General features: G+C 56.7%; 2 protein-coding genes across 5 annotated transcripts; both read left to right on the plus strand.

Annotated features, from left to right (window-relative positions):
• Positions 1-14,579: 14,579 nt before the first annotated feature.
• On the plus strand, positions 14,580-77,008 carry GNB1 (G protein subunit beta 1). 3 transcript variants are annotated; one of them, XM_081086507.1, is made up of 12 exons: positions 14,580-14,798; positions 49,904-49,952; positions 58,285-58,385; positions 61,423-61,461; positions 62,790-62,896; positions 67,358-67,421; positions 68,728-68,890; positions 71,274-71,340; positions 72,170-72,371; positions 72,973-73,189; positions 73,766-73,881; positions 75,425-77,008. In XM_081086507.1, the coding sequence occupies exons 3-11, from the start codon at positions 58,329-58,331 to the stop codon at positions 73,870-73,872; spliced, it is 1,023 nt and encodes a 340-aa protein (XP_080942633.1). In that variant the 5' UTR covers positions 14,580-14,798; positions 49,904-49,952; positions 58,285-58,328; the 3' UTR covers positions 73,873-73,881; positions 75,425-77,008. The 3 variants fall into 3 exon arrangements, with proteins under 3 accessions (XP_080942633.1, XP_080942634.1, XP_080942635.1); XM_081086508.1 differs by having other exon boundaries at positions 75,428-77,008; XM_081086509.1 differs by having other exon boundaries at positions 14,721-14,798; positions 49,885-49,952.
• Positions 77,009-79,665: 2,657 nt separating this feature from the next.
• On the plus strand, positions 79,666-99,468 carry NADK (NAD kinase). Of its 2 annotated transcripts, none has more exons than XM_081086857.1 (12): positions 79,666-79,773; positions 91,704-91,919; positions 93,415-93,498; positions 94,504-94,633; positions 94,898-95,006; positions 95,086-95,171; positions 95,610-95,712; positions 96,207-96,361; positions 96,549-96,648; positions 96,737-96,894; positions 97,316-97,398; positions 97,821-99,468. In XM_081086857.1, the coding sequence occupies exons 1-12, from the start codon at positions 79,691-79,693 to the stop codon at positions 97,972-97,974; spliced, it is 1,461 nt and encodes a 486-aa protein (XP_080942983.1). In that variant the 5' UTR covers positions 79,666-79,690; the 3' UTR covers positions 97,975-99,468. The 2 variants fall into 2 exon arrangements, with proteins under 2 accessions (XP_080942983.1, XP_080942984.1); XM_081086858.1 differs by lacking the exon at positions 79,666-79,773 and adding an exon at positions 81,393-81,517.
• The last annotated feature ends 3,953 nt before the right edge of the window (positions 99,469-103,421 follow it).

Below are 103,421 nucleotides of genomic sequence, written 5' to 3' on the forward strand. Positions count from 1 at the left end.
TTATGGCAGAGCCTGTCCTGGCCCCGTCTGCCTGCCACCTCCATGGCAGCTTCCTGGAGGGTGTGCGGTCTCGGCCCCCACCCTGCCCTCTTCCAGCCTTGCTGGGCTTCCTCCTCCGTCCCGGGGAGACCCTCACAGCTCCAGGTCCCACCATCCCTGCGCCCGGGGGCTCTGTCCACCGTTGCCCCAGGCTCTGCCCCCAGCCCCGCTCCCCACCAGCAGCCCCGGGACTCTGCCGGGAGCAGCCTTACCATGTCTGCGGCCGGCCGAGAGGACACTGCGCAGGGTCACCAGAGCTGCTGTGGGCAGAGCACGGGGCAGAGGTGGCCGCGTTTATCTGGGCCTGGCTGCCTGGGGTCCCTGGGGCCCAGGTCCCAGGATCCTTTTATGGGCCGGAGATCCTGCTGTCCTATTTCGGGACAGGCTGGGCCCTTCCCTGCCTGGCCCCTTCCTGGCTCTCCTCGGCCTGAGCATCCCCTCACCCTGGAGCCCCCCTCGGACCCTGGGCCCCAGCAAGAATGGACGCATGGTAGGGCCACGGGCACAGGAGAGGCAGTTCTCTCTTCACCGTGTCCCCGCCTCCCCCTCCGTGGCAGGACCCTCACAGTAGCTGCTGTCACCTATTTGTGAGGGTTCCTGTTGGGTGTCCACCCCAGTCAGCACCCCCCTCATGCCCGTGAGGGCCTGGGTGGCGCCAGCGCCTGGCAGGTGCTCTAATCACGGGGAGGGCAGGAGGCCTCTCCCACCCCCGGCGTGTGCAGCAGGGGCTGAGGCCCACCGTCCAGGGGGCAGCTTCACGCGGCCGGGGGTAAGGGGCCAGGACGACAGGACCCGGCCAGACCGGCCACCCAGAGGCCAGGCCAGGTCTCCTCCGGGCACTCAGCGGCTATTCTGGGGTTTCTCGGGGAAACCTGACCCCCTTCCACACAGAGCAGCAGAGCTGGCTCCTGAGGGAGCTGGGAGCCAGGCCGTTCCGTGACAAGATGCCACAGCTGCACACATACCTGCACACATGTGCTCAGCCCCGAGACACACGCACCCACCCCACCCGCCTCCCAACACCTCAGCCCGGGTCTCCCGTCCCCCCTCAACTGAGCACCAGACCTCTGGAGGGGGCTCCTCCCACCCCCTCCAGTCCCTGCCCCCAGGGATAGTCCCAGACAGCCCCCACTCAGTTCCCATCACTGTCCCCCCATCCCACCCCGTGTGTGGTCCCCCGAGTCTCACACACACACACACACACACACACACACACTCACACACCTGCCCCAGCCTGGGCCGCCTGATGAATCTGAGCAGGTGAGCCATGCCCTGTCTTCCCCTCCCCCACCCTCCCGGAGCTGGCTCCAGCCTCCAGTCTCCAGCGTCCCACCGAGGCCCAGGCCAACTGCTGAGGGCACAGATTTGTGCTGACGGGACAGGATGGCTCCAGCGGGTGCCAGGTCACGGGCAGCCAGGGCTGGAAGAGAGTCCTGCTCTGAGTCCCTTCGTCCCAATACCTCGCTCCCTTGAAAATCCCAAACCACAGGCATCAGAAGTGGAACGCCATTTCAGGGAAACTCTTCGCATCCAAAAGCCCAAACACAGTGTGTGGAGAAGACAGGAAGGGAGACAGCCCAGCGGGCGGGAGCCTCGGGCGGAGGGGAAAACAAGGGGGGTAACTTCACGTCACTCTACGAGGCTCTGGCGCCCAGGCATTTGCTCCAACACTCGTCTAGCTCTCGCTGTGAGGTTTTTTCCCATATATTTATGGATTCGGTGGTGAAATTTACATAAAATATTACTCATGGAACATTAATTACATACCATAGTGTTTTTATTTTCTTTTTAGAGAGAAAGGAAGCGAGAGGGAGAAAGAGAAACGTCCAGGCAAGAGCATAACACTGATTGGTTGCCTCCTGCACGCCCCCTACTGGGGGTCATGCCTGCAACCTGGGCATGTGTTCCGACCTGGAATCGAACCAGTGACCTTTGATGCACAGGACAAAGCCCAACCAACTGAGCCACACCAGCCAGGACAACATCTTTATTTATTATTATTACTAGGGGCCTGGTGCACAAAATTCGTGCACATTAAAAGGGCATTAGAGGAAATATTTTAATATTGCTATTTGCCCTTTCTCTATAATAGAAGTGTCAGAGATGAAAATTAGTAAAATGTATATGAAAATCTTCCTCCTGTCAGAGTCTGGGGCACGCCACGGGACCCAGAGTCAAGTCCCCGCCCACCCGCACGCACCTTGAAATTGTGCAAGACCCAGACCCGGCAGCCCCGTCCCCATTGGGCAAGATCCAGACCTGGCTGGCCCCACCCCCACCAAGCCCTGCTGGGGAGCGGGACACGGCCTCAGGTCCCCCGGCCTGGTGGAGGCCGCAGCCTGAGGTCCTCCATCAGGCCCCGTCTCTGCTGCGGGCATAGCCATCTTGTGACGGTGTGACGGTGTGAGGGTCAATTTGCATATCACCGCCTTATTATATAGGATTATTATTTAATAATATATATATATTTCTTTATTGATTTCAGAGAGGAAGGGAGAGGGGAGAGAGAGAAACATCAGTGATGAGAGAGAATCATTGATCAGCTGCCTCCTGCACGCCCCCTACTGGGGATCAAGCCTGCAACCCAGGCATGTGCCCTTGGCCGGAATCGAACCTGGGACCCTTCAGTCCGCAGGCCAACTCTCTATCCACTGAGCCAAGCCGGCTAGGGCTATTATTATTATTATTATTTTAAATATTTATTATGAAACATTTTATTTTTTTTATATATATTTTATTGATTTTTTTACAGAGAGGAAGGTAGAGAGATAGAGAGTTAGAAACATCGATGAGAGAGAAACATTGATCAGCTGCCTCCTGCACATCTCCCACTGGGGATGTGCCCGCAACCCAGGTACATGCCCTTGACCGGAATCTAACCTGGGACCCTTCAGTCCGCAGGCCGAAGCTCCATCCACTGAGCCAAACCGGTTTCGGCATATTATTATTAGTGATAAAAACACACCTCATGCCAAACCGGTTTGGCTCAGTGGATAGAGCGTAGGCCTGCGGACTGAAAGGTCCCAGGTTCAATTCCGGTCAAGGGCATGTACCTTGGTTGCAGGCACATCCCCAGTGGGGGTGGGTGCAGGAGGCAGCTGGTCGATGTTTCTCTCTCATCGATGTTTCTAACTCTCTGTCCTTCTCCCTTCCTCTCTGTAAAGAATCAATAAAATATATTTTTAAAAAAAACACACACACACACACACCTCATAGCCCTGGCCGGTGAGCTCAGTGGTTAGAGTGTCGGCCTGAGGACCACAGGGTCTCAGGTTCAATTTCCAGTCAAGGGCATGTGCCTGGGATGCAGGTTCGATCCCGGGCCCTGGTAGGGGCCCATTTGGAAGGCAACCAATGGCTGTGTCTCACATGGATGTTTCTCTCTCTCACCCTCTCCTCTTTCCCTCCCACTCTCTGTAAAAATCAATAGAAAAATATCCTGGGGTGAGGATTAACAACAACCAAAAAACACACCATACAGAATTTACCCTCCTAACCCTCCCGGGCACAGCTCCGGACTCAGCACATTCACGTGCTGCGCAGCTGTCACCTCTGCAGGACTGTCCATCTTCCCAAACTGACACTGTCCTGCGCCAGCACTCACCCCGCCTCCCCCGCCTGCTCCCGGCTGCTCTCTGTCCCTGGACCTGCCGCCTCCAGGGCCCCCGGGGAGTGGAGTCACACAGCCTCTGTCCTTCTGGGCCTGGCTCATGTCGTGGAGCACCACGTCCCCGAGGTCCAGGCCCGTCGCGCGCGGGGTCAGAACTTCCTTCTTTTTTTAAGGCTGGGTAATAATATCATTGCATGTGGTATTTGTCAGGATTCTCCACAAAAGGCAGCCAATTCCATATAGATTTATTATTATAGGGACTTGGCTCACGTGGCTGTGGAGTCCAAGAGATTCCAGGACCTGCCGGCTGCGAGCAGGAGGCCCAGGAGAGCAGGCGGTGAAGGCCGAGAGCCAAGCGCGCACATGTCCGAGGCAGGAGAGGGACTCGCAGCTCAGCCCGTGCCTTTGTGTCCCATTCGGACCCCCAGAGCTGGACCCCCAGATGCCCGCCCTCTTCCTGCCTCGTCTGCAGATGCAAAGGCTAATGTCTTCCCCAGGCGCCCTGGCCCACACCCGCCTCCTCCTCCTCACTGGGTCCCACCTTTTGACACCTGGCCCCGCCCCGCCCCGGCCCCGGGCCCCGCCCCGGCCCCTGGCCCCGGGCCCCGCCCATCGCTGGGTCCTGTGCCCTCCCTGTCATTTGGTCTCAGGTTTTGCCCCGCACTCGGCCCCGCCCCGTCGCCAGGCCCCGCCCCAGGTCCTCTAGACTCCGCCCCTCTGGGCCCCGCCCCTTTCCGTCAGTTGGTCCCGCCCCGTCACTCAACCCTAACCCGGAAGCGGCGAGCCGGGCGGCCATTCCGCGCGTGAGCACCAGGCGGCGCTCGTGAGCCGCGCGGAGCCGGCAGGGGCGGGGCCCGCAGCAGTTCCGGGTCTGCGGGTTTGAGGTCGCTGTCCCGGGACGGAGCTGGGCGGGGCCTCCGTCCGGATCCACCGCCCCGGCCGCGCCCGGTGCCCCGGTTCCAAGCCCCGCCCCGCCCTCGGAGCCTCCCTTTGAGCTCCCACAACCGCTAGGACCGAAACCCAGGGGTGGCTACCCCGCTCCTGTTCTGCAGAACGTGGGGCGGGCCGGGCCGCGCAGATGCGGAGCCTGCGCTGACCCCGACCGTCCGGGCCGCGGAGAAGCCCCTGGGCGACCCGCCCCGTCCAGGCCCCTGCACCTCCCAGCGGACCCCCGCAGCCCGGGCCCTGGCCCCTTGCTCCTCCGCGGGCCGGGGGCTGCCGTGTTCTGTGGCTCCTCCTTGTCTTCCTGGGTCTCGGGCGCCTGTGGCCACGCAGGCCCTCCGTCCGAAAGCTAAGGTTCTCCGTGCATCAGGAGCCCCAGACCCGCTGCAGCGAGTTCCCGGGGGCCGGGGCCTGGAGGGCTGTGCTGCACCAGCGGGAAACCGCGGCTCGAAAAGGGGAAGCCCTTGCCAAGGGGGTGCTGCCTGTCCGGCCTCTGCGCAGGGCCTGGCCTCGGGGGCAGCACCCTGGGCCCATGGTGGGCAGCGCCAGGCAGCAGGGGCGGGCACCATGGCCCGGCCTCAGCGTGACCCACAGCCCCTCACCCTCGGTGGGTCTTTCTCCCCCTGGTCTCCCTCAGAGGTCTTCCCACCTGAGTGTCCACCCAAACCCGGCCACCAGGGGCTGTCGGAGGGCAATGGGGCCGATCAAGTCTGACCTGCAGGCTCCGCCGCCCCCAGGGGGACCCAGCACAGGTGAGCCCTGGGGGTGAGCCAGGGAGAACAGCAGACACAGTCCCAGGCTGACGTCAGGGTGAGAGCTCCCGGGCCCTGGTGCCGGGCAGCACCCCTGGGCCCCAACCTCTGGTTTCCAAAACACCCAGGCCTGCAGGCCCCGCCACCCAGGAGGGACCAGGGGTGATTCGAGCTCCACCCAGCACCCCGCCGCCTGGGGTCCCAGCCCACCTCCTCCTCCACCTTCAGGCCTCTGAGCCCACCCCCTCTAGCTCCACCCTCTCCAGCTCTGCTGGCCCCATTCCTGCCCGCTGGGTGTTGCGCCTTCCAGGTACACCTTGCATCATCTCCCCGGTGGCAGGTGGGCTGGGCCTCAGGGGCAGGAGCCCAGTGACAAACAGCCCCCAGGCCCTGGAGCACAGCAGAGCTGAAGTCCAGATGGAGGTCCCCTGTGGAGGCCCTGCAGGACTGAACCCCGGGACTGGGGCCTGGGGACGCTGCAGGGTGCACTGGGGCCCGGGCATCTGCTGTCTCCCCCCCACCCCCAGGGCACTGGCTGTGGTCCCCACCTGACTTGCCTGGTAGCCTAGGGCCAAGGGGCAGGAGAGCACAGTAGGGACCCAGGGACCCTCCCACAGCTGTCTCCCCCCCTCCCCGCCCACACCACACCCCAAGACACTCCCTCAGCCCCCGGCACCCACCCCCACTTCCGAAGGTGGAAGGAGGCGCGCTGAGCTGCCCTAGGTCCTGACAGGCTGGAGTCCCGAAAGGGGCAAAGGCAGGAGGAAGGCAGGCTCAGAAGGCAAGAGGGCCCAGGTCACCGGTCTCGCCCCAGGGTGGGAGGGGAGGGAAGGGACTCCGGGCTGAGCAGTGTCCCCGGGTGTTCAATGGAAGTAAGGGCGCTCAGCGGGATGGGACACAGGGGCCTCCAGGAGCGAGACCCCTTGCAACACCTGTGCCACCAGCAGCTGGCATGGCCACCGTATCCAGAGCCTCTCCAGGCTGCGCCAGGGTGAGGAGGCTCTCTGCCCTGCAGACAAAACCAGGCACCGGGAACTACGAAGGCTCTAGGAAGTGGAAGATGGCAGCCATGTGGGGTGAGCAGGTGCTTTGCTAGGGCGCCTGGGGGAGGAGCACTGGGGCGGAGGGGAGGGACAGAAAGGGTCCCTTCCTTCCTTCGAAGGCGCCCCCAGGCCCGGCACTCAAGCACTAGCCCCGTCCTGCCTCCTGGCTGCGTTACACGTGCCCCCTCAGCCCAGCTCTGGGCCTCGTGCTGGTCCCTGCTGCCCTGGCCGCGTGACCCTGTGGGGGTTCAGAACCAGCCACCCCAAGTTGTGCCTCAGTGATGTGGACATGAAAAACGTCCACGCCTCGGGCCTGGCTGGGTAGCCAGCTGGTTAGAGCGTCATCCCGACAGGCCGAGGCAGGTCTGGCTCCCGGGGCAGGGCACCTGCGGGAATCAGCCAGCGACTGCAGCTGAGAGTGGAACAAACGTCGATGTCTGTCTGTTTCTGTCTCTCTCACCCCCGCCCCCCGCTTTCCTTTCTCTCTAAAAATCAATCAATCTATCAATAAAAAATCTCCCCCCAAAAAATGTCCCAGTCTCTAGATAATTTTTTATTTTGAGTCCTCACCCAAAGATATGTTTATTGATTTTAGAGAGAGAGAGAGAGAAACATTGATTGGTTACCTCCTGTACGTACCTCAAACCCGCAACCTCACTGAGCCACACCGGCCAGGTGAGAGCTTTTATGAGTTTATTTGAACCAAACTGACAACAATTACTGAGAAGCAAATTCTCAAAGGATTGAGAAAACGCTCTGGAGAGTGAGTTTTCCAGCTTATTTAACATCACATGGAATCTCAAGGGACCCTGAACAGCCAAAGCAACCTTGAAAAAGGACGTAGTTGGAGGTCCCACGCTTCCTGATTAAACCGACGGCAAAGCCATGGTGATTGCACCAGCTGGTGCTGCGGACAGACAGACAGACAGACAGAGGCCAGTGGGACGCACGGAGCCTGGAAATCAGCCTCACACCTGTGGTCACATGGATTCCCACCAGGGGCCACGGCCACGGCCACGGCCACGACGGGAAAGGACAGTGTCCTCAGCAGATGGCGCCGGGAGGACGGACGGCCACGCCGCAGGGTGAAGTGGGGCCCGACCTCACACCACACACAAAAGTAACTCAGAATGGATCAGAGACCCAAATGTAAGACTTCAGACTATAAAACCCTTACAAGAAGGTAAAGGAGCAAGTCCCCGTAAAATCAGATTCAGCAATGGCTCTTTAGCTCTAACACCAAAACCACAGCAGCAAAGACAAGAAAAAGAGGTAAATGGGGCTTCCTCAAAACCAAACGTCTGTGCCTCAGGGACACTATGGACAGAGTGGAAAAAACAGCTGACAGAGCAGGAGAAAAATATTTGCAAATCGCATACCTGACACCGGTCTCGCTTCCCGAATACACAAGAGCTCACAGCCCCCCGACCTCCACAGTCAAAAACAAGCCCAGCCTCCTCGGCGGGGCTCAGGGGCTGAGTGTTGACCTAGGAACCAGGGGGTTCGATTCCCGGTCAGGGCACAGGCCCGGGTTACAGGCTCGATCCCCAGTGTGGGGCGCACAGGAGGCAGCCGGTCCGTGATCCTCTCTCATCATTGATGTGTTGTTGTTGTTTTGTTTGTTTGTTTTTTAAATATATTTTATTGATTTTTTACAGAGAGGAAGGGGAGAGAGATAGAGAGTTAGAAACATCGATGAGAGAGAAACATTGATCAGCTGCCTCCTGCACACTCCCTAGTGGGGATGTGCCCGCAACCAAGGTACATGCCCTTGACCGGAATCGAACCTGGGACCCCCTGAGTCCGCAGGCCTACGCTCTACTCACTGAGCCAAACCGGTCAGGGCTCATCATTGATGTTTCTATCTCTGTCTCCCTCTCCCTTCTTCTCTGAAATAAATAAAAACGTATGTTTTAAAAAGACAGACAGTAATAAGTGCTGGCAAGAACCCGGAGCCATCGGACCCCGTGTGTGGCTGCAGGGGGTGTACACAGTGGGCCTGCCGTGGAAGACGGAGTGGCAGTGCCCGGGTTAGCGTGCCCCCTGACCCCGCAATCCCACCCCTAAGCAAATACTCAAAAGAACTGGAAACAGATGTTCAGAGCAGCTCTAATCACCGAGGCCGAAAGGTAGGAGCAGCTCACGTGTCCGTCAGTGGTGACAGGTAAACGCGTGTGGTCCATCAGCCTTAACGAGGAGCAGAGCCTGACACCCACTACCACGTGGAGGGGCCTCGAGAGCGTGGTGCTGAGAGAGGGAAGCGGACGGGACAGGTCACCCCAATGCAGGGACGACAGCAGGTCAGTGGCTTTGGGGCTGGAGGTAGGGGGTGGGGCGCAGAGGGGAGGGCTGCTCAGGGTGTGGGTTTTCTCCGAGGCGATGAGGATGGTCTGACACTAGACTAGACGGAGGTGCCGGCTGCGCGATCATGTGATTTGTAAATGTCACTAAACTGGACTCTCCAAAGGATTTAAGTCAGTGATGGCGAACTTATGACGCGCGTGTCAGAGGTGACACGCGAACTCATTTTTTTGGTTGATGTTTCTTTGTGAAATGGCATTTAAATATATAAAATAAATATCAAAAATATATGTCTTTGTTTTACTATGGTTGCAAATATCAAAAAAATTTCTGTATGTGACACGGCACCAGAGTGAAGTTAGGGTTTTTCAAAATGCTGACACGCCGAGCTCAGAAGGTTCGCCATCACTGGTTTAAGTGGTAAATTTTACCACAACGTGAAACGAACACGAAGCTGATGAGACAGAAACTACATAGGAAGCCGGAAGTTCTGGGAGGGCTTGAGGGGCGCCCCCCAACTCCCCCCCACCCTCCCACCCCACCCCCACTCCCCCACCCCCAGGTCAGGGGGAAGCAGGACACCCTGGGCGGAGGAACTTCCCTGTGGACACCTCCTGCTGGGCTGAGCAGAGGGGAGGGTGGGGACATGGCCACTCGGGCACAGGGCTGACCTGCCCCCTCAAGGGAGGGGCAGTATGGTGGGGTCTTTCATACACACACACACACACACACACACACACACTCTAGAGGCCCGGTGCATGAATTCGTGCACGGGTGGGGTCCCTCAGCCTGGCTGGCGATCAGGGCCCTGTGAAGTTGGCCAGGGGGAGGGACCGCAGGAGGTTGGCCGCTGCAGGAGGTTGGCTGTGGGAGCTCACTGACCACCAGGGGGCAGCTCCCGTGTTGAGCGTCTACCCCCTGGTGGTCAGTGCGCATCATAGCGACCAGTTGTTCAGTTGTTTGGTCGTTCAGTAGCTTAAACTTTTATATATAGAGATGTTTATTGATTTCAGAGAGGAAGGGAGAGAGAGAGAGAGAAAGAGGTACATCAATGATGAGAGAGAATCATGGATCGGCTGCCTCCTGCACATCCCACACTGGGGACCGAGCTCACACCCCGGGCCTGTGCCCTGACTGGGAATCGAACCGTGACCTCCTGGTTCATAGGTCGACGCTCAACCCCTGAGCCCCGCCGGCCGGGCTGGTGGGGTCTTTCTGATGGAGATGACGGTCCCTGCAGGTCTGTGACCTGTGAAGAGACCATGGGGCAGTCAGGACAGCAACCAAGACGTAGGCTCAGAGGAAGGGCCGTTCCTTCTGGGCACCCAGGGCCGGGGCGCCATGTGACAACACTCCGGTGGTGGGTGTGGCGAGACAGATGTGACCTGGGTACCCCCCCACCCCACCCCCGTGCCCCTGTCCTGTGGTCCCTGTTCCCCTGCCCTCAGGGAAGGCTGCTCTGCCCGTGGCTGCGCTGGACACGGCCCCTTTTGGCATCTTTGCATCAGGAGACCTCGGGCAGCTTCCTGGGGTGAGAGGGCAGTTCCAGGGCAGCTCTGAGTCCATCTTTGAGCTGTCACTGTCCTGGGGGGGCCTGCCAGGGCTCAGGAGGGCTTCGCTAGGCACCCCCAGGGCTGGACTGGACTGGCCCCCCCTGACCCCCCCCCACCCCCACCCCCGCCTGCTGGTGCCACAGGTGCACGCTGTTTCCCTGGCAGGTGCTGGCAGTGGGAGACAGGGAACCTGAGGACAGGAGGCTCGGGAGCAGCAGGGCGGGGGCGCCAGAGGGGTCTCCAGGGCTCAGAGTCCAACGCCTGGCCCAAGCGGTGGCTGCCTCTGCCCTCCAGCCTCCTTATCCCCTCATTCTCCTGACCCTTGGCCGCCCCCCATCCCCCCCTCCCTCGTTAGGCCTCTGCATGTCTGCATCACACTTCCAGTGCCCCCAGCCACCCAGGCCCAGGCCCAGGATGTGCCTCGGGCAGAGCCACGCACTAGGCTGGGCTGGCGGCTGGCCCGCCTGCTGCAGGCAGCTGGGGGAAGCTCCGAGAACAATTGTGGCCTCCCTGCCAAGGAGCCGCCCAGGCCCCGGCAGGAAATGGGGCTGGGGTGGGTAGGAGCACTGATTGCCCCTGGGGCACTCCTGATGCCCCCAGGCTGTCAGGGTTGGGGCAGAGTGCAGGGGGCAAGCTGGAGCCTGCCCAGCTCTGTCCCTCCAGGCTCTGACCCAGCATCCGGTTTTAGGGCCCAGAGGCCAGAGGCAGGGGCCGGCCAGGAGGAGCCAGGAGCCTGGGCCTGTGCTGCCTTGGTCCTGCTTTTAGCCAACAGGCGGTGGGGACGCCTTTGTTTCCCTGCCCAGCAGCCTGCCTCCCTGGAGACAGCCCTTAGCTGTGGGAGCTGGGGCGTCCCAGTAGGGCCCGAACTCTGGTTCCTCCACCCCCTGCCTCCAGGACCACATGGAACCTGAGTGCGGCCTTTCAGAGGCCTCCTGGGTCAACACGGGCCACTCCAGAGCCCGTGGAGCCCCGCGGCTTCTAGGCTGGGGGCGACAGGAGGCGGCCATTCCCCGCCAGGCAGAGAGAGAGAAGAGGAAGCACCACGGGAGGGGGTGGGAGCAGAGCCAAGTAGGGAGCCTCACAGCCTCGGGGAATGCCTGGATCCAGCCATGCCTGATACCCACCATCTGCACATGGACTCGTTCCCTGAGCCAGTCAATTGCCTCTTTTCACATCGGCTGGTTTGGGCTTCTGCCACTCGCTGCCCTAAGATCTGACTCCCGGCTCACAGTTGCCTCCTTCTCCGTTAGAGAGGTTTGTGCTCTCAGACAAAGGTGCCTCGCTCCACGAACTCCCAAACCCACCGATGGAGCCAGGCCTCGCCTCTCCCATGCCTCCCCTGAGGGATGTCCAATTCCTGACCAAAGGGGGTGACCAGGAGGGTGCCAGGCACAGGGGTCAGCTCAGGAGAAGCATGGCTGGGGCTTGGGGACAGGAAGGGGGGCGGGGGCTGCTTCTACTGCCCGGGGTGGGGGTGGGGGGGGGAGGGTGCAGGGGTCCTTCAGGGCACCGGCAGCAGAGGCAATGCCAGCACCCTCCCCAGGGCTGGTGAGGCCGTCTGCCCAGCACACCAGCCTCCTGGTTTTGATGCCCGATCTTGCTGGCCACACCCATCTTGGGGCCTTGACCCCTCCCTGGGCTCTGAGACCACCAGCCTCCGCCCCCCTCAGCACCCACATGGCTCCTCTCGCTTCCTTGCTGCCTGCTACACTGGCCACTCCACCCACCCCGTGTCCAGGCAGGTGTACACCCCTGGCGCCCATGTCTGCCGAGAGAAGCTGCGAGGAGCGGCCTCCTCGCTTTCCTGACCCCGTTTGTCACCAAACCCTGCGTCTGGAAGCCGCGGGACTAATTATCGCGTCTGGATTACCTACATTCCGCTCCCTCCCTCGCCCTCCTCCCTGGTCCTCTGGGGCTCCAGGCAGGTCAGGCTCCTGCCTCACTTACAGGCAGCAGCGCCAGGCCCCACGTGGCTGAGGCAGACCTGGCCCCGCAGGACCCCCCCCCCCCCCGACCCCCCAGACCCTGCGGGAGCCCCCTCGGCTCCCAGACCCTTCAAAGCCTGGCCTGCTGGCGGCCGGTGGGCGCGGCGGGTCCTGCTTATGTGCACAGATTGCTTGAATAATTTACGTTTCAAAAGACCTAGTTCCCTGTCAGGCCGAGTCCTGCGGAAGAGCAGATGGGGTGGAGGTGCATCTAAATTATGCATTTGCGCCCCCCAGGTTTCCAGTAAAGGCCTGGCTCTCAGCCAGGCACCTGGGCAGCCTCCTTCACCCCGGGGCCCTGCAGCTGCCGGCGGCTGGCCCTGGACTGGACCCTGCTGGCCGGTGCAGCTGTGGACTCGGGCCACAGGCTGGTCGCTCAGCCACGTCTCCAGAGGAAGGGCGTGCGGCTGGGAAGTCAGGAGCCTGGGTTCTGCCCCCTGGGCAGGAGCTCACGCCCCGTGGAGGAGGGGCCAGGCAGCAGCTGGGGCCAAAACTGTAGGAGGCCTGGCACGGGCCAGGCAGCAGCTGGGGCCAAAACTGTAGGAGGCCTGGGCGGGCGGGCGGGAGGGAGGGTGAGGGCAGGGAGAGCAGGGTCCCCACAGTGGCCTTCAGACCCTGGAGGTACCGTGGGTTCCTGAGAGCTGACCACGCCCCACTCATGCGTCCCAAAGTCAGAGGCCCTGTGGCCTGGGCACTGGTGTGGGAAGGGGGTGCCTGGGCCCCTCAGTGGACAGCAGAGAAGGCCGGGAGCCTGGCTGCAGGGGGACCTGGGGACAGGGACCTAGCCCCCCCCCTTCCCCTCACCTTTGCCCTCACACCCGTCCATAAACACATAAAGGAGGACTTCAGGTCGAGGCCACAGGGCCAGTTCAGGGAAGGTGCTGCCACACCCTGCGGACCTACAGATTAGCTGGGGTGCCGGGGCGGCCCCTGAAACCCTGGAACCACTGGGGTGGGCAGTGGTCCAGGGGCCCAGCCCTGCAGCCCTGGTGCAACTGGGGAGGAGCCCGACCGGGATCATGGGGGGGCGGGGCAGGAGAGCCTGGGCCAGGCCTGTGAGGGCCCCGGACGCGGGCAGGCCTGCAGCCTGGTGCCCGCCATGGCCCTGGGGTGAGGGTTCTGAGGGTCCCCAGGCCTCCTGCCATCCCCCCAGACACTCACCCTCCAGCTCCCCGGCCTGGTCGGCCTCCACCCACATCCCACCTGCTCCCTTCTCCTTCCCCTTCCTCCTCCCCCTCCTCCTCTCCCATCCTGTCTGCTGAGCGTGGTGGCCTCCCTGTGCAGGGAGCAGAGAGGACCCACAGCTGGGAGGGCAGAGGGACCTGCAGGTTAGGTGTGTGTGGGGGGTGGGGGCGATGCCAGCTTTACCCAGAGGAGCAATCGGCTGGTTCGGTTCTTGCTCCGCTGATGAAGGTGAACCTCTCTGCAGGGGGGACCCTGGTGGCTCCCTGGGGGCCAGAGTCCCTGTGGGGGAGGGGGTGGGGTGTCCGAGGCCATGGGAAGTTGACTACCTGGGGGGTCGTGTGCGTGTACATACATGTGCTCCTAGTCCTGTCCCCTGGCAGGGACCACAGGCAATGACACCCCAGGAGCACCAAGCACCCCCGGAGCCCTGACCCCGGCCCCTAAGCACTGGCAGGAATCAGGATTTCTGGGGAACATGGCTGAGTTTAGGGTTGGAGCAGGGAAGGCCTGGGATGAGCCTGGGGCGCCCTGTGCCAGGACCCGAGGCAGGGCGGGCGGCAAGGATGGGGGATGGGTGGGCGCAGAAGGGAAGGCCCAGTGGGGGGCCGTGACCTGGGGAGCAGCCCCCAATGGGTGGGGTGGTCCGGGCTGGATTGCAGGGCCACCCAGACACGCAGGCAAGAGCGGCGAGGGGACCGCTGGGGGCGAGGGCACCCCTGGGCGCTGGTGCGCTCTCAGTGCCTGAGCCCAGCGGGGGTGGGGTGGCGCCGGGGGGTCGGGCTGCAGGCCTCGCGGTGCAGAGGCAGGTGGGGGGCATCGCTGGAACCGGGAGCCAGACATCAGCCGGGAGGACGGGAGGCGGCGGGGACGCGGGGCCCTGGGGGCCGACCTCGGCCAGCTCGTGGGACCCCTGGGCTGAGGGCGGCCGGGCTGGGCGCGCGGGGCGAGGGCCGCGGGCGCCGGTGCGGAACTGGGGTTCGGGGTGCCGGGGCGGGGCGAGGCCTCCCTGCCTCGGAACCGCGGGGTCCGGGCGGGGCGCGGCCCCTTTAATTGCCTCGCGCGCGGGCCCGGCAGGAGGAAGCTCGCGTGCGTGCGCGCGCCAGGGGAGCGGCCGGGTCGTGCGTGCGCGCGGCGTGCGCGGTGACGCGGCCGTGGGGTTTCCCGAGGCTGCGGACAGGGGCCGCCGCGCCCATCGATGGCTGGAGGCGTCTGAGGGCGGACGGAGGCGGCGGCGGGCGCGGGCGCGGAGAGGAGCAGCCGCCGCGGGACCGGACCGAGCCTCGCCGCGCACCTGCAGCGCCCGCGGAGGCCGGAGCGCGACCCCCCCCGGAGCGGCGGCCGAGGCTGAGGCGCGGGGTGCGGGCGCGGCCGGCGGGACGAGCGCCGAGGTGAGCGCGGCGGCCCCCGCTCCGCCTAGCCCCGCGGCCCCGGCCTGGCTGCCCCTGCCGGGCGGCTGACCCCGGGCCCTCCCCGCGGCCCCCGGCCGCCGCCCGCAGGCCCCCCCACCCCCCGCCGCGGGCCGCGTCTTCCTGCCCCGCCCGGGTGCGGTCCGTGGGGCGGCGGCGGGGGACCCTGCGGGCGGCGGCCGCGGGCGGGGCGGAGGTCCGTGGTCCGGGGTCCCAGGTCCGGGGTTCGCCTCCGGGGCCGGGGTCAGGGGTCCGGGTCGGGGTTCTGGTCCGGGGACCTGGGTCCGAGTGCTGGGGTCCCGGGTCCTGGCTCCCAGGCCTGGGCCCGCAGTCAGGGTCCTGGGTGGGGTGCGGGGTCCCGTCGGGGTTCTGGGCGCGGTCTCGGGTCTGAGGCCCGGGCCGGGCCCCTCCCGCGCGGCCGGCGGCCGGGCCGCGAGAACAAAGGCGGCGCGGCGGGTCCGCGGTGGGTGTGGGCGCCGGGCCCTCGGGGTGCTGGGCACGGGGCCTCTTTCCGGGCTTCGGAGTTGGGGTTTGGTGACAGCGGGGGCCGGGGGGCGATGAAATGAGGAAGCGCGGCCGCCGGGCCTCGGGGGGACTGAGGCCGGGGCCGGAGGGCTGTGCTGGGAGCGCCCGCACCAGCGCGATTGCCGGTCGGCCCCGTTTGGACCGGAGGCGGGAGGCAGCCCCACGGCGAGCCCGTCCTCGCTGTTTGCTGCCGCGCGCGGTGCGGGGCCTGCGGGCGGGGCGGTGGACGCGGGGGCAGGGCCGGGCCGGGGTCCCCGCGGCCCCCGCGCCCTGATGAATGGCCGGGCGTCCGGGCCCCGCGACAAGATGGCGCGGCCGCCGCCGTCTTTGTCAGCGCCGCGCGCTCCCGGACCCTCCGCCCCGACGGCGTGGGGCCCGCGGTGCGGGGTCGGGGCGCCGGGGAGGGGAGCGGAGCGGAGCGGGGGAGCTCTCGGGGGCTGGTGCCCGCGGCGCCCGGCGGGCGTCCCGTTGGCCGCGGGTGGGGGAGGGGGTGCTAGCCGTCCCCCCCACGGAGGCCAAGCCCCGGCCCGGGACGCAGCCGCGGGGTTTCCTCGCGGGCCGGTGGCTGGTCCCACGGAGGAGCCTCCCACGCCCCTCGCGGCGCGGCGAGCGCACGGGAGCGGCGTCCTCGCCCCGGTTCCTCCCGGCAGCGCTGTCGTCGGGGTCGGGTCCCCCTCGGGAGGGCGGCGCCCGTGTGGGGAACGTGGGTTCCGTGCGTGCCCGGCGCTGACCGCCCGTCCGGGAGCCTCCCCCAGAGGCGACCCCTCGGGGCTCCTCCGAGCGGACGTGTCGGTTACTCACCCAGTAGGTGGGCCGCTGGCGGGGTCCCGGATCCTGGAGGCGGTCCGGAGCGGGACCCTCCTCCGATTCCGGCGGCCTCTCTGGTTCTCATTTGAGCTTCGCCTTTGGGGGGTGTGTGGGGTGCGGGGTGGAGGGTGCTTTATCCGGAAGGAAGGGTTGTCTGGATTCCAGGGGGATCGGCAGGGTCTGCCCGGGCCTCCCAGCAGTGCCTGTGCCCGGAGCGGCGGGCAGTTCCTTTTTTGCTCCCCCTGAGCCCGGGCTGGCGGCTGGGCCGCGGCGCCCGACGTGGCGGTCGGTGTGAGCCTCGCCCCGAGCTGGTGGCAGCTTCTGCCGATCTCCCGGCGGAGTCGGAGCTGCCGAGCCGGGCCGTCCTTCCGGGGCTGCACCTTCAGCGCCGCTGCTGTCCCGGGCCCTTGGCCGCCCGTTTCCTTCGAGGCTGTGCCCGGCGCCCGCAGCCCGCACCCCTGTTGTGGGTGCCCATCGCCCTGCTGCGGGCCCTGGTCTCGGGTTCGTTCCTGGGCTGGGGCCTGGGCCTGTCGTCCGCCTGTGGAGGCAGCCAGTCTATGTGCCTCTCACATGGAGCTCGCGCTCGCTCTCTCTCTCTCTCTCTCTCTCTCTCTCTCCTTTCCACTTTCTTTGAAAATCAGTGGAAAAAATGTCCTCGGGCTGTGGCTCAGGAGTTGAACGTTGACCTATGAACCAGAAGGTCACGGTTTGGTTCCAGGTCAGGCACATGGGGGCTCGGTCCCCAGTGGGGGGCGTGCAGGAGGCCGCGGGGCAGTGATTCTCTCTCATCATGGGTGTTTCTATCTCTCTCCCGCTCCTTTTCTCTCTGAAATCAGTAAAAAAATATTTAAAAAAAAATCTTTTTCATGCCTGGTCACTTTGATTGTCTTTTATTCACTGATTTGATTGGAAAAGTTATATTTCCTCAAATATCTTTGGGAAAGGTCTTCAGGATGTCTGTAGACTTGTCCACCGTCAGTTGGCTTCGCAGCTAATACTTCAGTGAATAACATTGATTTTACTTTAGTGTGCAGCCCTGGCATGTACTGTAGTTTATTAATTGGATTGTTTTTTTCTCTGGCCAAAGGATTTGGCTCATGTGGGTCTGTGAATTGGATTAAATTCTTGCTGTGTACACTCTGGCTTTTAGCATTAGTGGATTGGTAATAGACAGTCTCAGTTTTATTATCTGGTCTTGCCCATATGGCATGCCCGATTATTCTGAAACCCCTATTTAGTGTAAGTCTGGGAGGCATTGAGCACAAGGTTTTAGAATTTTTCAGCCGTGGTGTAAATTCCAAGTTCAGGTTTGCTTTCGAGATCAAAGTGGTTAGAGAAACTAAGAAGTAGACAGTTCAACTAAATGTTTGGTTTTGTGAACATAAAATGAGGGGATAAAAAACTTAAATTCAAACCGAGATCAGAGAAGTAATTTACAAAACTGAATGTGTAGCAGTATTGAAAGAAGGAAACTGTCCAAATCTTTGTGGAGAAGTGTATATATTGAGTACTGGGACATCTCATCGACTGTTCTGCAAAAGGAATGGAGTACCACTTTTTTTTCTTTTTTATTGGTTTTATTGGGGTGTCATTGGTTACTGCGTGTAGGGTTCAGGTGTACAGGTAATTCTGTAATGCAGCACCTGCATATTGTGTTCTGTGTTCACTGTCCCAGGTACCACTTCTTCTTAAAGCTGTGAGTTTGGTCCAGACGCTCATTTAAGAACCCGGCGGTTGTAGCCGTTTGAGTTGTCAGTGGATTAACGGGGTGCTGAGAGCTTTTTAGAACGTTTGGCCTGTTCTCTGGCAGAGCCTTCCGTCAGCATCATCTGAGCCAGTGGAAGCGACTGCTGCCTTCCAGAGGCTGCCCATCCTATAGAGCATGTTCCTCTGTGCGTCTTAAAGACTTAAGTGACTATGTGCTTATTTGACTTATTACATTACAGTTCTGGGGAAAAGCTGTTTCTAAAAACTTAATGGTTTAAAAGACCAAGTCAAGCCCTAACTGGTTTGGCTCAGTGGATAGAGCGTGGACCTGCGGACTGAAGGGTCCCAGGTTCGATTCTGGTCAAGGGCATGTACCTGGGCTGCGGGCACATCCCCAGTGGGGAGTGTGCAGGAGGCAGCTGATCGATGTTTCTCTTTCATCGATGTTTCTCTCTATCCCTCTCCCTTCCTCTCTGTAAAATATCAATAAAATATATAAAAGACCAAGTCAAGATTATCTAAAGTAATTCTTATTATTTAATTTATTTGAGAGAAAGAGAAACCTCGATTTGTTGTTCCGCCCATTTATGCATTCATTGGTTGATTCCTGAATGTGCCCTGACCTGGGCGTTGAAACGGAAAGTTTGGTGTATTGGGATGAATCTCCAAACAACTGAACTACCCAGCTAGGGCTAAGGTAATTCTCTTTTACTTTTTAGTATTTTTAAAAAATTTATTTCAGAGAGGAAGGGAGTGGGAGATAGAAACATCAATGATGAGAAAGACTCATTGATTGGTTGCCTCCTGCACGCCCCATACTGGGGGATTGAGCCCACAACCTAGGCCAGTGATGGCGAACCTATGACACTCTGACACGCAAACTCATTTTTTTGGTTGATTTTTCTTTGTTAAATGGCATTTAAATATATAAAATAAATATCAAAAATATAAATCTTTGTTTTACTATGGTTGTAAATATCAAAAAATTTCTACATGTGACACGGCGCCAGAGTGAAGTTAGGGTTTTTCAAAATGCTGACACGCCGAGCTCAAAAGGTTCACCATCACTGTCCTAGGCATGTGCCCTGCCCAGGAATCGAGCAGTGACCTCTGGTTCATAGGTTGACACTCAACCACTGAGATGCCGGCCGGGCTAATGTAATTCTTAAGATGTTATCCAGCCCTGGCTGGGTGGCTCAGTTGGTTGGAGCATTGTTCCTGTGCCATAAAGGTTGCGGGTTTGATTCCTAGTCAGGGGAGGCAACTGACCTATGTTTCTCTTACATCGATGTTTCTCTCCCTTCCTAGATCTCTAAAATCAATAAAAAAAATAAAGCCTATCCTCAGGTGAGGATTAACAAAAAGAGAGATGTTATCTAGTTAAACCTATATTGCCTTTGATAAAAGGTTATTATGGTTTCATAATTAGCTGCTCCAAGCCTCATGATGCCTTTATCAGGGGGGACTATACTATGTATATTTTCTTTAACCTGTCAGGACTGCAATACTAAGGGCACTGGTTGAGCATAGTCTTGTTTACTTCAGGTAATTGTGTGTTTATGTGTATCTGTGTGTCTCCTGTGTCAGTCCTGCGGCAATTATAACATGTATTCCCAGTGAGGGTTATAGGCACTGTAGTTAATAAACTACAGCTTGAAAATTCTGGACACTTTCTAATTAGACAAGAGAGTGTTAAAGCCTCTCCATTAGGTTTCTAAAACATTGTTGGAGGAACTTAAAAATAATTTCTGAATTCTAGGGCGGGAGAGATCCACTTATCTCTGCCAGGCCTGAGAGTGCCTGAGTTAGAACCCAGTTCTGTAACTCGCTGGTTTGGGTGTGTTTTATTTTTATTATTTTTTTAAATTAAATCTTTATTGTTCAGATTATTACAGTTGTTCCTCTTTTTTCTCCCCATAGCTCCCCTCCACCCGGTTCCCCCCCACCCCGTCCTCATCCATAGGTGCACGATTATTGTCCAGGTGTGTTTTAAAAGACATCTTTGTCTGTCTCCTCATCTGTACGTCAGGCAGACTAGCACCTCCTTCCTGGGTGGATGCCTGCGAGCACTCAGACCAGTGCCCGGTCCACGGTGCCCTGTGCAAGCGGTGGTCCTGCTTTCACTGTGATATGGTAGCTGGTGTCATGCGAAGGCAGCTTCCTGCAGACCTGTGTGTTCTTTCTTCCTGACGGTTCCAGGGGAGTGTCAGTTACTTCAGGGGGACCTCCCTTTCTCCCTGGTCTTTGCATCTATCTATCTATCTATCTATCTATCTATCTATCTCCCTCCCTCCCTCCCTCCCTCACTCTCTCTCCCTTTCTTTCTTTCTTTCTTTCTTTCTTTCTTTCTTTCTTTCTTTCTTTCTCTTTCTTTCTTCTTTTCTTTTTCTTTCTTGCACAGCCACATTGCATTTTGTGTGTGTTTTTTTTAACATATTTTTATTGATTTCAGAGAGGAAGGGAGAGGGAGAGAGATAGAAACATCAGTGGTGAGAGAGAATCATGGATTGGCTGCCTCCTGCACGCCCCCCACTGGGGATCGAGCTCACAACCCAGGCATGTGCCCTGACAGGAAATTGAACCAGGGACCCTTAAGTCCGCAGACCGATGCTCTATCCACTGAGCCAAACCAACTAGGGCTCGAAAGGCTTTCTTTATCTTCTTATGAAAATTTTGATCCTCTAATTCATTTTGAAAATTAGTAAAATTATTTATTTTTTAGTGATTTCACCTCCCCCTGTATTATGCTGAATGTTTTTGATTTCACAAAACTTTCTTATGCATCTTTCTTTTTACTGCCCTAAGTCAAGTCTTCTTCCATCACCGTTTATTCCCCCTTGCCCCTCTTCCTCCTCTCCCGCTTTTCCTCTGGTCATTGCTGTACTGATGTTTGTCTTTGGGAGCTGTTTTTTGCTTAATCCCTTCACCTTTGTTACCAGCCCCCAAACCTCCCCTGACAGCTGTCAGTCTGTTCTGTCTCTAGGAGTCTGCTTCTGTTTTGTTTGTTAGTTTCTTTTGTTCATTAGATTCCACATATACATGAAATCAGATGGTGCTTGTCTCTCTGTCTGGCTTGCTTAGCACGATACTCCCAGGTCCATCCACGCTGTCGCAAAGGGTAAGATTTCCTTCTTTTTATGGCCGAGTAGTATTCCACTGTGTCAATGTACCATAGCTTTTTACCCACTCAGCTAATGCACTTGGGCTGCTTCCAAATCTTGGCTATTGTAATTTTCTTGGCATTTCTTCATTTGACAACTAGTGACAAGATAACGAAATATTGTTCATGTATCCTCAAATGCTGTGACTGGAAGTTTGTTTAAGAAGTGCTTGTTCAGCGGGGTGGGCCGGAAGGGGTAAAAGAGGGGAAAAAGGGGACATATGCAAAACTTCCAACAGTAAAGCTTTAAAAAATAGGCTTATTCAGCACTTTCCCTGCTCGGTGCTGAGGCTGTAAATGGTCATAGAAGGGGCGCCGCCCAGGGCCTCACTGCGTTTGTTTAATGGGAAGCCTGACAAGCAGGAAGAAGGGCAAGGCCAGGGGGTCACAGGGCAGCTCACCTGGTCAGGCTGAGCGCCGACTTCCTCGAAGAGCAGAGGCCTGATGGAGGCTCAGCTGGAGCCTGGCTGGCAGGAGGTGGAGCTGGCGGGGAGGAAGGAGTGCGTCAGGCCGAGGGGACGTCTGAGTGTTTTCATGCAGCAGCCAGTTGGTTCCCGTCACCCCTGCTCCCCAGCACCCAAGCAGCGTGGAGTGGGTGAGAGGCCCTCAGCACTGTCCGTCGCGTGGAGGCGCCTCCAGGGGCGGGCTCTGCAGGGTGGAGCGTGAGTGGCGCGGACAGGTCAGAGCCTTGGGCAGACTTGGCACTTGTTCCTGCGGGCTCGCTCTGTGAGGCCTGACGAGGGTTTGAAGGAGGAGATTGACCTGATCAGAACCATCACGTGGAGCTTGAGCTTGGCCCATGCCCATGCTGGTGCAGAGGAAGGGGTCTGGGCAGGGTGGTACAGCCGGTGGCTGAACGGAAGGTGAGGAAGGAGCAGTGACCCCAGGTTTCTGTCCTGGGCATCTGGGTGGCTGTTTTGCATTTGGTGGGAGATGAAAATTTATGCATATTGCGTGTGAGGATTTGAGGAGGCGGTCCCACCCCATGCATCCAGGGTGCATCAGTCCTTGCACTGCCCCCCCCCCCCCCCAGGGGCCTTCAGACAGCCCTCCCCAGGGCGTTCTCACTCATTAACCTCTGCCATCTACCTTGCTGTCTTCCCGTCCTTAGTTTGACCTCCCTGCTCCTTCTGAGCTCCGTGGGACAGGCATGGCTTCACTGCAGGGGTACCAGCCCCGAGGCAGGATGCACAGCAAATAGTCGTGGAATCACTGACTGTGTAGGCGGGAGAGTGGTGCTCTGCAGGAGCCACTTGGTGGAGGCGGGCCCTTCCGAGCTGTCTGTTCAGGTGGTGATTAGAGCAAGAAGTCAATCAAAACGTGAGCAGTGCCCTCCTGGGGGCGCAGGGGTTCAGTAGGTCCCAGCGCCTTTCAGAGTCACGTGAAGATGGTGTTTGCTTCAATGGGAGGAACCCAGCGGTGGGTGAAAGGGCTGTGGTCTGACCAGGCACAGCAGTTACCTTCGTCGTAGTCTTCTTCACCACCAGAACTCGTGGTAAAAGAACCCAGTTTAGGTCAATGTCCTGATGAAGTAATCAGAATTCTTGGAATCAACGGCAGCGAGTCCCGTCCTCCTGCTTGTCTGGGAGACGGAATGGGAAGTGGGCCCAAAGCACTGATGCAACTGAGTCTCAGGGCCACGTATGCCCTGGGTTCAGAGTTGAGGAGACAGGGAACAAAATGATGGCTGTTTACACGGGGTATTGGCAGGTATTTTCTTGAAAAAGAACAAAGCCAACCAGCTCCTTCAAGGAGAATGACTAGCAGTGTTGTGAGCAGTGCTGAAATTGGAGCTTTCAAATGGAAAATCGAATTTTGGAAAGCATGATTCTGCTGTGAGCTTAAGAGCTTTCTTATGCGATAGGTGGGAAGGCTACCGAAAGGCTTCTTGTTCACATTCCATAATGAAATGTGTCTACATTTGGAAGATCTGGTTAACCAAGTGAACTGATATTTTCCAGGTTGCCTGTGTGTGATGCTACTCACTCACAAGTAGGTAAAAGATCGTTCAGAGCACAAGAATGGGGTGAATTCTAGAGGGCCATGTAGCCGAACGAAGAAGTGACATAGTTCAGGTTCCCGGGCAGGACTGCCTTTAGGAAACTCTCCACTCTTCTTGGAAAGGCTGATGAAATCGCCTGCCTTTTCTGACTCCCTGTCTGTACACGAGGCTGCATTTTCCTTGTGTACTTCAACCAAAACACGAGTGACAGGTCACGCAGAAGCAGAAGTGAGGTCCTGCGCTCCTCCGGAGGCCGGCAGAGCGTGCTAACGTAGTATCGCCGCTCTTCCCACCCAGTTCTTTTCCTCGTTATTTTGTAAAAATGTTCTGTATGGTAACATGTAACGGGCTTATTAGACAATTTTAGAATGCCTCTTTCCATTTCTGATGGAGTGGATATCCACAGATAAAAGCCTATAAACCAGTGTTCTCAACTTGCTGGCCCTTTAAATACAGTTCCTCATGTTGTAACCCAACCATAAAATTATTTTCGTTGCTACTTCATAACTGTCATGTTGCTAGTGTGATGAATCATAATGTAAATATCTGATATGCAGGATGGTCTTAGGCGACTCCTGTGAAAGGGTCGTTAGACCGCCAAAGGGGTCGCGACCCACAGGTTGAGAACCACTGCACAAACGCCCAGGATCCTCAGTAGTTCAGGTAAAGGCCCGAGACCAAGCCATCTGAGCGGCACTGATTGGAGAACATGGGGTGGGTGACCCGGGCAGGGCACATCAGGGCCTTGGCACAGGGTGCCTGCAGGGACTGCGGGTCCCGCAGCTGGAGGCTGCGCCCTGCGCGTCTGGTTCCCCCCTCCCCCTGTGCAGCTGTAGCGTTGTAGGACTGTCCCTTTCCTGGGAGAGGAGCCCGAGAGTCTCTAAACATTGGAGACCTATTGGTGTAGCTTGACAAGAGGCCTTGCCACAGCCCGCGGGACGGCAGCAGAGGAAGAGAAGCTCATGAAGACGGGATCCGAGGGTGGACGGACACCAGAGCGCGGGCCAGAGCCTACAGGCAGAGAGGCTTCTGGGGTGTCGGGGAGAGAATGGTCAGGGTAGCAAGTGTGCCTGAGAGTCCGAGGTAGATTGAGGAGCGCGGTGGTCAAGGTTCCCCGAGGCCGCCGATCCACAGTGGGGTGCAGGGAAGCTGGGAAGGAAAGGGGTGCAGGGCAGGGCATGTGCCTTCGCAAGAGGCTCTGTTCCATCTGCTCTCACAGGGACAGCTTGAGCTTTGTCAGCTGCTCAGAGAAAGGATCCTATGAAGGGGCAGGACACCTTCAATGCAATGCTTCTTCTAGGCCCGGCTGTGCCAGGGTGCAGCTGGTGACGGCCACGAGACCCCGCTGCCCTGGGGGAGGAGTGTCAGCTCAGGTGGGGGGACGGGCGGTGCTCAGAAGGAAGGCCCAGTGGGCCGTGGAGATGGCTGGGGCTTCATTTAAAAGGGGGGGTGGGCGCATTTGAGCAGAAGGCAGGAGGAGGGAAGAGGGTGATCCAGGTAGTCGTTCTCTGGGCAGAGAGAGGCCGCAGGCAGGGCTGTGCTGGGAGTTGATGCTGCTCCCCTTGGCATAAGCTTTCGATGTCCACAGTTGTTGGGAGAGCAGTTCAAGGTTTGCCGGTTGGAATTAGTTCGTTCAGACTGGGCCCTCTAGCTGGCATTCCCGTGGCGTTAGATGAACGTGCACTTGGGCCTGTTGATCCCAGTGCTGTTAAGCTCGTGTTTGTGAGGTGCTTGCTCTGCCAGCACCATGGTGAGGGTGTTGTGTGCTTCCTGTGTGGTCCACACTCAACTCGGAGGCAGGTGCCACGCTGGCCCATTTCACAGAGCCCACCTGGCAGGAAGATTAGGTAATTAGCAAGGTCCCAGTCAGGAATCCGTGGAACCCATGTTTGAACTTGAGTTGTTTTCCTCCAGGGCCTGTGCGCTTATTATCACACAGTGGGCCTTTCAGCACCAGCTCGCCTCCCCTCCTTCCATCTAGCCTCTGTCTGCACCTGCCTCCTTCCTCTCGTTAAAGGAGTCGTCGTCTCCAGGTGAGAACATACGTAGTACTTACCAACCTTCCACCTGCAGTTCTTCCTTGGGGCGCCTCTTCTGCCTGCGCCCAGGCCCCAGGCTTATTAACTTCCTCCCCGCCCCCCAAAATTGAACTCCCTGGACAGGTATCTGCTTCCATTGCCTCAGTCCCTCCACCTGTCTTGTTCTCACTTTGAGGCCCTTGTTCCTGTTCCCCCTGAGCCACACTGTGGTCCTAGAAAGATGTCCTCTTCAATGAAACTGCTATATTGTCTCTGTTTTTATCTTCAACTTTTGCATTTTAATAATAAAAATGTTTTAGAAAATTAGGAATATAAGAGTAAGGGGAAAATGTATAATTTCCTTTTCAGGAAGTAACCACGTAGGATCCTGTGTTTTCCTTTTGTCCTTTGTAGCGTTTGAGTACGTATGTGCAGAAAGCATCCCCCACGTTGGGGATCATACTGTACCCACAGGGTTTCCAGGTCTCATTTCCTGCTTTGCTCCGTGCTGTGTCTGTTTCTGGATGTCAGCCATCATCAGTGGCTGCTGTGCATGCGCGTGCTGCCTTTTGCCTGTCGTCGGCCATGCCCACATGCTGGACTTCCTGTTCTGCCAGCGCTCGGCTTTGAGGCCTTGAGCACGTGATTTAATGCCTCTAGCCCAGTTTTCTCATCTCGGGGTGGTGGTGAGGGTTACAAGAGAGGGTGCCCATAAAATGCTTAGCCTCAGGCTTGGCGTGCGCAAGAGCTGAGAGGTTAGCTCTGGTACCGCTGTGCGTCCCCTACAGCCCTGCTCCCTCCTCCCCTCGCGCTTCCCAGCCGTCCAGGCCTGCGGTCCGGTCTTTGTGGTCGCTGTGTTAGGTTCGCAGGGCTGCTTCTGCTGGTCTCTGAAGTGTTACCCTGTTGTTTCCTGTGGCTGCTGTCACAAATGACCAGACACGGAGCGGCTAAGACAGCAGGACCTCGTCCTCCGTCCCGGAGGCTGGACCTCGAGGTCAAGGTGCTGGCGGGCGCTCCCTCTGATGCCTCTCAGCACGTGGCCTTCCCCTCTCCGTTCTGTAGGGACACCCGTCACTGGATCGGGACCCACCTGACCCCAGCATGACCTCCTTCTCAGTTAACTAATTATACCTGCAAAGACCCTTTTTCCAAAGGAAGTCACATGTACATGTTCCAGGTGGATAGGATTTTCAGGGGACACTGTTCAACCCACTGCAGTGCCCAGAGCTTCATTTATCCTTGGCCCTGTTCTTGTGACCCTAACTGTCTCCCATGCTCCCCCCTTCACCCCTAGCTTGTGAAAAGGAGGTCTCAGTCGCAGGTTGAAGGAGCCACTGCGTAAACTTAGAACAGGGAGTTGCCTCGTGAGGATCCAGTGTCTCAGCACCAATGTAGGCGCTGGGCTGGGCTCTCCGGGTCATTGTGGGGTCGGAAAGCCCATCTCCTCTCCTCCTCGGCTGGAAGGGCCTCGGCTTCGGATTTCCAGGGAAGAGAGCTCTCGGAGGTGTTTTCTCTTTTCTTTCTGTTTTCAGCACAGTCTGCCCATTGGCATTGGACTCAACTGATGACCATCCACCTCCCTGAAGCACGCTTCCCTTCGTTCCTAGTCCTCCTGCTGCGGTTGCTTGTCCTTGGTGTCCCTGCAGGGGTCGTCTGTGCCTCTGCCCGGCAGCTCGGCGTGAGCCTTGGGCTCTCCTTAGGTGATCCTGTCTGTCGCCGTCAGTTCTTGTCTGTGTGAATGCTCTTTACAGGTAGTTTTGGTGACTTTACGTTTATGTCTCCACCCCAGCCTTTCTGCCTCCAGACTCCTGTCTGTCCATCTGACCATCTGTCCACCTGCTGCTGTTTACACCATTGAGTCCTCAGTCCTTTAGGCCTCAGCTTGAATGTCACCTCCTCCAAGAGGCTTTATCTGGTCACCCCTCTGCTCTTGACCGTGTTGCTTGGCCACGGTTACTGACTTGATGGAATTCACCTCAAGCTGTAGTTGCCCAGTTGTGAGGCCTCGTCTCTGGTTCTCCCTGACCAGCCCAGGTGGGAAGCAGAGGGCACACCAGGTGGGCTGCTCATGTGGGCAGGGTTGGCTCTCCGACCTGAGTCAGACCTGAGGGTGTCCATCAGGAAGCTCAGGACAGGTGGGGAGGGGGTTGGAGAAGTCCACAGGATGAGGAACCGAATGAGCTTCTGGGCAGTTCTCCCGAGAATGGACAGGAGGACGATTGGTTGAGCGGCTCACTCCACTGATGGCTTGTGGGCGTGGCTGCTCTAGACCCAGAGATGAGAAGGGAGAGGGGGGACGTTTTCTGGGAATCCTTGGGATCGTGGTGTCTAACACTGAATGGCAGGCATTTAAAATGTGCTTGTCAATCAGTAAGTGCCCATCATGCCTGCTTTACATGTTCTTAAAAGACAGGAAGTGACCACACAGGTCTGCCATCATGTACCACCTGACACTCAGGGTGGGCGCTGAGCTGCCCGGTAGCTGCCCTTAGTCCTCACCCTTCAGCTCTGAGGGGCTGGGTCCATGGCCTCGGACAGAGCTGCCTCTCCCCAAACAGGGTGGCGGCTTGGAGGCTCACGTCAGCGGGTGAACAGTTCTTTGTAACAGCAGAGCACCCTTTTAGGGACGCATCTTCTGTTGTTTGTATAGTGACTAAAAACTTAACAGCGTGCAATTATATAACAAATACACCTTTTCACTCTATATTCATATCTTTTTTTTCTATGTTAATTTCTTTTTTTTAATTAAATATATTTTATTGATTTTTTACAGAGAAGAAGGGAGAGGGATAAAGAGTTAGAAACATCGATGAGAGAGAAACATCCATCAGCTGCCTCCTGCACACCCCCTACTGGGGATTGAGCCTGCAACCAAGGTACATGCCCTTGACCGGAATCGAACCTGGGACCTTTCAGTCCGCAGGCCGACGCTCTGTCCACTGAGCCAAACCGGTTTGGCTCTATGTTAATTTCTTAAATGATGTGGTATGCATTGGAGTGCAGAAGAGCGAAAAATCCACTCTTGGAGATGGCAAATTCCCCTATTCCAATTAAAAAGCTTTTTTCTTTTTCTTCCTCTTTATTTTTAAAATTGATTTTAGAGAGGGAGGGAGGAACGGGGAGAGAGAAATGTGTGTGAGAGATACATCCATTGGCTCTCTCCCATACACACCCCAACTGGGGATTGAACACGAAACCTAGGTACATGCTCTGACCAGGAATTGAACCCATGACCCCCCAGTGCACGGGCGCCACTCCAGTCAGCAGCCACACCAGCCAGAGCTGTCATCCCTTCATTTTAGATCAGCCTGTGTAGTGGACTTTTTCAGTGATAGGAATGATCTACCATCTGCATTGTTCCATAAGGCGGCCACTAGCTTCATGTGCTGTTTGAGCACTTGAAATGGGGCTCCTGTGACTAAGCACTGACTTTTTAGTTTTATTAAGTTTTAATACAATTAGTTGTTTTTTTAAATTCTTTATTAGTTAAGGTATTACAGATGTGTCCTTATCCCCCCCCCCCAAAACCCTCACCCCCCTACAATTAGTTTTTTAAGAACACATGTGGCTAATAACTATTATACTGGGTAGCACAGTTCTAGCCTGAGTATCTGGGTTGTCATCAGAAGAGATTTGGGAGGTCTGAGGGGAAGTCTCCATACAAGAGGGATGAGAATTTAGGAAATTAAAATCTACTCAGAACTTCTACTTAGCAGCTGCTGCATAACCGAGGTTAGGAACCGCTACTGTATTGTGTAAATCTTGGGTGTTTATCAAACATGATACATGTATACTCTAAAAGAAAGGGCCCTGGCCGGGTGGCTCAGTTGGTTGGAGTGTCATCTGGTAGGTACACCAAAAGGTTGGGGTTCAATGCCTGGTCAGGCAGGATCCCCAGTCACCCCAGTTGGGGCACATGCAGGAGGTGACTGATCGATGTTTTTCCCCTCTCTCTTCTCCTCCTTCTCTTTCTAAAATGAATAAATACATGTCCTTGGATGAAGATTAAAAAAAAGAAGGGAGCCTGGCCAGTGTGGCTCAGTGATTGAGAGTTGACCCATGAACCAAGAGGTCACTGGTTCGCTTCTGGTCTGGGGCACATGCCTGGGTTGCGGACTTGGTTCTTAGTAGGGAAAAGCAATATTTAAAAAAAAAAAAAAAATATATATATATATATATATATTTTTTTTTTTTTCTATTGATTTCAGAGAGGAAGGTGGGGGGGAGAGAGAGAAACATCAATGATGAGAGAGATTCATTGATTGGCTGCCTCCTGCACACCCACACTGGGGATCGAGCCTGCAACCTGGGCATGTGCCCTTGACCGGAATTGAACCTGCGACCCTTCAGTCCACAGGCCGATGCTCTATCCACTGAGCAAACCGGCCAGGGCTGCACTTTCTTCTTTTTTAACGAGCATGGTTTCTAAACTTGCTGGACTTAAGCATCTTGGTTTGGCCAGTTCTGCTCCGTCTTGCTGTGGTCTGGAGCCCACTCAGTGGCCAGGGTTTGAGTGTCTGGGAGGCGGGCAGGCACTTTCTGGTCTTTCCAGCCGTCTGATTGCATTTGTGGGGGGAGAGGAGTGCTGTCCTTGTGGGTAGTTTTCGCAGGACCAGGTGCAGGCTGTGCCAGTGCCCGCTCCGCTGCCTGTCCTCTGGGGACCAGCGCGGAGGAAAAGGACATGCAGACCCCGAGGTCAGCAGTGACTGGGAGGAGCGGCTCCTTCCTCCCTGGGGAAGCGCCCGCGCCCGGAGGCGCACAGCGTCTGCTCGTGCATCTGGCCCCCAGGCTGCCGGTCTGGGGGCATTTGTAGTTGTCACAACTCGGGGTGTGCTCCAGGGACGCGGTCAGATGACAGCTTGGCCAGCCCAAGGTGTGAGCCTGGCAGTGCCAAGGTGGGGAACTCTGAAACTAACACGTTCTGCAGTTTAAAAACTGCCGCCCAGGCCTGTGTCAGTTACCTATTGCTGCGTAACAAACCCCAAGCTGAGTGACTGAAAACGGTAACCACGCGTTCACTGTGGCCACTGGGCAGGCTCGGCCTGGGGGACCTCTCTGGTCTGTGTGGTGTTGGCTGCCTTCCTGGAGGGCCCCCCCTGCACGGCCTTTAGCCGGGGGGGGGGGGGGGGGGGGGGGACACGACTCTGTTCCCCTCAGGGAGCCTCCCGCAGGCCTCCTGGGCTGAGTTTGAGGGCGGAGCCAAAGTTGCCAGGCTTCCTGACCCCGTGCTTCGGCTTCGGACTGACACAACCTCCTTGCTGAGTCTGTGGGGCAAAGCCAGTTACAGGGCCCAGCCTGGGCGGACGTGTGAGGAAGTGCAGACTGTGGCTCCTGATGGAGGAGGTGCAAAGATCCGCCCCTCCCTGCACTGCAGACCGGCCTGCAGCGCGCCATGCAGCAGCGTCTGCCTGAGGAGGCCTAGTTCGTACCCGGTTGCTGTGGAGCCGGTTCCAGAAACCAGCTCCTTCGAGGCATCCATTTATTTCACAAGTGCCTGCCAGCGCTGTCCTCTGAGCACGCCCTGTGCTTGATGGAGTGAGTGCTGGGAACTGGCTCCTGATCTCCCCTGTCCTGGGGGCAGCGGCTAGTGAGGAAGCAGATTCAGACATGCGGTGAGCGCCGTGACGCTGGGGGAGGCCTTTCTCTGCAGGTGGCACCCGAAGGACGAGAAGGACAAGGCAGGTGAGGAGCCTGGCACTTCAGGTGGAGAACAGCGGTCACAAAGGCCCCGCCTGGAGAGGGTGTGGCTGCTCTTCGTGCCAGGAGAAGGCCTTGGTCACCTGCCGCTTGCCCGGGACAGTGTCGTTCGAGCAGGGTTCTGTCTGGTCAGTGCCTTCTTTGACTTCAGACCTGCCCTGGTGTGGACAGTGCATTTTATAGTTACCACACTATACAAAACACTGTGGGTTTCTTCCTTCTGAAGCCATGGAGTGATGTTAAGCAGGAAGTGACAAAATGTGAGTTTTCAAAGATGGTTTAGATTGCCGAATCTAGAGAATGGATTGTTGGGGAGGAAATTGAGACAAGATTTAGAGAAGACTGAAGAGAAATGGGGTGACCTGGCTAAGGGTGGGCCTGAGGGAATAGACAGAGACAGACATTTCCATCCGGGCTCTGGAGATGGACCCCCCATCCCCCTCCCCGCCCCCCAGGTGCTGACGGACAGGACTTAGGGGATGTGGGACAGGAAGGGACTGGGGAGGCCATGTCGGCACTACAATGAGGTCAGGTGGGTGGGCAGATTTGTGGGCTATCCAGTGGGAATCGAGAGCTGTGCTTGGAACACTGGAAGGTCAAAATGGACACCAGCCAGGCAGGTGCCCAAACTCTGGTCCTGAGTGTATTGGCCTAGAGTCCACCCTGGAAGCCACAGGCAGCACTGAAGGCCTTGTGATGGGTGCTGTGAGCTGCGCATGGTGGAGGCAACACCCAGCCAGTGAAGGTAAGGGTGGGGGTAGGGTGTCAGCCGCCCAGAGTGTCGTGGATGCTTAGGGGAAGGGATGCAAGGCTCCTGTCAGAGCGAAGGCTACAGGGCCAGTGGCCTGGTGCGTGTGAGGCCAGGTCGGAGCTGAAACCTGGGAGTCGGGGAAAAGGCCAGCTGTGTAGATGTGGCTTCCAGAAGCTGTACTCGGGAGGGAGGGGCTGGGAGTTGGAGGGTGGGTGGGAACAGCGCGGTGACTTGGGTGGTCTCAGAACTTGACTCGATTGAGCCCCGGGTCTTGTTAGGTGCCGTCCCGGTTCAGCTTTCCTAAGGAGCCCCAGGTGTCCCTGCTGTTGCTGGTCCCGGGACCACACACTGAGACACGGGTAACGGGAGGCGGAGCCTTAGAGCTGGGCCTCGTCTGCCGCTTACCCGCAGGCCTGCTCATCACTGCCCTGCTGTGCAGCCAGGCCTTGCCCTTAGTTCCCTGGCCTCGCGGCCCACGTGGACCCTCTGCAGCATCCGCTCTCTGCCGCGGAGCCAGAGCTGTGACGGGGACACAGGACAGACCCCTCCTCATGCACTGTTTGTATCTGGGAAATGGTTGAACCAGGTAGTTTTCAGCAAACAGTCCCTTCTTGTAATTTCAGCAGCTGTCCTGTGCGTGACAGCGTCCATTAAGCGCCCGCTAAGCGCAGACATTTAAGGGTTGGAAGGTGAGGTTAGAAAGAGGCTTTGATTGGGAGGGGCGGGGTTTGATTTCAAACATAAAAGACGGTCTTTGTTTTTGAATCTTAAGACTTACAACCGAGTAACATTGTAAGTAGGTGCCAGTTAGCACAGATAACCCTGGTAAGTTAAACACGCGCAGCGGAAGTTTTATACCTGTGGACCTATTCTGAGGTTGGGACGTTCTTGGGGAGAGCGTTGGAGGGAAATGGGGTCATCTGTAGGCAAAGGTGGAGAGGAGGAGCTGGCCACATGAGGAATCCCTGTGATTAGGCAAACAGGTTCCTCTCACTGCTTATGTTCCTGGTGCAGATGGCGGAGGAGGGAGGGCAACAGGAAGGCTCCCGCTGCCCCTGTGCTGCTCCGTCCACGACCCCCATGACCCTACCTAAGAGACACCAGGAAGAGAAAGACCTGGTGGTGGTGGGGGGGGGGGTGCTGTCCTGGTCTGTAATGAAGCTCTTGTCCTGAGGGCTGCTTTATGGTGACGACCTGTTTTGTGTCCTTACGGAGTCATGGGTGTGAGTCATGTGTCTTGGTGACACGTGGTCAGAGCAGACAAGGGAGCAGAGGTTCCTGGCGAGAGCCACGTTCTTTAGAAGTTTGCTTTTTTGTAAATAACTCACTCCTTTATAGCAGCGGTTTTCCACAGTGTGCCACGAGGATTTTTATCTTTTTTTAAGCTTTTTTTTTTTTTTTGAGAGAAGGGAGAGGGGCAGAGAGAGACAGAAAAACAACAACACATCAGTGTGAGAGAGGACACCAATTATCTGCCTCCTGCATGCCCCTACCAGGGATCAAGCCCCTAACCCCCAACCGGCCTGTACTCTGACTGGGAGTCCACCGGCAACCTTTCGCGGCACAGGATGATACCCAGTCACTTGAACCACACTGACAGGGCCCGCAAGGATTTTTAAAACATGTAATGCCTGACTGTTTATATTCAGCAAGGGGCGCTGACATCTTTTCCCTTAGATTGTCAAATAAAAAGGGGACAACAGCCAATACAATAGCCATCTGAAATGAATGAATCAAAATTATCTCTATTTTGCCTGGCCAGTGTGGCTCTGTGGTTTAGCATCGACTCATGAACCAAGAGGTCACTGGTTCAATTCCTGGTCAGGGCACATGCCTGGATTTCGAGCTCCATCCTTAGTGGGGGGCGTGCAGGGTGCAGCCGATCTATGATGTTTCTCTCTCATCACCGTTTCTATCACTCTATCCCTCTCCCTTCCTCTCTCTCTCAAAAAAAAAATCAATAAAAACACATTTTAAAAAATTATAGCTATTTTTTGTCATATCAGCAAAAATGTATATATTTTTCAGTGTGCCGCAGAATTTTAGTAACTAGTTTATGTGGCATGAGATGAAAAATGTTGAAAATCGCTGCTCTATATAGACATGAACTTTAGAACAGCGGTCGCCAACGGTGGTCCATGGACCACTGGTGGTCTGTGAGGTCCGAAAGGTTGGCGACCGCTGCTTTAGAAATTATATATATATATATATATATATATATATATATATATATATATACACATACACACACACACACACACACATATATACACACACACACACATATTTAGTTCTTAGGCAAATAGACCAATGTCACTCTGTTAGGAAGGAGGACATGAGTGGCCTGAGCAGAGCTTGAAGGCAGTTTCTCTGCCGCAGATGCTGGGATAGTTTAAAGACTTCACTGAATTTGGAGGAATTGACGTTTGAGAGGAGTCAGTTCTGTACAGGAAAGCTGTGAGGGGAATGTTCTATTGGATGTGAAGATGGTTGGGTGGGACAGAGTGCTAGGTAATGATACGTTTGTGGGGTGTCAATTCGCGGTTAGCATTTTAGATCAGTTGGGAATGGATGGTGTGTAATGGAAAAGATGTTGGATCAACTGGTAGTCTGCTGGAGAAAAATACAGGTGAAAACTGAATTCCACAGCACATACAGGCTCTGGGTGGACTAAAGATTTAAATGGAGAAATTAGGACATGGACGTATTAGCGAAATATTGGGGGAAATCCTATAAAATAAAAGCCTAATATGCTAAGTGTCCAGTCAGCCAGTCAGCCGTTCAACCAATCAAAGTGTAATATGCTAATGATATGCTAAGGCGCTCAACTGCTTGCTATGATGTGCACTGACCACCAGGGGGCAGACGCTCCAACCTGTAGGTTAGCTTGCTGCTGGGGTCTGGCCAATCGGAACTGAGCAAGATGGGCTGGACATGCCCTGGGGCCCTCCTGCAGTCCCTCCCCAGCCCTGATCCTGCACCGGTGGGGTTCCTCGGCCTGGCCTGCGCCCTCTCGCAATCTGGGCTGAGGGGCCCCTCCCCCGCGCCCCCCCCCCCTCCAGTGCACAATTTTTGTACACTCGGCCTCTAGTGTTATATAACCTTTGAGGAAGGTGTGTGTGTGGGAAATAGTTTATAACCTTTGAAGGGGGGGTGGAGTTACTGAGCATGACACTGAAGTTTCAGGCCATAAAGATTATCTGTTTTAGATTCAGAGCAGATCTATAGCCAAGTCACCTGGTAGAGGACCTTTGAACTAAAGTCAAAGGCAAGCAGTTTGGAGGAAATATTAGAATTATATAGCATGCGATCAAGGGCTAATGTCCTTAGCATAAAAGCATTTCTAAAATGAATTGTTTCAGCAACTTTATTTTTAAGAATTTATCCAAAGGGGGAAAAAAAGAATACTTAACTATAAAATTAGTCATAAAAACAAAGTATCAAAAACAGTCTTCATTAGAAATTTTGTTATAAAAGCAAAAACTTGTCAGTAGTCACTAGAATTTAAGCTCCGTGAGGCACAGACCTTGGTCTTTCTTATGTTCTCTGAACAGTGCCTGGAACGTAGTGCGTCTCAGTAAACGTGGGATGACTGAACGGCCATCCAGCTCGTCACCAGTGGGTTTGGCTCAATGAAGGTGCTCCTGGGATATGTGCAGCTGGTACCGTTTTAAGGGGCTCTTTGTTGTCTTGGGATGACCACAGTGCAGTAATGGGGGGTGGAAAATTATGCATCTCTGTATCAAAGAAAGTCTAGAAGAAATATATACCCTGCTCACTGTGACACGGATATCCTCCTGGGGATGGGTCGGGGAAGGAACATGTCGTAAGATATAATTTTCTCCATACTTTTTGGTGGGAAATTGGCCAAGATCATGATAATTAGGAAAAACATGTTCATTTTGTAAGAAATATAAAAACAAATTATATTTAAAAGTATGACGCTCTCTCAAAGTTAGCATGACTGAGATGAGCATGTTCTAGAAATTTCATAGTTTTAGTTCATTTGCCTTTATTTTTTTTATTGAGGTATAATTGACTAAATTTGCCTTTGAGGTAAAAGATTTCTGTTGATGGTGTTTCATAGCATCTTATATCCATCTTTTTTTCACTTGCGCCATTTCACTGGTTTTTTGTATAAGAATGGATGCCAAGAAAAAAGATGAAAAAAAATGGATGCCACGGAGGCTATTATTGTGGACATAACAACTACAACGTGGCTTTTTAAACGACAGGACTTTTCAGTAACATAACACGGTAACACTCTTGACAACCTGGCAGAACTGCAGACGAGAGGGTTTGAGCTGGTGGTGAAGACCTAGGTCGCGTGCAGGAGATGCTCCAACCCCCACTCCAGCCCCCACACACAGGCCCTGTGGATGCAGAGAGCAGACAGGAAACTGGCGCTGAGATGTGTCCTCTTGGTGAGCACAGGTTGTAAGGGTGGGATTGTACCTCAAGTCTAAATGGATGGGGAAACCTTGTAGAATGGAGTCTTCAGAATTGATTGCCAAGATTACATCGTTTGATTTAAAGCACAAAGACTTCACTTCTTGCAGTTAGGTGTGCAGAGTGTCTGGTGAAGTATACCCTTCATGCCCACAGAAGCCACTGCAGAACCGAGTGTTTAGGGGCAGAATTGGGGGCAGGAGGAGACAGCTGGTGACAGTGTGGGGGGTCAGCCGCTGGCCCCGGTAGCAGCTGCCCAGGTGTACAGGAGGGGTTCTGGAGTCCTGTGGCTGTTGAGGTGGTGACCGGCTGTGGATCCACCTGCTGTGTGCCAGGCACTGGACTGAACGCCAGGGTTGGCAGACTGCAGCTTGCCATCCTTTTGTAGCCCACCAGCGAAGAGTAGTTTTTACATTTAAAAATCATTGAAAAACAAATCAAAAGAAGAATCCCTTTCTGGGACGTGGGAAAGTTGTGTGGTTTTGAGTTTTTGTCCACAGATGTTGGGTCAGAGCACAGCCGCTCACTCCTTCATGGGTCATCCGTGGCTGCTTTGGGACACAGAGTCAGCAGGAGAATTTGTGGTTGCTGCAACCCTGAAGGCTTTGCTGTCTGGGCCCCTGCAGAAAACGTGGCCACCCCTGCTCTGAGCTCTAGACCCCCCCCCAGCAGACAAGCCGGCCCGAGGTCACAGGGCTGGGGCCCAGACCCTGCGGTTTTCTCACTGCTCACGGCTCCGCAGGAAACATGCTCTGTGTCTTGTTTTCCTTGAAAGTGTTTCTGTCGTCAGTTATGTGCTCACATAGACTAAGCGGAATGAGCTGCTTGAGGACAAGGAGGAAGAACTTCGGGTTCATTTTTAAATGATCTTTTGTTACTAGGATAGTGGTGCGTGAAAGGGGTCGGGACTTAATCACGAGGGGTTCAGCCGTAAGAAAGGCTTCAGTGCAGGTGAGTCCACCGCTGCAGTGTCTGGGCCGTTTGCTCCCGGTGGCCAGTCCCCGTCTGGCGCAGCAGCTGGCTGGGTGGCACCGCTCACGTGCACTCGCCAGGCTGCTTCCGCTGGGGTAGGGCTCTGACATCAGCGACATTACCTGGAATGTTGCTTAAGTTGGCCGCAGTTGTTGCACAGGATACATGGCTGGGCATGTGTCACTGTTGGTTTCTGTCTCTGACACTACTTCCTCCCTGTCCCAGGCACCGCTCCCCGGCCTGCCTGTGGGAACAGTGCGCCCCTTTGGTGGAAAACCCACAGCCCCTTCCTGACTGCGGACGGGCTGCGGAGACGGTCACTGCGTTCTCAGAGGGATACTGGGCCGTGTCTGAAGACATTCGGGGTTGTCACCACTTGGGGTGCTACTGGCATCTTGTGGGTAGAGGCCAGGGGTGCTGCACAGACCGCGCCAGTGAGCAGTGCCTCAGGGAGACCCATGCTGTGCGGGCCTGGCCCCCGCTCCTGGGGTCGAGGCTCCTGGGGTCGAGGGCCGTGTTCGGGCAGGCTCCCCCTTGGTGCGGAGGAGGTCTGTGTGTACTTGGGCGCCTTTCCCCACCCCCTGTGGTATTTCCACGCTCTCCATGGGCTGATTCCCCACACTCTGCTGAGCTTTCCTCATTGTCTTTCGCTTTCTGCTGGCCGATTAGTTCAGCTTCCATGAGATGAAGTGCTTGAGCCCAGAGAGTAGTGGGTGGGGAGACTGGGAATGTGGCTCACATCGTGAGAAGTGCGTGGGTGGGCCACTGCCCACGGGCCACCTCCACTCAGATTGCTGTCATGGTCTAATGCCTCCTGGCCCCCTAGGCCTGTGGAGGCTCACGCAGGGGACAGTCCACTGCTCACCAAAGAGCCAGCCCCTCTGGCTGAGGTCATGCTCCCTGCCTGAAGGGACAGCTCCAGCCGTGCGGGCAGGAGCGAGGGCATGGGGGGCGCAGCAGCCACGGAGGCCACGCAGGTGCTCCTCGTTCCCGCTCACCCTTCATCGCTGCCAGTTGCCATCACAATGCCAAGGCCACTTTATTTTAAAACAAACGTGAATGTATTAGGAGGTAGATCGCAAAATTCACCTCCGTTTCCCCTTACCTCTGAACACCTCCGTGTGTGCTTTTTGAGAGCTCAGGCCTGTTCCCTGTAACCACAGTGCAGTGACCACATCAGCACATGTAGCACGGAGGCCGGCTGTTTTCTCCCACACGCTGCTGCTGTCCCCACAGTGTCCTCTGCAGTGGTTCCTTCTGTCCAGACCCACGTGTTGCACTTGGAGGTCACGTTTGTTCTTTAATCGGATCGGCCGCTCTTGAGCTGCACAGGTGCAGGTGCGGCCGTGATCGCGGAGACCACCCTCACCCTGACGCGGGCCTCTGTGCTTCCTCGGGTCAGAGTCAGGCTTTGCATTTGGGTGGAACACCACGGAGGTGTGTCCTGGGCCTTCTCGGCCCTCCTTCGAGGGCCCAGTCCAATCCCCCAGGCTCCGCACCAGCCTCCTGCAGCCTCCCCACGGCCCCGAGGACCTCAGGTCTCCGAGAGGCCCGTCCTCGAGGCCGCATGCGGAGCTGCCTTTCCTGGGAGAGTGCCTGAGCTCCTCTTGGGTTTGGTTTTGTTTTGTTTCAAGAACATGAAGGTGAGGAAGTCAGTTCCTATTTTTGGAGAATTTATAGCTTATTGTCCACATTTCTAGCCCATGCCTAAAGCAGAGAGAGGCGCAGCTCTGTGGGTGCAGTAGGGTGGCGAGGCGTTGCCTCCCTACTCCTCTGTGCTTGGGCTCCCTCTGTCCCCTTCCAGAGTTCAGGCTCAATGCTATTCTGGCCTCCCCGGTGTCCCTAGCATTTTCATGATGCTCCAGGCCAGAATAAATACCTAAAGTTTCATTTCCTGAGTCATGAAATCCAAACAACTGGAGTATTTATGTCCTAAGAGCTTAGTAGCCATTTGAAAAAGAAATAATTCCCATAAATTAAAGGAAACTTTTGATTTTACTCTTAAATAAGCCACTGTTGTTAACTCATGGGCTGTACAGCTTCTCAGACTACAGAATCAGACGGGCCCCCATCTTCATGTTCTGTCGGTGTTGATTTTCATAATGAAAGCAACCACTGAAAACCCAGCTTTGTAAGGATGTGATGTCATGGGAAAGGGCGTAGCGCCCTCTGCTGTTGGAACTGAGATCCATCTAGAGCAGTTGCTCCCTTGGAGTCTGTCATTTGTCGATCTTCTTTCGCTGTGCTTGTGTCAACTTTAAAATATCTTGTGTCTTGTGAGTGTGCTGCAGCGTCGCTGTGCAGTGTGGGAGCTGGGATTTTAGTTGCTCGCAGTCCTGAGCTAGGCACTGCAGCCTGGGGCTGTGTGTTCCCACGAGAAGGGCGCACCCACTGGAAGCATCTGGGCGAGGGCGGAAGGAGCGATCGTTCCCTTTCCAGGAATGGAAGTTAAGTCCTTTCGGCGCTGTCTGTCACCAGAGGGCATATTGGAGGATGTGCAGGAAAAACCGATGGATGTAGACTACAGGGGCTCATCCGCATTTATAATGTGGCTTCTGTGGGAAAATGAAATCTGTCATCTAAGCAACTCTACTTCAAAACGGACTTTTGGAAGGTAGCCTATGAATTTTTCTTGACAGTTGTGACAGATGACCTGAAAACATAAATGATTTGTCAGAATAACAAGTGACTACCTTCATTGGATCTCTCTGATTTTGGCCATGGCCTTTTTTCCTGTTTTTGACACAATAAGTGGATAAGACAGTGCAGATAACCCTGAATACGTTTAACGGGGGAAAAACATTAAAAGAGATACTATAGTTCTCTTTTTTGTTTTTTAGGGCCACATGTATCTGTTGGGCATAAGTTTTACTTGATTTACAGTTAACCCTTGAACAACGTGTAGCTTAGGGGTGCCAGCCTCCTGTGCAGTTGAACATTCATATAGCCCGGCCGGTGTAGCTCAGTGGTTGAGCATCGACCTGTGAACCAGGAGGTCATGGTTCTCGATTCCTGGTCAGGGCTCATGCCCAGGTTGCAGGCTTGACTCCCAGTGTGGGGCATGCAGGAGTCCGCTGATCAATGATTTTCTCTCATCATTGATGTTTCTCTCGCTCCCTCTCCCTTCCTCTGTGAAACCAACAAAAATATGTATTATTTTAAAAAGAAGAAAATTCACATATATAACTAGTCCTCCACATACGCAGATTTCTAATCACTGAGTTGACCCTTGAACACCACAGGTTTGAACTGCATGGGTCAGTTAGGGAAAATCCACATATAAGTGGACCCACATAGTTCAAATCTGTGGTGTTCAAGGATCGATTGTATATGTTTAGGTTTGTGTATGATACTTTATGATTCATCCTTTCGTAATTAAATGGTACCACAGTGAAGAGATACATGCTTATGTCACTTAAAAGGAGAATTTTGTTACTATATTAAAGATTCTAGTCATTACTTGGCCCACTCTTCCCTTCTAGGGAGTCTACCTGTGGTCCCTGTGGTGGGACCTCCCCATAGCGTCTCCTCTCCTGGGCCACAGCTGATGGACAGCAAGCCAGTGAGCTGGCGCGGAGGGCTCTTTTTAGAAACAGAGTCACAGCTGACATTGGATGGTAGTTAGGATGTGGAATTAGAGGTGGTTTGGGACTGTGTACACGATGGTTGATTAAGAGAGAGGGTGGTAGAAGGATAGAGAAAGAGCACCCAGGAAAACAGAGCCAGATGGCCGTTTCCATTTTTCTCAGTTCCAGTTGCATATCTCCTAGGACCTATGTACTTCTTGTCCTTGGACCTATCACATTTCTCCACTTCTGACCTTGAACCTGTCCTCGGACCTGTCAGATCTCTACTTCCCAGGAGGGTGTTGTCTTCTTGGCATATAGAAGAGACTTAACTAGACCAGTTGTTGGGAGAGGAGGTACTGGGGGGAATTGTAACTTTTTATTTCTAGAATTAACCATTTCCCCAAAGAGGTTATTGTTAATATCAAATTTCTTGTTTCCTGTAAGGTTTTTCATTGGCAAAAAGGACTTTGAAACAGATAATTAGACAATTTGTTCAGTGAAAATATATGAAACGATTAAAAATTAGAATATACTGTCTATGTAAACTGATCTTATTGAATGTCTTTACTGTGTCGCTGTTTTCTAGGACACTGTGTACTTAACACAGTGACCTAGTGTTCATTATTCCTAATAGGGAGAGGGCTTTTTAATCATTCCTAATCAATAACTTAAATGAAATTTTGGTTATTTAGCCTGGTTTTCTTATATTCAGTAAGCTCAGTGATTTCCCATGACTAATGATTCTTTGATCAAGGAATTTTATCTTACTTGAGTATTTCTAACTTAAAGATTAATTAGGAAAGAAAGTCTGAGACCAAAAGGAAATGTATCCTTCTTAAAACAGATTTTTGGTGTTTTTCCTGCTTTGGCTTTACTGTGTCTCCCCGCCCCCCCCCCCCTTTGTTTTTTACTATTGAGTTTTTTTTGTGTTTTTTTTTTAATATATTTTATTGATTTTTTACAGAGAGGAAGGGAGAGAGATAGAGAGTTAGAAACATCGATGAGAGAGAAACATCGATCAGCTGCCTCCTGCACATCTCCTACTGGGGATGTGTCCGCAACCCAGGTACATGCCCTTGACCGGAATCGAACCCGGGACCCTTCAGTCCGCAGGCCGACGCTCTATCCACTGAGACAAACCGGTTTCGGCACTATTGAGCTTTTTTGTACCAACAAAGTTTCGTTTAAGAGAGGTAGAGCCTGGCCGGTGTTGCAAAGTGGTTGAGTATCAGACTATGAACCAGGAGGTCATGGTTCTCAATTCCCAGTCAGGGCACATGCCCGGGTTGTGGGCTCCATCCCTCTCCCTCTCTCTATGAAATCAATAAAAATATATTTTAAAAGAGAGAGAACAGTATAGATAGCAGTTGGACTGAACATCCTGGAATGGAGAAAATAGAGTTAATTTGTCAACTTCCTGTCACGGCCAGAGGTAAGGAGTGGCAGGGTTTAGCAGTGGTTAGTTTAGGTAAGAACTTTAGTACCGTGTCTCACGGACGTGGCACCTGCTTGTCCCTCTCCTCCAGACTCTGCTTAGGTGTCACCACGCCTCCTCTAACACCTTTTAGAAAACACCCACCCCCCTGCCTGACCTCACCCCGTTTTATTTTCCTTTAACACCGGATGGCGCTTGGTGTGTCAGAGTCAGTGCTTCTGAGAGTAAGTTCTGGCAGCAGGAACCCCCTTGTCGGTGCGGAGTCCCCATGCCCGTGCCTGGCACGTCCTAGAGGCCGTGTATACTTGTGAGTGAATGGATGACGGCTCACAGATAGGAGTCCAGGCGTCAAGGCCATTCTGTTGTTCAGTGTTTTATCAACAATTTAAAACTTTTGTCCTGTTGTAGTGCTGTGCTCTGCATGTCCTGCAGCTGGAAGTAACTATTCCTGCTCGATTCAGTCTGGTTACGCTGGCGCCTGGCACCAGACGGGCCCCTACGGGCTTTTCTGGCAGCGACACGTCAGCAGACCTCAGCTGACCTTTGCCGTGAGGAGCCTGCAGTTCTGATAGACTCGGGCACAAGCTGTTACACTTGCTTCTTTCCAGTTCCCGCTGTAAATCACAGAGTTGTAGAAACATTTTCAGTGCAGAGTGCCTTCTGTGTTTTGAGGTTTATGGGAAATGTGATGCTCATGCCTTCAGTTTATAAGTTTTGGGAGTATGTCCTTTTTCTTGACTGTGGGAGAGTATTTCCTTTTTAAAACTGTCTTCAATTCTTCAGGGCAAAAATACATTTGTGTTTCTAGGGCTTCTAGGAGACCAGTGGTCAGGATCTTGGGCCAGATCTGGCAGAGAGCACCCAAGTTACCTGGGGCGGAGGGAGAGGGAGAGGGAAAGAATGAGAATTAGTGCGTTTGTGTGAGGTGTGTGTGTGAGTGTGTGTGTGTATTAGTGTGAGAGTGTGAGTGAACGTGTTCGTGTGTATGAGTATGTGTGTGATTTTGTGTGCACGTGTGTATTAGTGTGTGCGTGTGTATTAGTGTGTGCGTGTGTTTGTATGAGTGAATGTGTTAGTATGTGTATGTGTGTGTTTGTGTGCATGTATTAGTGTGTGCGTGTGTATTAGTGTGTGAGTGTATTAGTGTGTGAGTGTATTAGTGTGTGAGTGAATGTGTTAGTGTGTGAGAGTGCATGTGTGAGTTTGTGTGCAAGTGTTTATTAGTGTGTGAGTGTGTGAGTGAATGTGTTAGTGTGTATTAGTGTGTGAGTGAATGTGTTAGTGTGTTTGTGTGCATGTGTGTATTGGTGTGCACGTGTGTATGGGTGTGAGCGTGTGTGTGTTTGTGTGCACGTGTAGTATGTGTGTGTATTAGTGTGTGAGTGAAGGTGTGTGTGTGATTTTGTGTGCACGTGTGTATTAGTGTGTGCGTGTGTATTGGTGTGTGCATGTGTTTGTATGAGTGAATGTGTTAGTATGTGTATGTGTGTGTTTGTGTGCATGTATTAGTGTGTGCGTGTGTATTAGTGTGTGAGTGTATTAGTGTGTGAGTGAATGTGTTAGTGTGTGAGAGTGCATGTGTGAGTTTGTGTGCAAGTGTTTATTAGTGTGTGAGTGTGTGAGTGAATGTGTTAGTGTGTATTAGTGTGTGAGTGAATGTGTTAGTGTGTTTGTGTGCATGTGTGTATTGGTGTGCACGTGTGTATGGGTGTGAGCGTGTGTGTGTTTGTGTGCACGTGTAGTATGTGTGTGTATTAGTGTGTGAGTGAAGGTGTGTGTGTGATTTTGTGTGCACGTGTGTATTAGTGTGTGCGTGTGTATTAGTGTGTGAGTTGGTGTGCACGTGTGGTGTGTGTGTGTATTAGTGTGTGAGTGAAGGTGTGTGTGCGTGCACGTGTGTATTAGTGTGTGAGTGTGTGTTTGTGTGAGTGAATGTGTTAGTGTGTCTGAGTGAGTTGTGTGTGTGTGTGTGTGTGTGTGTGTCCCTCCCCGACTTAATGAATCAGAGTCCTGGGAATGAGGTGGGGAAGGTAGAGGGGCTTTAAATTAGGCCAGGTTGGGGTTTTGCTGCAAGAGTATTTCCAGACTTGTGTGGAGGCGTCAGATGTCAGAGCTGTCATTCAGAAAGATAAATCAGGTAGTGATGTATAAGATGGGGCGAGAGGGGGAGAGATGGCTGGGGAAGAAGGTAAGTGGTAGGCTAGGCGGGGGCAGGGGGAGGAGAGCTGGAAGCAAGGGGGGCTGGGGGTGCAGGATGAAGGGCGGGGTGCTGTGAAGGGGCTTCTTGGCCTGCTCTGGAGGAGGGTGCGGAAGCACCATGAGTGGGTTTGGGGAGGAAGGGCCTGTCAGTGCAGTGGGGAGTTGTGCCCTTGGGGCACTGCCATGTGAGGACAAGGGGTTGGAGTGCAGTCAGGGAAAGGGACTAGCAAGCAGAGAGCTAACAGGGGACTAGGGTCCCCAAACCAGTGGGAGCTGAGTGCGGAGGGGAAGCAATGAGGTGTGGCTGACCTGGCTCCAGTGGGCTGAGATGTTGTTGCCACCATCCAGGTGGGCGTCGGGAGGGGCGAGGAGGGAGGAAAGGGGTTGCCCACCCCTCATGCCCTGACGGGGCTGGGGATTGAACTCATAACCAAGGTACATGCCCCTGACTGGGAATTGAACCTGCAACCCTTCAGTCCCTGGGCTGACACTCTAACCACTGAACCAGTCGCCCAGGGCTGCTGTCGTGGTAGCTGTTGTCATTTTTATTTTTTTAGACAATCTAAAGGGAAAGAGGTCAGTGGCTCTGACTAAAGTATTGCATGTTTTTAAAGTTATTGTGACACACTAGTTGAAAATCGCTGGCTAGAGCAAGTCCCTGGCTTAGAGCTTGCCCGAGACAGCGCGGACTGAGACCAGACCTCCGGGTGTGGCTTCTGCCGGGCGCTGGCGCTGCATGAGAGCACTGGCACCACCTGGAGCTGAAGGAGCAGCCCGGGGAGGACTGGAAAGGGTCCGAGAGGAAAACCGTGTCTCCGTGTCTCTCCGGGGAGACATCCTCCAGCACAGCGGCCGCCAACCTATGGACCTCGCGGACCGCCAGGGGCCCGCGGACCGCTGGCTGGCGACCGCTGCTCTAGCAGCTTCCCAGACTTGCTGTGTCTTCATTCTGACGTTAGACTTGATAACTGTGAGTATCGAATTCCTTTTTGGAATTGGTTCCACGTGATGTTTTGTTGGGAGTCTCCTGCCATTCTTGACCCTTGGTGCATCTCCAGTTTCTTCCGTGTGGGAACTGTGGGGTCTTGCTTTGTCCTGGCGACCTGAACCACGGCCTCTGAGGGTCATGTGGCCCTTGGTGCTTGGTCCCCGTCTGGACACACGTGGCTCTGGGAGGGAGTGACTGACCTCGCCAAGCGGAGGTGCGCCTCCTCGTTTCTGTGCGGGGGTGTGAAATGCTCGGAGCTGTTCTCTGCGCTCTCCCATGTTAAGGCGTTTTCCTGGCTGTAGTTCCTTCGTTTTTCCCCAGGAATGTATGGGCACTCAGTTGTTACTCTGGTGCTTGGTGGCAAAGTTACTTTATTGTTGCAGAATTTGAGCTCTTCACTTGGGCAAAACCTATGTTGGGAGAAAGTTGGAGGGGTCTTTTCAGGGCATATTGCGTAGTGGTAGTTTTCTGCAAAATTAAAAAAATGTCTAACATAACCTTTCCCTGAAAGATTCACTGTCTGTCCTATATGTAAACCACAGTGAAGTGCCTTAAAATTTTCTTAACAAACACAGCAACATGCAGGATATGATAAAAACAACGGGACACGTTTCGAAATGATCGCTCAGCAGCTGGTGCGCCGGCAGTGCTTGGCGTTGCCAAGTGTCCCTCACGTGCCGGCGCACCTGCTGGTGGAGCTGGGCTCGTCCTGCTGGGAGGGGTGCAGACACCCGCTCTCGGGGTCTCGGGAAGATGTGATCCTGCGGGCAGTGTCCTACAGGTGGGTCCCCCCCCCCCCGAAGACGGCCGGTGGGAGCCCACTGGGAGACGGGCTTCCCAGGAACTTTCTGAAGCTACGGGGCCTCTGTCCTCGGCCTGGAGAGGCCACAGAGCTGCGTGCACAGCATGGCCCAGACACCCACTTCTGTGGGATCTTCACCTCTGTCCACGCCCCTTGGACAGGTGCTCACCTTCTGCCCAAATACAGTGGAGCTGTTTTTATCTTCATGGGCATGAGTTTTGAGCAGAAGAGCGATGGTGTGCTTTCTGGCCTGGCTTCCAGCTTGTGACAGGTGTGAGGCGTCCATTCTTCCTTGGCCAGCAATTTGAGAAAAGTATTCTGGCACCGTGAAGGTTAAGGCAGCTTCCTTTTGGAGAGTTTGGGGCCTGGACACACTGAGGATTAAACACCCAGACACCGTTCAGCTAAAGACCAGATGGAATGAACCCTCCATGCCAGTGACTGGCCCGTGGAGAGGGCGTGTGCCTGGGCGCAGATGCTGTTCCCGGCCTGTCGCTCCTCGCTGGTGTCCACAGGAAACGATGATGCACAGAGAGTGCTCACTTGTCAGGAGGCGCAGAGCTGGACAGAGCAGCCTGGGGGCGGCCAGGCACGAGCTGCTCGACGCTGTACAGCGGCCGGGGCTGCCGTGGGCCTCAGCTCTCAATCACAGGAAATCCCCTCATGTTTGGAAATTAAACAAGTCAAAGACATCAGAAGGGAAATTTGAAAATATTTTCATTTGAATGAAAGTGAAAACAAAACATAACATGTGTGGGACAGCGGTACTTAGAGGGAAATTTCTAGAATGAAGCGCTCGCTACAGAAAACGAAAGGTCTCACCCCCCCTAAGCTTCTGCCTCTAGAAACTGGAAGAAGAGCACCTGCACGCCACAGGCAGGGCCAGGAAGCAGTGAGCAGGCTCCCTGAGGTGCGAGCAGGCAGGAGAGGAAACCCTGAGAAGGGCCCGGGAGCACGCACAGCGACGGAACGGACGCAGACGTGGAGATTAAGGTGACCTAGGGGGTCCTTTATGTCTGAAAGGGCACAGGAGGCAGAATGCATGCCGTGTGCCACTGGGTCGTAACATCGCTGCCAGCTGCTCAGCCGCTAAGGAAGCCTCTCCAGCTGACGCAGCGGGCCAGGCAAGGCCTCACTCTGCGACGGGGCCGTACCCTCTGACCTGAACCGTAGCTCACCCTCTTTTGCTTGATAACTTCAAAGGCATGTTTTTAAAAAGTTAGTATTTGCCTTTTATTGACATGGCTGTTCCCTTCCCCCCAACTCTTACTTTGGAATCATGTGACGCTGTAGAGAGTTGAAGCAGCAGGTCCCCAGGAGCGAGGGACCCGTCACACCGCCCGCTCCTCTGTGCTGTCCGGGGAAGCATTTCCTCGATGCAGATGTCACTCCTGATTCTTGACGCTCAGCTTGACGCGAGCTTGTACCCAGAACAAGGCTGTCCTTTCTCATCGCCACAGTCCTGCCTCTACCCAGAACTTTAACACTGACCCAGCCCTGCCTGGTCCAAGTTCACAGTTGCAGCCATTCCATTTCCCCCCAAATGTCTTCACACCCCTTTTTCAGATGGGGACTGAGCCAGGTTCCTGTGAGTCCTGGCTGAGAGGCTGAGGGGGTTTGAAGCAGCCGACCCCCACCTGGCCAGCCCCGAAGCTGGAGGGCAGGACCTGCTCCGGCTGGGGGCTGGCTCCCTGTCCTTCTCCCAAAGACCAGGCCACGGACTCCGTTTCCTCTCTGGAGCCACAAGGCAGTCTAGCATGTGGATTAGCAAACTAGGATCCATTTGCCTACGCCTGCTGCCTCTTCATGTGGGCAGACCTGAAGGGTTCATATTTAGAGGTTGGGATCATTGCAACAATCTCCTAAAGCAGTGGTTCTCAACCTTCCTGAAGCCGCGACCCTCTAATACAGTTCCTCATGTTGTGGTGACCCCCGATGTCATTGTTACACATTGAACATAATGAAAGCACAGTGACTAATCACAAAAATAATATGTAATTATATATGTGTTTTCCGATGGTCTTAGGTGACCCCTGTGAAAGGGTCGTTCGACCCCCAAAGGGGTCGCGACCCACAGGTTGAGAACCGCTGCCCTAAAGTGAGCAGCTCTCACGTGGGCCTCCAGGGACACCCCTTGGTGCCTGGAGCCATTTTTGGCTGGTACAGCAGGGGGTGGGGGGGCGATGAGTGCTGCTGAATATCCTATAGGGACAGTCCAGGCTGACTGCCGAGCTGAGTGTGAGTCTGCTTTTGATCGGGACTGTTCAGTGACGGGTGGTGTGCGCTGCAGACTCCCTCAGAGGGTTCGGGGACTGAGCCTTGTTCATTTCCGTGGCCTCCAACTTCTGCTTCCACGCCGTGGTTTTGTTTGTTTGGTTGGTTTTTAACTATCTTTAATGGCCCTTTGCCCTGTTCCTCCCCTCTTTTGACATAAAATTCATGCAATATAGCACTAACCATTTAGTGGCACAGCCACAGGCTGTGCAGCCACCACCTCTACCTGGTTCCAGAACATTTCCGTCACCCAAAAGCCTCCCTGTCCCCAGCGAGAGTCTCTGGCAGCCACGGCCCCGTCGGTGCAGTCGCTGTCTGGTCAGTTGACGCAGATGCAGTCATGCCTGCGCCGCCTTCTCCACGAGGCGTCCCGGTGGTGGTGTGTGTGCTCACCTCCTCCTGTGGCTGCGTGATCTTCCCTCGTGGGGGCACCGCGTGCTCATCTGCTCTGCACTTGGATGTTGGGGCTGTGGCCCTCTGGGGGCTTCTGTGAACACAGGTGCACCCGCATCCAGTGCCATGTTCAGTCCTGTTGGGTGGATGCCCAGGAGGGGGTGGCTGGGCCGTGGGAATGAAAGTCTGCGTTAAAGCCTTGAGGAACCACCCACCTATTTTATTTCCACCCCCACTTTCTCTGCCAGGAAAAAAAAAGTATAACATAAGCAGCTTAATTCCAAAATAAAATTATTTTGCTAAATAAATAAATGCCTTAGAATTCACACTTCAGCTGGGGGATATTTCAGTGTCCTGATGCCTCCTGACTCCCAACCAGCATGTGCACATGGGCTTGTAGGCTCACAAACAGGGACTTAATCCAGTGGTCGTCAATTTTCGGACCTCGCGGACCACCGGTTGGCGACCGCTGATTCACCCACAGGTGGGGGAACCTGTGAAACATCCACGCGGTCGTTTCACAGTTTCACGTGGAGAGATCACAGAAACATTTAAAGTTTTGAAACTCAAGTTTATGGGAAAGAACAAGCTTCAGCAGAAATCTAGAATTAACATACTTTTGTTCTGGCTGCCTTGTGCCTGCTGGTCCCCCAGACCTCGTCCTCTACCCCCATCCTCTACCCTGGGCTCCCCGGCTCCCAGGCGGCCTTGCCCCCCTGAGGCAGCACTTGGCCTGGGGCTTCTTTGAGAATCAGAGGATGTGAGGTGGGGGAGGGAGGGAGGGGAGTTTCTCTGAGAAGCTTTTTGAGTGCAGTGGGGGTTTCTGTTGTTGCTGTGATTTTTCTGGGAGCAGGACTCTAAACACCTTTCTCTCCAGCAGTTTCCCGGTTACTCAGGATATTTTCCCTGAGGCGTTTCTAAGGATTAAAAAGAGAAATGCACACCCACGCTGGTTCGGCTCAGTGGGTAGAGCATTGGCCCTTGGACTGAAGGGTCCTGGGTTCAGTTCTAGGCAAGGGCGGCGGCACGTACCTTGGTTGGGAGGCAACCAGTCGCTGTGACACCAGTGTCTCTCGCTGTCTTCGCCCCCTCCCCCGCTCTCCAAAAGTCAGTGGGAAAATATTCCCGGGTGAGGATTAACAGCCACAAAGAGAGAGAAACAGAAGAGATTCCTCCGCTCCCCTGCACGGGAGAACTAACTAGTAACGTAATAGAAAGGACTGAAGAAAGCCATCTGGGTGAGATGCGGGCAGGGAGGGCTGCCATGCTCCTTACGGAAGCTCGCTCCCCACCCCCGAGGGCAGTGCTCATCCAACACAGCCTTTCTCCTCTTTTGCAGACGGTTTTACATGAACCGGAGACCAGGCCAGAAGCACGTCTGAATTCAGGTAAGTTTGATACAATTAATTCACGTAAGTTTTTAAAGTCCAACATTGAAAGTTCTTCAGGTTTGTTTGGTTTTTTTAAATAACCTGGTTTTGCCCATCTCTCTTTTTGAGCCCAAAGTTGGTTTTCAGGCAAGTTGATCCTGAGGAGGGTATTTCTTCAAAGGCTTCGTCCAATGCTCAGCGCGAGGGCCGGGGCGGGGGGGGGGGGGGGGGGGGGGCGGCGGCGCAGAGATGGAAGCTCAAGTTCTAGATAAAGAGGGAGATTTCACCAGCTTCTCTGGTTCTGATTTGAAAAGTTCAAGAAGCTTTGTTTAAAAGGTTGTAAGCTGAGGGAAGTGAGGCCCCTCCTCCCTCCTGCGGAAGGTCAGCTGGGCCCCACGGAGGTGAGGCCGTTTGTGGGCTGAGAGGTGTGTCCCCTTTATGTCCAGCTGGGGTTTCCTTCCCATGGCCTCAGCCCTTCAGGGGAGGCGCTGGGCCCGGCTGACAGTTGGTGTGAGATGTGGAGCGCAGGCTTCGTGGTGCGTTCTCTGACAGCAGACTACACAGGCAGCTCTGAGTTCTCTTTAAAATTTGCATCAGGAAGTTGAGAAACGGGGAAATCTCGTGAGAACCTCGGATATCGAGGGCGGACCATGTACACACACCGGTGCGTCCAGCCAGGGCCCGTGAGACTGACGGTGAGCCTGGATCCCCTTAGTCCTCGTCACTGCCCAGTCACCAGGAAGAGCGAGTACCGTTTCCTTTCCATTTCATTTAATTGTTCTCATCTCTGCTGCTTCTGATCTGACGCCGACAGTGGTCCTGTGTCATCAACACTTAATGCCAGTTTTTATCGCTTTTGACACATGGACATTAAGCCTCTGAGGTCAGCCATCCATTTGTTCAGACAAACTTGGGGATTCCTGGGATGGCATCCTCAAAAGCTGGCTACAGTGGCTGGGCGATGACATCACAGAAAAGTCTCACCACACGACACAGCCTGCTTGGGGGTACCTGTGCCCCACACTTTTAAAACCAGTAGATTTATAGCAAATTTAATATTTGCTTATAATGTAGCCGAGCAGTGACAAGAATTACTGGTTTTTTCCATGTACTGCAATGCTCACATGTAGGTAAACACAGCATCATGTCATCACCCGGCTCCCGTACTCGCAGTCTGCCAGCTCTTGTCCAACCTCCTTCCTCTCAGCCCTGGCGCTTCTGGCAGCACCTCCCACCGTGAGGGCTGGTCCCACGGTGGCACCAAGCACAGAGCAGCTCCTCCTTCTCGTCCTCAGAGCTGACCACACGCTTGTCTCTCAAAGTCTGCATGCCGGGATCTGAGTTGAGATCTGAGGTCTCATCGCACTTTAAATGATTGTGATGGAAAGTTGAAATCGATACAAAGTTAACAAGTCACACAAGTCACGTCAGGTGCTCCCTCACCAAACACAGCAGTTAGCAGCAGCACCAGTCTTGTGTCCCTTTTAATCTATTATTTTTATTGATTTGAGAGAGAGGAAGGGAGATCGAGGCATTGCTTGGTTGTGCCACTGACTGGTGCATCCACGGGTTGGTCTTGTATGAGCCGGGACCAGGGATCGAGCCCACAACCTTGGCGCATCGGGAGGCGCTCCAAGCAGCGGAGCCCCGGGCAGGCTGCCAGTCTTGTTCCGCATGTGCCCTTGACCGTTTCCCTCCTCTTGGTTGTTTTCAAGCGAATTTCAGACCCATCGTTTTATTAAACGTGGATCAGAACCTTTGGAGGCCAGGAGAGGCTGTGGGTCAGTCATGTGGGACGGAGGGTCCACACTGCACGTCATCCCACTCTCTCCGGCAGGTGCACTGGACAGACGGCATCTCCCTGTCCGCTGCCCGCCGCTCACAGCGCTAGAACCAGGCAACGGCGGGGGCTGGGCTGCCTGTGCCCTTTGGGATGTGCACCTGTGCATTTTGGAGATGAGCTTGGATTTGGAAATGAAAGAAAAACAGAAAAGTTCATGAAATTAGATGAAATTCCTCCTGCAAACTCCTGTATCAAAATGTAGCTTTGTCTTGGAGGTGAGGTGTGTGGGGCAAGTCCGCGAACCCCTGCCCGTGTGGCCCTGTGACCGCTGTGGACTTGGCGTCGCAGCGAGGCCAGGGCGCCAGGGTCCCGGCGGCCCTCCTGTTAACCCCGCGTGTGCGCTGCCCTGTGGAGAGGGCACGCCATCGTCTGGTCCCGCAGGCTGACGCACACTTGCCCGTTGTCTCATTTAATTTCCCCTCAGCCGGGGGCACAGAGCGCCTTTCCCATTGCCGGTGAACGCCGAGTGAAACCCCGGGTGTGGTGACGGTCGCTTTACCTGTGTGTGGAAGCACCAGGACTGGGCATTGATTTCTGATATGTTAACAGACGTGCAGCTAGAGCAGCTGTGGGCAAACTACGGCCCGCGGGCCGGATCCGGCCCGTTTGAAATGAATAAAACTAAAAAAAAAAAAAAAAAAAAGACCGTACCCTTTTATGTAATGATGTTTACTTTGAATTTATATTAGTTCACACAAACACTCCATCCATGCTTTTGTTCCGGCTTCCAGTCCAGTTTAAGAACCCACTGTGGCCCTCGAGTCAAAAAGTTTCCCACCCCTGAGCTAGAGTGTCCCTGGCAGCGAGTGACCATTCCTGTGGGCCTGGGAGGCCACTGACACGTCCTTCTGATTCCTGAGGTCCTGACGAGAAGGGACTGGTGGTGGCACCAAGGGATGGGGAGCCACCTGGAGCACATGGTGGCTTTTTATGTTAATCCTCACTCGAGGGTAGTTTTCATGGGGATTTTGAGAGAGAGTGGAAGGAAAGGAGGGAGGGGGAGAGAAACATGGATGTGAGAGAAACACAATGATTGGGTGCCTCCTGGACATGCCCCCACCAGGGTGGGCATTGAACCTCCAACCCAGGTTGTGCTCTTGACCAGAAATCGAACCTGAGACCTTTTGGTGAGCAGGCCGATGCTGTAACCACTGAGCCACACCCGCCACATTATTCCACATGGGAATCTACTTATATAAAAACCATGGGTGGTGTTCATCACATACAGACCCTCTAGATGTGTTCACATTCCTGATCCAGACTTCCCCAAGAGTGGGACCCCCCAGGTTGCATCCTCTGTCCTGTCTCCAGCATCAGCGTGGCAGCCAGACACACGGCCCACGACAGCCTCCACCGACCGAGCGGAAGGAAGTCAGTCTACAGGGGTTGTCTTGGCAATAGCTGAGCCTGCCCCCAAGCTGTTTCTCGGAGCTGTTTCCTGTAAGGGCGGAGTTTGAGGCAGGAACCCGACCTGGGAGCGTGGAGGCAGATCTTTCTAAAGTGTGCCCCAGCACGGGGTGAACCTGAGTGGGGCGGCTGAAAGGCTTAGAACAGACAGACAAGAGAATGAAAGCTGGGTCTTGGTGGGACGCTTGCTTCTCTGAGAGACAGTGACCACGCCCACAGCCATGCCTTTAGTTTATAGCAGATGCCACGAGGCAAAGTCAGGGCGTGACCAAGATGTTTACACACATTCTCCTGGGTTTCAATCCTACTCAACTACATGCACCTGAACTCTATCAAGCCCACATCACTCAGGCACGTGGGGCCACGTGTTCGGACCATAGGTTCACGCTCACAGCTACAGCTGTTGGCTATAATTGTGCTGGGAGGGCCGTGCCCTCCAAGCTGGGACTTGCACGTGGCCATGAGAGGACTGTGCCCTCTCATCAGTCCAAGGCTTGAACCTGTCCAAAACACTGTCGTGGCTCCCCACAATAAAGTTTTAATTCTGTTTCATTGTTCCTAATGTTGTGGCCCCACCCCATAACAAAGAAACAAAGGAAAATTTCCCCATCGAATTTCTGAATAGTATTACTCCTTCGGGAGCCGTGTCATAAATGAAAATGGGTGCAATCATGCTATTGAGAAATCTCAATAGTAAATGGGGTGTTTGTAATGGTACCAGATTTATTATCAAAAGATTACGACCTAACATTATCGAAGCTGAAGTATTAACAGGATCTGCAGAGGGAGAGGCTGTTCTGATTCCAAGAATTAATTTGTCCCCATCTGACACTGGCCTCCCATTTAAATTGATTCGACGACGGTTTCCTGTGATGCCAGCAGTTGTGATGACTATTAATAAATCACAAGGACAAACTCTAGACAGAGTAGGCATGTTCCTACCTGAACCCGTTTTTGCACATGTTGCTTTCTCTTGAGTTTGAAGAGCATGTGATGTTACAGTTAAAGTTCTAAGTACTTCATCACAAGGGAAATTAGTCAAGCACTCTGAAAGTGTTTTCACTCTTAATGTGGTGTACAGGGAGATATTAGAATAAGTTTAATCACTTTATTAGTCATTGCATCACTGTTGTTCTTATATCATGTTTTTGTTGTTTTCATATCATGTTTTGTCGTTTTTATATCATGCCTCTGTTGTTGTTATATCCTTTTGTTACTGTTTATTAATAAATTTATATATTATTTTCATATACATTTTACTAATTTCCTTTCATCTCTCACATTTCTATTATAGAGAAAGGGCAAATAGCAATGTTAAAATATCTCTGCTAATTCATTCCCTTTTTAAAAAATATATATTTTATTGATTTTTTACAGAGAGGAAGAGAGAGGGATAGAGAGTTAGAAACATCGATGAGAGCCCTGGCTGGTTTGGCTCAGCGGATAGAGCGTCGGCCTGTGGACTCAAAGGTCCTAGGTTCGATTCGGTCAAGGGCATGTGCCTGGGTTGCGGGCACGTCCCCAGTAGGGGGTGTGCAGGAGGCAGCTGAATCGATGTTTCTCTCTCATCGATGTTTCTAACTCGCTATCCCTCACCCTCTCCCTTCCTCTCTGTAAAAAAAATCAATAAAATATATTTTTTTAAAAAAAAGAAAAAGAAACATCGATGAGAGAGAAACATCGATCAGCTGCCTCCTGCACACTCCCCACTGGGGATGTGCCAGCCACCAAGGTACATGCCCTTGACCGGAATCAAACCTGGGACCCTTGAGTCCGCAGGCCAACGCTCTATCCACTGAGCCAAACTGGTCAGGGCAATTAATTCCCTTTTAATGTGCACGAATTTCGTGCACCGGGCTACTAGTATTTGAATAAAAAATCGTGCTAATACTGACTCATAAAGATGTAACATAGGGGCAGACTTCCACCTGCTTGCTTTCAGTCACTTAAATTTCTTCCACAACAGAAGGTCTGAATCAAGGCCAGTGGCAGGTGTGGGTGGCGAGGGGCAGAGGGGCCTCTGGCGGGTCTGTCTGAGTAGATTAGCCGTCCGCGCGCTGAGTCAGCTGGGCCGGGCTTAACGGTGACTGTGACCCAGGAGGGGAGAAGGCCAGGCCTCGGGACCAGAGGCTTTGGGGGACTTGGGAGAGTGAAGAGAAAAGCAAACCAGCAAACGTAAGTAAGACTTGTGAACGCCCCTCAGGGCTTTTGTGTAAGCTGCACAGCCAGCACGGGGACCGAGAGGGAACTGCAGCCACGAACTCCAGTGCAGGTGGTCGTGGTCTTTTACATCTTTTCAAACAGCTGTGGTTCCTATGTCTCCAGGTGGCCAGTGGCAGGCGTGGCCCCGGCTCGGTGCCTGCAGGGCTGGCTCGGTGCCTGCAGGAGCTCACCTGGTGAAGGGAGCTGAACCGGCCCTTCATTGAGAGGAGGAGACCATGTGCGTCTTCTGGGTTCCTGGGCCCGATGAGCGGGTAACTTTTTTGAAGAGAAATAGACGTGGAAGAGAGAACGTGAAGACACAGGCTGCCCCTGTTCCTGGGTCTTTCTCCACAAACAATCACCAGTAACATGTCCTTGTGTCTGTGGAAAAAGGCTGCTCACATTAGCATAGTGGACAGAGAGAGGCCCCACCCTCCACACACTGTCCTGTGCTTGGTTCTTTCATGCCGGTGTCTTCTCAGAGGAGCGGGGACGGTGAGTGGCGGTGGGAACGGGAAAGGCTCTGTGGGATGCGGTGTGAGCAGCAGCGACTGCCTGGTGCCCTCTCCACGCTCACCCTCTGGGGCCAGTTCAGTGTCCGTTAGCTCGGGGCCAGGGCTGTCAGTGCCCCGGGCAGCCGTGCCAGGGCGCTTCATTTGTGAAAGTCCATCTGCAGAAAACTTCTTTTCCAGATTCGGTTTTAGGAAATTCAGCTTTGACATGGAGAAGCGTGTAATTTAAAATGTTTTAATGTCTATAACTGAGACTCAGATGTGAGGGCTGATTATAATGGGCTGTCGTCCAAAGGCAGTAGCAGTCGTCGATGCTGTTCATGGTGAGAGGCAGGTCTGCTTGTCCTCCTTGCTTGTGGCCGAAGATTCAAGTCAGCAAGTGTCAGCAGCATTGCTCCTGAGGTTTTCCGAGGCGACGAGCTCCACGGAGCTTCTCAATATAGAGACACTTGGGCTGTCATTTCTCTACCTGAACGGTACGCAGCGGTGGTTATCACGCACATCGTCTTCTGTGACATGTACAAAAGAACATCCAATTAAAGGAGACGTTTAAATGTAAGGTCTCAGGAGTTATCCCGCCCATTAGAAGTTGGGTCCTTAAAAAAAAAAGGAGTTGGGTCTTGCCTGGCTGGCATGGCTCGGTGGTTGAACGTCGACCTAGGAACCAGGAGGTCATGGTTTGATTTCCTGCAGCTGCCCGGGTTGCAGGCTTGGTCTCCAGTGTGGGGCGTGCAGGAGGCAGCCGATCCATGATTCTGTCATCATTGATGTTTCTATTGCTCTCTCCCACTCCCTTCCTCTCTGAAATCAGTAAAAACTTTTCTTTTCCTTTTTTTTTTTTAAGAAGTTGGGTCTTTACTTACTTGAAGACCTTGGCTTCTCAGATAGTACTTCCTTCTACCTGGATCCTGAGGAGCTTGTTGTGTTTAGTCCTCAGTTTAAAAGTTACCTTCGTGCTGTAGTGTCTGAGTTGGGATCAGAAGTTGTTGGTGGACTGAAGCCAGCCCTTTAGTCTGAGTGCCTCATGGCACCATTGGCAGTTACCCCTCCAGGCTGACCTCGGAAGGACTGAGGAAGGGCTTCTTACCGACTGAGCATGGCTGTTGGACGGGAGGGAGGACGTGAGGGGCAGTCGGGTTGAAAGAGCCGGCTCTGCAGAGCTGTCTGCACAGACGGATGGACGGACGGACGGACGTGGTCTGTCCCCGCATGGGAGTGCTGGGAGGCGCCCGGGCTGGCGGGGACCACAGGCGTCCCGAGGACATCACAGCCTTTTGTGTTAAAGCTCTTTCCTATTCTCTCGGCACCGTTATTATCTCAGACGTTAACGTTCACCAATTACTGTCCTTGGACAAAGGGGAGAGGGAGCGCGTCAGTGTCAGCGGGCACGTGCCTGCAGCGTGGCCTCCGGGACAGGCGCTCTGCCTCGGCCAGGCCTCCTGGGCGCCCTCAGTGTCGCCTGTGCAGCAGCTCTTTGGATCAGAAGTATTTTCAGACCCTGTGGCTTGTGTCGCCCTCCCCGGGAGCTGCCACGGCCGCCCTTGGCAGTGCCCACTCGCCACCCGCCTGCCCGGCCTCTGCTGCGGGCTGTGGGCGCCGCGCCTGCTTGGCCTGAGCTGTGGCCTGTGGGGTTGGTCCTCTGTCTGCTGGGATCCCAGGGCCATGTTGGTGGGAGAGCAGGTTCCTGAACCAGAGGCTGCGGCACCGCACCCCACCGTCCTTCAGCGTGGCCTGCGGGCACCACACCCACAGTCCTTCAGCGTGGCCGTGTGGGCGTGCCAACATCAGGCAGTCGGGGTCAAGGTCATGGATGCGGCTCCCAGTGACGGGTGGTCAGGCGCCACTGCCCCACCTCCTGCCCTGGTTTCACAGAGAGCCTTCCTGATGTCTGTCTCAGCTTCTTGGGTCCGTCTGAGACCCAGGTCCTTCTGGCAGACCCAGCTTCTTCTTTGTTAAGCCTCCACCATCTGTTGAGTACTCACTTGTTAGACATCGTCACTGTACAAAGCCAGTGACTGACAGAAGCCGTCCTTACTAACCAGCCCCTGGTGGGCATTTTACAAGTTCTGATGAATGTTAGTCTCTGATTTATAATTGCTCTCAACATTTCAATTTCCTGTTCTCGCCTGCTTCATTACTTAGTCATTGTTCATTAACTTTTCTTTAAATAGAATTTTTTTAATCCTCACCTGAAGATAATGTTTTCATTGATTTTGAGAGAGAGAGAGACATCAATGTGAGAGAGACACAAAGGTCAGCTGCCTCACGCACGTGCCCTGACTGGGATGGATCCCGAAACCTTTGGGTGTCCCAGATGAGCTCCAGCCAACCAAGCCAGCTGGCCCCGGCTGTTGATGAACTTCCTGTGCTTGTGTTTCTGTTTCAGATCCGATTCCTTGAGGTGGCATCGCAGAGCACTACGGTCAGAAGATGAGCGAGCTCGACCAGCTACGGCAGGAGGCCGAGCAGCTGAAAAACCAAATCAGAGTACGTAGCCGCACACGTGTCCAGTTTGCTTATCACCAGTCTAGTGCGTGTCTGGCCAGATGTGACCTGGTGTCAGAGGAATGAGTTACATACAGGGTGACCCCAGGGTTCAGGACTGAGGTTGAGTCTTAATTGGCACAGGATGCACTAATGACACCCATAATTTGGCCTCATCCATTATTTTGGGGTTTTGTTTCCTAGTGCATCGTTATTTCATATGTAAAAACGTCTCCACAGGATTTTAAACATCTTTCTGCACATGTTTTTCTTAACCTTGGAGTTAGCTTTGTGCCATTCTTCTATTTTTTTCTTCCAATGTTCTTTTGGTCACTGTAGAGCAGTGGCTCTCAGCCGTGGCTGCACCTTAGAATCCCCTGGGAATCTTCATAAAATCCTGGTCTCTGGGCCGCGTCACTGCTGTGTAGAGTGTGATGTTGGCCTCCCTCCCTTGTGACTGGTAAGTTGAGGGCAGGAAACTTCTTTAAAAATAAGCGTATTAACAACAATAAAAGGTACGTCAGGTGCGCCTGGCTTGTTTTCAGTTTTGAAAAGAGGTGTTCCCTCGGGAAGGTCATTGGAGTGGACTTTTTCTGTTGGAGCAGATGCCTCTCCCTGGAGGCAAAGCCGCGTATGCAGCCCAGGCTCCTGGAGCGCGCAGGTCACACGGCAGTCCAGGCGAGGTAACGGCGTGGCTCGGGGTCGCGCTGCTCCCCTCCTGTTCTGTGAGGCAGCGCTTCTGAAGAATGCTTTCTAGAGAAACATTTACTGCAAGTCAGTGTTCCTGTTCTCAGACCGGTGATGGGAAGAGTGAGAGAAAGGAGGTGGACTCGACAGAAAACACTGGTCCTCAGCGTCCACAGCTAGATGCTTGTCCACTGATGAGGGGGCATCTCAGACGCTTCGGGGTCACCTGTAGGCTCCAGCCACCGCCAGAGCGTCACTTCTCCACAGGTGTCGGAGCAGTTTCCTGAGGCCACGGGAACGGGCACCTAACCGTGTCCTTCCAAATGGCCCCTCGTGCTCAGAAAGCCTGGCGGTGACGGGGACAGGCGCCACATGATTTCAGCCGTCTCCGTGACCTCGCGAGCAGGCAGTGGGGTCCCTGAGATCTGCAGCCGAGGGGAACGGGCGTCCTGTGCAGGAGGTCAGGCCTCCGTCCAGAGCCTGCTGCAGCTCCGCAGGAGCAAGGGCGCCCCTCTCCGCTCCGGGCGGACGCGTGGGACGGCCTGTCCGCCTCCAGGAGAACCCAGGGTCTGTTTTTCCAGCACCTGGGAATGGCTCACAAGTAGTGGGCTCAGACCTGTTCAGATGCAGCAAGTTTGTGTTGCGTGGGGGGAAGACATAGTCTTTGGAGGAACAAAGGCTGGAAGTCAGCGCTCCTCTCTTCCCGTGGGTCAGACCCCGTGGCATTGGTGAGGCGCAGGCGTCCTCCTCGGGCAGGGCTGTTGTGTGGGCCACGCGTGGAATTTACATGTATAAAGAGGAACCGGTGGCATTCATTTTTAAGAAACTATCTCAACCAACATACCTAAAACATACACTCATACTCCATTATTCTACACCCTCTCTCTGCACGAAGTCTTGAGCGCTCAGTGTGTCTTGCACTGATGGGCACACCTCTGTGCGCACGTGCCATGGCTCCTGGGGCTCCGGCTCCCAGCTGTCCCCGTGGCTCCGGCTCCCAAGCTGGTGCTGTGCACGCCTCTGGGCTCACCACAGGGACAACAAAGATGGGGGCACCTCTTACCCCGCGGGTGGGAGGGAAAAAGCACACCTTCCCCCTGTCGTCCCAGAAACACAGCTTTTCAAAGGACGCAGGGCAGGGGAGCAGGAAATGGCAGCTGAGGGCGAGGGCTGCGTGCTTCCTTAGGTTTGTTTTCAGGTGGGAGGCCCCAGAGGACCGTCTCGTCCTTTTCTGATTATTCCTGTGAGGAAGCGTGCAGTCTCAAAGGGATGCACGTCTTACCGTCCCCGGCTCAGTGATGACGTGTGAGGTGTGGACTTCCTAGGAGTGGCCGTGCCCGCTGTGCAGGCAGCAGCCCTCGCTGTGGGACAGGCCCGTGGTGCTGGCACAGGCCAAGAAGAGAGGACTGACTGGTCAACAGCTTGGACATTCTCCTCTGATTTAAGGGCCAAAATAGGTGCATGTCACCTTCAGTGACATTTCTCATCACGAACAGAGCGAGGCCTTTGCGCTAGGAGCACCCCCTGCGTGTCGTCACCAGCCCAAGTCGGGAGCGGCACGAGGGTCTCTGACTGTCAGCAGCTGCAGCGACCGCCCCTGACATGTTGTCATAATTTTCTTGGAAATTATTCCTACACTCAAGCTTGGACCCTTTTTAAAGCTGTCGTCTCATTTTCCTTCTTAATGTGTGGTTTTTTTGTTTGTAAAATTTATACACTAATTTGAGATTTCAGGATTTTATTTTCTAGTAACTTTGACCACTTAGGGACAATGAAGCATTTTAATGAGCTCAGTGTGTCCCTGTGTAGTGCTTCCTGCTTCACAGGTCATTTCCTAGATAGGAGCACAGGTACCAGCACAGCCGGAAGCCGCACCAGGCCCTTGGCGGTTCCCGTAGCCTCAGCACTGGTGACCGTTCCCAGTGGGCACAGCCCAGAGAGCAGGGCTTGGGCTGGACATGCAGTGCTTTCAGACAGTCCTCTGGGCCCACAGCTCCTGGGCGGTTTGTTAAAAGGCAGAGATAAGAGTGTGTGCAGGGCCGTGAGGTGCTGCAGGGACTTGGCAGGAGGACGGGTGGCTCTGGTTCTGGGGTTCTCCAGTGCCACCAGCCTCCCCTTGGTCCTCCCAGGGTCGCCTGCATCACTGGGGTCACAGGTGTGCTGACCAGATGTGATTATCTGGGGCCTGGAAGGCACTGGGTTCCTGTGCCCCATGTTGAGTGTGGTCTGGGCACAGACTGGTTTGCCTGACAGTCCCACCTGGCCCTGCGCTGAGGCTCTGAACTGCGGTGCGAGGGCCTGGGAGTGGACGAGCCTGGACCTGGACTAATTTCCTCCTTGCTGTTCTCCCTAGGATGCCAGGAAAGCTTGTGCAGATGCAACTCTCTCTCAGGTAAGAACCAGGTCACGCAGTCGCCTCCCTCCAGGACCTCAGGGCCGAGCTCTGCTCGAGTCCTGTGCAGCGAGGGTGGGACCCAGTGCTGGGAGCGTTTCACTCACAGGTGTTCGTGCTCAGCTAGGAAGTGGTGTTTTAGGATGAAAAATAAATCCCTTTTAAGCCTTAAATAGGTACTTACTGCTGTAGAGGTCGGAGCTGTGAAATGTTCATCTGAAAGTTCCCTTAGGCGGGTCCTCAGAGTTTAACCTCAATTGTGACACAGCAGCTCCTCTCCAGACACAGGAGCTGAACGCTGGTGCGAGACCAGCGCCCGTCCAGGCTCTCGCAGCGCATCTCCCGGCGCGGGAGGCGGCAGACAGTGCGGCAAGCGCACAGCAGAGCAGGACCCAGTGCAGGGAGGGGCGCAGCGTGGATGCCCGTGCAGCCGGAGGAGCCCAGGACCGGGTGCGGGGGGCTGACAGGCCAGGCCGCTGCAGGGCTCCACCGACGGAACATTCTGAATAGGCCGGTCCATGGGGACTGAAGGAGATTAGTGGTTGCCAGGGGCTGGAGGGGGCCCACGAGTGAGTGCTTAGTGGACGTGGGAAGTGGGAATGTTCTGGAACGAGGGAGAGGCGGTATCACACACGTTGTCAGCGTGCTAAGGACCACTTAAAGTGGTGAATTTCACCTCATTAGAAAAATTAGTATTTTTGCCCAAAGAATAAAATATTTGGAAGAAAAGTCATATTTCTCCTGAGAATGATTAATATTTTATAGTGTTTTAATGCTTTAGGGGATGCACTTTAATTGGGGTTAAACAATAAGTTAAGGAGAAATTGTACTACATCAAATTACCTGAATCTGAATTCTGTACAGTCTTTAGGCCCATTATTGTGATACACTTGTTCCGTTTGCCCACCCAAGTCATTAGCGTCAGGGCTTTCCTGTCGGAGGGAACCGCAGGTTTGCACGTGCAGTTCTTGCAGTTCTGTCCACAGCAGCAGAATCCCGAGTGGGTGGTCGCTCTGGTCTGGGTCAGTGCACAGCCTGAGCGCTGGGCCGTGGGAGCTTGGGAGGTGGGAGGACCGGGCCTGAGTGCACAGTTGGTGAGACGAGGAGAGAGAAGAGGGAGGTGTCCGTGTGGCCAGCCCTGTGCATGGTGCCCGCTGTGGGGTTTGAGGTGGAGAAATGTGGGCCTCATCCTCATGAAAGGAAAGTAGTGCCCTGCAAATAGGAGAAATCCCAGTGGAGCTGCTGGGGTGAAGGGGTGTTGGGGGGCCAGTGGGGGTGGCGGAGAGGAGACCTCACAGAATGGTAACCTGCTGGACGTTTGCTTTCAGATCACAAACAACATCGACCCCGTGGGAAGGATCCAGATGCGCACCAGGAGAACGCTGCGGGGGCACTTGGCCAAAATCTACGCCATGCACTGGGGCACAGACTCCAGGTGAGGGCATGCGCCGGGTCGGCCTTGAGGCACAGGGACTGGTCTGGTGGGCATTGGCCGGGATTTGTAAAGAAAAAGCGAGGGAGTTGCATCAGGTGTCTGAGCAGCCAGGGGTAGGTTCCCAGGTGCACGCTCCCAGGTCACACGTCCACCTGCCCAGGCCCTTCTCTGCCCCGCCCTAGTCAGTCCCTGTCAGCTGTGACCTTCCCTTCCCCTCCTCTTCTTTTCTGCCAGATCCAGGCCCAGTGCCTGTGTGACCTTGGGGAAGTCGCCTAACTTCTCTGTGCCGTGGCTCATCTTTCCAGCCCGTTCATCATGGTTTCTCGGCTGGCACGCTCAGGGTCAGTGCCCGGCACAGGGTAGAGTGTGCTGAGCCTTAGAACAGTGGGTGCCAAGTGCTGTGTCCGGATTTGCTGCTGGTTTCTCCCTGAGCCCACATCCCACAGCAAGGATGCAGTCCCAGCTGCTGCCTCGCCCCCCCCCGCCCCGCCCCGCCCCGCCCCGCCCCGCCCCTTTGCCCCACCAGCCAGGAAGCTCCCATCGGCACTCATTGTTTCTCCTTTATTTTTTTAAATATATTTTATTGATTTTTTACAGAGAGGAAGGAAGAGAGATAGAGAGTTAGAAACATCGATGAGAGAGAAACATCGATCAGCTGCCTCCTGCACATCTCCTACTGGGGATGTGCCCGCAACCCAGGTACATGCCCTTGACCGGAATCGAACCTGGGACCTTTCAGTCCGCAGGCCGACGCTCTATCCACTGAGCCAAACCGGTTTCGGCCATTGTTTCTCCTTTAAATTCTGCCCTTAACTCAGACCCCTTGGCCCCTGGCGGCTACTCTTCTCCATCGCCTCCTGGTCCTCCCCTCCCCGTTCCCTCCATCGCCCGCACCTGCAGCCTCGCTTACTGGTCTGTTGAGCCTCTTCTCTTAGAGCAGTGGTTCTCAACCTTGGCTGCACATTAGAATCACCTGGGAATCTTTTTAAAATCCTGATTTCTGGGCCTCAATCCAGAAATCAGGATTTTAAAAAAGATTCCCAGCCCTGACCGCTTTGGCTCAGTGGACAGAGCATCGACCTGCGGACTGAAAGGTCCCAGGTTTGATTCTAATCAAGGGCATGTACCTTGGTTGCGGGCACATCCCCAGTAAGAGGTGTGTAGGAGGCAGCTGATCGATGTTTCTCTCTCATCGATGTTTCTAACTCTAGCCCTCTCCCTTCCTCTCTGTAAAAAATCAATTAAAATATATTTTAAAAAAAGATTCCCATGTGATTCTAATGTGCAGCCAAGGTTGAGAACCACTGTCTTAGAGGCTGCCTTTCCCAGCCACACAACGACAGGACATGCTGGTGACTTGGTGACTGACCCATGCTTTCAGGTGCCCAACAGAAATCTTCAGATGCCCGTCTTTGAGTGGCTTTTTTTTGGTAACATTTGTTAGGAATTTTCAGTTTGGTTTTTCTCTTTGTTCGTGAAATTGTCCGCTTTAGAGTGTAAATGGCTTCAGAACAAAATCTTCTATCTTTACTTTGTTCTGTGCAGTATCCCATACAGTTTCAAATGCAAATGAATGGTAATTTAGGCCATTTCAGTGATACTGCTAATCAGAAAGAATGAAAAAGGAAAATGCCCTCACTAGTCAGCCCACCTTAGAATTGTATTAAAGTAGCCGGTGACCAAAAAACCCCAAAACAAAACAAAAAAGTAGCCGGTGACCAAACAGTACATGGTCTCTGGGCTCCCTCATCTGTGGGAGCCTCTGTCCTGTCCTGCCCAGACGGGCATTTGTAGCCAGGCCACTCCACAGTGTCTCCTGCAGCCGGCCCCCACCTGGGCCGTCCGGAGGCTCTCGGGGGGCATCACTGTGCCTGAGGGGGGCTGGGAGCTACACAGGCTGCAGGCAGCTATTCCTTCCTGGAGGGAAGGGTGCTGTGGCCAGAGCAGTGGGCAGGAGGCAGGGGCTCGGGTAAAGCAGGGGGGCAGGTAGGGCGAGATCATCGAGGCTCCGATCACCACGTATGAGGCCTTACGCCCGGCCTGGGGGTTCTGACTGGAGTTGTGCTGTGAAAGCTGGGGGTCGGGTCTGCGGAAGAGCAGCAGGGCTGGGACGAAGCACATCGAGCTCAGGGTTGTGGTCGCCCCTGAAGAAGGGGGATCCAAAGGGGTCGGGGTGTTGGATTGCTCTTGTTCTCTTTCTGGCAGGGCCTGGCTGCTCTTTATTTTATTTTTTTAATATATTTTTATTGATGTCAGAGAGGAAGGGAGAGAGAGAAAGAGAAACATCAGTGATGAGAGAGATTCATTGACCGGCTGCGTCCTGCACGCCCCCCACTGGGAATAGAGCCCGCAACCCAGGCCTGTGCCCTGACCAAGAATCGAACCCTGACCTGGTTCATAGGTAGATGCTCAACCTCTGAGCCACGCCGGCTGGGCTGTAGCTGCTTTTTAAACTGGACACTTACAGCTCTGGATACCTTACGTATGTGGGGCCCTAGTTTATATTCATAAACCAGAGAACAAAAGGTGCTGCTAGAAGGGCCTCTGCTGTGCAGAGCGTTTCACAGAAAATCCAAAATAGTTTTTTTTAATTTGGATGTACGCTTGCTTCCATCACCTCCCTGTTTTCTGCCTTTACAGACAGGTTATTGCGCAGGATGTGTTCCTGACTCAGCTGCAGTTTAGGAACACGAGTCAGTCTGTCGTGCTTGTGGCGCTGGAGGCTCACAGCGTCGGTGGGCCTCACATCGACATCAGCACCGTGCTTGTCGACATTATTAGTAAAATACGTTTATGCTTAAGTTCTATTTTGTAACATTTCAGAGTCTCTCTCCGTCACCTGGATGTTACACTTTTCTCCGCTTTCTAAAAGCTGCTGAGGTCTTGTTAGAACTGAGAGTGAAGCCCACCAACCCGGCAGGCCCAGGAGCCTCCGTCCTCTGAGTGTGAAGGGCTGAGGCCTGGGCTGTGGCCCCTTCGCCTCGGTCAGAGGCAGGCCTTCCTTCCGGGCTCCTCCTCCCTCTGCGTTGGCGTGGGTGGTGCCTCCCGGTGACTGGTGGCTGCTCAGTGCCAGGCTGCCCCGGGAGGCGAGTGGTCACCTCGGTCTGCAGCGGTTCCCCCCGGGATTACGGGGTGTCTCCTCTCACCTTCTGGAGGATCAGCGGGCATTAGCATTCCTCCGATCGGGCGAGTCAGCAGATACTAAGCTTTCTGAGCAGAGACTTTCCTGAAGGTGACCCTCCAGGAGGGTGAGGGCTCTATGCTGGCCCCTCAAGGCCTGTCCACGGCTGAGCCTGCAGGGCAGGCAGCCGGGCGAGAGCGGCCACTGTTAACCCAGAAGTCTCTTTGTGCCCGAGGTGTGCGTGGCCCCGAGATGCAGGGATTTGATTGAAGAAAGCGCTTCTGGAAGACGAGGGCACTTGGTTCCATTCTGAGATGAGTTTGCAGCACGGAGCTGAGACTGGCTTTGTCCCTTGGTGACTTCTTGTACCTATTGCCTCAGAACGTGTGTTTCCGTGAAAAGTGTCCAGATTTTCAGAGTGACCGGATTTTCAGATTTCCAGGTTATGATTGGTTCAGGAAGCCAAACATGCTCGTGACTGAAACGGTTAAAGCCTGTGTGTTTGGATAAAACCTTTAAAATTGAAACTTTCTATCATGACTTATCACACTGACCGTCTGGGTAGGGCTGTTCGTGGAGTTGTCACCGTCCCGGGAAAAGGGCGGCTCCTGAGCTGCCTTCTGAGTAGCTGTGGGCCCTGCTTCCTCTCCATTAGCCCCCTCGCCCCCTCGCCCCTTCGTCACGCTGCCCCTGGTGCTGTCCTGTCCTGTCCTCGTTCTGCAAAGGCAGACGGAGCACCCGCAACACACAGGCCCCAGCCGATCGCACGTGCCCAGAGCAAGACAAGAGGAAAAGGCTCATGGCGGTTGGTAGTTGCTGCCGGGGACCAGGCTCAGGGCCGCGGGAGTCTGTCTTCACTGTGCAAGGCGGGGGGGTGTGAGGCCTCCTCAGTGCCCCCTGGCCTGGACCCCAGGGTCGGCTCCGTCTGGGAGCGGCTCAGGAATCTGGGTCTCTCAAAGCTGGTTCCCTGTGTCGAGGCCTTGCGTGCACAAGAACAGACAGGAAGTTGCACACTCCATGTTTCCTACCACCTGTGTTCTTGAAGACTCTATGGACAGACAGCAGACAGAAGCAGTGCTGAGTGGCCACTGTCTCAGCTGACCCTGCATGTGGCAGGGGGTCTAGGCCCCCGAGAAGCCAGGCGCTTGTCCCAGCTGCTGTCTGTGGGAACGTGCCCGTCACGCTTTCAGCGTTGGTCTGATAATTGGGACTTTTCCTTCGGGTTGTGAGTAAGTGTGGCTTGTCTCCAGCACAGGCCGCTCTGACGCACACGAGAGCCATCACAGCCGCGTGTGGCTGTGGCTGTGGCCCTGACGTGCTTGTGTGTGTCTTCCCTGCAGGCTTCTCGTCAGTGCCTCGCAGGACGGCAAGCTCATCATCTGGGACAGCTACACCACCAACAAGGTAGGGACTGCACGCCCTCCCCAGGCCGCCGGATTCACTTAGCTAAGCTACAGCGGGGGGGGGGGGGGGGGGGGCGCCACGGGAGTTTGGGGCTGGTATGGAGTTCCTGGTCCGCTAGGAGCCGAGCCTGTGGCTGGCACACGGTGCTCGTCCCCGCTGCCCAGCTCAGCTCTCTTCCCAGCAGGCGGGAGGGCGGCTCCTAATGCGCCCGGAGGCGGGATTCCAGTTTTAGCTCAGTGTGGGAAATCTCATGTTTTATTTAAAAATGCAGAAGTCTAGCTTTTCATTTAGTTATTTGTTTGTTTTTGTTTTTTTAAAATATATTTTATTGATTTTTTTACGGAGAGGAAGGGAGAGGGATAGAGTTAGAAACATAGATGAGAGAGAAACATCGACCAGCTGCCTCCTGCACACCCCCTACTGCGGATGTGCCCGCAACCAAAGTACATGCCCTTGACCGGAATCGAACCTGGGACCCTTCAGTCCGCAGGCTGACGCTCTATCCACTGAGCCAAACTGGCCAGGGCTAGTTATTCGTTTTTATGAGACATCACCTGAGGGGCATTGTATCGAAGTATAAATTAAATTCGTCTAAAGAGTGATCCAAGGGGGTGTCACCTGGAGTGAAGTAGTGCTGTCACTGGTCCCACTCAGCTGTGTTTCAGGGGGCGCCGGCTGTGTGAGCACACAGCCTGGCGCAGCTCGCGGGCCGGTTCCAGCACTTCAGGAAAAACCCTTGTTTTATACATGAATTGATAGCCATTTTGACCGGCCAGTGGCTTTTTTTTTAAGATTTAAGTGAATGAGACTTAAGTGAATGATTGCTAGCCAGTAAGCCTTAAAATACAATAGTAAAGGAACATTCTTTCCTTTCGACGCGTGATTTCGATTAGGAGGCTGTCTTGTAACTGAGGGTCTATCTCAGGGGTGGGCAAACTTTTTGACTCGAGGGCCACAATGGGTTCTTACACTGGACCGGAGGCCGGAACAAAAGCATGGAAGGAGTGTTTGTGTGAACTAATATAAATTCACAGTAAACATCATTACATAAAAGGGTGCGGTCTTTTTTTTTTTAGTTTTATTCATTTCATACTGGCCGGATCTGGCCCGCGGGCCGTAGTTTGCCCACGGCCATCTAGTCATCAGTTGCGACTTTATTAAAGCTATAGATTGAGTTCTGGAGCACAGGGTTTCTAATTAAGTTACTGCTGTATCTGACTGGCCACACCTGCAAATTATTTTCAAAGTAATTTCAGTAGCTACTGTGTTTGAACGTGAGCATGTTTGCATCTGTTCTGTCGTGTAGGTCCACGCCATCCCTCTGCGGTCCTCGTGGGTCATGACCTGTGCGTACGCGCCTTCTGGGAACTACGTGGCCTGCGGAGGCCTGGATAACATTTGCTCCATTTACAATCTGAAAACTCGCGAAGGGAATGTGCGTGTGAGTCGTGAACTGGCCGGACACACAGGTACGCGTTCTCTCCAGTGACCTCACAGCGGGTCAGCCTTCTCACCTCAGCTCAGTAACTGCCTCGTGAGGGTGGCCCAGTAATGGCAGGAGTGCTCTGGAATGAGAGCAGGAGGCCTCGCTAGGCCTTTACCGGGAAGCAGACTTTGGGCCTTAGTCCCTGTGGCGTCTGCCTCCAGGCTTCTCTGGTGCTTGCTGAGGCCACTGCCACTCGGTCTGCATCTCCTGCTGCACCGTCTTCCGTCCTGAGCACCTTCCACCAGGGTTTGCAGTGTGAACGTACCTGTGTGTGCAGTGTGCACATGCGTGTGTGCGTGCACTGATCCGTGGGCATCAGTGGGCCCCTCGCGGCCCCACACCAGCGCCCGCGGGGCGGAGGCCACAGGCTGGGAGGCGTTGGAGCGGAGCAGCTCTCTGTCCGTCTGCCTGTGACTGGCTGCGACAGAGGGGACTGTTCCTGGAGAAGGGCTCGTCCGAGGGTTTTACTTTGGCGGCGGCTTCTCAGTCCTGAAACGACTTCCCACGAAGCTCCCCTGCCTCGGGCGCAACACGGGAGAAGGTGGTAACTCCCGGAGCAGCTTGTTCTGCTCTGACTTCAGCCAGGCGGCCCGTTACATTCCTTCCAGCCGGTCGCCAGCCTGTCCTCCGTCCTTCGCACGCACGATGGCAGAGAACACAGTGTCCTCTCGGTAAAGGGCACCGAGGCGCACTGCGAGGCCACAGCCCGCGGCGTCGGGCTGCTCGTGTGTCGGAGCAGACGGCACTGCCCAGGCCGGAGGTGTGAGAACCTGGGCGAGGGGCGTGCCTGCCTCCCCTGTTGGCTCGGGCGGTTCTTGCTCATCCCCCCGGAGCCCTGTCCGCAGAGCGGGCGCTCTCTCGAGTCTGACTCTTCCTGCGGAACTGGCCCTCTTGCCACGCCGTGGCGCTCCTCCTGGCTTCACTGAGCCGCCCAGCCTTCCTGCTGGCGGCTCACAGGAGGCTCCCCACCCATTGCCTTCCCACGTGACCGTGCTGGTCAGCAGCGCCCCCTGTTGTTCTCACGGGCTCAGCCTTTCCCGTGCTGTGGAGTCGTTTCCCGTGACATTAGTGTAGTGCCGGGGGTGCGGCTCCATCACGTCCCTGCCTCCTGGCCTGCCCTTCTCTGCGGTGGCTGCATTTTTATCTGTTGGGGTTTTGGTTGCCTCTTTCCGTTACTATTAGTGGTTTGTGTAGGGATTCAAAGCACATTTATCATTTTTCATGGTCTCCTAGGGGTTACTATTGTTCCAATTCATGTGAAATGCAAAACCCTGGCAGCCGTACAGGCCCATTTCCTGCTCTTTGTGACGTTTCTATCGGGGTCACACCTGCATGTGTAATAGGCCCACGACACACCGTCACAATAAAAATGTATTTTGAAATCTATATAGAGGTTTGAATTGATTTAAGAAAGGGAAAGAGATGGAGACATCAATGATGGGAGAGAAACATCATCGATCAGCTGCCTCCTGCCCGCCCCCCACCGAGGATCGAGCCCATACCCCAGGCATGTGCCCTGACTGGGAATCGAACCGTGACTTCTTGGTTCATAAGTTGACACTCAACCACTGAGCCACGCAGGCTGGGCTAAAACCTATTTTTTAAAATGTGGGGTGTCTCAGCAGGTGTCACGTGTCCCAACCTCTGTTCCGCGGCTCAGCTTGCAGCTCAGGCCACACAACCATTTCCACCCCGACTTGTCTGCTACAGCTGGATTGTAGCAAACAGACCCGCTCCCTGCTCTGCCCTGACACCTGTGCGCCTCCCCCATGCTCTGTCCATCCTCTCTCCCCACAATAAGAGGGCTCCAGGGGGGCAAGAAGTGACCTTCTGTTCATGGATGTGTCCCAGGGTGGGGGGCAGGGGGGCACTCCAGGCACGGGGGTCTCCTGTGCACTGAGTGGATGAGCGAGCGAGTGAGGAGCAGGCGGGATCCATCCTCACTCCTGTCAGGAGAAGAGGGGAGGAGAGCACGTGCCCCATGTGTGGCAGCTCCAGTGCCCTGTGGGCGCAGTGCCACAGCCTCCTTGGTCCTGGGGTCCTGGCCGCCTAGCCCTGCCCGGGCCCGGCCCAGCAGTGCTGCACACGGGCGGAGGGGCCCATAGGCAGGGTGTTCCCCGTTCTGCCCACGGGTTTCTGTTTACAAGACCCTAGAGCAGTGATGGCGAACCTATGACACGCGTGTCAGAGGTGACACTTGAACTCATTTTTTTGGTTGATTTTTCTTTGTTAAATGGCATTTAAATATATAAAATAAATATCCAAAATATAAATCTCCTGTGGCCCCGTGTGCTCCAAAGGTTCGCCATGGCTGCCCTAGAGCATGGCGCTGGCAGATTTGGGTCACTGTCTGGGTCTGTTTCCAGGTTACCTGTCCTGCTGCCGCTTCCTGGATGACAATCAGATCGTGACCAGCTCTGGAGACACCACCTGGTGAGTGCCTGACCCCGCTGCCCTCACAGGGCTCGGCCACCCCGGCTCTGGGGAGGAGGACAGAAGGTCCTTTCTTGTTTTGTTCTGTTAATACTCCCTCGAGGATACTTTTTTATTGGTTTGTAGAGGGAGTGGAATGGAGGGAGGGAGGGAGGGGGCCAAGAAGGAGAGGTGGGGGGACATCGATGTGTCTCACATTAATTGGTTGCCTCCTGCAAGTGCCTGATGGGGGCTGGGGAATGAACCTCCAACTCAGGTATGTGCCCCTGGCTGGGAATTGAATCCATGACCCTTCTGTGTGTGGGCCGATGCTCTAACTGCTGATCCACACTGGCCTATGGAAATAGGTTCTTGCCATGAATGGGGGTGTCCGTCCTGTGAAATGGCCATGAGACTTCAGGGCAAGAGGCAGTGCGAGGGGACTGAGTTCACTGTGCCTTGCGGATTGTGAAGCTTCGTTATAGACGTTGTGCCTCCGTGTGTGTGGGAAGCCCTGCTCTCCTTCCCCACCAGCAGCCCTGGGAGCAGTGGGCGATGGGCCCCTCCCCACACTGCAGTGCCCAGCGCCCAGTGGTGTGCACTGTTTCTGAATGTTCCGAGTTCTCGTCTTTCTACCGACAGAAGCCCCTTAAATAAACCCTGGAGTGTGTTCACTCGTGGCTCCAAACCACGTCATGTACACGCTCAGGTGATTTTACAAGAGGCCTGTGAGACCCCATCTGATTTGTCTTGAGTCAAAGCACACGGGTTTCCTGTGTCCTGGGGTTGGAAGGACACTGGTCACTGGCCATCGGCGAACGTGGGGGTCCGTGTGTGTCTCCTGCTGCAGTGCTCTGTGGGACATCGAGACGGGCCAGCAGACGACCACCTTCACTGGACACACCGGGGACGTCATGAGCCTTTCTCTCGCTCCCGACACCAGACTGTTTGTGTCCGGTGCGTGTGACGCTTCAGCCAAACTCTGGGACGTGCGAGAAGGGATGTGCCGGCAGACGTTCACCGGCCACGAGTCCGACATCAACGCCATCTGTGTGAGTGGCTGCCCTGCGGCAGGGCCTTGGCCAGCGCCGCATTAGATTGGTTACTGCACACACAGAGTTTCCGTTCAGTTTTCAATGTTTTCAGGGTTAGACGTTCTCTATTTTCTCTGCAAATACAACCTAATTTACTAAGAGCTCCCTGTAGAACATCTGAAAGCGGTGCGGTCTGTCCTCGGGGCCAGCTCGTTCTGTGCTCGGCTGGCCCCCAGCCCTGGGCTTAAGGGGGCGGGGGGAGCACAGGGTGCAGCAGCTCCCCCAGCGTGCAGCCTCTGCGGGGCGGGGCTTCCCTTCTCCACACCCCGCACCTGAGGGGCCTGGTCTTCCCGCCCTCCTCCATGGGACTCGCCTGACTGCTGGGGGCTGCAGAGAAGCACGGCCTCGGTGGTACCCACCCTGGGGTCCTGTGGCTCCTGTGGCCCCTGTGGCCCCGTGTGCTCCCTGGGTCCCTGTGATGTGGGCCCCAGGTGCTGTCAGTGCGCAGCCCTTGCTGACGTTTGTATTGTGCCAGCCGTCGTCCTGCTCTTGGGCAGTGGTATTTCCAATGTTTATTTTTTGTGCCTTTGCACACTCTCGATTGGCTTTCTCTTTTCAGTTCTTTCCAAATGGCAATGCGTTTGCCACCGGCTCGGATGACGCCACCTGCAGGCTGTTTGACCTCCGTGCGGACCAGGAGCTCATGACTTACTCCCATGACAACATCATCTGCGGGATCACCTCCGTCTCCTTCTCCAAGAGCGGGCGCCTCCTCCTCGCAGGGTACGACGACTTCAACTGCAACGTCTGGGACGCACTCAAAGCCGACCGGGCAGGTAGGTGACGGCTGGGGCCTGTCTGTGTGTCCTGGACACTCGGACTATCTTTTAGGATGGACATGACTCCTCAGATATGCCAGGTGTTCAGGTTTCTGTCTGTCAGGCAGGCTGTCTGTGCTGGGCTGCCTGAGTACACCTGCCAGGCCGCCGGCAGCCAGGAGCTGACAAACAGGCCTGGCACCCCTGCACACACCAGACGCTTTTCCCACCCACGTGTGTGGTGCCCAGGTATCCCCAGTGGGCAGGAAAGGGGGTGCCCGTGAAGAGTCTGAAGTTCACACGTCAGAGGCTGGTGCGTGGTTGCCAGGTGGATCCACACACACAGGTGTGCGGACGATGGGAGCTCCCTGACTGCACGTGGCCTCGGGCAGCGGATGGCATTTAGAGTTGCTGGCTGTTGGTCCCTGGCGGGGGAGGGCGGAAGAGGGCACGAGAGCCCTGGTACGGTGGGGCCTCACCTTGGCTTCCGCTTCTGGAGAGCCTCCTTCCTGCCCCAGTCGAACCCTCAAGCTCCCTGCGCAGTGGCTGCTGCTGGGACACCGGCCTCGAGTGACTGCTCTCCCTTGCTCCCAGGTGTCCTGGCCGGGCATGACAACCGCGTCAGCTGCCTGGGGGTGACTGACGACGGGATGGCTGTGGCCACAGGGTCCTGGGACAGCTTCCTCAAGATCTGGAACTAACACCGGCAGGTAACACTTGGGAGATGGTGGTTCGTGGTTTCTGGGTTCATGGTGGTGGAGATTGACGGTGCGGTGAGGTGAGCCTTGACCTCAAGCTGAGTGCGGTGCCCTCGGCCTCACACCCAGACGGCACCGTCAGCCACCTGACGATGGGCCTGAGCTGAGAGGCCCTGCCTGTCTCTCTTTACTTTTTTTTTATATCTTTTTTGTTGTTGGTGTTAATCCTCAGCTGAGGATACTTTTCCATTAATTTTTTTTTTTTTTTTTTTTAGAGAGTGGAAGGGAGGTGGAGAGAGAGAGAGAGAGAGAAGCATTGATGTGAGAGAGACACATCGATTGGTTTCCTCCCACATGGGGCCCCAACCAGGACTGGGGATCGAGCCTGCAACTGGGGTATGTGCCCCTGACCAGAATCGAACCCAGGACTCTTCAGTCCACAGGCTGACACTCTATATCTACTGAGCCAAACTGGCCGGGGCTCTTTTTACATTTTTAAAAATGTATTTATTATGGTGACAGTAGTTACTAAAATTGTGTAGGTGTCAGGTGCACAACTCGATGACGCATCACCTGATACCGCATTGTGTTCACCACCCAAGGCCAAGTCTCCTTCCATCACCCCTGGCCCCTCCCCACCCTCTCCCTCTGGTGATCACCACACTCTTGTCTGTGTCTGTGAGGTTATTTTCCTTCACTTAATCCCCTCACTTTTCTCACCAGCCCCCCAGCCTGCTCCCCTCTGACGGCTGTCAGTCTGTTCTCTGTCTCCATGAATCTGTTTCTGTTTTTCCTTTTTCCATTTTGTTTGTTTACTTTTCAATAAGTTTAAATCTTCGATGGGCACAGCATCGCACAGAGTCTGTGTCTGGCGGCCTCAGCGGAAAGGCTGCTGGGCACTCGGCAAGCACTGCCCACTGTTTGCAGAGCAGTTACCTTTCCCCAGGCGGCTGGTTGTGCTCGGTTTGCCCGCCAGGAGTCACTGTGTTGTTCTCTGCTTTGTACGCATAACCCGGAGAGAATTCCGTTTCATCTCGAGCACAAACACCTTCACTTCTAAGAAGAGCCTGGCCACTGTGGCTCAGTGGTTGAGCATCAGCCTATGAACCAAGAGGTCACAGTTCGATTCCCGGTCAGGGCCCAGGTTGCGAACTCAATCCCCAGTGTGGGGCGTGGAAGAGGCAACCGATCAATGATTCTCTCTCATTGTTGATGCTTCTATCTCTCTCTCCCTTCCTCTCTGAAATCAATAAAAATATATTTTAAAAAAAGGAGAGCTGTGTGCTCCCTCTGGTTCTGGAGACCCTGCTTATAGCCGTCAAAAATGGCCTTGGACACAGCTTTGTGGACATACTTGTCCTTATAGGAGTCCTGTTCCCAGCAGCCTCCGCAGGGTCCAGGGTGGCAGAAAACGCTGTTTTTGTTTCGTTTGTCAGTTCATTTGTTCAGTAGATTCCACATATAAGTGAACCCATGTGGTGCTTGTCTTTCTGACTCACTCACTCAGCAGAACGCTCTCAGGGCTCTTGCTCACGTCTCTAAACTCTGCTTTCAGCAGCAGGCGGACGCCCGTGACTGGAAGACCATTCCACCCTGAAGCGTTGCAGCGATCGCATTTCCAATCCTCCCGACTAACGTGGACGCCCTCCCTCGAACTGCAAAAGGGCAAGATCTTCCCTTCACTTCCTGCTGGAACCAAGAGCACAGGCCCACAGGAGAAGACCTGCTGTGGGCTCGACGCGTCGTGCATCCTCCCGGGACCATTGTCTTTGTTGCTTTTTGTCTTGAATGAAGTTAGAAGGAAATACTAGAGTCAGAATGTTCGCCACCAGGTAGCTCAGTGTAGCGTGAGGCAGGCACACCTGGCCACTCGTGGGCTTGGGCTCCGGTCCGGGACCCCGTCTGACGCTCGTGCAGAGCAAGTCCAGGACTGGATCTTGTCATCGGCTCCCAATTCCAGGTGGTGTTTGTAACAGGATTTGAAAACATTCATGTTTCCTTTTTGAAATATCTTTGTGTTTAGTAGTTAAACAGAGAGAGAGAGTCTAGCGCGGCCTCTCTGAAGTTGTTAATGATGTAAATTTAGTCCCTGTTTTTAAATTTCTTTGTCTAGTGTCACATGGTTGTTGCACAGACATGGCACAGAAAGAGCAGACCCGAGCGTGGAGACCAGCAGAGTCCAATCAGGCACCGTCCTCCCCGCCGTCCTCTGCCTCTCCCTTCAGTTCTAACTCCCCTGGGGTTTCCTTGTGACGTGGGGGGTTTATAATAATAGCCTAACACTACCCCGTGCCCCCCCCCCGCCCCCACCCCCCCCCCGCTGTCACAACCTCCGTGTTCGAGAGAGGTGCCGTCCTGTGCTTGGATAGTCAGTCAATTATTTGTGTATGAAACAATGTAAAAATCAATGTTTTGAAAATAATGATCTCAAACTTTCTAAGTTAAATTTTAAACAATTGGATCGTTGGCCGCACTGGGGGCTAACTCTTAGACTCGCATGCTGTAGGAATGCTCACGTGTGCGTTAGCGCTCAGGCCTAGGTGTTCTTTTTCTTTACGAATAACCTCTTTCAAGTTGTAACCATTTACGGCTCCAGCCACTATCGTTGCTACTCTGCACGCACAGGAAGCAGTACAGTAAGCAGCTCGACACGCTTGAGTAGCAGGATAAGGCACTGTTTTCTTTATTTCTTAAAACAAAACAAAACACCAAGTCCTGTTCCAAATGATAGCTGTTGGATTGGGGGGGGGGGGGGGGGCAGGGAGCGGAGACCGGCCGGCTCTGTAAACTCCTCACGGGCCGTGTCCTGGGAACCAGCCTCTGCGCCTGAGGCAGGTCGTTTTCTAACACAGACTTCCCAGTGCCCCCAGCCGCCCCGCAGGTGTCCCAGCAGCGCCCGCTGTGCTGGGGGGTGGGGTGCTGGGCCCCGCCGGGCGCTCCCGCAGCAGCAGAGCTCCCGCTGGCTGTCTGCGGCGCGGGGCGGAGCCCTCCTAGCGACACCCTGTAGGCCGCCTGCACCTGCTCTCCCTTTTGTATTTAATTTTCAGTCCGTGTGCTGCAAGGAAGCTGGACGCGAGGTCGGCCCTGCATTCAACTGTCCTGTTATTTAAGCTGAAATAAAGCAGTTTGACATGAGGGACCTCGGTGTGGCGGCTGCTCCCTGAGGCGGGCCTGCGCCGTCCTCTGCCCGTGTTTTCCCGCTGCGAGAACCCCAGAAAGCAGGGGTGGGTCCCCAGGTGGCCCCCGAGCGCAAGCACCCAGCCCTGGCCACCTGTCCCCACCCAGACGTCCATCCCGAGCCTGTGGGTCAGGACGGGCCTCCTGCCGGGGCGCAGGGACGGGCCCACCAGCCATTCTCAAGCTCACAGGGCGGCACTTGCTCCTGAGTGGAGACCCCTCTGAGGAGGCACCAGCTGGAGGCCCTGGATTTGCCCAGGTGCAGGTGGTACCCACGCACCCTCCTCCCCCGCCGCGGGAGCCGGCTGCTCCCAGGGTCGGTCTGTTCTGTGCAAATTTCCCTGGGAGCCCAGCTCCCCGGCCTCAGCCAAGCACTCCCTGACCACTCGGGGCTGGGCCCCAGCCGCCCCCACAACCACCGCATCGGTGCTGGGCGCCCGGCACCTGTCTGCTCGTGGCAGTGGCATTCACTCCACCAGCGCGGGTTTTCCTCCATCCCCAGCGCCGAGCAGGGCCTGGCGCTCACCAGGGAGCCAATGGCGTCGTGTCCCCAGCCCACTCCGCCCTCCACCAGTCCCATGGCCTTGGGGACAGACAGCCCCTCCTCCCCAAGCCTGCCCCCTGCTCAGCTCCCCACCTTGAGGTCTCCAGTCCCCCCACCATCGCCAAGCCCCCTCCCTGTGTCCTGCTCAGTCCTTCCCAGAGCCCAGGCCAAACCCTGCCCCTCAGGTCCTCACTGGGTGACCTCCCCTTCAGATCCCCGTTGAAAACTGCCCACAACAAAAGCACCTGCATCCTAGAGGCCTTGAAAGAGCTGAGTCCCGGGTGCGAGGAGTCTGAGGAGTCAGGACAGGCGGGCTAGGCCTCGCGGGCTCCCACTCCCACCCCAGGCTGCCTCCCAGAGTTGGGGGGCAAAGGGGTGCCGTGCCTGCCGTGCTCTCTGCCCTGCTGCTCTTCCTCACTGCGAGCAGGGCATCCCTCCCCCGGCACCTGGGGAGGGCACTGCCCCGGGGAAGTCTCCTTTCTGCCTGAGCGGTGAGCCTGGCTCTTGGCTGGTCTCCGGGGAGAGGTGCTGGCCTCGCACCCCCGCCCTGGAACCAGCCCTCACGGGATACTAGTGGCCTATCCTAGACCGGCCTCTGGAGGGTGAGGCCCGGCCGGGCAGGAGGGCCGGACCGGTCCTAGGTCTGCTGGCTGGAGGCCAGAGGGATAAATGAGGACCTCCCGGGAGCCAGAGACCCCTCCACAGGGAGCCTCCCGCCCTCCCTGGCTCCCAGGCTCCCGGCCACTTCCCCTTTGGGTGCTGGGCAGCCCCTGCTCACCCCGGCACTCACCCCAGCCAGGTACAGCCGAGGCCAACGTCCCAGAGCTGGGAGCAGGACCCCAATGAGGAGCACCCCTTTGGCTCCCTGCATCTGTGAGCCTGGTGCATCCCCTTCCTGTCCTCTAGAGCCAGGGAGTCCCCCTGACTGCACCCAAAATCCAGGGTGCCCCCTCCATGAGCCCAGCTTTGGGCAGCAGCTCCATCACCCTGCTCCACACCTCCCTGGTGCAAGCTCCTGCCTCTCTCACCCCCTGCCCCCCCACCCTCCCCCCGCTGTCCCTTGAAAGTGTGGGTCCAGGCCTGCCAGCGGGGCTCGGGTTGAGCCTCGACCAATGAACCTGGAGGCCACGGTTCCATTCCTGGGCAGGGCACATGCCCGGGGTGCGGGCTCGATCCCCAGTAGGGGGCCTGCAGGAGGCAGCCAATCAGTGATTCTCATCACTGATGTTTCTCCCTCTGTGAAATCAATAAAAATATATATATTTTTTAAAGTGTGGGTCCAGGTTTTGGGAGTGTGAAATTTAAACAGTATGGAGCCATTTAAAAAAGAAAAGAATACCAAGAAACAAATACGGAACTTTGTTAAGGTCGTCTGCAGCTCTGGCAACAGGGAGAGTAGGCAGACTGCTTTTCTGGACCCCTGAGCCCCTCGGGGCAGACCCTGCCTCCAACACCCAGCCAAACCGGGCTCCGTCCCACCCCACCCCCACCTGCGTGCTGCTGCTGGCCCTCCCCCCACCCCAGCCTGACAGAGCCTCTAAGCCCCTTCCGAACACCCCGAGGCACCCCTCCCAGCGGGGCCCTGTGATTGCGTGATTGCCAGGTCAGGCACCCACGGGAGATGCAGCTGTTTTCTCGGAAATGAGGAAGCATTCCTGTTCCTGCCAGTGGGGGGTGGGGGTGGGGGTTGGGGGGGGGGGCTGGGGGGTTTGCCGTGGTTACAGACATGCACCTGCACAAGTTCCTTTTAGAGAAGGGACACAGGAAGGGTGCCTGCCTTGTCACTTGGTGAGTGACACTGCCTGGACTCATGCCGTGGTGCCTTCTCTGCAGACGGTCCTGCTCTAGAAGGTTCTCGGCAGGCCAGTGCTAGGTCAAACACTGGTGTTATTCTTTTCACGAGTGAATATCCCAAAATGCAACCAAGGGGATCTCCTGTGGGTGTGGCTGGTGGCCGCTTTGGGGAAGCAAAGTTCTCAAAACAACTTGCTAGGGAAGTTACACAACTTGAGAAATACCCTCACACTTTCCCCATTCTTGTCCCCTTTCCACTCACCCCGGTGACCCCACTGCCCAGTGGCCCGAGGACAGCAGTGAAACATGTCCTTTTCTGCGAGCAGCGGTGTTCCAGGTCGAGGGACACAGGGCCAGGAGTCCCAGCCAGAGAAGACGGACGGCGGCTGGTAGGGGGGCTGGGGAAACCTGGGTCCAGGTGGCTGCAGGGGGTCAGGGTGCTCCCCGTCGGGGAGTCCTCAGCGCAGAGGAGGAATGATGGCTGGCACTCGGGGAGCCAGGCAGGTCTCAGAGTACCCCGTGCGCATTGCCGTTAACCTCCTGCAGGGACCCTGCAGCAGCGTGTTCCTGACGTGTCCCTGGCACACCGTTGGCACGGGATTCCTGAATGCACTGGGTGTGACTTTCAATTCAGGAAGCCATGGGAGAGCCCACGGGGGGCAGCAGCTCCGCCAGAGGCTACAAGATGGGCACTGTGGGCTGGCTCCCTCTCCTGTGCTGGCAGCCGCGGGGCGTGGTTCTGTCGTAGGTCCTTACACTGAGTTTTGGTTCCCAAAACATGTTCTTTCTAAGCATAAGTCATCATGGAATCCTCGTCGGTGGTGTCACCACGCATGGGGGCCTGTCGTTAGCCTGCCTGGGTTTCCGGGAGGGGAGTGGTGTGGGATAGGAGTCACGAGTGGGGGGCAGGGGTGGGCGGGCAGCCCTAAGTGTGAGTGGGGACCAGGGCTCATCCTCCGTTACCAGACAGGGGAGGGAGCCTGGCTCTGAGTGGGTCTGCCTGGAGCTGGCGGGTGGCGTGTGGTTCTTGACTTGGTGCAGGAAAGATTTCACAACAGGAGTTGAGGGGATCGCGAGTGTTTATTAAAGTTGGGGACAGTGAAACAAGGACGGACTTGGAAGAAGCAACAGGAGGCGTAGGCTGGGCTGCCTCGGCTCATTGGGAAGTCGGAGAACCGAGGGCCTCGGGGACAGCTCAGGGGGGTTAGTCCAGGGAGAGCTGTCGCTGCCCATTGCTCCCTGGGTGATGTTTCCTGGGGACCCTTAAGGTTTCGAAGGTGCGTGCCTGCGGGGGAAGAAGAGGGGAAGGCGCGGGTGTGCTCCCCGGGGGCAGAGTGCGTGCGTGCGTGCGAGCGTGCGTGAGGGTTTTTATTTCTCTCTTGCAGGCGGGAGTCTTGGGAAGGTCTCGGGGCGGGTCTCGGCAGGATACGCATCAGCTTCCAGGTGCACCTTTCAGGGTCACGTCCCTGCTCGCTGGTTGGCGCCAGGGCAGGGCAGGGCAGGGCCATCAGTCATTGCAGCGGGTCCTGTGCCCACTTGGTTTTGCTGCTTTCCTGGGCCTAGGGCTGAAATACAACTGAGGCCTGGATGTCATCTCTAGAGAGGGGACCTGCACCTGGCGGGAAATTGCACAGTTTGTCCAGCTCTCTGCCTCAGTTTCCCCATTCTACTTGCCAAGGAATTGTCCTGGCTTTTCACTCTCCGATGTCACTCGGCGGAGCGTCAGCGCCCGTCCACCGGCGGGGCTGGTGTCCAAGGACCGCACCCCCGCGGCGAGCTCGGGGCCCTGGGCTTGCGGGCCGGGGCGGGGCTCGTATGCGCGGTAGGCGCGGCCGGGCGAGCTGGGTGAGGCGGGGCGCATGCGCGGGGCGTGGCGGGGGGGGCGTGGCTAGTGTGCGCGGTAGGCAAGCTGGGTGAGGCGGGGCGCATGCGCGGGGCGGGGCGCGCGTGCGCATTGGCTGCGCGGCGGCATTGCTGCTCGGTGGGCCGGCGCCGCGGTCCCGGTGGCCATGGGGCGGGGTGCGGCCGCGGCGCCGGGGGCCGGCTAGCGACGACGAGCGGCTGCGGGGTGGCGGAGTCCGCGGACGGAGCCGGGCGAGGGGACGGCCCCGCAGGCGCCCGCGGCAGCGAACGGTGAGTGCGCGCCGCCCCTCGGCCCAGCCCGCGCCGCCTGGGGTCGCAGGGTCGGGGGGTGTGGACGCCGGGAGGCGCCGGCCGCTGCCGGGTCCGGGAACGCGGGATTTCCCGGACCTCGGCCGGGCCTGCGGCGGCGACCCCCACCCGGACCCCGGACCCCGATCCACGGACCCTGCTGGTCGGGACGCTGAGACCGGCCCCGGGCAGCGGTCAGTCTCCGAGGTGTTTGCCCCGGGCGCTGCCCCGGGCCCTGCCGCCGAGCGCGCTTCGCTCCGGAATAACCGGTTCCCGTCGCTGGCCGGCCGCGCTTCTCGCCGCGCCCTCGGGGGCCGGGGCCGGGGGGGGGGGGGGAGCGAGCGGCTCTCCGGTTTCGCCGGACGGCGCCCTTCAGGCCCTTCCCCGGGATGGGGCTTCCCCGGATGGGGTCCCGCGCCCCCCCCCCCCGGGCCTTGCTGACCTCTGCCCCCGCCCCCGGCTTTCCTCGCCGTCACCTTTGCCCCCGCGCGAGGCTCGAGCAGCGCTCACAGTGGTTGCGCTGGGCGGCCCTCGAGATGGCGCTCCTGGGGGTTATGTCACCAGCGCCAAACCGCGTGCCACCCCCAGGCGAAGGCGGAGGGGACCCCAGCCGGCCACGCAGCATTCTTGGGGCGCCTGGGTGGTGGACGCGGAGGGGGGCCGTGCCCTCGATAAGCAGGGAGCTCGGCGTTCGGATGAGGAGGTGCAGCCTGCCGAATGAGGCCGGCGGTTCCCATGGGAGTTGGTGGACTATGTGTTGTTTTTTGTGTTTTTTCCCCGACATGTTTTTATTGATTTCAGAGAGGAGGGGAGCGGGGAGAGAGAGAAACATCAGTGATGAGAGGGGGTCATTGATCGGCTGCCTCCCGCACGCCCCCTACTGGGGATCCCACCCGGCGTGTGCCCTGACCCCTGACCCCTGACCCCTTACCGGGGATCAAACCGTGACCTTCAGGTTCATAGGTCGGCCCTCAACCACTGACTGAGCCACACCCCGGACCGCCCGCGGCCTATTTCCTTATTGCCTGAAATCACAGCTTCCCTGCAGGCCTGACTGTTACAGCAGCTAGAGGGACCCTGGGGGGGGCTGTGGGGGGCAGGCCCCGGCCTCCTGGGCTTCACCGCCACCCCACCTGCCCTGCTGACCACTGAGGGCCTCAGGCCCTGGGTGCTGGACCAGTGCAGGCAGCTGGTGCCTGCTGGTGGTTGGTGGCTGCCCGTTGGCACCCACTCCGCTCCTTGCCATTCTCTGCCTTCCACGCATCAGGACAGGTAGAGGGCAGTATCAGACAACGGGTGAAGGTGCCGGGGTGCCCGCTCACGGCAGAGGGACCAGGTGGGCGAGGGCCGGCTGGGCAGACCCGCGTGTCCTTGCCTGCCGGGAGGGTGCTGCCGCCCCTCACAAAGCCCTTCAGGTCCCTGATGCTGGAAGGTGTGGGCTGAAGGTCAGGCTCCTGCCCCGCGTAGAACTTTCTAGAAGTCTTTGTGAGGGCCACTCTCACCACATCATTGCTGGCCTTGGGGGGAGAGGAAAAGACGAGGTAATAGGGCCCCCCCAGCTCAGTACTGACTAGTGAGGTTGGACAGTTTCCCATTTCTGTGACCAAACGAAGTTTCCTTTTTTATTCAGTTTCAACGAATATGTTGTGTGTGTGTGTGTGTGTGTGTTTAAATTGATTTCAGAGGAAGGGAGAGAGAGAGAAACATGGATGATGAGAATCATCAGGTCGCACACGGGATCAAGCCCGCAACCTGGGCCTGTGCCCTGACTAGGAATCGAACTGCGACCTCCTGGCTCATAGGTCGAAGCTCAACCACTGAACCACATGGGCCGGGCAACAGGTACATATGGAAAACTCACACCGGAATCATGGTTTAGGTTCCTGTCTGTCTGTCTGTGTGTGACTTGTGTTGAGTTTTTATACATTTACTTGGGCACCTCACTGTCTCCTCACCTCTTCGCCTCTGAATACTCGTCACTGGGCTCCAGCACAGCTTCCTAATTCAACTCCCCCCCCACGCAGAAGTTGTTGGTTAAAATTAGGTTCCTGCTGTCAGGAGCTTGAATGAACTTGGGTAGAGTTAGAATTTCAGCTTTTCAGACAGTTAACCACCAAGCAGACTTGAGTTAAATGTGCTCCTGACTCACCATTGTCAGAAAAGTATGCTGTGGAGGGAATACTTTAGGTTTTAAAATATTCAGAGTGATTTTTTTTTAATATATTTTATTGATTTTTTACAGAGAGGAAGAGAGAGAGATAGAGAGTCAGAAACATCGATGAGTGAGAAACATCGATCAGCTGCCTCTGCACATCCCCCACTGGGGAAGTGCCCACAACCCAGGTACATGCCCTTGACCGGAATCGAACCCAGGACCTTTCAGTCCGCAGGCCGACGCTCTATCCACTGAGGCAAACCGGTTTCGGCCAGAGTGATTATTTTATAAAATAGTTTACTGCCTGGTCATCAAACAGCTTCTAGATGATCTATGATAATAAAAGTATAATATGCAAATCGACTGAACGGCCGAATAGCAGAACGACTGTCTGGACGACCTTCGGACAGAGCCGGGGCTGCGAGGGTGGAGGCAGCGGGCTGCGTGGCCTGCTCTCGCACGGACTTCTTCATCGGCCTCTAGTGTGTAATAAATAGACAGTTCGTAAGTACATTTGCGTTTTGTGGTTTGGATTGGCTTACCATACTTTATCAACTGTTTCGAGATACAAACTCCCAGGAGGCCGTAGAAATGGTACAGAGAGAAGGGTTCCTCGCCCAGCGCCCAGGGTTGCCGCCCACACTGAGGGCACAGTAGCGTGAGCGCCGGGAAGTGGACACGGGAAAATGCCTGCAGGACACCACCCTCTGCAGTTGCCACCAGTCTTACCGCGTGTGCCTGCGTGTTCGCTGTGTGTACTTTTGTGTGGCTGCTCACCGCACCCTGCCCCGCCCTTCCCAACCGTCCGGCCCCTTCTCTGGCTCGACGGCCCCTCGGTGACTGCTGGGCAGTGAGCGGGTCCTTCAGACTGTGGCCCTTGGCGACTGGCTTTGGCCCTCAGCGTGACGCCTCCTCTTAGGTCCATCTCGGCAGACGAGGTGTGTGCCCTGCTGGGAGTCAAACCCCAGCCTCTTGTGTACGGACGACGCTCCACCCAGCAGTCAGGCCGGCCGGCGTGCGGGCTTTTTCGTGGACAGTTTTCCTCTGCGACAGGCCCAGGTGCCGCCGGTGCTGGGCTGTCTGTCAGTTTTTATAAGAAACTGCCGGACTGTTTTCCAGAGGACTGTGCGGGCTCCCCCCTCCCCACCCCTCCCCTGCGCAGGACGGCCCTCGCCCCCTCTCTGGCTCTTCCTCATTTGGGTGGTCCTGGTGGGTGCATGGCCACTCCTCGTGGCCCAGGAGCCTTCGCAGGCTGGCTCCTCCCGCGTTCTAGTTCGCGTGGATTCGATTGTTGTGTCTTGTGAGTGCGCCCTGGGCACCGTCCTTGGTGGCTGGCTAGTTCGCTGTTTTCTCTCTGTAGCTTGTTTTTAATCCTTGACCCGGTCTCCCACAGAGCAAGCTGCTGAGCGAAATCCAGTTTATCTGTGTTTTTCCCTTTTATGGGCTGTGCTTTTTATATCGCGGATAAGCAGTTCTCTCTGGCACTGAGTCCTTGTGTTTTCTCGTAGCAGTTTCCTAGTTGGCACTTGTACTGTGATTGATTCGATCCGCTTGGAGCTGATGGTTGTCGCTGTGAAGTTTAGGTTGTTCGCTCTCCTGCCCAGGACCATCTGTGGAAGGTTCTTTCCGCACTGAGTGGCTTGTGTGCCTCTGGCAGAGGTCGCTGAGCACGTTGCCTGGGCCTGTCTCTAGGCTCAGCGCTGCTTCCCGGACCTGGGCCTGCCTTCCTCCAGACGCCTTGGCCTGGATTGTTTCCGCTAGAGAGTAAGTCTTGTGTGTGTTTTTTAAATTGATTTTCAGAGAGAGAAGGAGGGAGGGAGAAAGAGAGAGAGAGAGAGACATCTGTCAGCTGCCTCCTGCGTGCTGGAGCTGGGGACCCAGCACGTGCCCAGACTAGGACTCAAACCAGCAACCTTTGAGTGTGCGGACGACAACTGGGCCACAGTGGCCAGGGCTGGAAAGTAAGTCTTAATCAGAGAGCGAGCCTCCCCCTTGTTCTTTATGGTGCTAGCTATTCGCGTGCCTTCACGTCCTACCCTTTTAGAAGAAGCTCATCCGCGGCCGCAAAGCAGCCTCGTGCGGATTTTACAGACATTGATTCGACCATTTTGGGAGACGTGATGCCTGACCTTCCAGCCCAGGAGCAGTGTCCCCCTGACCCACATCTTCTCTGACTCTTCTCATTAGTGTTTCATTATCTCAGCACACAGCCCTCCACATGGTTGTTTTTTAATTTAATTTTTTAATTATTTATTTTAGAGGAAGGAAGGGGGGGAGAGAAGGGTTTGTTGTTCACTTATTCATTCACTTGTTGCTTCTTGTATGTGCCCTGACCAGACATTGAACCCACAACCTTGGTGTATTGGGATGACGCTCTAACCCACTGAGCTACCTGGCCAGGGCTCTCTACATATTTTGTTATGTTTACATCTCATTAACTTTTTTTTAATGTATTTTATTGATTTTTTACAGAGAGGTAGGGAGAGGGAGAGGGAGTTAAAAACATCGATGAGAGAGAAACATCGATCAGCTGCCTCCCGCACGCTCCCCACTGGGGATGTGCCCGCAACCAAGGTACATGCCCTTGACCAGAATCAAACCCGGGACCCTTGAGTCCGCAGGCCGACGCTCTATCCACTGAGCCAAACCGGTCAGGGCTCATTAATTTTTGGTAAATATATTTTTATTATTGATTTCAGAGAGGAAGAGAGAAATAGAAACATCAGTGATGAGAGAGAATCGTGGATTGGCTGCCTCCTGCATGCCCACACTGGCACTGGAGTCTGAAACCCGGGCATGTGCCCTGACTGGGAATTGAACCATGACCTCCTGGTTCATAGGTCAATGCTCAACCCCTGAGCCATGCCGGCCAGGCACATCTCATTATTTTTAAAGTGATGGTAGATGACTTTTTACTTTAGTCTCCATCTGTTTTGCCTGTTGTGCCGGCCGGGACTTGTGCATTGTACTGTCAGGCAGAGTGGCGAGAGCAGACCTCAGCCTTGCCCGCACTGTCAGGGAAGACATTCACCTATTCACCGTTAAGTTGGATGTCAGCTGTAGCTTCCTGTGGATGTTCTTTATCGAGGTCAGGACAGTCCTCCCTCTTCCTCATAACGGAGAATCTGTGTCATAAGCGGGTGTGGAGTTTTGTGCATCAGTTGATGTCATCAGGTGAGTTTCCTTCTTGCCTTGCTGATGTGCTGCATTCCATTGGTTGAGCCAACCTTGCATTCCCAGAACAAACGCATTGGCGATTGGTTTATTCTTTTTAAGCATATATTGTGTTCAAAGTAAGGCTACTCTGGGAGCATAAAACATCACCCCGAGGGCTGGAGTGACGTCGGTAATTCGTGAACTGCAGGCAGAAGCGTAGACAGCGCCACCTGCCACCTGCGTGCTTAGCCCTAGCAGCCGTGTCCAGCTCTTCCAGGACCGGGCTGAGCTGTGGGTTAGGGCGGCTGGGAAAGGGCCTCTGGCTCCTCCCGGTGCAGCTGGGGGACCCTCATTGCCTGCTGGTGCGGGCGGGGGTGGGGTGGTGGTCTTCTGCCTGCGAGGAGCCCGCCCTGGGCGCTCTGTACAATACTAAGCCCGACTTCCTAACTAATAAACACATTTAGAAATTAAACTTTGAGTACTGGTTACAGACTTTATTTTTTTATTTATTTTTAATATTTTATTGATTTTTTACAGAGAGGAATAGAGAGTTAGAAACATCCACGCAGGCCGACACTCTGTCCACTGAGCCAAACCGGTTAGGGCTGGTTACAGACTTTAACTCCCTCATCCATTTAAATGGTAATTACATCGAATCAATTATTCTTGTGAGTATGTTACTCATAACATCAAACAAAATACATAAAAATCTAATGATTATAAAATTATTATAACCATTTTGAACGTTTCAGCATCATGGGTTTAATTCATTCATTTGCCTTATTTTCTCAAGGCCTAGTACCCTTACCAGGCAGTTATTTCTGTCCCTTCTTGGAATGAGAGTTTTCCACTTGCTTCTAGGGTTACAGCCTCCCCGCCGGCTCAGGCCGCTGGCTCAGGCCGCAGGCTCAGTGACCACGGCCCACGCCCAGCCATTTCCGTTGTCATTTTATCACCATTATTTCCCCAGCTTCTCTCACCTCTGGGCGTTTGGAGGCGGCCTGGCCTGCCTTCCACACGGGTTCAGCTCCTTGCAGCCTGATGCCGGCCCTGCCTGTGCTCCTCGGGTCTGTTGGCCAGCGTGCTGGGAGCAGGTGCGGCAGGCATTGTTTCCATGGGCCGAGGAGCTGATCCGCAGGGTCCTCTCGCCTCCCAGGGCCCTTGGCCAGCTCAGGCCTTGGGTCTCTGTTGGGCCTCCCTGCTGTGTCTGCTGTGGTTGATCAGGGGCCTGGGAGTGTTGGCCCAGACGCCAGCTGTGCCACCTGGCCCGGGGCGTGGTGGCGTGGTTGCCTGGTGCCATGCCACCCGTCCCTGCTCCTGGTTTTGGCTCCGCTGGGGGGGAGGGATATAGGGCAGCAGGGTGGGTGGCCTGCCCTGGCGTTTGACGCCTGACATGTCCCCCGTGTCTGCCCCAGGTGCTTTTCCTATGCTCTGCCACCTTCCCTGTGGGCTCTCAGACATCACTGGGCCCAATTCGAACCATTTCCTTGTTGGAGCATGACCGATGGGGCCCTCTCCAGGCCTGCGGGCTGTCGACTGGCCTCCCTGAGCGGGTCAGAGGAGACTGACATGTTTTGCTGGTGCCTCTGCGTTCATGGAGGCGGCCTCCAGGCCTCTGGGTGCCAGCCCATGACTCAGCCCGACTTCCTAACTAATAAGGGTCTGAACAACCCTTTCAGTTGTGGGCCCATGTGGGGTCGCTCCTCTCATCTGTGGTGCCGGCCTCCTGGGGTCGAGGGAGGCCTGGGTGGGTTAATCCAGGGAAGTGCCAGCCGATGCTCAGTGCAGTGGCTGTTTGGCAGTTTTGAATAAGGAAGTAAGGGAGCCACCTGGGTTTTCACCGTCGAGCCCTGTCCCTGGCTGTGGTCCTCCTGCCAACCCTGCCTTTCGACCTCACCCTCCAGCTTCCTCCAGGCTCCTTGCCAGACCCCCTTCTTTTGGCTCCTCAGTGGGGGCTCCACCGGTTCAGTCCTGTGTCTCCTGGCCCCACCCGGGGGCGGCATCAGCTCCTGGTTGAGTGCTCACCCCTGAGTGAGCCTGTCCCCTGAGCCCCGCCTCTGGGGCAGCAGCACTTAGGGGCTGGGGGACCTCTTAGGCCCCGAGAGCCTGAGCAGGACAATGTCAGTGTCAGTAGCTTCGGTTGTAGGTCAGGGAGGGAGGGAGACCCAGTGGAAAGGGGGAAGGGGGCCGCGGGGGAGAGGGGGGACCGCGGGGGGAGAGGGGACCGCGGGGGGAGAGGGGACCGCGGGGGGGGGAGGCGCAGGCGTTCCCTGTGGAGGTGCCGTTGGAGCGAAGACCTGAGCAGAGGGCTGTGGGGTGTGGGGTGCCCAGGCTTTGCGTACAGGTCTGTGTGCACACGTGTCGTTCCTGGGGCGCACACGGGTGGGGTGGCTGTAGCCTGGGCAGGTGTGTGGGTAACATGTTAAGAAACTTCCATCCAGGCTGCGTGTCCTCTCTCCCCGGGCCGTGCCTGTGGGTCCCGGCCCCGAGACCTCGCCCGCCGGCCCAGGCTGCGGTCAGCGCCCAGACCCGCCTTTCTGCCGGCGTCCGTGGTCTGACTGGTTTTGGTTGCGTTTCCCTGTGGCTGCTGGTGTCGCTGTCTGTGCGGCTTTGGCCAGGTTTTTAATGGGCTTGTTTGCAGAGTTTTGAAAGTTTGTATATATTCTGGCTACAATCCTTTGTCACGTGTGTTTAGCAGATGTTTTCTGTCACCCACCGCTAGTATTTCCTGTATCAACAGGGTCTGGTGAAGGTGAAAGACTTCAGTCCTAACGAGGTTCGGTGTCTTTTAGTCTGTGCTTTTCGTGTTCTGTTTAAAAGCCTTCGCCAGAGCCGCAGCCACTCAGACTGCCCAGCGCTCCCTCCAGCGCGGGGGAGGGGACGGTGCCTCCGGGGTCGCCCCCGCCGCTGCTGAAACCCACTGGCCGCCTCGGGGAGGGCGTCCTCCGTCCCTGGCCTGTCTGTCCGTCTGGTGTCGGCACCACACGCAGCTCACGGCAGCACTGCTCTCCCTCGGCTCAGCGGGCCTGGTCCCTGCCCCTTCCGGAGGGATTTAGGCTCAGCGTGTCCTTCCTCACAGGGTCTGCTGTGGATGGGGCGGGGGATGTGGGGGGGCTGAGGGAAGTGTCCCCTCCTGTCCTGAGCGGCTGTCCTTCCCTCACTTGTTTCCTCTGACCTGTCAGCAGCCTTCTGTCTTTTCTGCAACTTTTTGATTGGGGCGTGATTGACATGTCCCAGGGTGTGAGTGGCAGGAGTGCCGCACTTTGGATAGTTTGTATGTGTCGCGAAGCTTCCCAGAGCAGGGCCCCAGCACCCGCCACTGCGAGGCGCCACTGCGAGGCGGGTCTTCTTTCTGATGAGAAGCTCACACATGCGACTTGGTGCTGGTTACCTCCAGCCTGAGCTGTGTGCTGCCCGCCCCGGCCCAGGCCGCTCACCTGGCCCGGGAAGCAGGCCCCACACTTGGTCAGCTGTGCCCTCCACGTGCTGCCCGTCAGCGCTGGGTCTGGTGTTTCTAAAGCTCAGCTTATTGTTCGCTGCTGGTTTACAGAAGTCCTGTTGGTTTGTATGCATTCGGTGCCTCCTGCAGTCTCGCTAAGGAGCTCGCCTGTGGGGTGCAGTCGCTGTAGCTTCCCTGCAGACCCTGCACCTGCCGCAGTCCTGCCTCCGGTGCTGTTCTGTCTCGGCATCTCGCCTCGGTGCTTCCGTCGCCTCGGGTCCAGGGGGCTGTCGGGCCCTCGGTGGTTCTGGTTCTCAGTGACTTTCACCCCCAGGACTGTCACCTGGGGCTCAGGGCTCCTCGGGCGCCTGCAGTGCGGGGGTGGGGTGCCTTCAGGATCCGTCACCTTTGACCTCCCCTGGCGGGCCTGAGCCCTCCACTTCCCCGCCCTCCTCCCCTCCCCACACTCCCCAGCTGGTGCCAGCCCTGCCTCCTGGAGGAGGAGGCTGTGAGCCTGGGGGCAGGGACGTGTGTGTCCTGGCCTGGCCGCCTGTTCCTGTGGAGGCTGGTGTGGCGTCACCTGCTGGTCCCCGGCCTGGGGTCGTCCTCAGCCGGGGCCTGTCCTCCCTCCACGCTGACTCCTGGGAGGGACCCTTCGGGGTCACGGCCCAGCACTGGGGGCGGTCCGTGTTCTCTCTCTCTCTCTCTCTCTCTCTCTCTCTCTCTCTCGTCAGTCAGGAGTTTTCTTAGAAAATCACTTGATGATCCAAGTTGTCACCTCTCCGGCCTTAGACTCCCTGACTCCGGCCCTGGTGAGTGAGCTCATTCCTCCGCTCGCGCTCAGGAGGCCGGCGGCCAGGCTGCGGCTTCCTGTTGACACGGAGCCTTTCTTTTCTGCCCGTGCTGTGTCCACGTGGAGCTGAGCGCCGAGTGGGCTGGGAGAGCCCGTGGCCCGGGTTTGCCTCTGCTCCACCGCGGGTGCCTGGCCCTCACGCGGTTCGGAGGTTGAGGCTTTCTTCGCGGTGGAAACGGGTCCGCTTGGCAACTGTTTCTCGGACGGAAGCGCAGGCTCTGCTTGCAGGGCACGGAGTCCAGTGTGCCTGCTGCCGCCTTAGTTACGTTTGTTCAGCTTTTCTGGACTGAGAGGCGTTTAAAATGCCCCCGGGTTCTCTCTCTTAACCGCTGCCGCCCCCCCCCCCCCCCCCCCGCCGGGTTCGTGAGAGAAGTGCCGCCGCCACTCTCGCTTCTGGCCTTTTGAATCCTCTGATTCATTGAACCACGGACGCTCTTGAGCTCCTGGGCGCCTGGGACGGGGCGGGCCCTGGTGGGGCCGGCAGCACTTCGGGAGGAGCGGTGCGCCGGGCGGTAGACGTGGCTCTGTGCGTCGTCTCTTACTTGCTTTATTTTATTAAATTAAGGCATTGGTGTTTGGACCGAAGCCCTTGTTCATCGATGATGGAGATGGAGCCGGAGAAAGTCAACGTGCGGAGGGGGCTGAGTGCAGACACGTCCTCCTACCGCTGTGCCGCCTGCCACGGGGATGAGGACGCTCTGCCGGGCCACCCCATCCGGGGTCGCGCCAAGTCCCGCAGCCTATCTGCCTCGCCCGCCCTGGCGAGCACCAAGGAGTTCAGGTACGACGGCCCTCCTCGGCCCAGCACGTCCCAGCTGCACACGCGCTCGGCGCTGCCCAGCTCTGTCCTCAGTGGTGCCCGCGCCTGTGCCCACGGCGGTGTGTGGCCCAGGCCCGTTCCCGGCTGGGCTGGCGGGGCCGCAGCCACAGGGCGGTCGGACCAGTGTCCCTGCCTCCACCCGGCCGGCCGCGCCGCTCTTGCATAAGACCTTGAGTCACAGTGTGCAGAGCGGCGTGCGACCTGCCGCAGGCGAGGTGATGACACCGGGGGCACGGCTCTGGTTCCCGGGACAGCAAACACCAGGCTCCGGGGGAAGCTGCCACAGTGACTTTGCCTCTGGAGCCGGGGCCGCGTCTGACAGGCTGGGGGCGTCCTGGGAGTAGCGCATGGCGGTGCCAGGTGAGGTGGAGGAGCCCACAGCGCCTTCACGGGGTGTGGCGCGGCGACAGGTGCTGGCATGGTTTTCTGGGTAGAAAGTCCTACCCCGCGTCGGGGGAGGGCAGCCGGAGCCTCTGGGCCAGGCAGCTTCTCCCAGGTGGCTTCCTCCTGAGTTTTGCTGACCTTCCGCACTCAGGCCACGAGGTGCGGCGAGGCTCCCGGCCACAGCTCTGGGCTTGGCTCTGTGGGCGTGTCACACACCCTTCGTTCTGGTGCAGAGGACAGGGAGCCTGGCGGCCTGTGGGTGTCAGCAGGGGAGGGGAGAACGCCCCGCTCCAGCTAACACTGACTCAGCAAATCCACTGCAGACCCATTTCCAAGCTCTTCGTCCCCGAGGCCCTGGTGTGGCTCCGTGCTCGCCCTTGGGGGCTGTGAGCTCCAGCCCTGAGCCAGACCTGGGTGCAGGTGGCTACTGCCAGGAGGGAGCCTGCTCTGTGTGCTGGGGAGGAGGGCGTGGAGCCCTGAGCTCAGCAGTGAGACCAGCTCCCTGTGGCTGTCCTTGTGGAAGAGCCTGTGAGATCCTTGGAGGCTGGGGGTGGGGGTGGTGCATCCCCCTGCTCTGCCAAGCCGGGCGTCCTCCTGGTGGGGTGGGCACTAGTCCCCCAAGGCCGAGAGAAGGGAGGGCACCGAGGCACCCAGGATGTGCTGGCCGCAGTGCCCTCGTCCAGAGGCTTGTGCTTCTGTCACCTCTCAGTTCCTGGGAAGTGGGGCGCTCAGGAGCATCGTCTTTGTTGACAGGCGGCTGGAGGGGGGTCCCTGTTAGCATCTAGGGTCCCAGGGATGGTTTCCTACAGCCTCAGGCCCACAGGCAGCCTGCACAGGCCCAGGTTCCAGGCCGTCCCCAAGGTCAGGGCCCTGTTCTGGGGTGGGTCCTGGTTCTGAGGCTGGTGCCAGGTGTGCCCAGGTGTCTCCAGTGGCTGTGCTACCTGGACAGCCCAGGGTGGCATCCTTCGGGACCACACAGGACAAGTGCTGTCATTTGGATGAAAGCGTTTCCGAGAAGCTGATCCAGGCTGCCCTGAGCCACTCGCCGTCACCTGCTGTGCTCTCCCCACAGGAGGACCCGCTCTCTGCACGGGCCATGCCCAGTGACCACTTTCGGACCAAAGGCCTGTGTGCTGCAGAACCCCCAGACCATCATGTGAGTGTGGGGGGCCCTGCCCAGGCGTCCAGTGGGGTCGCTGTGTGGGGAGGCTCTGGTGCTGAGTGAGAAGTCGCTCAAGTGGGTGTCTCCAGTGCCTTTGAGGAAGGGGGTGGGGGGGGGGGCGAGTATGCCCAGTTTTGATTTGACTTGATTTGATTTTTCAGGAAAAAAATCTAGGAAGAAAATACCATATATTATACTCGCACACTTGGTGGGGCAAATATGTTTCTCCTTTAATTGTTTCTAAAATGCAAGACGTTGGCTGTTTGGAGGATCTGAGTGACTTGTTGGAGGAGATGATGCCTCGCAGGTGCTGTTCCCACAGCTGCTCTGGAGCCGCCCGAGGGCCGCGCACCTGCGTTGGCCACGTGGCCGGGGAGACGTGTTTATTTATTTATTTATTTATTTATTTATTTATTTATATTTTTTAAAGAGAAAGCATATTTTAAATATATATTTTATTGATTTTTTTACAGAGAGAAAGGGAGAGGTATAGAGAGTTAGAAACATCGATCAGCTGCCTCCTGCACACCCCCCACTGGGGATGTGCCTGCAACCCAGGTACATGCCCTTGACCGGAATCGAACCCGGACCCTTGAGTCCGCAGGCCGACGCTCTATCCACTGAGCCACACCGGTTAGGGCCAAGGAGACATGTTTAAACGCTAATCAGCCTGGCCCGGCCAGAGCCGCTCAGTGGGTGGAGCGCCATCCTGCACTCGGAGGGGGGGCCGCTGGTCTGTCTGGGACCGGGTCTGCAGGGCTGTCACCCTTGGTGCCGTCAGGTGCTGTCGGGACTGAAAGCTCAGATCAGCGGGGAGATCAGGGACCAGAAAGGCGCACAGTGGGCGCTTCAGGCAGCAAGTGCCTGGGAGACACAGCTTCCCAGCCAGGGCCTTCCAGGCGGGAGGAGGGAGGCGGCCCCTCGGGACTTGGCTGGCCCAGCCCTAGAGCTGTTGACGCCTGTGGTGCACCTGCCGCAGCGAGAGCTCCTCTCCCTCAGGCACATCCAGGACCCTGCCAGCCAGCGGTTGACGTGGAACAAGTCCCCGAAAAGCGTCCTCGTCATCAAGAAGATCCGGGACGCCAGCCTGCTGCAGCCCTTCAAGGAGCTCTGCGTGTACCTGATGGAGGTGCGTGGTGGCCTAGACCCCTCGTCCCGCCAGCAGGACCCCCCGGGTGTCGGGGGCGGGGTCTGAGCCAGCAGGACCCCCCGGGTGTCAGGGGCATGGGCCCCGGGGTCTGAGCCAGGGTGGAGAAGGCAGGAGGCTCGCTTCACAATGGCCATCTGGGCAGTGAGGGCGATTCGCAGCCGAGACGCGGGAATTGGTCTCCCTGGTCATAAAGCGCTGAGATGGCCGGCTGGGCCTCTGGGGCTGACGCACCCTCTGCCCCAGGAGAACAACATGATCGTGTATGTGGAGAAGAAGGTTCTAGAAGACCCTGCTATCGTGGGTGACGACAGCTTCGGGCCCGTGAAGAAGAAGTTCTGCACCTTCCGAGAAGGTGAGCGCCTGCGCTGTGCCTGCGGGAGCAGAGTCATGCTCCCTGCTCGCGGCTGACGCGCCTCTCGCCTGCCTTCTAGACTATGACGACATTTCCAACCAGATCGATTTCATCATCTGCCTGGGCGGGGACGGGACCCTGCTCTACGCCTCCTCGCTCTTCCAGGTGAGTCCATGCTGCCTTGCGCCGCTCCCGCCCTCCCGCTGCAGGGCTGCGCAGGGAGCGTCAGGGTGCTCGGTCTGCCGGATGCGGGTGCAGACAGCCAGCGCCTCTCTGTGGTGCTGGAGCTGGGGGAGGGGCCATGGGGGGGACCCTCCAGGGCCTGGGGTTCGGGTCCCTGGGTGGCCCCAGAGGGGAGAATCTGCACAGGAGCCCAGTGGGCTGTCCTGAGCCCTGAGTCCACCTCACTCCTGCATGGCCCAGCCAGGGGTCAGAGGTCAGGCCTGGAGGCCGTGGAGAGGGCCCTCCTGGCCTTGCTGACCTCAGTGGTCACGTCACATGGCCTGGCGCCGCCCCTGCAGGCACTGGCCCTGGGGAGCATGTGGTCAGCCACACGGGTGACCAGGACAACTGGTCAGCTAGTGACTGCTCCGTCCACCTCAGGGCAGCGTGCCTCCCGTCATGGCGTTCCACCTGGGCTCGCTGGGCTTCCTGACCCCCTTCAACTTTGAGAACTTTCAGACCCAAGTGACTCAGGTGATACAGGGTGAGTCGGAATGTTCTGGAACCCACAGCAGCTCTGAGCCTAGTCTCATCTTCTCCCTTGGTTTTGGGTTTTTTGAAGAGTTCAGGGAAACATGTAGTGTTCCAGGTTTCAGAGACCCCCTCCCCCTATTGAGTTTATTGGGGTGATACTGGTTAACAGAACTACAGGTTTCCGGTGTACAGCCCCAGCACGCCACCTTGCGCTGTACTGGGTGCTCACCACCCACTCAGGTCTCCTCCCATCAGCAGGTACCCCACACCTTCCCCCTCCTACCCCCCCAAGGTTCAGCGATTTCTACACTTGGTTGGCTCAGACGTGTTTCCTAACATCGAGAAGTGTGAGCAGGTCCCAGGTCGAGGGCACTGCGTGCCGAGTGGCAGTAAAGGGGTTTTCACAAAAGACAGAAGTGTTGCTCTCGCTTTGGGAGGAGAAAGGGGGGTCCCTGGTCGAGCAGGGCTCTGCTTGCTATGGGGTGTGATCACCCGGGTCCCTAGGGAACGCAGCCATTATCCTCCGGAGCCGGCTGAAGGTCAAGGTCGTGAAGGAGCTCAGAGGGAAGAAGATGGCCCTCCCTAACGGGGTCAGTGAGAACGGGGTGCTGGCCTCGGACTGGGACACGGAGGCCGGGAAGCAGGTCATGCAGCACCAGGTCAGTGGACACGCCCCTCAGCTGGCCCTCAGCTGTCTCCTGGCCTCGGGGGGGAAGGTGGGGGACTTTGGTTGGACCCCAAGGGGAGTCCCCCCTCAGGACCTTCCAGACAGCCCAGGAGCCTGCCGCACAGACCCCCCTGGAGGCTGCTCCGCGCCTCAGTGTGCGCTGGCCTCCCCTCCCCCAGGTCCTAAACGAAGTGGTGATTGACAGAGGCCCCTCCTCCTACCTGTCCAACGTGGACGTCTACCTGGACGGGCACCTCATCACCACGGTGCAGGGTGATGGTACGTGGGCATCGGGTCTGTCGTGGGCGCCCTGGGACTCCACGTGGGCAGGGGGTGCATGGTGAGCGAGCCTGTAACTGCTCCTCAGGCGTGATCGTCTCCACCCCAACGGGCAGCACGGCGTACGCAGTGGCGGCCGGGGCCTCCATGATCCACCCCAACGTGCCAGCCATCATGATCACTCCCATCTGTCCCCACTCCCTGTCATTCCGGCCCATCGTGGTCCCTGCAGGAGTCGAGCTCAAGGTTAGAGCCCTCGCCACCCTTTCCAGGCCGAGTTGTCGCCAGGGGCTCGTGGTGCTGACCTCTGCTTCTGCCAGCGGCCTCGTGCCCCGGTTCCCCCGCAGGGGCCCCCCTCCCGTCCGCATTTCTGCCCATTGGGCTCGCACTGCCGGGGAGTGGGGGGGTGTGGAGGGGCCAGGGCTGCGCTGGGAGCTGGGTAGCCCCTCGGGGTGCTCTGTCCCCACGGAGTGGGAGCTGCTCTGTGTGGAGTCAGTGAGCTGGAGCAGGGCCTGGCCCTGGGTTCCAGCGGAGGGTGGACGTCTTCTCCGCTCAGAACTGGCCTTGGCCTCTAGTGGGTGCTATGGGCACCTCCAAGGCCCCCAGTCGGTGCCGCCCTCCAAGGCAGGGTTCTGAGATGTCACACCTGCCTGCTTGATACCTGCAGATCATGTTGTCACCAGAAGCAAGGAACACCGTGTGGGTGTCCTTCGATGGACGGAAGAGGCAGGAGATCCGCCATGGAGACAGGTGGGTGGGCGCTGGGCCGGAGCAGGGTGAGGAGTGAGGGGTGTGCCCGCCTGCTGCCCTCCTCCCCCTGCCACGGGGTCCTTGTCTCACATTGTCACATGGGGACCCATGCCTGTCGGCAGCCTGTAACACACGCAGGTTGCTGTGTGGCCCTGTGGTCTGCTCTCCCTGGTGGGGAGAGAGCGAGCTGCTCGTGGCTGCACCTGTCTGCTCTGTCTCTTCATCCTGCCCACCTGGGGGTCCCCTCCAGGGACTGGGGTGGGCTGAGTGGGTTCATGGCTCTGTCCCAGGACATACAACAGTACCCCTGGGACCCCTGGCCAGACTGGAGAGCCAGGTCTGAAAAGGCTCCTCACTGAGGAGGGAGGGTCCTGCTGGGCGGGGCGGCAGGCCTGGGCTCACGTGCGGCATTGCGTCCCCAGCATCAGCATCACTACCTCGTGCTACCCGCTCCCCTCCATCTGCGTGCGAGACCCTGTGAGCGACTGGTTCGAGAGCCTGGCCCAGTGTCTGCACTGGAACGTGCGCAAGCGGCAGGCTCACTTCACGGACGAGGAGGGCGAGGAGGAGAGCTAGCCTCGCCCGCTGCGCTGCACGTGTGGTCCCGTCACATGCCCTGCAGGCATCAGGTGCCACGTCTTCTGTCTGTAGCCAGAGAAGGAGCCCCAGAATCTGCCTTTGTCAGCCGGATCAGCTGTTTTTAGCATTTTAAATCTGACCTTTTTTGCATTTCTGTATAAGCCACGTAAGCGACAGGCCCATCCCACGAGCTGCACGGGCTCTCGTGTTCTCTGTCAGGAAACCACGGGTCAGCCTGTCACACTGAGAGGGAGCAGAGTGGAGGGACCTGTCCTTGGAGTTGAAATAAGTGTCTCACAGCCGAGTCTTTCTTCGGCCACAGGCTCCCCTGTCCGCACCTCCCCGAGCCCCCAGGGGAGCACCTGTGAGGAGCATTTGGGAGGTGGTCACAGGCTGGTGGGCGGATGGGCCCGCCTCCTACCCCTGCTTTGGTGTGACGGGGCCAGAGTGAGTGTCACCGGGAGCTTGGTGGCGGCAGGTGAGGTCGGCCCAACATTCCTCACGAGAGTCGCCCCGCCCAGCGGGCAGTCTCAGACTCTCATGCTGGTGCGCAAGGAGGACCCGGAGGAGGGCGCGCCCTGCCCTAACTCGGAGCCTCGTCCTGTGTGCTCTGTGACGCGGGTGGGACCTCTGTCTAGTCCACCATGGCTGCCGTGCGGTGACTCATTTAGGAGCCTTGGGCCTCCCCAGTTGTCACGAGAAGATTGGGACAAGCGTGTGCGAGCGGAAGGGAGTGCTGATGCTTCATGCGGGCCCTGGGGTTCAAGGACACCCCATCATTCCAGCATCGCCCTCCCTCGGCCCGCTGGCTGGGGCGTGTGCAAGCATGTGCACGTTTGCCATGCGGGACAGAGCCTGGGTGGAGTCCATGGTTGGAGCCGAGGCTCAGTTTGCATGTGGCCTTGGCCCCCTGGCCCAGCAGACACCCTCAGTGGGGTCTTCGAGTAGCGGATTTCTCTCTGTGGGTTTCCATCAGCTGCACAGGGAGAAGGAAGGGCTCAGCACCGCCCTGGGCCTCATGGCGGGGCGATGGCGGGCAGGGTCTTCCCCCTGCAGGGACACACGCCCCAATCTTGTGCTAATGAGGTGTCCAGAGCCACATGCGTGGCCACGCTCAGCCAGGCCTCGATGGCTGGTCTCTGCCCTCCGTGCCTGTGTGGATGTGTGTTGAGTGCTGTGCCCACTCTTGTCCCTGCTGGGGCACCTCAGCACCTGGACCTCAGTGGTGCTTGGCACTCGGCCTGGTGTTGGACACAGGTGGGCTCCCTGCCACCTGCCCACCCACCTGGGGGCTGGACTGCGGGCTGAGGGAGCGGAACCCAAGCCCCGCCCGCCCTGAAGCAGATGATGTCGGGATGGTCTAGAAAGCTATGGGTTTTTGAAGTAAATTCTTAATGTTTCATATTGTTAATATCCTGAAAGTTTATTAAATGTTGAGAGCCTTATTACTATTTTCAGATCCTTTCAATAAACAGACTTCTTTAAAAAGTTGGGTTGAGTGACTTTATTTGGTTCTAAGACTGAGGGAGGTGGGCTGGGTCCTCCTAAGATGGGAGAGACGCGCTGAGAGCTGTCCCAGGTGCTCTGTGGGCCTTGCCCCTGAGGGTGGCAGGTGTCCGGGGCAGGGGCTGTGGGTGTGGCCGCCTGACCCACCGGGAGGAGCAGTAGGGGTGCAGAGCCTACAGATGGGACCTGCTCCGAGGTGAATGGAGGGGCCCTTCGTCGATCCTCCGGCCTGTGGGGTTGGGGCCGGAGCTGGAACTTGGAGCACCTGCCTCGCTCCCCTGCTCCGCCCGCCCCCTCCCCCCCCAGCCCTGGGTGGGGTGGGGCAAGGCTTTGCCAGGATCAAAGTGGGCGCTACAGGCTGGGACAGGGCACGGGGCGGAGCCGGCATCAACCACACGGCCGCGCCAGTGCCCACCGCTCTGCCTGTTCACTCACAGGCGGGTTGCCCTTGGGTGGGAGACCCTGTGCATCGGGCAGTTCCGGGGCGGCGCCACTGCAGCCGGGAGGTCGGCTGCCCCTGGCGGCCCGCTGGCCCAGCGCCTGTGGGCGGCGGACGGTCTGGTCCGTTTGCACAAGCACCACCGGCGGCTGCTGGCGGCATCCAAGGCCCCAGGGACGCAGAGGCGCACCCACCGAGAGCAGGTCAGACCCCGCGGCGGGCCTGGGCCTCGCCCACAGGGTCCCGCCTCCGCCAAGGGCCTCGCCTTCCGGGCCCGGGGCTCCCGAGACCAGCAGCCCGCCCGGCGGAGGCAGTGGCGGCGGACACCAGCTCCTCCCGCTTCCTCGGTGCGGCGCCCGCCCGCCGCCCGCCTTCTCCCTGGCGCGTCCCGGGCGCAGCGCCGCTCCTCGCCCCGGGGCCGCGTGAAGCGAGAGGGGGGTGAGCGCCATCGCTGCGGCTCCCATCAGCTCCCCCCGAGTTAACACGTGATTTACCCCCGCGGCTTCCCGTCCCGGTCTGTCCCGGCCGCGGGTGACCCGGGGAGAGACCGACAGGGCGGACGTCGCCTCCTCGAGCCGGGGGGCGGCCGCCTCCGTCTGTGGGTGGACCCGCCTGGGCCGGGGGTGCGGCCCGGGCTGTGACCCGCCCACTTCCGGCCGCTTCCGGCGCGTCACTTCCGTCCGGAAGAGCACTCGGCCGCAGAGGGCCCGCCCACCGGGCCCGCCCCGCCGCCCTCCCTCCCGAGGACGCGGCCGCCGGGGCCCGCTCGGGCCGGGTCTGCTCTGGGCCTTCCCGCGCCCGCGAGAGGCGCCCCGACCCGCACGCCCCTCGTCCGGCGGCCGCACCCTAAATGCCGCGCGCTCCTCGGGCCCCGACGCCGGGCAGCCGCGTGACGCAGTCCTCGCGGGCCACGCCCCCCACGGCCTCCCCGCAGCCGGCGACCCGCCTCCGGCCCCGCTGCCGGGTGCGAGGGTCCACGGGCCGGGCGGGCTCCCTGTGCCGAACAGCGACCCCCGCGGGCTGTCATCGCGCCCCTCCGGCCGGTGGGTGGCGGGGCCCCCGGATCCCGCAGCGGAGCCTCCTCCTCCCGCCGGGGGCGGGGCTGCCTTCCCGCCGGGGGCGGGATCGGCGCGCTTTCCGGGTGATGGCGCCGCCCGGGTCCTGCCCGGCCCCGGCCTAGGAGCTCCCGGGCCGCGTCCTGCGCGGGGCGTGTCTCCGGGTGGGTGTGATGGGCGCGGGGACGCCGAGTAACACGCGGCCTCAGGTGCGCCCGCCGCCCGCGGGCCCCCAGCGCCGGGCCCCGTCCTTCCCCCGCGCCCCTCTCGCCCGAGGCTGACCCCTCCCGGGGCCCTGACCTGCGGCCGCCCAGGGCCGGCCCCGCCCCTCCATCACGCCCCGCTCCGCCCTATTTCGCATACGTTCCCCTCGCGGAGGAGCCGGCCCACCGTTGGCCCCACCCGAGCTCGGCCCCGTGGGTGCGGGGCCCCGGCTCCAGACGCGGAGGGCGCCCCGCGGGGTCGGGTGGTGGCCGCCTCGGGTCCCGCTGCGAGGCCGGCGGCGGACACAGGTGGGGCCGGACGGGAGCGGCGGTCGCGGTCTCGGGGTGATTGCGTTTCAAAGCCGGGCCCCGAGGCGCCCCGAGGCGGGCATGGCCCTGGGGCAGGTGCCGCCGCCTCCGCTCCGGGCCGAAGGGCACGATCGCCCACGAATCCATGGCATTCGGCGATTTTTTTTTTTTCTTGCCCAGAATCTTAGAAAATGAAACATAATGGTTGACATCCTGCTGGTGCAGGTTCCAGCGACGGCGGCTTTGTTCGGGTACCTGCCGGGCAGGCCCAGAGCCCGGCAGTGACTGCAACTGGGTTTGGACTTTGGGGGTTCGCGGGTGACCCCCGCCCCCCACGTCCTCTGTGCTGGCGCCCGGCGGCTCTGGGCCGCGCTGAGCGCTGCGCTGGGAAATAAAAACCCTTCCATTTAGGGGCGGAGTCTTTGTCCAGCGGGTTTTCAAACGTTTGTGGTTTTTTTAGATGGAGCGCATGTTACTTTCCTGGAAATACTAAAACCTGCAGAACGGAACCGCATCCGACCGCACGAAGCGGGCCGTTCAGAGGGAACGGAAAGGCTTTTACTTTCAAGACCCCCGTTTTCAATCCAGACCTCAGAAAAGGGAGGGAAGTGGGGAGAATGTTAACAGATTTCGATTCCACCTCCCTGACGGCACAGAGTTGGTGACCGGCGCCTGTCCGGAACCATCTGTACCTTTTACATCGGAGCGTCTTGTGCCCTGCAGCTGTGACAGGGGACTTTGTCAGAACCGTGGGCCGCCGTGTGCCCAGCGCCTGCCAGGGTTTGTGGCAGGTGCCTTACTGGACGCTTGGGTCGGGTCGTGTCCAGCGTTTCGGCCTTGAACTCAAAGCTGTTTAGTGGCTTCTATGTCCAGGCGGGGCCTTTGTTGGGCAGTTCGTTTGGGATGAGTTCCCAGAGGTGGACTTGCCGCGAGGCGGTGGGTAAAGTCCTCGGGCGGTTGGTGCCCAGAGGACATCCTGTGGGTTCTTTGTTTAACTGGGTTTATGGGGGTGACATTGGTGAATAAAGGTAAGTAGGTCTCGGGGGTACAATTCTGTAACATCGTCTGAGTTGAGGACTTGAGTCGTTTGTTCTAGAACAGGGAGCCTTCGGGCCCCTGGCCCTCGCCGGAGGGAGGGGTTTGGGAAATTCGCTGGGAAAAGGTTGGCCGGCTCCTGTCGAACTTCCCTTCGGCGGTGAGCGTGCCAGGGTGGGACCGCAGCACGAGGCGCTGTCTCCGGGTTCGGGTTTGAGCCCAGGCCCTTCCAGCGGTCGCGAGCCCCTCCCTGCAGGCTCCGTGGAGGCTGGCCCCCGAGGCCACCTCATTCGGTGCAGCACCTGAGCGTCATGAAGACAGTGTCCCCTTCCAGTCCTCCATGGGCACCTTCTGAGGGTGGGTCCAGGGGGAGAAAGGGGGCCCGCCCTGGCCTAGCAAGGCCTCTCCTCAGCCCCCGGCTCCGTGCTGGGCGGACAGGCCTGCGTTCAGTCCTGGTTGTTTGTGCTGTCACCGAGAGGGAGGGAATTCGGACCTTTGTCCCCTGGGACCTGGGTGGGGTGGCCAGGATTCCAGGCAGGCTCAGGTGAGTCCGGCTGGTTTTTTAAAAATATTTTTTTTATTGATTTCAGAGTGGGAGAGAGAGCTAGAAACATTAACGATGAGAGGGAATCATTGATCGGCTGCCTCCTGTACACCCCCTACTGGGGATCAAGCCCGCAACCCGAGCATGAGCCCTTGACCGGGAATCGAACCCGGGACCCTTCACTCCGCAGGCCGACGCTCTGTCCACTGAGCCAAACTGGCTAGGGTGGCTGTTGGATCTTAAAGTCCCTTTTCCTTGTCAGATCAGGTTGCTTCCGTCTTGCAGGGCGGGAACCGTTTCTCCCTGAAAGAAACACGAGTCACGTGGGCTGAGAGAGCTGGCGGTGGGAACAC

The sequence above is a fragment of the Myotis nattereri genome (genome assembly GCF_964212035.1).
Source record: "Myotis nattereri genome assembly, chromosome: 3".
In the NCBI taxonomy this organism is placed as follows: domain Eukaryota; kingdom Metazoa; phylum Chordata; class Mammalia; order Chiroptera; family Vespertilionidae; genus Myotis; species Myotis nattereri.

Bases quoted from the DNA above. Each gene is read 5' to 3' on its own strand.
- GNB1 (XM_081086507.1), top strand. From the start codon at position 58,329: ATGAGCGAGCTCGACCAGCTACGGCAGGAGGCCGAGCAGCTGAAAAAC. The intron at 61,462-62,789 runs GTAAGAACCAGG...GTTTGCTTTCAG, and splicing joins CAGATGCAACTCTCTCTCAG to ATCACAAACAACATCGACCC. The intron at 68,891-71,273 runs GTACGCGTTCTC...GTCTGTTTCCAG, and splicing joins TGAACTGGCCGGACACACAG to GTTACCTGTCCTGCTGCCGC.
- NADK (XM_081086857.1), top strand. From the start codon at position 79,691: ATGTCCTTTTCTGCGAGCAGCGGTGTTCCAGGTCGAGGGACACAGGGC. The intron at 93,499-94,503 runs GTGAGTGTGGGG...CCTCTCCCTCAG, and splicing joins CAGAACCCCCAGACCATCAT to GCACATCCAGGACCCTGCCA. The intron at 96,362-96,548 runs GTCAGTGGACAC...CCCCTCCCCCAG, and splicing joins AGCAGGTCATGCAGCACCAG to GTCCTAAACGAAGTGGTGAT.